The 144,179-nt window shown below is 40.5% G+C and overlaps 4 protein-coding genes across 8 annotated transcripts; 1 reads left to right on the plus strand and 3 right to left on the minus strand.

Moving 5' to 3' along the window:
• Positions 1-24,746: 24,746 nt before the first annotated feature.
• Positions 24,747-25,721, minus strand: LOC138902656 (uncharacterized). Its single transcript, XM_070190543.1, has one exon. It carries the CDS (start codon positions 25,719-25,721, stop codon positions 24,747-24,749), a length of 975 nt encoding a protein of 324 aa, XP_070046644.1.
• A 40,591-nt stretch (positions 25,722-66,312) lies between these two features.
• Positions 66,313-66,926, plus strand: LOC138902657 (uncharacterized). Its single transcript, XM_070190544.1, has 2 exons — positions 66,313-66,733; positions 66,865-66,926. Exons 1-2 carry the CDS (start codon positions 66,313-66,315, stop codon positions 66,924-66,926), a joined length of 483 nt encoding a protein of 160 aa, XP_070046645.1.
• Positions 66,927-80,960: 14,034 nt separating this feature from the next.
• LOC138902658 (uncharacterized) lies at positions 80,961-82,469 on the minus strand. Its single transcript, XM_070190545.1, has 4 exons — positions 82,449-82,469; positions 81,949-82,083; positions 81,278-81,493; positions 80,961-81,086 (listed from the first exon to the last, which is right to left on the minus strand). The coding sequence occupies exons 1-4, from the start codon at positions 82,467-82,469 to the stop codon at positions 80,961-80,963; spliced, it is 498 nt and encodes a 165-aa protein (XP_070046646.1).
• Positions 82,470-100,665: 18,196 nt separating this feature from the next.
• On the minus strand, positions 100,666-115,280 carry LOC104097659 (uncharacterized). 5 transcript variants are annotated; one of them, XM_070191539.1, is made up of 6 exons: positions 114,087-115,280; positions 107,183-107,287; positions 104,724-104,805; positions 103,868-104,071; positions 101,254-103,241; positions 100,717-101,061 (listed from the first exon to the last, which is right to left on the minus strand). In XM_070191539.1, the coding sequence occupies exon 1, from the start codon at positions 114,993-114,995 to the stop codon at positions 114,087-114,089; it is 909 nt and encodes a 302-aa protein (XP_070047640.1). In that variant the 5' UTR covers positions 114,996-115,280; the 3' UTR covers positions 100,717-101,061; positions 101,254-103,241; positions 103,868-104,071; positions 104,724-104,805; positions 107,183-107,287. The 5 variants fall into 5 exon arrangements, 3 of the variants coding, with proteins under 3 accessions (XP_070047640.1, XP_070047639.1, XP_070047641.1); XM_070191538.1 differs by having other exon boundaries at positions 107,183-107,513; XR_011412577.1 differs by lacking the exons at positions 107,183-107,287; positions 114,087-115,280 and adding an exon at positions 104,912-105,655 and having other exon boundaries at positions 100,666-101,061; positions 104,724-104,788.
• Positions 115,281-144,179: the final 28,899 nt, after the last annotated feature.

Below are 144,179 nucleotides of genomic sequence, written 5' to 3' on the forward strand. Positions count from 1 at the left end.
GGAAGATGGTAGCATTTTCTCAAGCTACAGAGAACCGTAAGTTGAAGAACAAAATGGAACGAGAGGGTACCAGCAAGGCTCGGTCCGCGGGAAACTTTGGGGAGTCATTTGGTGGGGGAAGATCAGCTTTTAGGAGAGGGTCATCAGGGCCATCCTAGTCTTTTGCTCAGTCTTCAGCCAGTGCACCGCCAGCAGGGCCCAGTCAACAGTAGGGGAGTCATTTTAGGCCATCCAGGAAGCAGGGGACCCCACCAGCAGGGCCGATCAGGAGGGAGATTCCAGCAACAACGGAGGCCCCCATGCCCCGGGTGTGGGAAGATGCACTCGGGGATCTGCTACATAGACCTACCCATATGTTACAGGTGCAGATTGGGGGGTCATATTCAGAGGGAGTGTCATTCATCCCGCCAGGGTGCGGTCAGGGGCACAACACAACCATCTAGTTCTGCAGCTGCTACATCTTCAGCACCCCCTCTAGCTCGAGGTACTCCATCACCAACGGGGCTTGGTGTAGCTAAGCGTGGTGTACAGAGTTCAGGAGGACCCAGCCGTTTCTATGCTATGAGTGGTCTCCAGAGTGCAGAGGCTTCTCCAGATGTTGTCACAGGTATATTGACTGTCCAATCTCATGATGTATATGCTCTTATTGATCCCGGTTCCACCTTGTCCTATGTTACCCCTTATGTTGCTATGGAATTTGGGATAGAACCGGAACAACATCCTGAGCCGTTCTCTATATCTACTCTGGTTGGCGAGTCTATTGTGGCCGCACGGGTATATAGGGGTTGTGTTGTCACGGTACATGGTCGGTACATCGTAGCCGATCTCGTTGAATTGGGGATGGTCGATTTTGATGTAATTATTGGAATGGATTAACTTTATTCATGTTTTGCCAAGCTCGATTGCCGAACTAGGACTGTGAGGTTTGAATTTCCAAATGAGCCAGTTGTTGAATGGAGGGGGATAATGTGATGCCAAAAGTTAGGTTTATTTCTTACCTTAAGGCCACGAAGATAATTAACAAGGGGTGTATCTATCATTTGGTCTGGGTTACGGACACCGATGCTGAGGCACCTATACTTGTACAATGATCCATTGTTGGTATAATTGAAGGAGGGGATTCACAAACATAAAATTATGGCTTTTACTCTTGGTACGTATGATGGTACACTAAGGTACCAAGGGCGGCTATGTGTTCCGAATGTGGATGGTCTCCGAGAAAGAATCATGGCTGAGGCTCACACTTCTAGGTATTCCGTGCACCCAAGTTCTACAAAAATGTATCATGATCTTAATAAAGTCTATTAGTGGAATGATATGAAGAGAAATGTAGCGGACATTGTGGCGAGATGTCCAAATTGTCATCAAGTGAAGGCCGAACACCAACGGCTTGGTGGGTTGGCACAGAACATAGAAATTCCAATGTGGAAGTGGGAAATGATTAATATGGATTTTATGGTAGGATTACCACGCACTCCACGCAAGTTTGACTCAGTTTGGGTGATTATGGATCGACTCATGAAATCAGCACACTTCTTGCTAGTTAAATCTACCGACACAGTGGAATAGTATGCTAAGTTGTATATATCAAGGAAATAGTCAGGCTGCACGGCATCCAGTTTCTATCATTTTCGATCGAGGGGCTCAGTTCACAGCAAAGTTTTGGAAGAAATTTCAGCAAGGTTTGGGTACTTAGGTGAATTTTAGTATAGCCTTCCATCCACAGACCGAAAGGCAAGCAGAGCGGACTATTCAGACACTTGAGGACGTGTTGCGTGCTTGTGTTCTTGACTTCAAGGGTAGTTGGGATGATCATTTGCCACTCATAGAGTTTTCTTATAACAACAACTTTCATGCTAGCATTCAAATGGCACCATTTGAGGCATTATATGGTAGGAGATGTAGATCTCCCATTGGGTGGTTCAAAATTGGGGAAGCTGAGTTGATAGGGCCAGACCTCGTGCATCAGGCTATGGAAAAGGTTAAAATCATCAATGAGCGGTTGAAGACTGCTCAGATTCATCATAAATCCTATTCAGATGTTTGTCGCAGAGACTTAGAATTCAAGGAAGATGATTGGGTATTCTTGAAGGTTTCTCCCATGAAGGGTATAACACAGTTTGGAAGGAAGGGAAAATTGAGTTTGAGGTATGTCAGACCGTACATAATCATTTAGAGGATCGGTGAGGTAGCGTACAAGCTTGAGCTAACACTCGAGATGTCGTTAGTGCATCCGGTATTCCATGTATCTATGTTGAAGAAGGTAGTTGGAGATCCGTCAGCTATTGTGCCGGTTGAGACCATTGAGCTTAATGAAGAACTGTCATATGAAGAAATTCCAGTTGCCATTCTTGATAGGCAAGTCTGAAAGTTGAGGAATAAAGAAATTGCCTCCGTGAAGGTGTTATGGCAAAACTAGTAGGTTGAAGAGGCTACTTAGGAGGCCGAGGAAGAGATGAAAAAACATTATCCTTACTTGTTTGTATAAGTTATGTAACCTTTTTATAAAACTGTCGCCTATGAATATTTTTGTATCACTTGTTCAGTTATTGTAAAGGTGCTTCTTTCTAAATATATTGTTTGTGAGGCCACGCTTGGTGCTGTTATGAGTTATGTTACGTCATTGGTTTATGTATATGTTTTAAGGATGTGTTTCTGGGGCTCTCTGACAGGTGGATAGGCCTAGTTACAGGGGAAACTCTGGCGGAATTTTTGAAAATTTAGGGAGTTAGTCAAATTTGAGGCTGCTGGTGTGTGGTATGAAAAACTGAGTTGCATAAGATGCTAATAGTGAACCTTGACCCTCATTCGAGGACAAATGATCTTAAGTGGTGGAGGATGTAAGGCCCCGTGAAAGTTTTCCTAAAATCCGTGGTTCCGTGATGCCGGGGTAGGCGTAGAGGTTAATAATAGTAGAAATTCTTCGGACTTTTCCTAAAAATCGGGGTTCAGATTTTTTGGATTGAACAGTGCACTGGGGAGTTGAAGGAAAATATTTGGCAGAAATAGGCATTTCTGCGGCCCATTATGCAGCCTCATAATCACTCTGCGGGCCGCAGAATGGCCGCAGAATGGAGCAACTACTTGGGCTATTTTTGATGTCAATTTCGCGGCCAATTATGCGACCGCATAACAATTTCGCGGGCCGCACTTTTGTCACACAATCAGCCTTAGGAATTTTGCGGAGGGAGGTTCTGTGGCGCATTATGCGACCGCAGAATAGGTCTGTGGGCCGCATAACTACCGCAGACCCAGGCAAATTTTTTCCAATTTTTGGCAGCAAATTATGCGGCCGATATGCGGACCACATATCCATTATGCGGCCGCATATGCGGCCGCATACCCTATTCCTGAGCTTCATTTTTGGGTTTTTAAACCCGACCCTATTTCGTTAAAACATATGCCATAGTCCATTTTTGAGCATATTTCTGGTATTGTTAGAGTGAGAAAGAGTTCTTGGAGTGGGGAAGTAACCTTCAACCTAATATCCAACAATTCTAACTTAATCCTTGAAGATTATCAAGGAAATTCTTCATTCTAAAGGTTAGATTCTACACCATAACCCTCAATTTCGAATTTTGTCAAGAATTGGGTAATTAGTGAGATAAGTTTTGGGGCATGGGAGTTGTTATCTTGTATGCATGTGTTATCAAAGAATGTGGGGAGGTTGTGAGCTAAAAATGGTAGAGCATGGGTTGGAAAATGTTGGAATCATTCACAAAAGGGCCTTAAAAATATTAATGAGCACCCAATGTTCGATAAAATGCTCAAATGAACTAGAACCATGATCATCTTCCTAATTTGGTCCAACTTGTTATATTTCTAAAATAGATCGAAGTGCTAAGAATTCTGGAGCGTTTTAAAGTTTAAAGGAAGCTCAATTGAGGTATGTTGGCTAAAACCCCTTCTTCTTAGAATCAAATCCCACGGTATTCATATAATTGGTGGAGGTCCAAAATTGATTATTATAGAATTGGCTATTTCTAATGTGTTTGTGTTGAAGGATGTATGTTCAACATTTATTCTAAATGCTTCATCATGTCATCTTGCCATTTGAGGATGTGTTCAAAATGTGGAATATGTGTTAGAAATGTTAAGACATCATGTCAGGATCGAATAAAGGTTGTTATGCCAAATTGTATGAAAAGCCTCTATGTGCCTAAGATTCCCAAATTGCTCATATGTGAATTTAGTGTCTTGAATGGGAAACCTTATTATTGTTGATAATGATAATGATGTTTGAATATGGAAAGGGGAACTAGAATTATGAAATACGGCCAAGTGCCATGAATGACTTCATAGTTTTGGCCACCAGTGCCAATGAATTGAAAGGATGTGGAAAGAGTATGATGTGAGATGATTGACTGAAAAAGGTAATGTCTCGGGTGAGACAGCCTAGCTGATCGGGCCGTGATCAGATGCCATGCCGTACACATGGTGGTAACTGTGCTGGAAATTATAAACTGAAAAAGGTAAATCTCGGGTGAGACAGCCTAGCCGAGCAGACCTTGATCGGACGCCATGGCGCACACATGGTGGTAACTGTGCTAGAAATTATAACGAAATTGTGGTTATGGTTGATGCCTCAAATGAGATTACCTAGCCGATCAGTTCCAGATCATACTCCGTGTAAGAATACAGAGGTATTGTGAATTATGGTATATCGGCTCTAAAGATTACCCAACCTTATAACATGGAAATTGACTTGAGAACTTATGTGATCCTTACTTGATGTTTTAGTATTGTTTGGAGCTCTTATTGAACTTCATGGCTGTTTCCCCCTAGTATTATTATTCATTATATTGAGATGGTGTTTAGTTTTACATATTAGTACTATTCGACAGTACTAACGTACCTTTTGCCGGGTGCGCTGCATCTTTAAATGGATGCAGGGGGTTCCAGAGCAGACAGTGGTGATCAACGATAGTGGTACATCCTCTTCCCAACAGACTTGGTGAGCCCCACTTCATCCCGGGGTCATATATTGTATCTTTTGTTCATATTATTATCACGTTTTGAGGTATAGCCGGGGCCTTGTTGCCGGCACTATCATAACACTCTTTTGTATCTTTTATAGGCTCCGTAGACACTATGTGGGTTGTACATGGGTGTTAGAAAAGTCAAACAGATTATGTCGTGTTTTGATCTCTCTTTCCACTCGAATCATAAGAATGCATCTATCTTGAAACTTAAAAATGATGTAACCAATGAGACGATTTAGTATTGTATATATGATCTTCCTACTATCTAATTAATGAAATCATGTCTTATTTTGATCATAGGTGAGTTGAATAGAAAGTATCTAGCAGGCTTGCTCAACCGGGTTCACTCGGTTGAGCGCCGGTTGCGCTCCCCGAGGTTGGGCATGACACTTAGCTTAAAGCTTCTCCTCCCTCAACCACTGTAACACAATCCTCAAATGCTGGGCATGCTCCTCCTGACTACGAAAGTACACCAGGATATCATCAATGAACACTATGACAAACAAGTCAAGATGAGGCTGAAATACAGTGTTCATCAGGTGCATGAATACTGCTGGAGCTTTTGTCAGTCCAAAAGACATCACAAGCAACTCATAATGACCATAACGGGTCCTGAATGCTGTCTTTAGAATATCCAAGTCCCAAATCTTTAATTGGTGATACCCAAACCTCAAGTCAATCTTAGAGAACACCCTCGCTCCTTGAAGCTGGTCAAACATATCATCAATGCGCGCAAAGGATACTTGTTCTTGATTGTAACTTTGTTCAACTACCTATAATCAATGCACATCCGCATGGTACCATCTTTTTTCTTCACAAACAGGACCGGTGCACCCAAAGGAGAAACAATAGTCCTAATAAACCCCTTATCAAGGAGTTCCTTCAACTCAGCTGGGGCCATACGATACAGTGGAATAAAAATGGGCTGGGTGCCCGGCACTAAGTCAATACCGAAGTCAATATCCCTGTCGGGCGGCATGCCGGACAGGTCTGCAGGAAATACATCCGGAAAATCTCGCACCATCGGAACTGAATCAATAGCAGGAGAATTAACACCAACATCCATCACAAAGGCCAAATAAGATAAACAACCCTTCCCAACCATCCGCTGGGCCTTCAGATATGAAATCACTCTGCTGGGAACATAGTCTTGAGAACCTCTCCACTCGATTCTTGGCAACCCCGGCATCGCCAATGTCACGGTCTTAGCGTAACAATCTAGAACAGCATGACATGGAGACATCCAATCCATACCCAAGATCATATCAAAGTCCACCATACTAAGTAGTAAGAGATCAGCTCTAGTCTCCAATACCCCAATAGTCATTGCACATGACCGATATACACGGTCCACAATAATAGTATCGCCTACTGGCGTAGATACACGAACAGATGAAACTAAGGACTCACGAGGCATATCCAGATAATGAGCAAAATATGATGATACATACGAATAAGTGGAACCAGGGTGAAATAATGCAGAGGCATCCCTGTGGCATACTGAGACAATACCTGTGATCACTGCATCAGAGGCAACATAATCTGGTCTGGCAGGGATAGCATAGAATCAGGCCTGACCGTCACCTTATCGGCCTCCCCCTCTAGGGCGACCCCTAGTAGAATGAGCCCCACCCGGAGCTGGCTGAGTGGGTGGTGTAACTACTGGTGCTGGTGCTATCGGTCGAGAACTCTGCTGTGGAGCCCCACTAAACAACCTAGGGCAATCTCTCTTGATATTACCAAAGTCTCTGCACTCGAAACAACCCCTCCTCTAACAGAACTACTGCTCATGATAACCCGAAGAATACCTGTAGAAACCTGAACGGATGAGGCATGGTGAGAACTCTGCACTGGTAGCGTATTGAGTGAAGACTGGCCCGAGTGAGCACTGTAAGAACCATGGCAAGCTGATGCACCACAATGAGCTGTACGAGTTGGTTGAGCGGGCCTATAAGGATGACCCCTGCTATGGTAGGACTACCCCCAGAAGGCGCACCACCAAAACCGCCCAAACCCCGAGGCCTCTTGGCCTACCTCTCACCACGCTCCTGGCTACGGACCATCTCTATCTGTTGAGAAATGTCAACCACCTTGTCAAAAGTAGCACCAGATACCTCTCCCTACTCAAATGCAAACGTAGATAATACATGAGGCCATCAATGAACCTCATGATCCTCTCCCTATCAGTGGGAACCAGCCAAACTGCATGGCGAGCTAACTCAGAAAACCGCATCTCGTACTGTGTCACAGACATGCCATCCTGCCGAAGCTGCTCAAACTGTCTGTGCAGCTCCTCCCTGTGAGACTGTGACACGAACTTCTCCAAGAAGAGAACGGAGAACTCCTGCCATGTAAGTGGTTCTACACCAACTGGCCTGCGCCTCTCATAAGCCTCCCACCATCTGAAGGCAGCCCCAGAAAATTGAAAAGTAGTGAAGGAGACCCCACTGGTCTCCAGAATACCTTATGTACGAAGCTTCCACTGGCACTTATCCAAGAATCCCTGGGCATCCTCCGACTCAGCTCCGCTAAATGATGGAGGTCGATGCCTCTCAAATCTCTCCAGTCTCCTATGCTCATCATCAGTCATAACTATGACCATCGGAACCTGAGCAACTGCAACCGGCTGGGCGGGTATTACCTCTTGTGTCTGAAGTCCCTGCATCGCCTGCTCTGGAGTACGGGCAACGGGGGTATAAGTACTTAGCATAAAGCTTCTCCTCCCTCAACCGCTGCAACACAATCCTCAAATGCTAGGCATGCTCCTCCTGGCTATGAGAGTACACCAGGATATCATCAATGAACACTATGACAAACGAGTCAAGATGAGGCTGAAATACATTGTTCATCAGGTGCATGAATGTTGTTGGGGCGTTGGTCAGCCCAAAACACATCACAAGGAACCCATAATGACCATAACGGGTCCTGAATGTTGTATTCAGATTATTCGAGTCCCGAATCTTCGACTGGTGATACCCAGACCTCAAGTCAATCTTAGAGAACAACCTCGCTCCCTGAAGCTGGCCGAACAGATCATCAATGAGCGGCAAAGGATACTTGTTCTTGATTTTAACTATGTTCAACTGCCTATAATCAATGCATATCCGTATGGTACTATCCTTTTTCTTCACAAATAGGACCGGCGCACCCAAAGGCGAAACACTAGGCCTAATAAACCCCTTATCAAGGAGTTCCTGAAGTTGCTCCTTCAATTCCTTCAACTCAGCTTGTGCCATACAATACAGTGGAATAGAAATGGGCTGGGTGCCCGGCACCAAGTCAATACCGAAGTCAATATCCCTATCGGGCGACATGCCTGGCAGGTCTGTAGGAAACACATCTGGAAAATCTCGCACCACCGAAACAGAATCAATAGTAGGAGAATCAGTACCAACATCCCTCACAAAGGCCAAATAAGATGAATAACTCTTCCCAACCATCCGTTGGGCCTTCAGATATGAAATCACTCTGCTGGGAACATAGTCTAGAGAACCTCTCCACTCAATTCTTGGCAACCCCAGCATCGCCAATGTCACGGTCTTAGAGTGACAATCGAGAACAGCATGACATGGAGATCGCCAATCCATACCCAATATCATATCGAAGTCCACTATACTAAGCGATAAGAGATCAACTCTAGTCTCTAATCCCCCAATAGTCACTGCACATGACTGATATACACGGTCCACAATAATAGTATCATCCACTGGCGTAGATACACGAACAGATGAAACTAAGGACTCACAGGGCATATCCAGATAATGAGCAAAATATGATGATACATACGAATAAGTGGAACCAGGGTGAAATAATGCAGAGGCATCCCTATGGCATACTAAGACAATACCTGTGATCACTACATCAGAGGCAACATCATCTGGTCTGGCAGGGATAACATAGAATCAGGCCTGACCGCCACCTAATCGGCCTCCCCCTCTAGGGGGACCCCTAGTAGACTGAGCCCCACCCCGAGCTGGCTGAGTGGGTGGTGTAACTGCTGTTGCTAGTGCCATCGGCCGAGAATTATGCTGTGGAGCCCCACTCAAAAACCTAGGGCAATCTTTCTTGATATGACCAAAGTCTCTGCACGCAAAATAACCCCTCCTCTGACGGAACAACTACTCCTGATAACCCGAAGAACTACCTGTAGAAACCTGAGCGAATGAGGCATGGTGAGAGCTCTACACTGGTAGCGCATTTAATGAAGACTGGCCCGAGTGAGCACTGTAAGAATCGTGGCAAGCTGATGCACCATAATGAGCTGGATGAGTCAGTTTAGCGGGCCTATAAGGACGACCCATACTGTGGTAAGACTACCCCCAGAAGGTACACCACCAAAATCGCCCAAACCTCGAGGTCTCTTGGCCTCCTTCTCACCATGCTCCTGGCTACAGACCATATCTATCTATAGAGCAATGTCAACCACCTCGTCAAAAGTAGCACCAAATATCCTCTTCCTAGTCATAAGCAACCGTAGCTAATACGTGAGGCCATCAATGAACCTCACAATCTTCTCCTTATCAGTGGGAACCAACCAAACTGCGTGGCGAGCTAACTCATTAAACCTCATCTCATACTGGGTCGCATATATGCCATCCTGCCGAAGCTGCTCAAACTGTCTGTGCAACTCCTCCATGCAAGACTACAACACGAACTTCTCCAAGAAGAGAACGGAGAACTCCTATCATGTAAGTGGTGCTGCACCGACCGGCCTGCGCCTCTTATTAGCCTCCCATCATCTGCAGGTAACCCCAAAAAATTAAAAAGTAGTGATCGAGACCCCACTGGTCTCCAGAATGCCTTCTGTACGAAGCATCCACTGGCACTTGTCCAAGAATCTCTGGGCATCCTTCGACTCAGAACCGCTAAATGATGGAGGCCGAAGCCTCCCAAATCTCTCAAGTCTCCTCTGCTCATCATCAGCCATAACTGGGACCACCAGCGCCTGAGCAGCTGCAACTGGCTGGGCGGGTAGTACCTCTGGTGTCTGTAGTCCCTGCATTGCCTGCTCTGGAGTATGGGAAACAAGGGTATGAGTACCTTTCATGGCCTGAAAAGTGGCTTGTGTGGCCTGAGCCAAAACCACCTGAGCAAGATCAGTGCAAACTATCAAATCTGGGCTAACGCCTCCTAAAGGTCTGGAATTACAATTGCACAGTTGGTGCCTGAGCTGGCCCCACTGGCTCAACTATATTTGGAACCTGCTCTTGCGCTGGAGCAACTGATGGATCAGCAGGTGCTTCTCTAACTACTGTACGAGCTGCACCTCTACCCCCACCGCGGCCCTACCACGACCTCGGCCTCTCGTGGCCCTAGCTGGTGGTACTGGTGGCTGTCCATCCTGCCCGATAGCATGTGTCCTCATTATCTGTGAGAGAATTGAATACATAAGTTTAGTTACCAGAACAAACAAATCCGTACGAAAAGAATACAAGAATATGAAATTTCCTAAGGGTTCGACAGCCTCTCAAAGATAAGTACAGACGTCTCCGTATCGATCCGCAAGAGTCTACTAAACCTGCTCATGACTCATGAGACCTGTGTAACCTAGGCTCTGATACCAACTTGTCACGACCCAAAATCCTAACCTGTCGTGATGGAACCTATCGTGGTACTAGGGAAGCCGACATTTAAAAATATTCCCAACACTTTTAACAAAAAGTGAATTAAAGTAGTTTAAACAAATAAAAGTTTCCATAAACGAGATAGAAACCCAAAATACAATGCGGAAATTCCCCACATCAGGGTGTCCCTGATTACATGAGCATCTATATATCACAAGTCTGGAAAATACTATCTATGATAATCTGAAACTAGATACAATAAGTGGAAAGATATGGAAGCAGAAACAAGGTCTGCAAAACTCCGAGCAGCTACCTCGATAGTCTCCGAGAATTCGAACTCCACAACTCAACAACCGCCATGACCAGATGCACCTGGGTCTGCACACAAGGTACAGGGTGTAGCAAGAGTACAACCAACACAGTAAGTAACAAGACTAAATAAAGAACTGAAAGTAGTGACAAGCTTCACAGTTATAGTTCAATTACAGTGATTTCAACATAAGAAGGTAGGCATGCTCTCAAGTTCGATAAATTAGGTCAAACAATTATTCCATGACAAGTTTAAGTGAAACAGAGTGTAATATCTTTCAGAAACTTCAAGACAGTTGTTATACCCCATGTTTTCATACGTGAAAGTACGCCATAAGTAAATTGATGAAAGCTCAGAAATGAGATGTTACATCCCGCATTTTCGTACGTTAACGTTTCGTCGTAAGATTAATCGGCGTAGGCTCGGGAATGAGATTATAAGTATTACGCTATTTCAAATAAGTGATATGTAAATTCGTGAAGGTAAGAGGGTAAGTGAATCGAAGAAAGTGAATTTCGTCGAAGTTTGACATTTTGAGATAAAATACGGTCCAAGCTACAATACCCTGTATTTATGGACTAGTGCCATACAAGGTAATACATGACCATGATATTGAGGGTTCTAAGGTGTGTTAAAAATGAGTAATATTTTAAATAATTTGAGATAATTCTTAATTATGTGGATAATTGGATAATTATTGATTTTTAACTGGGAGATTAACTTGTAATTGAAGTTTGTAGATAATTATTTAAGTAAAGATTTAGATAATTGTTGGGGGGACAATAATCCACGTGGGATCATGAAGGTTTGGCAGCAAATTGCCAACGATATCACGCCTAAGGAGGTGGTGGCACTACTTACATCTATATCTCATTTTTGGGTGGAAAATGCTATTATGGAAGCCTTTCTAAATTCACAAAGTGAAAGAGTCTTATGACTTTGTGAAATTTCAGCAAACATACGGATGAAGCATCAACAAAAAGGCATACACAAGATTATGATCAAATTTACAAAGTGAGATAGATTGGCAACGTGATTTTGCTTTAACAAAATTTCATACGAAGTTATATTGCGTAATAGCAACGATATTTGTAATTCTAAGAGAACACGGTGCAATCTTTCTCAAGAATATCATACAGATTTTCCCCTACTTCGATCCGTCGTTACATGTTTAGCCGCAATTTACGTGTGTTGGATGAATTATCAAGAGAATCAGTTCAGGTATGTTAAGGCTAAACCTTTCTTTCATTTTGGCATGATCCAGTAATTATATGTGTTTAATAACGAGGCATAAAAAGAAGTTCATACTCCCGAATTTATATACATTATCCTAGTCTCATAAATTATAGTATTCTCCTTATCGGGACTTCATATTTAATTGAGTATTGTCTTCTTCCAGTCAAGAGAGCAGAGAGCATATATATACAGTATTACATTATTTTCATTACCATCGAGCTATAATCGATGGGCAGGCCCCTATTGGGTAACCTCTGATCAGATGGTAAGTTATATACTGAGCCTACTATGGCCGAGCGCCTATGAACGAGACCAGCATGGCCGAGATACAGAGCCTAGTATGGCCGAGCACCTATGTTGAGAGAGTTGGGTAAGTATTAGCAGGTGAGCATATCTTCAGATTATCTTTGACTCCCAGTTACTTTCAGTTATTATATTATCAGTTCAGCTTCAGCTTTCAGTATATTGCCATACATACTCGGTATATTATTTCGTACTGACATCCCTTTTCTGGGGACGCTGCATTTCATGCGTGCAGGTTCAGACAGATAGACGGGTAGACCTCCTCATTAGGTGTTGCCCGAGTTTAGCTTGATCGGTAAGCTCCATGCCTTTCGGAGTTGCCGGGTCTAGAGCTTTATGTACATCTTTTGTATATATGTATATATGATATGAGTAGGTCGGGGCCCTGTTCCAATCACAGAATATCCATCAGTAGAGGCTTGTAGACATATCCTGTCAGTTAGTGCAGTATGTTGGGCTTGTAGATCTTTTATGTTTATTTTGTTGGTTTGCCAGCTGTAGTAGTTATGACGACCTTGTCAGCCCAGCATTATATTGATGTTTAGTCAGCATTGGCAATTGTCTTGCAATGTGGCCCATGGACAAAGTATGCCATTATATGTTCACAGTTCCTTAGTCGCAAGTTGGTACGCAAGGATAGGTGAGGCACGCCGGTCTCGCCCCCCCAGGTTCGGGGCATGACAAAAAGTGGTACCAGCAATTTTGTCCTAGGGAGTCTACAAGCCGTGTCTAGTAGAGTCTTATTTATGGGTGCGTCGTGCACCACACATATAAGCAGGAGGCTACAAGGCATTTAGGACTGTCACTCTTTCTTCTTACTCTATATCGTGTGGTAGAGCTCAGTTGTAAAAAATCAATTTCCTAATCTCTATCCTATTCATAATACGATGACGCCTACATCCAGAAAGGCAGTTAGTAAGAGATTGAATGTGGCTATGGAAGGGTTGAGTCAGGGGAACTCGATTTTTCATGATGCTTATGATGAGTAAATGTAAGGTCTTTAGTAGATCATGTGTGTACTAAGACGTGTAAGCTTCTTGATAAGGAGACTTAAAGCAAGAATATCTATCCACCCCTATGGTGAAAGGCAAGGAGAGATTCAGAAGATAGATACGAGTTTGAACAAGTAAAAGAAGCAAGATGAAGAAGGATACGAGGCGCCCAGTTAATGAAGATTATCGGTATTTACAATTCAGGTAGAGGAATATAAGCCTTTTGAGTTACCTTCAACAATAACAGAGGTATGTACAATTGGCCACACCCATCCAGCTGGGGTTAGAGTAACCCAAAATGTTGGATGGATTGTTAGCGTTAGCTGACATTTTCAAAGGATTACAACCGTGGTAATAATTCTCCTTATGAGACAGCCAGATGGTGCATTCTAGAATAGTACAACTAGATATGAATACTACAATGTTCAATTTTTTTTTACAAAGACAGGCACTGGAATACTGGAAGGGGTAAATATTAACTTAGTATGGCTCTCGTCCCTAGTAGAAAGAGAATGTTATGCAACCCAAGAGCCAGTGGATGGAGCAAGGGGAGCTAAAAGCAAAAGAATGTCTTGTTGAAGTTTTCAGAATAAAGTGATTGAAAGAAATGTTAGTAGGGAAATAAGAAGAGAGTTAATGAAGCATTATGAGTAAGATGTGATACATGGATGACAACAGTAGATAAAAAAATGATGATACTACAGAGTCTATAGTCAAGTGAAGGAAAATACGAGAGGTGACAGGCCTTGAGACAATAAACGAGTATAGGCCATAAAGTCATATCCTCATTTCGATAAATAAGTTCGTGACTCCAACGCGACTACCAGAAGGAAAAGTTAGACCCAGAGTAATAGAAATCAGTACGAGCTGGTGAACAAGATAAACTAAACATGAATTAGGGACTGAATGATTTGATAATAGTCGGCATCACGAGATTTCCAGAGATTGCATTCCGGTGAGAATAGAATGGACGACAGAAGAATAACCTTTAAAGATCATCCAGGAAGACGCTTCCCTAAAGCAAACAATGTGAGCAAAGTTAAGCTTAAGGGACTTTGTGTGCCAGTTACACTAAGTGTCACCCTCGCGAGTAAGGAATTTAGTTGTCCTTGGTACAGAAGGATTACCGCAAGGCGAGTAATGGTCATCGATGATGTGAAAAGACGCCAAAAATAAAGAGGTAAAACATTTATAGGCAGAATGTCGTAGCTCTAACTTTTAGTACTCCCCTAAAGGGGGAATATGGAGTGACATGATATTAAGTCAGAATTAAGTGGTTGTAGTAACTATGGAATGGTAAAGAAAGAATGCGATAAAAATGAGAAAGGGACGAAATTGCACTTATTCAAATCCTACAGATATGCTACGATTCCAGAACATTATGCAAATTTGACGTCAAGGAAAGGAAGTAAGGGTTCCTTCCTGGGATGTTATTGATAAATAAGGAGCCAGTGCGAGAGGTAAGTTAAGACAAAGAAAATAACCCAAGAAAGAGTACATGGAATATTGATATGAGAGTGGGCCAATGAGTGGTTAGTAGTTGATTCAGGAAGAGCCTAGTTATGGCTAGATAAGAGGATACAGACAAATCAATAGATCGTGCAAGATAAACAGAGTGAACCCCAACATGGGGAATTCAGCCTCGCAGTTATGACAGAATAATACTTGAGATATATTCATATAGGAGTTGGGAAAGTTAAAAAGGTACCGTATGAGTGTTACGGAAATAAAAGAGAGTGTCACTATGAAGACAGTCAAAATATCAGTTTGGAAGCAACCCTACAAGCACAAGGACATGGAGGTAAGTAACTATGGATAAGTATAGGCAAGGAAGGACATCAAAAGGTCTATCGAGTATACTCACAGCTTTACAAGAGTCAGAGGATCCTCCCTAAGTACTACAATGAAAGACTAGCTAAGGAAAATAAGGAAGAATGCTTCAACCTAAACTCAGTGACCTAAAGAGGAAATGGTCTTATAACAACAGTCTCAAAACAATATTGTATGCACTCCATAAGAAAGTGGCACCTACCGTGGCTAATGAACGGGAAGTAAAATCAAAAGTAATACTTGAGATCGTATGAGTTGCACGAAAATTCTGGCATGCGTGGGAACTAAGATAAGCTAAGTAGGCACACAACAAGCAGCAGAACGACCAGAAGAAGTAATAGCTTACGTTTAAAGAAAGCTGAGAAGGAACAAAAGGAATTATTCGATCAATGATCCAAAGTTAGCTCCACTTAAGAGTTCGAAGTATTATCCATGCAGCATATATGTTGACAATCATACAGCCGTAGAAGACCCCGATATAAGTTAAAAGAGAGAATTGAAACCAGGGCATAAACAAAGGATTAAATTATTACAAGATTGTATCCTGGATATTCCATAGCGTCCATGAAGGGCTAAAGTAATAACTAATAACATAAACCGCAGATCAGAAGATAGTTTAAGCCTACATAAAGGTTGATCGGAGGAAAGAGGAACCTAAGGAGATACATCAACTAAGTAAATTAGGAGTTTGATTATTGGACCCAGAAAATTATGGACATCATGATTGAGAACATTGCAGAGTCACTCTTAATATCAGAGGTCCAGTTAGAAGAATACCAACCTCATAAGAAGTCAGTATAAAGCTCTCATCGAATCATGTAAAGAGGTGCAAGTATTATAATAGAAGTTCAAGTTGTGGATGTAAATTATACCTATATGGAAGGGAGGTCATGAAAGAGATAGAAGATGTGATGTAAGACTTTAAGGTAAGTAAGTTAAAGGTAAACAACATACGAGATACTCAAATGCAGAAGGTTGTGAATAGTCCATACTTTGGATAGAAGGCTAGAATCGCGGGGATTCAATATCCAGGAATAATAGCGGCATCGCCAGTGGCATATCTTGCAGCCTATAGTTTCTAGGTATCGAAAGGTCTAGTTAAGAGAGTAAAATAAGAGTTATAGATGATGTGATGTCTCGCTTGATGTTCCAGAATAACACAAGGAAATCTATGGTGCAAGGAAGTTGAAGTAAGGCTGCGAGTAGTATAAATGGATATGTACGGGTCGCAAGCTAAAGTATGGTAGAGAGACAACATTGTAGGAAGAAAGGAGTAAGGATAAGAAAGGGAAAGTGAGAAGGTGACGAGAATGGATAAGCCCTCGGGATTAAGCCCATGAAAATGAAAGAGAGCTGATGGGTTATCTAAGTTATAGAAAGCTCAGTATAGCCTGAATGAACTCAAAGTTGTCTAAGACTAGTAGCATTTAGAAGAGATAGAATGCTGCCCTGGTAGTAAAATAAGGTTGTAATTGTGATAGATAAAGGATGATGTTTGAGCCTTTGATTGAGTAATGAATTGAAGAACAAAAAAAAGAAGGAAATTTCATAAATTGTACAGGATTAAAATACCCACGCAAGATGAATCACATTGGGATACTGTGAAATAGGGTTATGGAAGTATAGTATCGCCCGCAGGTGGATCATTCTAATCACTTCAGATATCCCCCGATGAGATGTAAGTCCTAGTGATAATGTATTACGTAAGAGATTTCAAGTTATCAGTAGTAGATTGCAGATCAACATTGAGGTGAATCAACAATGCATGGATAAAAGTTACAAGGTATGAGATGAGATTAGGAAATCATTCTTAAGATGAACGGTAATGAAGAAGCGGTAAAGAACTTAGATTTATATAGGATAAGCAACGAGAGTAACCTGGAGTTTGGTAGCAGGTCTCAGTAACGATAAATCAAAGTAAGAGTTATGGTATGACCTACCTAGATGCAATACAGTAACACGACTGGATAACCGAGGCTATGAAACAAGATATAGCAATAGTCGTAAGTTCGACAAAGTACCGATCAAGAACTTCAGTACACCTATAGATGCCCAGAGGGACATCTTGTCAAGTTCTGTATATTTTCCCAAAGTAAGGCCTAGAGATTGGCTAAAAGCTGAAGGGAAGAGTTGCATAGGTGCACATACAAGGGAAAAAGTCGTACATGCTGCATAATAGAAGGTAGTAAGAGTTACGAGATTGGAAGAATTCCGACCACAGGCCGTGGTGTGAGAAAGAGACCTACAGGTGGAAATACCCTGGACTTTGGATTTATTCACAGAACAATTGCCTAGCTGGCAAGGAGAGTATTAAAGTATACACAAGAGCCATAGATTATGAAGATGATAAATGCATTAGTCAACATTCGAGGACGAATATTCCAAAGGGGGGAATGATATTACACCCCATGTTTTCATACGTGAAAGTATGCCATATGTAAATTGATGAAAGCTCAAAAATGAGATGTTATATCCCGCATTTTGAGATTAATCGACATAGGCTCGGGAATGAGATTAATTTAAGATTATAAGTATTACGCTATTTCAAATAAGTGATAAGTAAATTTGTGAAGGTGAGAGGGTAAGCGAATCGAAGAAAGTGAATTTCATCGAAGTTCGACATTTTGAGATAAAATACGGTCCAAGCTACGATACCCCGTATTTATGGACTAGTGCCATACAAGGTAACACATGACCATGATAGTGAGGGGTATAAGGTGTGTTAAAAATGAGTAGTATTTTAAATAATTTGAGATAATTCTTAATTATGTGAAAAATTAGGTAATTATAGAATTTTAAGTGGGAGATTAACTTGTAATTGAATTTTGTGGATAATTATTTAAGTAAAGATTTGGATAATTGTTGGGGGGACAATAATCCACGTGGGATCATGAAGGTTTGGCAGCAAATTGCCAACAATATCATGCCTAAGGAGGAGGTGGCACTACTTACATCTATATCTCATTTTTGGGTGGAAAAATGCTATTATGGAAGCCTTTCTAAATTCACAAAGTGAAAGAGCCTTATGACTTTGTGAAATTTCAGCAAACATACGGATGAAGCATCAACAAAAAGGCATACACAAGATTATGATCAAATTTACAAAGTGAGATAGATTGGCAACGTGATTTTGCTTCAACAAAATTTCATATGAAGTTATATTGCATAATAGCAACGAGATTTGTAATTCTAAGAGAACACGGTGCAATCTTTCTCAAGAATATCATACGGATTTTCCCCTACTTCGATCCATCGTTACATGTTTCGCCGCAATTTACGTGTGTTGAAGGAATTGTCAAGAGAATCGATTCAGGTATGTTAAGGCTAAACCTTTCTTTCATTTTTGCATGATCCAGTAATTACATGTGTTTGATAACGAGGCATAAAAAGAAGTTCATACTCCCGAATTTATATACATTATCCTAGTCTCATAAATTATAGTATTCTCCATATCGGGACTTCATATTTAATTGAGTATTGTCTTCTTCCAGTCAAGAGAGCAGAGAGCATATATATACTGTATTATAGTATTTTTATTACCATCGAGCTATAATCTATGGGCAGGCCTTTATTGGGCAACCTCTGATTAGATGGCAAGTTATATACCGAGCCTACTGTGGCCGAGCGCCTATGAGTGAGCCCGGTATGGACGAGATACAGAGCCTAGTATGGCCGAGTGCCTATGAGCGAGCCTACTATGGCAGAGTAGTTATATACCGAGCTTTATAAAGCCTGCCAACTATTTTACTTACTATATTGAGAGAGTTGAGTCAGTATCAGCAGGTGAGCATATATTCAGATTATCTTTGACTCCCAGTTACTTTCAGTTATTATATTATCATATCATATTTAAGCTTTCAGTATATTTCCTTACATACTCGGTATATTATTTCGTACTGACATCCCTTTTCTGGGGGCGCTGCATTTCATACGTGCAGGTTCAGACAGACATGCCCTTCGGAGTTGCCGGGTCTAGAGCTTTATGTACATCTTGTGCATATATGTATATATGATATGAGTAGGTCAAGGCCCTGTTCCGATCACAATATATCCATCAGTAGAGGCTTGTAGACATATCCTATCAGTTAGTGCAGTATGTTGGGCTTGTAGGCCTTTTATGTATATTTTGTTGGTTAGCCAGCTGTAGTAGTTATGACGGCCTTGTCGGCCCAGCATTATATTGATTTTTAGTCAGCATTCGCAATTGTCTTGCAATATGGCCCATGGCCAAAGTATGACATTATATGTTCATAGTCCCTTAGTCGCAAGTTTGTATGCAAGGATAGGTGAGGCACCAGGTGCCGGTCTCACCCCCAAGGTTCGGGGCGTGACAACAGTGATACATGGTAGCTAAGTGCAACAATAATCAAATCAAATGCATCCTCTCAGGGTCACAGTCACTCAGCCTTCCTATTCACTCAGCACTCGACACTCGGCACTCACACTCAGTAGGTACCTGCGCTCACCGGGGGTGTGTGCAGACTCTGGAGAGGCTCCTTCAGCCCAAGCGCTATAATCCACACGGACAACTCACGTGTTATAGTATAATATCTGGATCCGCATGGACTACTCACTTGCTACAGTATAATATCTTGATTCGCACGGACAACTCATGTGCTATAGTATTACTATCTCACCATCAGGTTCTCGGCCTCTCTCAGTCATAAATCTCTTCAGTCTCTCAGGCTCTCAGTAGTCATGAAAGTCAGCCCCAATATAAATGATATAATGTATCATCAAGGAACAATAGAGACTAAGATATAATTGACAGGTAAAATTGTGACTGAGTACAAAACAACAATTTAGCAGATAATTCAACATGTACACGACCTCTGTGGGTCCCTACAGTTCCAACACATAGTCTAAACATGATTTCTAACATGATTTGTGATTCAATTTCTCTACTACATGGAGAATGTACAGATAAAAACAAATTAAACAACTACACGGTTCCACATAATTCGACCAAGTCACAATTCCTACGTTGCACGCCCACACGCCCATCACCTACCATGTGCGTCACCTCAAAACCAAATGCATGACACGTAATATGGGGTTTCGTACCCTCATAACCAAATTTAGAACTATTCTTACTCAATCCGAGCAAATCTCTACTCCAACACGCCCTTGCCTCACAAAACGGCCTCTGAATGCCTCGAATCTAGCCATAAACAATGCGATATAATCAATACGGGCTAAAGGAATCAACTCCATAAGAAAATGCTAAGCTATTAATCAAAATAAAAATTGGCTCAAAAGCCGGCCCCCGGACCACGTCTCAAAATTTAACAAAAGTCACAAAACCCGAAAGCCCATTCAATCATGATTCTAACCATACCAAACTTATCAAAAACCAACACCAAATCATCACCCAAATCTCCAAATCAAACTCTCCAAATCAAACTCTCCAAATCCCTAGCCTCAAACTCCCTATTTACACCTTAAATACACACCAACTAGGTCGGAAAATCAATGGGAAGCAATATTATTGATCAAAAATGAGTACAAGGGACTTACCTCAAGAATCCCCAAGAAAACCTTCTCAAAAATCGCCTAAACCGTGCTTGAAATATTTGAAATGAAGCCAAAATCGTGAACCCTTATATTTAACTTTCTGCCCAGCCTTTCCGCTTCTACGGACACTTAACCGCATCTGCGGTGTCATAGAAGTGACCAAAATTCTTGTTCTGTGTTGAACCACTAGAGCTGGGCCTCTGCTTCTGCGGTCCTCGCCTCACATCCGCACAATCGCGGGTGCAAAACTCTCCGTCGCACCTGCGAGCCCTCCGCTTCTGCGCCCTTAATGCCGCATCTGCGACCACGCAGGTGAAGAAATAACCTCGCACCTACGACCTCTACTCACTTCCTCCCTGGCCGCTTCTGCAGCTCCTTTCTCGCTTCTGCGATAACGCACATGTGATCCCCACTCCGCAGGTGCAATCACACCAGAAGCTGGTGAGCTTCAGCATTACCTCAAAGTTCAAATCGATCCGATAACTATCCGAAATCACGCGAGCCCCCCGGACCTCAACCAAACATACCATCAAGTCCCAAAACACGATACGAACTTAGTCGAGCCTTCAAATCACCTCGAACAACATCTAAAACACGAATCGCACATAGATTCAAGCCTAATGAACTTTGAACTTCCAAATTTCTACAACCGATGCCAAAACCTATCGAATCATATCCGATCGACCTCAAATTTTGCACACAAGTCACAAATGACACCACAGACCTACTTCAACTTCCGAAATCAGAATCCAACCCTGATATCAAAAAGTCCACTCCCGATCGAACTTTCCAAAAATTCTAACTTTTGCCATTTCAAGCCTAATTCCACTACGGACCTTCAAATCACAATCCGGACACGCTCCTAAGTCCAAAATCACCTAGCGGAGCTAACAAAACCATCAAAACTCCATTCCGGAGTCGTTTACTAAAAGATGAACATCCGGTCAATTATTTCAACTTAAGCTTTCAACCTTGAGACTAAGTGTCTCATTTCTTCCTGAAATCTCACCGGACATGAACCGACTACTCTGGCAAGTCACATAACAACTATAAAGTACAAAATGAGCAGTAAATGGGGGAACGGGGCTACCACTCTCAAAACAACCGGCCGAGTCGTTACAGAAATCTTTCCTTCCTAAAATGCACCCAAACTAAATCTCCATGCTTAGAAATAACAGATTTTCGCCCCCCATTTCTTCTTAAGGCAGTTCGTTCATTCTACCGTTCAATTGCAATCCTTGTTTGTTCATGAATCTTCTTTATCATTTTAGCCTTATTCCTACCATCAAGATTAACAATGTCATTATTAGGCAAAGGCAACAAATCAAAGGGAGTGAGGGGATTAAATCCATAAACAACTTCAAAAGGAGACTTACCAGTAGAAGAGTGGATAGTTCTATTATAGCAAACTCTACCATGGGCAAATGTTCCTCCAAAGAAGTTAATTTTCCTTTTAAAACAGCTCTCAACATATTCCCTAAGGTCATATTAATTACTTCCATTTCCCCATCAGTTTGTGGGTGACAAGATGTAGAAAATAGTAATTTATTTCCCAACTTTACCCAAAAAACTCTCCAAAAGTGGCTTAAAAATTTAGCATCCCTATCACTAACGATAGTTTTAGATATGCCATGTAATTTAACTACTTTCTTCAAAAATAAATCAGCCACATGTAATGCATCATTAGTCTTCAAGCATGGAATAAAACGAGCCATTTTTGAAATTCTATCTAACACCACAAATATACTATCCTTACCATACTTAGTTCTAGGATGTCCTAACACAAAATCCATAGAAATATCAATCCAAAGAGAAGTAGGGTCAGGAAAAGGAGTATGAAGACAATGTGGTAACACTTTTGATTTGGCTTATTTACATTCAAGACATTGAGAGTACACTTTCAACATCCTCTTGCATGCCAGGCCAAAAACAATATTCAGCAAGTATATCCAAAGTTTTGGGCACTCCAAACTGTCCCATAAGTCCACCATAATGTGCTTCTCTAACAAACAATTCACGCAAAGAGCAATTAGGAATACAAAATTTATTTTCCTTAAAAAGGAACCCATCTTGAAGATTGAACCTTTCATAAGGACCCAACTTACATTCTGCAAAAGCCTTGCCAAAACTAGAATCATTAGAATAAAGTCCCTTGATTTGATCAAAACCCATCAATTTAGAAGTAAGAGAAGAAACCAAGACATACCTTCTTGAAAGTGTATCAGCAACCACATTCTCTTTTCCTTGCTTGTAAGCAATCACATATGGGAAAGTTTCAATGAATTCAACCCATTTTGCATGGCGACGATTAAGCTTACCTTGGCTCTTCAAATATCTCAAGGATTCATGATCAGTCTTAACCACAAACTCTCTTGGCCATAAATAATGTTGTTATGTAGCTAAAGCCCTTACCAAAGTATATAGCTCTTTGTCATAAGTTAAGTAGTTTAATGTATCTCCACTCAACTTTTTACTAAAGTATGCAATGGGCTTCGAGCCTTGCATCAAAACAGCACTAATTCCCTTTCCAGAGGTACCACATTTAACCTCAAAAGACTTAGAAAAATCAGGTAATTGCAAAAGAGAAGCAAAACAAAATTTTTCTTTCAACAAGTTAAAAGCATCATCTTGTTCTTTTTCCCATGAAAAACACTTATCCTTTTTAATAACTTCAGTTAAAGGAGCAGCAATGGTGCTAAAATCTCTAACGAATCTCCTATAAAAACTAGCAAGTCTAAAAACACTCCTAACTATAGTTACACTGTTAGGTTTAGGCCATTCTTTGATTGCTTTGATTTTCTCTTCATCGACTTCAACTCACTTAGAACTAACTACAAAACCCAAGAATACCACACGATCCACACAAAAAGTGCACTTCTTAAGATTAGCAAACAAATGTTGCTTTCTAAGAACTTCAAAAACTTGTTTTAAGTGTTCCACATGCTCATCTACATTTTTAAAATAAATCAAGATATCATCAAAATAAACCACCACAAATTTTCATGAAAATCCTTAAAAACATGATTCATCAATCTCATGAAAGTTCTGGGTGCATTATTCAAGCCAAAAGGCATAACTAACCACTCATAAAGCCCATATTTGGTCTTAAAAGTAGTTTTCCATTCATCTCCAGGATTCATTCAAATATGATCACTAACCACTTTTTAGATCAATTTTAGAAAAGATTTTGGATCCATGCAATTGATCCAGTATGTCATCAAGACGAGGGATAGGATGATAATACTTTACCGTTATCTTAATGATTGCTCTACAATCCACACACATCCTCCAAATTCCATCCTTTTGGGTACCAGTAGGACAGGAACAGAGCAAGGACTCATGCTCTCTCTCACAAAACCTTTCTCAAGCAACTCCTCAACTTGCCTTTGAAGCTCCTTTGTCTCTTCTGGATTACTCCTATAAGCAGGCCTATTTGGAATTTGTGCTCCAGGCACAAAGTCAATTAGGTGTTCAATGCCACGCAAAGGTGGTGGACCTTTAGGAATATCCTCAGGGAAGACAACATCAAAATCCTTCAAAAGAGAAGAAACACTACTTGGCAAAGAAGAAGTTAGTAACTCAGAATTAATCAAAACTTCTTTGTAAGTAAGTAGTATAATGGGCAGCCCCACTTTTTTGCATTCAAACACTCTTTGGCTTTTATGTACAAACTCACCTTTTCTTATCCTTTGCCTCTTTCCGCTCACCAAAACTTTCTTTTTTATCACTCAAACCCTCTTTTACCACTTTGCTCAAGTTGTTGCCCTCTCTCTCTCTCTTGGACATCTCTTTTTTTTTTCTAGCTCTTGGCCTTCTTTCTATTCTTTTCCCTCAAGCTCACTTTTTTTCCTCCCCTTGATTTTTCCATTATTTCCCTCAATCTTTTTTGATCTTCAAACACTTGAGAAGGACATAAAGGTGCAAGAGTATACTTCTTGCCATTAAGCTCAAAAGAATATCTATTCTTTCTTTCATTATGAAAAACATCCCTATCATATTGCCACGGACGACCTAACTAGATGTGACAACCTTGCATAGGAACAACATCACAAAGAACAACATCCACATACCTACCAAAAGTAAAGGAAATCATGCATTGTTTGTTGACTTTCAGTTCACCACTATCATTCAACCATTGGAGTCTATAGGGCTTAGGGTGTTTCATGCATGCAAGCTCTAACATGTTCACCAAGTGTGAACTCATCACATTAGCACAACTACTACTATCAATATTTATAGAACAAGTTTTCCCCTTTATTCCACACCCAGTATGAAATATATTCTCCCTTTGTTCTTCACTATTGATTCCTAAATTTCTAGTCATAATCCTCCTAACTACCCCAACCAACCCATCATTAAAAGGCAACTCTAAATCATCTTCACTCACACCTTCCTCTTCTTCCTCTTCCTCACTTTTTTCTCCCTCATATTCTCCATCTATAGTCCTCCTAACTACCCTAACCAAACCATCATTAGGAAGTTCTACATCATCTTCACTTACTCTTCCCTCTTCTTCCTCACTTTTTTCACTTTCATATCCTCCATATTCTCTCAAAAGAATATTTCTTCTATTTGGACATTCATGCATCATATGGCCTCTTCCATGACATTTGTGACATTGAATGGAACTAGAAGGTTTATAGGATCTAGAATTGAAAGCTTTACCTCCCTCTTTCTCATCAATTTTACCTTTCCCCTTGTCTTCTTGAGGTCTAGAAATCACTTCTTGTTTTGGCCATGGCTTCTTGGAATTGGTGTTTGGCCAACTTCTCCATGATCTAGCTTGCCTTCTCCTTTTATTTTGCTTTTCTATTTTTACAGCCAAATCTACAAACTCATCTATAATTATATATTGTTGTATCTCTACTACATCAACTATTTCTTTATTTAAACCATTAATCTTTCTAGCCATAGTGGACTCTTCTTCTTTCATACAATTAGCTTGGATCATAGACATATCCATGGCTTTAACGTATTCATCAACAGTCATGGTTCCTTGCTTCAAGGTCTAAAGGCGCAATTGTAGGTCTGTTTGAAAGTGGGACGGAACAAACCTCTTCCTCATGACTCTCTTCATCTCGGTCCAAGTAGAAATGGGTGGTTCTTCATCTTATTGTCTGTCCCTTGTAAGCTTTTTTCATCAAATAGAAGCATAATAAGAAAATTCAACAACGATAAGCTTAACCTTCTTACCTTCAGAGTAGTTGTGACAGTCAAAGATGGCCTCAACTTTCCGCTCCCAATCAAGGTACAAGTCTGGGTCTCTTATTCCCTTGAAAGATGACATCTTCATTTTTATGCTACCAATATTATCATCTTCTACTCTACCTCGTTGTCCCCTCCTATCTCTTCAAAGAAAGTGAAGAACCAATCCTAGAAAGAGTAGGATTTAGTCGAAACAAAACCCGAACAAAGGAAAGGATTATTAGAACGAGATCTAAGGAGTAAGAAAATTGATTTTTTTTTCTTATCCTTAAAGATCTAGGATCCCCTCTTCTTATTTCCTTTCTTGACTTTGGAAACAAACACAAACAAAATCTGATTTCTTGAAGAGCAATATGTTTCTCCCTTTTTTTGAAAGATTTTGCGTTTTTTCTTTTTTACTTTTTTTGATAGTGTACTATTCACTGCTATAATAACTTTTATTTTTGTTTTGCTTTTACTTTTTTTCTCCTTTGTTCAAGAAATCCCCAAATTTTATCAAGAACAGAATGTTGATACAACCGCTCTGATATCTCTTGATAAAACAAAGGTTGGGAGATCCAAGAACTTAAAGAAAATAAGTTGAAGAAATGCGTAAGCAGTAACAAAATGCAATTAAATTGAGAAAAGCAAAAAAAATAAACTAGATATGTGAAAATTGAAGGAAAGATCCAAGAACCCCGAGATTATGTTAATCTAAATTTTGACAAGATCCTAATGACAACAAGTTGGTTATGAGCCTTCACTAGAGATAAACTAATCAAGAACTAGATTCGGATCTTGACTTCGAAGAATATCAAAAGAAACCAAAGATATCACAAGAAAGAAAATTATCTTACTACCTTAAGCTATGGACTAGTTAGGGTTGCAAGATAAATCTCAAAGTAAAGTTTACAAAGGTTCAAATGAACTCACAATAATAATATTAGTCTTCAATGTTCTTCTCCACATTGAAAGACAAGCACCCCTTTATATATTAGTAAAGAAGGAGCTAGTCAAGACTTCAATAAAATGAGAATTATATTCCCTAGAAGAATAGAAGACTACCCACACTAAGACCAATTTAGTCAACATACACATAGACCAATGCAAGTCAACATAGATTAAAACAACTATTAAATACATATTCTAGAAACTATTTTTGGCTTATTTAGACTGCTGAAAATTCCTCTTTTTGGGGAATATTTGGGCCTCATTACATCTCCTCTTGGACTTTAATTTGGGCCTCTAAATAGTTGTAAGACTTGGCCCAAAGATCCTACTTGTGCTGGAGTTCTTCTTCTATTATAAGATACTTTTTAATTGCCAATTGAAGCTCATTAATCTTGTCTTGAAATTTCTTTGTTTGAGTCCTTGTCATGGGCCTTCTTGGAACTTTCAGAGTTCATCTTTCTCCTTTAATGACGTTGAACTGCCATGGATGCTATCAAATACCCACCCCATCAATGAAAGCACACATTTGTGTTCCTGTTGTAAATGGACGATTTATCACATGCGCTCATGCCATGATGGGTTTTCAACATACTGGGTATGCAACGATGAGGTATTTCAACATACTGGGTTTGAGAACCTATAGCGGGCACTTCCAACCAGTGAGTTATGAGTTTTATTGGCTGCCAGAACCATTTGCAATGGTTTATACCATCGCTTTTTTGCGTCGCAGGGGAGTGCAAAAAAAACACGGATACATAATCAAATGGATGTTAGGGATACTGTATTTGCCCGTAAATGTGGTATATGTTACCAAACATGGCACGATTGGAGCAAATGTCCTATAGTGGGTTATGGATGCGGTGGCAATTCAACTCCTAGTGGGAGTCCAACATTGGTAGTTATCAAGCATGTTATTAGTGTTTTTAGTAGTGTGTTTAGTAGGAACAAGTGTCTGTAATAGTGTGTTTGTATTATGAATGAAATAAAATTGTATTTCCAATAGTGTTAACTCTAATTGACACATTAGCATTAAAAATTCAAAAGACTACATAACATATAGAATTAAAAAAAATAGACATTTTCATTCATCATTATCGTCATTGTCGGGCACTATTTCTTCGCTATTATCGTCGAGGTCTTCTTTTTCATTGTCTTCATCTTCTTCGTCAGCATATTCTCTGTATCCGTCCGGACCCAAGGCGTCATAATCTAGTCCCCAATTAACACACATTTCTCGTATTTCATCACTATCATCAATAAGACCACTTGCTTATTTTCTACAACAATATGGCATTCCAATGTCTAACTTCTACGGTAGATATTTTGGTAGGCCCTCCCACTTCACAACTGTTAGGAACATAATAATGAAGATCTCTATGCAATTTTTCATTCTCTAATAAAGACCAATGCTGATCTTCAGTCCCTTGGAGGTAGTTAAGATCATCCCGTGCATGATGAACGGCTAGTGCCTTTTCCATCTCTAAGATCTCCTTCATGCCGAATAACTTCTGGTTCTTTTATGTATGTGGAAGCTTGGAACCTTTGCCAACAATGCTTGTGGTACAGCTAGACCATGCCAATGACACAAGACCTCATAATCACACCTTTTTGAGTATAGGGGAACCCACCGTAGGTTTTCACCCCAAATTTGCACACTTTCAGACTTTGTAGAATACGCCTCCCCCTCAATAATGTGTCCCACATGCACAGATGAAGGCCCATCAAACTTTTGATGTTGGGACGGATGATGACACAGATGATGCTGACCATACCTAACCAATAGGTGCCTTCAACGCACTTGTTTATTCTATTTCTGAGACCTTGGCGGTAACCAGTGCTGGTATTCGTAAGAAGAAGGACCCATGCCCAACGACCAAGAAAGGGAAAAAGAAGGCAGATGAGGGGCCTCCTCTTAACCAAGGGAAGACCTTGATGTTTGTTGAGATAAAAATTAATGGCAAGCCCATTCGGGCGATGATAGACACGGGCGCTACTCACAACTACTTAGCCTCAACTCAGGTAGAATGCCTTGGTCTAATTGTGGGAAAGGGCAGAGCTTGTCTCAAGGCTATTAACTCACCACCTCAAATAGTGGGTGGAATAGCCACAGGAGTGCCAGTGAATCTTGGCCCCTATGAAGGCAAAGTCAACTTGCGCGTGGTGATCATAGATGACTTCGAGCTAATAGTTGGGTTGGAATTTATGAGGCAAACCAACACCATTCCATCACCTTATGCCGACATGCTACTGATGATGGGAGCAAACGGGGCCAGACCCTGTATTATTCCTTGCACAACCATAAAGATGGCCGCTGAGAACATCTCGGCCTTGCATTTGAAGAAGGGAGTCAAAAGACATTAACATACGTTCCTGGCTACCCTTTGTATTAAAGATATAGAACGCTCCTCGGGTCCTATTCCTACACCCGTGAAGGAGTTGCTACTGGCGTTTGAAGACGTCATGCCACATGCCAAAGCAACTCTCGCCTAGGCGCGATATAAACCATGTGATTGAGTTGGTGTCGGGTGCAAAGCCACCCGCCTGAGGTGCCTTACAGAATGTCACAACCCGAGTACACCGAGCTTTGGAGATAGTTGACAAAAATGCTAGACATGGGGATTATTGTGCCCTCCAAGTCCCTTTATGGCTCCCCTGTGCTATTCCAAAAGAAACAGGATAGCACTCTACGACTTTGTGGTGATTATTGGGCCCTAATCAAAATCACCGTGAAGAACAACTACCCTATCCCGCTCATGGCATATTTGTTCGATACATTGGGTGGTGCCACAGTGTTAACCAAAATAGACCTGAAGATAGGTTACTGGCAAGTCTGAATTGCTGAAGGAGATGAACACAAGACGACCTGTGTGACATGATATAGGTCGTAAAACTTCCTAGTCATGCCATTCGGCTTGACTAATGCTCCAGCCACATTTTGCACATTGATGAACCAAATCTTCTGAGAGTACATTGACGAGTTCATAGTAGTCTACTTGGACGACATTGTGATATATAGCAAAATATTGGAAGAACACCTGGAGCACCTAGGGAAGGTCCTAGCCTGACTGCGAGAGCATGAACTATATGTGAAGCTGTCCAAGTATGCATTCACCCAAAAGCAGATTGACTTCCTTGGACAAGTCATCGAGGAAGGGCAGATAAAGATGGACCAACAAAAGATTCAGGCTATCATAGATTGGATGCCGCCTAAGGATATCTATGCCTTGAGGGCGTTCCTTGGCCTATGCAAATTTTATTAGTGATTTGTAAAGAATTAATCTCTCATTGCATTGCCGTTGACAGAATTGCTGAAGAAGGTCACGCCTTGGGATTGGGGTCCCAGGAGAGCGGAGGCCTTCAACGCATTAAAAATGGCTATGTCTAGTACCCCCATCTTGGCCCTTCCTGATTTGGCCAAGCCATTCGAAGAACACACGGATGCCTCTGACTATGCTCTAGGCAGAGTCTTGCTATAATAGGGGCATCTAGTGGCGTACGCGAGCCGAAAGTTGAAGGGTGCAGAACGGTGCTATGTCGCCCACGAAAAAGAATTATTGGTTGTTGTCCATTGTTTACGCCTTTGGAGGCACTATTTGCTGGGCACCCTGTTCGTGGTCAAGACAGACAACACAAATGTTAGCCATTTCATGACCCAGCCAAAGTTGAATGGACGACAGGTCAGGTGGCAGGAACTCCAAGCAGAATTTTACTTCAACCTGGAGTACCGAAGTGGGAAGACCAACCAAGTTGCTGATGTGCTCAGTTGAAGGGCTGACATAGCCTCGATGTGCCTACTCGCCACCCTAAGGGGGAGCAAAGTGGCCACTACTGTCGATTTGGTAGGACAAGGCAAGACTCGCCAGTTCTACATGGAAGATAGGTTCCTGAAGGTGAAAGGGAGCCGACTTTATGTTCCTAAAGAAGGAGATCTATGAAGGACTCTTCTGATGGAATGCCATGATACTTTGTGGGCCTGTCATCCAGGTGAAGAACACACCATGGAGTTATTGCGCCGTGCTTATTATTGGCCTCAAATGGCTGATGATGTTGCTCAGTAAGTGAAAACTTTCCTAGTATGCCAGAAAGACAAGTGAGACCACTTGACACAAGCGGGACCTTTTGAGACATTGCATGTTCCAAAGAGACCTTGGGAAAGTGTTTCACTGGATTTCATCACCGAGCTGCCCAAGGTCGGCGATCTTACAACTATCTTAGTTGTGGTAGATCATTTTCCAAGTACGCTACATTTATAGATGCCTCATAATATATATCAGCAAAAGATACAACTCAACTCTTCTTCTCTCATATTGTCAAATATTGGGGTCTTCCTAAGACATCGTTAGTGATCGCGACTCTCGCTTCACTAGCAACTTTTGGACTCAGCTCTTTAAGTGCCTCGGGTCCAAATTGAGCCACAATTCAAGTTTCCATCCGCAATCTGATGGCTAGATGGAGCGGTTCAATGGCATGCTGGAGGAATATCTTTGCCAATTTGTTACTGGATCGCAGAAGAATTAGGTGAAGCTTCTGGATGCTGCTCAACTATGTTTCAATTCACAAAAGAGATCTAGTACGAACAAAAGGACTTTTGAAATTGTTACCGAACAACAACCGCTACTCCCACCCACTGTGAATGCCCCAAACATGTCAAAATATCCTCGAGAGAAAGCTTCTCGAAGGAATGGAAGCAAAATTTGGAGATAGTGCAGAGCTATCTTGTCAAGTGATTCATGCGGGTAGAAGCTATTCTCGATGATAGAGTGATTCATGCTTCAAGGAAAGATCACCAAGAATTCCTGGTGTAATGGAAGGGCTATGATGCAGAGGTGAATACTTTGGAGAGGGGAACAAACCACAAAGCGTACAACAGCCTGATCGAAGATTATCTTGCAAGTAAGGCGCCAAAGATGTTGCCAACTCAGGTAAGGGAAAATTTCATGGGCGGCTTTCCACCCATGCCCCATGACCCCTTGGACGGGCCCCATGGCATCCTGGCATGCCTCCCAATGCCTAGCGCCATGGATGGCCACGTGGTCTTCGCCGCGCTAAGTGACAAGTGCGCTGATAGCCCTTGCCAGTGCCCAGCCATAGGCAGATACCAACAGCGCCGCACGCATAGAGAACACCGCGCGCGTATACTCTGATGTTAAAGACAAGGTTGCTGCCAACAAACCTGCTTCTGCTTTGTAGGAATATAAGTCATTTCTATTGTAAATATAGAGTAGTTTTACTTCATGTATTTCCATTATGTCTCTATAGCTTAGTTATTAGGGGGGGTCAAGTGATAGCATCAAGGACAAGGATAGAGTTTTGGAATCTCCAAGAAGGCCATTTACATGACTAAGGTTGCTGGACTTCAATAGAAAATAAAGAAGCTTTTAATTATAGAGGACGAGCTCAAGCCTAAAGGAGATGAATTGTATAAGTTTTACAATTATTTAGTGGCCCAAATTGAAGTCCAAGAGGAGGAAGATTGGGTCCCAAACTTTGCCCTTGAAATCCAGCAAAAGGGCACACAGAAGAGCTCAAAATGAGCCTAAAAGAGGTCCAAAAGGTGGTGTTTGAAAAGGAGCCCAATTTGAGCCCAAACCAATGGCCCAAACTAGTAGTTTTAAGGTCCAAATCTGCCCCAAAAGGATTTGGCCGCCCACCCTACCTAATTTTAATGATTTTTCTTATTCCTTAGCAACCATCATACCTAATTTTAATGACTTTTTATGCCTTAGCAGCCACCCCACCTAATTTTAAGGACTTTTACTCCTATAAATAAGGAGTTCTTCTCATTCATTTAGGCACTTCATTATTGATTAAGAATATTATACTTTGAGAGTTCTTTTGAACCTTTGTTACTTATTCTTTGAGATTTATCTTTCAACATTTACTAGTTCATAGTTCAAGGTAGTAAGATAACTTCTTTATTGTGATATCATTGATTACTTTGTGGTATTCTTAGAAGGCGATTAGTACGAGTTATTAATTATTTTCTTAAGTTACTCATAAAGCGGTCAAGATCCGAATCTATTGTTTTGATTTGTTTTTAAGTAAAGGCGTTTGATTTCGTCAATAAATCAAAACATTGTTACTTGGATCTTGTCAAGGCTATAGAACATGCGTTCTTGGAAGGTCTTGGAATTCCTTCCTTGAATTTTTCCATATCATTTATTTTCTGCACTTTAATTTCAGTTGTTCAATTCCTTATTATTATTGCTTCCACATTTACTTCTCAAATTCTTACTCTAGTTTGTATACCCGACTTTGTTGTTATCATCAAGCAAGCAAACAATTCTCTGTACTGGTGTCTCTCCCCCTACACACCATATTGCTCTTTCTATAATAGCTTTCGTTAATGCAATCAAGCTTTCTTTCATTCTCAATTCTCTTTTTTGTTCTCTCAATTGATCTTGACATTGGTTTTCCCGTACGGCACTGACAATCTCGTTTAGCGTATGAAGGGGATCCCAACTGGCAAATTGTAACTACACGGACATCTGTTGCTTAGCCTTACGTCGTCCTTCCAAGGAATCTCAGGAAGGTGCCGCATAACAGTTATATTAATGGGTTTATTTTTTAAGGGACGTAAAATACTATACCACTTATCATCTACCAAATCAATAAAGTAACCTAGCATATTATTTTCAAGAAAGGAATTAATTGTGTTAACTTTCTCACCCGTGCCATGTGGATCTTTTGAGCTACCTTCACCCTTTTGCCTATTCTTAAACCATTTATTAAATGTAAGTGGAATTTTAGAAAGATTGGTTAAATGAATAACTTCAAAAACAATTTGGTTCTAGTTATGAAGAACACAAATATAGGTAGTATGACATCACACATGTACAACATGTGTTATTCAAATGCGAGCCTTGTCTTGTCCAACTGAAAAGGCGTGTACGCACATGTACCATAATGATTTGTTTACTAGTTTAACATGGCACATGTACAATATAAGCTATGCAAAAATTCATACATACTTCAGAAAAATAATACAAATTAAATGCGCACATTGTCTTGTCCAATTGAAAGGCATGTACGCACTTGTACCACAATGATTTGTTTACTTGTTCCACATGGCACATGTACAATATGCGCTATGCAATAGGATGAACAAATATTATCGTACGTACTTCAGAAAACTATACAAATTAAATGCGCGCCTTGTCTTGTCCAACTAAAAAGGCATGTAAGCACTTGTACCGTAATGATTCGTTTACTTGTTCAACATGGCGCATGTACAATTTGCGCTATGCAACCTAAAGCCACCCATTCTTCCCTTTGAATACCCCACGCATGTTACTTTATTTTTTGCAAATTCTCACATCTTAAACTACCAATTAATCTCCGCTTTCATAAAATTTTCAAGTTCCAGCAAAATGATATGTCTGGTTGAAATGAGGTCCACAGGTGTTACTGCGGGAAACGCGCAATTTTGAAGCCATGCTGGGCCACTTGCAATCTTGGGTGCAAACATTGGATGTGTAAATACATTGTGAGTTATTAATATACAAATTTATGTTGGTTATTTACATTGATAGTCGTTTGTTATCATGACCATTCGTAGGAGGAAGATCAATGTATTTTTGAAGAAAGGTACGATGAACATGTTACACCCCAACTTTGGCAGGTGTGACCAGCACATGACGCCCGAGGGCCTATGCGCACCGATGTTCATACTTACATCTCTTTCATCATGAAACTTGGTCCAACGAGGCCTCCAAGTAATAAAACCAGAAATTAAAATGTACACATCTAACTGTGAAAGGAATATTAACATTTTATACAACTTCACAACTGCTACCAATAAAGTTATAACCAACACTTGCATACATCCGAACACTAGTCTACAAGCCTCTAAGGGTGCCGATAAAATATACATATCTGCACAACCTGGTCAGGACAAGGCCCCGTTGTACCCAGAATAACTAGATCATACACTTAGCTACCTATTGACTTCTGAATAGCTACTCTAAAGAAGTGGAGTGCGAAGACCAACAGCTGGAACAAACACCTTACTGGGGAGGGACGTCACCGGGTCTATCTGCACCTGTGGGGATGAACACAATGTCCAAAGAAAAGGGAGTCAGTATGAAAGATGTACTGAATATGTAAAATGGATAGCGTGCGTAAATCAAAGGCATAAAAGAGATAGAAATACACAAGTTTAACCTGGATACCATAGACAAGACATCGGGGGCGTACACTGCTATAACCATGAATTATGAATGTATGCAAGCTTTTGTAAAACCAAGCCACTTTTTGGGGCCATGCATTAATTATAGTATGTATGTATATGTATGTATATATACATACATATATATATATACATACATACATACACTCTTTGGGGCATATCATCACATTTCACTCCATACCCGACCTCATAGAGGACTCAGTCGTACCCAGCCTCAGGAGGTCTCAACTGTACCCAACCTCAACAGGACTCGACGTAGTCGGCCTCAATAGATTTGGTAGCCTCACATTGTACATCACTCCATACCCGGCCTCATAGAGGACTCGGTCGTACCAGGCCTCAGGAGGTCTTGATTGTACCCGGCCTTAACAGGAATCGGTGTAGTCGGCCTCAAGAGAACTTGATAGACTCACATCACACATCATCGTACCTGAACACACAAGGGCTTGGTAATATCTTATTTCATCATACCCAACTGATCATTGGTTGCAGAATAGGTGCCGTACCTAGCCGACTATAGCGCGACTCGATAAAGTAAAATAGATACATATATATAAGGGCAATGCAAGGTCAATTTCAAGGAAATACCAAGACTAAACTCAGAAGGATCATATTTTCCGAACTCAAGGTACTATCTGGAAACACTCAGACTTGAAGGAATGCCACCATTAAGAACAATGTACAAGAACAAAAATAACATTATTGGGGAGACCTTAAAACAAATCAATCTAACAACACATAAATCCTTGAACGAGGGAGAGACACTCATACCAAATCATGCCAAGAAAGAAAGCTATCCTACATACCTTGTTGAAGAACTAGCTACACTTCTATGGTGGTTAACTCTACCTCTAATGAATCTCCAGAATCAATGCAACAAGATGATAGATATTACAGTGATGATTAAAGCTCCCTCACGCTAAATCCTACTAGATTCACCTTTGATTTACCCTTAGATTGTTTGGGGAATTCTAAAGGGGGTTTGAGAGCATTTTGGGTGAACTGATGTTGGTGATATCTTCTAGAAAGAGAGAGAAGAGGGCTGCACTGCCTTTTTATACTATGTCGAGTCTAGAAAATTTCACCGCTCCACATGCAAAACGAGTTGCCCCGCCTCAGTCACTACACTCGGTAGGATAGCTGGCGTAAATCCCATGAAACGCGTAGCTACCTTCTATCCTCATACGCATCGCTAACCGATTGGCCGCACTAGAAGCCAAACTTACCAATCTTTAACTTTATGTGTGGGGTGTAACATCATCCCTCCTTCGGAACATTCATCCTCGAATGTTGAATCGTAGTCACTTCTTGCAAACGTCTTTAGTCTTTTTGGGTTGTGCCCACCATGGTTGTCTCATTGTTGCCTTTCGTTGAATGGAACAAATGGGGGTACCGGGTTCTCACGTCTTCTTTAGCTTCCTAGGTCATATCTTCTATATTATTGTTCTTCCAAAGTACCTTAACTGAAGCTACCTCTGGTTTGTAGTTTATGTACTTGACAATATAGGATGGCCACCAGAATTTCTTCGTAAAATAGGTCCTCCATAACTTGAATATATTCAATAGGGGTAATACGGGATGGATCATTTAAGAACTTTGGAAGCATTGACACATGGAATACCGGATGAACTACTTCCAATTCCGGGGGTAGCTCAAGCTTATAAGCCACTTGACCGACTCTCTGAATAATTTGATACAATCCAATATACCGGGGACTTAGTTTGCCTCTCTTACCGAATCTCACCATGACTTTCATATGCAATACCCTTGAAAATCTCATCGTCGATTATCCGAATAAGATCTTTGCCTGCTTTGAGAGGTCAATAATCGACTTTGAATTGTTTTCACCTTTTCTACAGCATGTTGTACCAACTCAGGACCCAATAACTTTATTTCACCAACTTTGAACCAGCCGATAGGAGATCTGCACTTCTATTCGTATAGTGATTCATATGGTGCCATCTGAATGCTAGCATGATAGTTGTCGTTGTAAGAAAATTCGATGAGTGGTAGATGATCTTTCCAACTTCTGTTAAAGTCTAAAACACAGGCTCATAGCATGTCCTCGAGCGTCTGAATGGTGCATTTGTCCTGACCATCTATTTGTGGATGGAAAGTTGTGCTAAGGTTGATTCTAGTACCCAATTCTTTTTGAAATGATCTCCAGAAGGTAGCCGTAAACTGGGCACCATTGTCTAATATAATGGAAATTAGAACCCTATGGAGTCAAACTATCTCTTTAATGTATAGCTTAGCATAATCTTCAGCTGAGAAGGTAGTCTTAACTTGTAGGAAATGAGCTGACTTGGTGAGTCGATCCACGATGACCCATATGGAATCAAATCTTCGGCGTGATCACGATAACCCGGTAACAAAATCCATGTTGATCATCTCCTATTTCCAGGTCGGGATTCCATATTCTGAAGAAATCCTCCTGGTTTCCGGTGTTCAACCTTGTTGGCAATTTGGACACTGAGCGACATATTTAGAAATGTTCTTCTTCGTGCCATTCCGCCATTATAGTTGTCGAAGATCATGATACATCTTGGTTGACCCCGGATGAATAGCACCCCTAGTACTTTTAAGAATAGAGTCATTTGTAAAAGTTGTGTGTTTGCTCGTTTCGTTTATCATAAGGATCATGCCAAATGGAAAGAAGGGGTAGCCTTAACATACTTTTGTTGTCTTAACCATACGACTTCGGTTCAGCCCGTTAGTACTTCAATCTACAACAAACAATAAGGGACTATTGTTAAGATTACGAAAGCTAGAACTCAACATAAATGAGCGACTAGCTCGTTTACGAAATTTGACAGCACCTCCCCTTATTCTTTTCACTTTCCTCTAATCAAACAACTAGAGCAACATGTCCAGAATGTCAACAAACATATATACATCATTATCTAACCTTATATTCATCACAATACATCACCAAAATAGTCCACATCCTCTCACCCAACAACCAAGTTCTAACTTGTAATTTTCCATCTAGAACTTGAATACACTTCAATAGTGACAATCACAACATACTCAGGTTATTCCTGCTAATTTCAGCCACAATACACAATAAAAATAACCTCATAATAGTCCAGCAAATTGCAGTAATTTAGAACTCATTTCAGGCCATTTCTTCATAAGTTTGTATTGTCACAAGATAGTTAAGACTCCAATAAGCTCAAACACATGAAGAAGAGAAGATTCCTTACGTTATACAACAAGAAGAAACCCTAGAGAAAGTCTCCTTTAACTTGAGAATGCTCACAACTTAGCAACAACATCAAACAAGTAATCTCCACCACTTCTACAACACTTTTAATCAAGAGTAGGTGGTCTAACATTGGAGGAGAGTGGCTGCCTTGGGCTGTATGGTATATAAACGTTTGAGATCTTAGGAGAGAAAATAAAACACATGAAAATCATCTCACATGATGGGGGAGGAATGAAACCTGAAGCCCATTCCACTTAGAACCCTAGTAGAAATAAGGGTGGTTGTTTGGCTTGGGAGAGAAAGAGAGGATGTTGTTGAACTTTATTTTGGATGAATATGGGTGAACATGGTCAGATGTTGGCTTTAATAATCCCTTAGGGTTGACCAATCTACTTCCCTAATGGTCCTCTCTTTAACCTTTAATTTGGGCCACAAACACCCCTTTAAGTTGGGCCTCTCATTTTAGCAAGTAGGTGACACACCTACTTGTTTCATTAGGGTGTGTCACATGATGCCCTAATTAATTTAAATATGTGTTTCGTCCTCGTTTAATAATCACAACACATGTTAAGTAGCTCAAGTAAGTAGGATGGAAAGTAAGTTGGTGAAGCAAGCACGTCGGGTAAGCAAACATCTCATATTTATTTATCCAAAATCTCCTTTATAACATTTAAGTGCATTCGTCCTCAAACTAGTACGAGATGTAATATTAGTAAATTACTTTATATACTTTCAAAAAGGATCTCATTTCCGAGATTGCATCAATTGACTTAAGGCATATGTTTGTGTACGAAACATGGGGTGTAACAACTCAACCCTCATTCGAGGACGAATAATCCTAAACGGGGGAGAATGTAAGGCCCCGTAAATTTCTATAGCTAATTTGAATAATTTTGAGCTTAGGAATATAATTTAATTTAGACCCGAACTACATGAGAAATTACTGGAGTGGATAAAGTTATTTGGATACTTGGGGATAATTATTTTATTAATCCTTGAGTGTTGCATTAATGGGGAACACTTGGATTTTAATTTTAAAGCATAAAGCTAAAGAAAATACAGTGAGCTATCTCCCTATAGCGCAGCTATAGCACATGAGGGAAGCAGAAATTTTAGCAAACCAGTGACCTAAAGCCTTATAGCACAATTATAGCATCAGTGAAAAAATACTGTACATGGACCTATTAATTCCTGAGTGGGGAGAGAGAAAAATAAAAGGATTTCGAGACTAGGGCTTTTCTCTTCATCACCCATCCGGCCCAGACTTCCAATACACACTTAAGGTGAGTTTTTAAGTGTATTTTTATGATGATTTTACTTCTCAATCACTAGTTACAACAAGGTTTTGTATTGGATTCCATTGGATTTCTTCCAAATATCAAGAACATCCCAAAAGTTGTCTTTCAAGATTTGGTCTACAAGAGGTAATCTTTCACCCTTAAAACCTACATGCATGGATTGTTAGTAAATATATGTGCAAGAAATACGTACTAGCACTTATGGGATGGTGATTGGAAGCCATAAGTGTTTAACCTAGATTATTGGGTGTTGTTGAGATTTTGTAATGAGTTAATTAGTAAATTTTGGTGGACATAAGTTTATTGATGATTATAATGGTGCTAAAGAAGGTAGTTAGTAGACAAAGGATGTTGTAGTATCTCTTGTTGGTATAAAGGATGGATTGTTGGATGAAGAAACACCATTACTAGAGGTAGTAGAATGCTATGCACTCTAGGTGTTTGATAAAATACCAAAATAACCTAAAACCTGGAAATATTTGCTAATATTGGTCCAATTGAATTATGTTGATGTAGATTAAAGTTGTAAGAGTAATGGAAGGTTTTAGTATCACTAAAAAACTCCATCGAGGTATGTTGGCTAAACTCCTTCTATAGAATCAGATTCCCTGATTCCCGTATGAATTCCAAGCATGGTTGTCCTAGTTCCTATTTCCATTATTCCGGATTACTTCCGATGGTTGAATTCCAAATGTTCATGAGGTTTCTAAATATGTCTTAATATGACATGCTCCCTTCCTTGGAAATGTTTAACAATTTCTTTTTATGGTCATATGCATATGAAAATGAAGTAATGATTTTTATACCACGAATCTTCATGATTGAAGTGCTTTAAAAATGTTGAATTACTAAATGCTCATGAAGCTCTACACATTCCCTATTTATTATTGCCATGTCATTCTTATTAAAAATATTTCAAGCCTGATTGACTCATCAAATGCTATGATTTAAACTCATGTTTCAATTGCAAATCACTATGCTCTCCTTTTGGAAGAAATTCAATGTGCTTAAGTCTCATTTACGCATTCTTTTGAATCAATGATTTCCAAAGCGATCCTTGAAAGATTAGGAATGAAAGTATGGAATATAAAATACGGCTATCATGCCAAGAACGAAGATTTACATCTATGGCAAAAAGTGCCAAGGAAATGAAAGGATTTTCTAAAGGGATATGAGATGAATATTTTCTTTATATAATTTTGTTCTTGGGAGTATCATTACATAACCGAGAAGGTATAGGTTGTATAGGCCTACACCCGAAATTACATGTGCTAGTGTAGGAGTTGATTGAGGCGTAAATCCCTGTTATATTGTGTTGAGATTATTCTCCTTAATTGGGATGAATTTATTGCTAGCATCAATTCGAGTTCTCATGTTGATCCACACAGCATCGTGGTGAGATGGTTTAGCCAATCGAGCGGTGATCGGACGCCATGCCGTGCACATAGTAGTATTGTGTTATTATGTCAACATTCATGGATCGGGGTGTGACAGCTTAGCCGGTCGAGCGGTGATCGGACTCTATGCCACGAGCATGGTGGGTTGTCCTTCTTCATATTATATTTGATTCACCTTACTATGTCGATCCACATATATATCGTGGTGAGACGGCTTAGCCAATCGAGCGATGATCAGACTCCATACCACGAGCATGGTGGTTTGTGTCGGTAGCTAATTGATCTCCCAAACTAAATTAAAAAGATATGTTTGAAGGTTTCACTCACACTATGTTTTCTATTACGGCATGGCACATTACACTTGTATCCATTTACTACTCTTTCATGTTTTCCCTACTTATGTTTCTTATTTCATTTTATGTGAGGGTACTTAGCTTTATATACTAGTATTATTCCATATGTACTCCCTTTTGTCGGGGCCGCTACATCTTTAATGGATGCAAGAGGTTCCGCAGCAGGTGGCTTAGGTTCTTGATAGGTGTACCCACTTCTTAACTTATTTGGTGAGCCCTACTCTACTTCGGGGCCTTATGTCTTTTTATTTTGTACATTGTGTTTTGAGGCATAGCCGGGGCCTTGTTGCCGGCATTCCCATATTGTACTCTTGTTCACTTAGAGGCTCCGTAGACGTACTGTGGGTTGTATTTTTACTTGGGATCACAAACAAGTGATATTGTTGTATTTGTCAAATGTTCCACTTTTAGACTATAAACGTGTAATATTTTAAAAATCAGAAATTAAAGCTCTTATAAAAACGAAAGTTGGTGTGGTAAATAATATTCTCTTGATTGGTTTAAACTCTTTATATTTATCCTCAAATTATTCATGGGCAGGATTGAATTGGTAGGCGCTAAGTAGGCTTGCTTGACTAGGGTAACTCAGTCGAGTATCGGTCCCGCTCCCCAAGGTCGGGGCGTGACAATAAAAGAGTAATCCACTCCTGGGGACTATGCATTAAATATAATATAATATTACTCGGCCACTCTTTGGGGCATAGCATTCCATATCGTACTTGGCCTTGTATAGGACTCGGTAAAGTTTTGTTCTTCCATCACATCGTGCCCGGCCTCAGGAGGTCTTGGCGGTACCCGGCCACAAAAGGGCTCGGTAGTATTCCATAGCACATCATTCCATACCCAGCCTCATTGTGAGCTCGATCATACACGGCCACATAAGGGCTCAATAGTATTCCATAGCGCATCATTCCGTACCCAGCCTCATAGAGAGCTTGGTCGTATCCGGCCACACAAGGGCTCGGTAGCATCTTACATTGTATCTCATCATACCCGACTGATTACTGGTTGCACAATAGGTATTGTACCCGGCTGACTATAGCATGGCTCGGTAAAGTAAAGTAGATTCATATATATAAGTGCAATGCAAAGTCAATTTCAAGAGATACTAAGATTAAACTCAGGATTAAGCATATTTCTCTAATTTCGGGATATCATCTGGAAACACTACAAATATGATAGATATGTTACCGGTAAGAACGTATAAGAACAGAAGCAACATTATAGGGAAAGGCTTAGAGAAAACCAATCTTACAACATAGATATCCTTCAGAAAGAAAGATGCTTACACCAAGTCATGCCAGGAAAGAAAGTTGTTTTACATACCTTATTGAGGGACTAGCTACACTTCTTGGGTTCTTACACTTTTGTGGTGACTACTCTGCCTCTAACGAGTCTCTAAAACCAGTGATAATTTCAAGCTTCTTTACGCTAGATCCTGCGAGGTTCGCCTCCGATTCGACCTTAGACTATTTGGGAATTTATAAGGGGATTTGAGAGCATTTTTAGTGAGCTAAAGTGTATTATGTCTCCTATAATGAAAGAGAGGAGAGTTGCACTGCCTTTTATACTATAACTAATCTAGGAAATTTTGCCGCCCCAAGAACTAAAATGGTCATTACGCCCAGTGGCAGCTTGTGCAATTTGGCCGAATGAAACTGCCTCTCTGCCCGGTAATGTGCCTTCCGCTGATTGGCGGTACCTTAACCCCGTCAATCCTTAACTTCATATATGCGGGGGAGTTATGTGGGGTGTAACAAGGCTAGTCTATTATTTAGGGTTAGGAGGAGTGAATATATATATATATATATATATATATATATATATATATATATATATATAATTGAGCCTCGGGCACTAGAGTAGACCTTTGACTCTTGAAGTAGTTCACGTTATACAAGTTTCCAAGGGAATATTTTCAAAACTGATATTGTTTCCACTTAAGAGTAAGTATGTGTTGCCGTAAGAATAACTCCAGCAATGTAAAATAGTTATAGAGGAATAGTACATGATTGGTTGATAAGAACTATCAGGCCCAGTGTTTTACCATGGGGTACAATTTACCTCTTCGAGATCAACTTGGGATCGGTTACAGCTAGCATATGATTAGGAAATTAGATGTTCTAGGAGCAGCTTTTCTAGACATGTTGAGGTCACCACAAGTGTTCTGGAAAGTCTTTAGTGTAAACAATTTATGATCAGTCCTTATGGATTCAAGGAACCTAATATTCAAACCAACATTGATTTGATGCCATATAAAGGAGAATATGAGAATAGTTTCTATGGATAATGAGAATACAATATGTATTGAGTTGTAAGAGAACAAGTTATACCTGAATACTGTAACCTGTTGGTATGAGTTGAGTCAACATGAGATCTAGAAGGATCCTAAAGAGATTGAAACAGTTTAGTAGTGGACTAGATCACTATAATGGTAGAAATTAGTAGTGGACTAGATCACTATAATGGTAGAAATACACATGTTTATGTATTTAGCAAAGGTATGAGGGTTGACATATAGTGAAGTTGACTATCGCAACATCTTTGACTCGGTTAACTTAGAAGAGTATTCAGTTTTGAAGAACAATTGGACGTGAATAATGTTCTTAGAAGTTTAAGATTTATCTTGAAAATAACCTCAATATTGGTATTGCCTAAGGGAAGTGGAGCAGTTGACGTTATTTCTAGATGATTGAAGAAGTATGAAAGAGTTACTTCATTCATGAGCAAGTAGTTAGCAATAGTAATCTTGTATTAGGCAACGTGGAGTCATTGTTACATGGTGGTCCATGTGGGGTTTCAGACAGATCGTATGAGTTTACAACTAATGATTAAGAAAAAGGACTAAACCAGAGATAGCCACAAAGATTCGAGTTGATACACGGTGTTCTAACACTAAGGTTGAACTATTTCTAGTTACTGTGTGATACACATGGTGTTTGCACTAGCCATGTTAGTTTGATACAATGCGTTGGCATTATATTTCTATCCTGATAAGATGGGTGGATATTGAATAAGCTCACTCAAGGCCAATTATACGGGTAGAGCTTGAGCAAGTGTATAAATGGCCGCATGTAGTTGACTTGAGCTAGAGGACTTATACTCTTGGTCCCATAGCAGTTTTCAGTAGTAGCATCTTTCCAGTATTAGAAGAATCATGCTAGCAACATGTAATAGTAGGTGCAATAGTAAGGCAATCGCCTTGAGTAGAAAGTCTATAGATGACTTGACTCATAACAAATATCATAAAGATTAGCTGTTCTTCGTAATTACCCGACCGATCATTTTGAGTTTTAGATCTCTATTACCCGATTTGAGACTTTCTGTAAATTGGTTTGATTATTTATGACTTTTGGGGATGGGTGGTCTGGGTTCTGAAAGGTTCGTGAATTATTTGGAAAACTTAGTTCTTAAGTTGAGGCTTAAGATTGGAAGAGTTCACAAAATTCAATTTTATGAGTAGACGACCACAGCTTAGTGACTTGAAGATATATTTGTATGATGATTTTTGACTAGTATATACGTTCAATTCGGGCCTCGGGTTGCCCTGGGTTGATTCGGTACATCTAGTCGAAAGTTGAAATTTTAAACTTAAGAAAGTTTGAGATTTTTGATTTGATGCTTGATTCTTGGTTTCGATGTTGTTTTTCGTATTTTGAGCCGTTAGACAATTTATATAAGGCATACCGACTTTTTAGGATGATTGGACGGGTTCCTGGGGGCTCAAGGCCGTTTCGGAGCATTTTGGAATGTTGGTTTTCTATTGTCAGTCGTGTGGATCACCATCGCATGTATTAGGTCGCGATTGCATAGAAGGAGTTTGGGCAGGGAGGATTCGTATTTCATGATGTCACGACCCAAAATTCTAACCTGTCGTGATGTCGCCTATCATGGTACTAAGCAAGCCGACATTTATGAAATAACTCCAACACTTAATAGAAAACGGATTTAAAATAGTTTAAATGATAACAACTTCTCGTAAACAGGATGGAAAATCCAAAATACAACACGAAAATTTCCAACCTCGGGGTGTCACTGAGTAAATGAGCATCTATACATCACAAGTTCGGAAAATATTGTCTATGAAAATCTGAAACTAAATACAATAAGTGAAAAGATAGGAAAGGAGAAACAAGGTCTGCGAAACGCCGGCAGCTACCTCGAAATCTCCAGAAGATCAACTGGGCGTGGAAATCAACACCCACTGTGTCCGAGAATACCTAGATCTGCACACGAAGTGCAGGGTGCAGTATGAGTACAACCAACTCAGCAAGTAACAATACTAAATAAAGAACTGAACGCAGTGACGAGCTTTACAGTTATAGTACAATTATAGTGATTTTAACGTGGAAGGTAGGCATGCTTTCAAGTTCGATAATTAAGGCCAAAACAGTAATTTCATGTCAAGTTCTACTGAAACAGAGTATAATATTCTTTAGAAATTATCAAGACAGTGATACATGGCAACTAAGTGCAACAAATATGAAATCAAATGCATCCTCTCAAGGCCACAGTCACTCAGCCCTCTCATTCACTCAGCACTCAGCACTTGGCATTCGCACTCAATAGGTACCTGCGCTCACTGGGGGTGTGTGCAGACTCCGGAGGGGCTCCTTCAGCCCAAGCGCTATAATCCGCAGGACAACTCACGTGCTGCACGGACAACTCACATATTGCACGGACAATTCACGTGCTACACGGACAACTCACGTGCTATAGTATAATACCTCACAATCAGGCCCTCGGCCTCACTCCGTTATCATCCTCTCCAATCTCTTGGGATCTCAGAGATCATAATAAGCAGCCCAGACAACAATGATAAGATGCATAAAAAATGAACAATAAAGACTGAGATGTAATATACAAATAAACTGTGACTGAGTGCAAAACAACAATTTTAGTAGATAATTCAACATGTACACGACCTATGTGGGTCCCTACAATGCCAACACATAGTCTAAACATGATTTGTGGTTAAACTTCTCTAATACATGGAGAATGTACAGATAACAACAGATTTTACAACTACACGATTCCACGGAATTTGACCAAATTGCAATTCCTACGGTGCACGCCCACACGTCCGTCACCTAGCATGTGCGTCACCTTAAAACCAAATACATACACGTAATACGGGGTTTCGTACCCTCAGAACCAAATTAGAACTATTACTTACCTCAATACGAGCAAATCTCTACTCCAACACACCCTTGCCTCACGAAACGGCCTCTGAATGCCTCGAATCTAGCCATAAACAATGCGACAAAATCAATACGAGCTAAAGGAATCAACTCCATAAGAAAATGGTAAGCTATTATTCAAAATAAAAAATCAGCTCAAAAGCCGGCCCCTGGGCCCACATCTCGAAATTTGATAAAATTCACAAAACCCGAGAGCCCACTCAACCACGAGGCTAACAATATCAAATTTATCAAAATCCGACACCAAATCACCACCCAAATCCCCAAATCAAACTCTCCAAATCCCTAGCCTCAAACTCCCAATTTACACCTTAAATACATACCAACTAGGTGGGAAAATCAATAGGAAAGCAATATTATTGATCAAAAATAAGCACAAGGGACTTACCGCAAGAATCCCCTCGAAAACCCTCTCAGAAATCGCCTAAACCGTGCTTGAAATGTTTGAAATGAAGCCAAAATCGCGAATCCTTGTTTTAATAATCTGCCCAGGCTTTTCGAACCCGCGGTCATATATCCGCACTTGCGGAACCGCTTCTGCTATCAATTCCCCACTTCTGTGGAAGCCACTTAAATTCCTCAGGCCCGCATCTGTGCTCTATGTTCCGCACCTGCGGAGGCACATCTGCGGCTATCTACCCGCTCTTGCGGAAACATGCCTCTCTCTCAATTCCGCATTTGCGGAGCCTTGCTCGCAGATGCGGTAAATCCCTCGCACCTGTGCCCTACCCAGGCCAGCCCAGCTCTACTTCTATGTAACCCAAGCCACATCTGCGGCATCGTAGGTGCGAAAATGACCTCGCACCTGTGACCTCTGCTCACCTCCTCCCTGGTCGCTTGTGCGGTTCACCTCTCGCTTCTGCGAGATCGCACCTACGATCCCCACTCTGCAGGTGCGATTACACTAGAAGTAGGTGAGCTTCAGCACTTCCCTCAAACTTCAATTCGATCCGTTAACCATCTGAAATCAACCCAAGGCCCCCGGGACCTCAACCATACCTACCATCAAGTCCCAAAACATCATACGAACTTAGTCGGGCCCTCAAATCACTTCAGACAACATCAAAAACACGAATCACACATAGATTCAAGCCTAATGTACCTCGAACTTCCAATTTTCACCAACGATGCTAAAACTTATCAAATCACATCCGATCGACCCCAAATTATTCACACAAGTCACATTGGACCTTACGGACCTACTCAACTTTCGCCATTTCAAGCCTAATTCCACTACGGACCTCTAAATCACAATTCGGGCATGCTCCTAAGTCCAAAATCATCTAACGGAGCTAACAGAACCATCAAAACTCCATTCCAGAGTCGTTTACTCAAAGATCAACATCCGGTCAATCATTTCAACGTAAGCTTTCAACCTTGAGACTAAGTGTCTCATTTCATTCTAAAATCCCACCGGATCCGAACTGACTACCCAACAAGTCACATAACAACTATAAGGCATAAAATGAGTAGTAAATGGGGGAACGAGGCTACAACTCTCAAAACGATCGACCGGGTTGTTACATCCTCCCCCTCTTAAACAAACGTTCGTCCTCGAACGGGTCTAGAAATATACCTGGAGCCTCAAAAAGGTGTGGATATCTGCTCCGCATCTCCCGCTCGGTCTCCCAAGTAGCCTCCCCAACTGGCTGACCTCTCCACTTCACCTTTACTAAAGTTATGTCCTTTGACCTCAACTTTCGAACCTGCCGATCCAAAATGGCCATCGGCTCCACATCATAAGTCAGATCACCATCCAACTGAATTGTGCTGGAATCTAAAACATGAGACGGATCGCCGACATACTTCCATAGCATAGAAACATGAAATACTAGATGCACACTCGACAAACTAGGTGGCAAGGCAAGCTTGTAAGCTACCTCCCCAATCCTCTTAAGTACCTCAAAGGGCCCAATATACTGAGGGCTCAACTTTCCCTTCTTACCGAACGTCATAACACCCTTCATGGGTGAAACCTTGAGCAGTATCTTCTCCCCAACCATGTAAGCAACATCACGGACCTTCCCGTGGGCATAACTCTTCTGTCTAGACTGCGCCGTGCAAAGCTGCTCCTGAATCATCTTAACCTTGTCCAAAGCATCCTAGACCAAGTCAGTACCCAATAGCCTAGCCTCCCCAGGCTCAAACAAACCCACCGGAGATCTACGCCGTCTCCCAAACAAAGCCTCATACGGAGCCATCTGAATGCTTGACTAGTAGTTGTTGTTGTAGGCAAACTCTGCGAGTGGTAGAAACTGATCCTAAGAACCCCCAAAATCAATGACACAAGCACGTAGCATGTGCTCTAATATATGAATAGTGTGCTCGGACTGTCCGTCCGTCTGAGGGTGAAATGTTGTGCTCAACTCAACCTGGGTACCCAACTTTTGCTGCACGACCCTCCAAAACTGCGATGTGAACTGTGTGTCCTGATCTAAAATGATGGACACTAGCACGCTATGGAGGCGAACAATCTCTCGGATGTAAATCTCAGCCAACTACCTTGAAGTATAAGTAGTCCCAACGCGCGGACTGGTCAGCCAATCCACAATCACTCAAATAGCATCAAACTTCCTCGAAGTCCGTGGGAGCCCAACTACAAAATCCATGGTGATCCGCTCCCATTTCCACTCTGGAATCTCTAAACTCTAAAGCAATCCACCCGGTCTATGATGCTCATACTCTACCTGCTGACAGTTGAGGCACGGAGCTACAAACCCCACTATATCCTTCTTTATTCTTCTCCACCAATAATGCTGCCTCAAATCTTGGTACATCTTTGTGGAATCCGGATAAAATGGAATACCGCAAACCGTGAACCTCCTCAAGAATCAACTCACGTAGCCTATCCACATTAGGCACACAAATCCGACCCTGCATCCTCAATACCCCATCCTCCCCAATAGTAACATATCTAGCATCACCGTGCTGAACCGTGTCTTTAAGGACAAGCAAATGAGGGTCATCATACTGGCGCTCTCTGATGCAATCATATAAAGAAGACCGAGAGACCACACAAACCAAAACTCTGCTCGGCTCGGCAATATCCAATTTGACAAACTAGTTGGCCAAGGCCTGAACATCCAAGGCTAAAGGTCTCTCTGCTACTGGTAGATATGCTAAACTCCCCAAAATCTTCGCCTTGCGAGTCAAGGCATCAGCCACCACATTGGTCTTTCCAGGATGATAGATGATGGTGATGTCATAATCCTTAAACAGCTCCAACCATCTCTGCTGCCGCAATTTAAGATCCTTCTGTTTAAACAGATGTTGTAGACTCCAGTGATTGGTGAAAACCTCACAAGGAACACCATACAAATAGTGCCGCCAGATCTTCAAAGCATGAACAATAGCTGCTAACTCGAGGTCGTGGACATGATAGATCTTCCCATGCACCTTAAGTTGTCTAGACACGTAGGCAATAACCCTACCATCCTGCATCAACACTACACCGAGACAAATACGCGACGCATCACAATATACGGTATAGGACCCCGAACCAGTAGGCAACACCAACACTGGGGCTGTAGTCAAAGCAATCTTGAGCTTTTGAAAGCTCTCCTCACAATCTTCGATCCACCTGAATGGAGCACCCTTCTGGGTCAATCTGGTCATAGGTGCTACAACGGAGGAGAAACCTCTACAAACCGACGATAATACCCCGCCAAGCCAAGAAAACTTTGGATCTTCGTAGCTGACGATGGTCTGGGCCAACTCTGCACTACTTCAATCTTCTTCAGATCTACCTTTATCCTCTCACTCGATACCACATGGCCCAAAAATTCCACTGAATCTAGCCAGAAATCACACTTCAAAAATTTTGCATACAACTTCTCTTCTCTCAAGGTCTGGAGCATAGTCCTCAGGTGCTGCTCATGATCCTCCTGGGTCCGGGAGTACACCAGAATGTCGTCAATAAACATAATGACGAATGAGTCAAGATAGGAATGAAATACACTGTTCATCAAGTGCATGAACGCTACTGGGGCATTGGTCAGCCTAAAAGACATCACAAGGAACTCGTAATGACCATACCAAATCCTGAAAGCAGTCTTCGGGATATCTAGCTCCCGAATCTTCAACTGATGATAGCTTGAACGCAAGTCGATCTTAGAGAACACCTTGGAACCCTGAATCTGATCAAATAGGTCATCAATACGTGGCAGTGGATATATGTTATTCACTATAACCTTGTTCAGCTAGCGATAATCAATATACATTCGCATAGAACCATCATTCTTCTTTACAAACAAGACAGGAGCACCCCAATGCGACACACTAGGCCTAATAAACCCCTTATCAAGGAGTTCCTGTAGTTGTTCCTTCAACCAGCTGGTGCCATACGATACGGTGGAATAGAAATGGGCTGAGTTCCCGGCGCTAAGTCAATACCAAAATCAATATCACTATCGGGCGGCATGCCCAGTAAGTATGGAGGAAACACGTCCGAAAACTCTCGCATCACTGGGACAGAATCAATAGCAGGAGTATTATCTCCAACATCCCTCACAAAGGCAAAATAAGATAAACAACCCTTCCCAACCATCCCCTGGGCCTTCAAATATGAAATCACTTTGCTGGGAACATAGTCTAGAGAACTCTCCACTCGATCCTTGGCAACCCCGGCATCGCCAACGTCAAGGTCTTTGCGTGACAATCCAGAATAGCATGATATGGAGACAACCAGTCCATACGAAAGATCATATCGAAGTCCATCATACTAAGCAATAAGAGGTCAGCTTTAGTCTCCAATCCCCCAATAGTCACTACACACGACCGATAGACATGGTCCACGACAATAGAATCGCCCACTGGCATAGATACGCGAACATATGAAACTAAGGACTCACAGGGCATATCTAGATAATGAGCAAAATACGATGATACATATGAATAAGTGGAACCAGGGTCAAATAATACAGAGGCATCCCTGTGGAATAATGAGACAATACATGTGATCACTGCATTGGAGGCAACACCATCTGGTCTGGCAGGGATAGCATAGAATCGGGCCTGACCGCCCCCTGCCCGGCCTCCCCCTCTAGAGCGACCTCTAGCTGCCTAGATCCTACCCTGAATTGGCTGAGTGGGTGGCGTAACTGCTGGTGCTGGTGCCATCGGCTGAGAACTCTGCTGTGGAACCCCACTCAACAACCTAGGGCAATCTCTCTTGATATGACCAAAGCCTCCGCACTAGAAACAATCTCCTATGACGAAACTGCTACTCCTGATAACCCGAGGAACTACCTGTAAAAGCATGAGTGGATGGGGCATGGTGAGAACTCTCTGCTGGTAGTGCAATGAATGAAGATTGGCCTGAAGGAGCACTGTAAGAACCGTGGCTAGCTGATGCACCATGATGAGCTGGATGAGTCGTCTGGACGGGCTTATAAGGATGACCACTACTGTGGTAGGACTGCCACCCAGAAGGTACACCACCAAAACCGCCCGAACCTCGAGGCCGCTTTGCCTCTATCTCACCCCGCTCCTGGCTACGAACCATCTCTATCTGCCGAGTAATGTCAACCACCTTTTCAAAAGTGGCACCAGATACCCTCTCTCTAGTTATAAGTAATCGCAGCTGATACGTGAGGCCATCAATGAACCTCATGATCCTCTCCCTATCAGTTGGAACCAACCAAACTGCGTGACGATCTAAGTCCAAAAACCTCATCTCGTACTGGGTCACAGACATGACATCCTACCAAAGCTACTCAAACTGTATGCGCAGCTCCTCCCTACGAGACTGTGGCACGAACTTCTCCAAGAAGAGAACGGAGAACTCCCTCTATGTAAGTAGTACTGCACCAACCGGCATGCGCCTCTCATAGGCCTCCCACCATCTGATGGCAACCCCAGAAAATTGAAAAGTAGTGAACGAGACTCCACTAGTCTCCAGAATACCTGTTGTATAAAGCATCCGCTGATAATTGTCCAAGAAGCCCTGGGCATACTCCGACTCAGCTCCACTAAATGATGGAGGCCGAAGCCTCTCAAATCTCTCCAGTCTCCTCTACTCATCATCAGTCATAACTGGGACCACCGGAACCTGAGCAGCTACAATCGGCTGGGCTGGAGGTGCCTCCGGTGTCTGAATTCCCCGCATTGCCTGCTCTGGAGTACGGGCAGCGGGGGTATGAGTACCTCCCCCGGCCTGAGAAGTGGCTGGTGCAGCCTGAGTCGAAACCACCTAAGAAGGACCAGTGCAAACTGTCAATATATGGGCCAAAGTCTCCTGGAGGCCTAGAATCACGATGGACACAGCTGGTGCATGGGCTGGCCCCACTGGCTCAACTACAGCTGGAACCTGTTCTTGGGCTAGAGCAACTGGTAGATCTGCAGGTGCTGCTCTAGCTGCTGTACGAGCTGTACCTCTACCCCTACCACGGCCTCTACCGCGATCACGGCCTCTCGTGGCCCTAGTTGGTGGTACTGGGGGCTGTCCATCCTGTCCGGTAGCACGTGTCCTCACCATCTATGAGAGAATAGAATACAGAAGTTTAGCCACCGGAAACAACAAATCAGCACGACAAGAATACAAGAATATGAAATTTCTTAAGGGTTCGACAGCCTCTCGAAGATAAGTAGACGTCCCGTACCAATCCGCAAGACTCTACTAAACTTGCTCATGACTCGTGAGAACTATATAACGTAGGCTCTGATACCAACTTGTCACAACCCAAAATTCCTAACCTGTCATGATGGCGTCTATCGTGGTACTAGGCAAGACGACATTTATAAAATAATTCCAACTCTTAACAGAAAATAGATTTAAAACAGTTTAAATGATAACAACTTCTCATAAACTGGATAGAAAATCCAAAATACAACGTGGAAATTCCCAACCTCGGGGTGTCACTTAGTACATGAGAATCTATACATCACAAGTCCGGAAAATATTGTCTATGAAAATTTGAAATCAAATACAATAAGTGAAACGATAGGGAAGGAGAAACAAGGTCTGAGAAACGCCGGCAGCTACCTCGAAATCTCCAAAAGATCAACTGGGCTCGAAAATCAACACCCACTGTATCTGGGAATACCTGAATCTGCACACGAAGTGCAGGGTGTAGTATGAGTACAACCAACTCAGCAAGTAACAATACTAAATGAAGAACTGAAAGTAGTGACAAGCTTTACAGTTATAGTTCAATTACATTGATTTTAACGTGGAAGGTAGACATGCTTTCAAGTTCGACAATTAAGGCCAAAACAATAATTTCATGTTAAGTTCAACTGAAACAGAATGTAATATTCTTCAGAAATTATCAAGACAGTGATACATGGCAACTAAGTGCAATAAATATGAAATCAAATGCATTCTCTCAAGGCCACAATCACTCAGCCCTCCCATTCACTCAGCACTCAACACTCGGCACTCGCACTCAATAGGTACTTACGCTCACTGGGGGTGTGTGCAGACTCCGGAGGGGCTGCTTCAGCCCAAGCGCTATAATCCGCACGGACAACTCACGTGCTATAGTATAATACCTCACAATCAGGCCCTCGACCTCACTCCGTCATCATCCTCTCCAATCTCTCGGGCTCTCAGAAATCATAATAAGCAGCCCAGACAACAATGATAAGATGCATAAAAAATGAACAATAGAGACTGAGATGTAATATACAAATAAACTGTGACTGAGTACAAAACAACAATTTTAGCAGATAATTCAACATGTACACGACCTATGTGGGTCTCTACAATGCCAACATATAGCCTAAACATGCTTTTTGGTTAAATTTATCTAATACATGGAGAATGCACAGATAACAACAAATTTTACAACTACACGGTTCCACGGAATTTGACCAAGTCGCAATTCCTCTGGTGCATGCCCACACGCCCGTCACCTAGCATGTGCGTCACCTTAAAACCAAATACATGACACCTAATACGGGGTTTTGTACCCTCAGAACTAAATTTAGAACTGTTACTTACCTCAATACGTGCAAATCTCTACTCCAACACACCCTTGCCTCGCGAAGCGGCCTCTGAATGACTCGAATCTAGCCAGACACAATGCGATAAAATCAATACGGGCTAAAGGAATCAACTCCATAAGAAATTTCTAACCTATTAATCAAAATCAAAAATCGGCTCAAAAGATGGCCCCCGAGCCCACATATCGAAGTTCGATAAACGTCATAAAACCCGAAAGCCCACTCAACTACGAGGCTAATCCCTAGCCACAAACTACGAATTTACACCTTAAATACACACCAACTAGGTGGAAAAATCAATGGGGAAGCAGTATTATTGATCAAAAATAAGCACAAGGGACTTACCTCAAGAATCCCCTCGAAAACCCTCTTAGAAATTGCCTAAACCGTGCTTGAAATGTTTCAAATGAAGCCAAAATCGCGAACCCTTGTTTTAATAATCTGCCCAGGCTTTTCGCACCTGTGGCCATATATCCGCACCTGCGGAACCGCTTCTGTGGTCAATTCCTCGCTTCTGTGGAAGCCACTTAAATTCCTCAGGCGCACATCTGTGCTCCATGTTCCGCAGGTGCGAAAATGACCTCGCACCTGCGACCTTTGCTCACCTCCTCCCTGGCCACTTCTGCGAGATCGCACCTGCGATCCCCACTCTGCAGGTGCGATTACACCAGAAGCAGGTGAGCTTCAGCACTTCCCTCAAACTTCAATTCGATTCGTTAACCATCAAAAATCAACCGGAGGCCCCCGGAACCTCAACCAAACCTACCATTAAGTCCCGAAACATCATACGAACTTAGTCGGGCTCTCAAATCACCTCAAACAATGTCAAAAACATGAATTGCACATAGATTCATGCCTAATGAACTTTGAAGTTCCAATTTCTACCAACGATGCCGAAACCTATCAAATCACGTCTGATTGACCCCAAATTTTGCAGACAAGTCACATTGGACTTTACAGACCTACTCAAACTCTCAAAATCGGAATTCGACCCCGATATCAAAAAGTCCACTCCCGGTCAAAATTCCCAAAACGTTTCAAGCCTAATTCCACTACGGACATCTAAATCACAATCCAGACATGCTCCTATTTCCAAAATTAGCTAACGGAGCTAACGGAACCATCAAAATTCTGTTCCGGGGTGGTTTACTCAAAGATCAACATCCGGTCAATCATTTTAACTTAAGTTTTCAACCTTAAGACTAAGTGTCTCATTTTATTCTGAAACCCCACCGGACCCGAATCGACTACCCCAGCAAGTCACATAACAGCTATAAGGCATAAAATGAGCAGTAAATGGGGGAACGAGGCTATAACTCTCAAAATAACCGGTCGGGTCGTTACATATGATCACGTGGAGTGGTCTGCGATAGAGTAGTTTAGGAGGATGGTCAATCGTGGTCGCATCAGGGTTGTGCGATCACGGGAGAGCAAACGCAATCACGTAGAAGGAAGGCCAACAACCTCTTTGTGCATCGCGATTGCGAGAGTCATGGTCGCGATCGTATAGAGAAAATTGCTGGCAGGTGTATTTAGTGTCAAAATTTTAAAATTTAGCTCATTTTCACCATTTTTAAGACCTAGACTTTGGGATGAGGAAATATTTGAGGAAACTTTCACCCCAAGAATGAAGGTAAGTAATCCGTACTTGGTTTTGATTTTATATTTTGATTCTCCATGGATTTCTATAGCTGAAATATGGAATTAAGGGGTGAAATTTGGAGGTTTTGTCTATAACTTAAGATAATATATTTTGAGGTTTTTTTTACACCAATTTGGACTCGAATTTGAAAACTAATCATATATTTGGACTCATGGAGTTATGGCAATAGACCTTGAACTTGGACTCAGGTTTTGGCCAACTAGGCCTGGGTTGACTTTTGTTGACTTCTGAGATTTGATTAATGATTGAAGTTTTATTACTTGGAATTGATTTCTATGACTTTTTTTGACCTCGTTAAGTATTGTTTGGATAGATTTGGGACTTCTGTGGGAGAATTTCAAAGGAAAAGTGGTATTTGAGGGTTGAAGTTATCCCGAGAAGAGGTAAGTCTCTTGTCTAACCTTGTTAATAGAGAATTTTCTATTAATTGGACTTATGTGCTACATGCTACATGACTTTGGGGTGATGTATGTGCGAGGTGATGAGCATATATGTGTACACTAAGTCTATACCATGTTTGGAGTAATTTTAGGCTTCTTTATGCCTTGTTCGGTTGTTTGTTCTTCTTGGCTTATGCTTTATTTGATTGTATGATTATACGAGCCTATTTATTCGTGATAATTATTTCTTAGCATATGACATCTTATTTGGGCATGATGGTCTATTTTTGATATTTTGATATACCTGTTTTATCTGTAGTTATACTTTATCTCATGATCACATATTCGCATCTTTATATTGGTATGTCATTGTTCATTTTATTGGTTATTTCCGTAAACATATGTGTACGTCCTTGGAGATGGAGATGTTGATACGGGTTGATATGATTATGGCACATTTCGACATTATGAGTTGATTGATATAGATATTAAGAGTTATGGTATAGTATGACCTACCTAGATGTTGTAAAGCCATAAGTATAGATAACCGAGGCTATGAAACAAGATATAGTAATAGTTGTAAGTTCGACAAAGTACCGAACGAAGAACTTCAATACACCTACAGATGCCCAGAGGAACAACTTATCATAGTTCTGTACATGTTCACAAAGTGAAGCCTAAATATTGGCTAACAGCTGGAGGAAAAAGGAGAGAAGAGCCACATAGGCGCACTTACAAGGCCAGAGTCATATAGGCTGCATGATAGAAGGTAGTAACAGTTACGAGATTGGAAGAATTCCAACCACAAGTCGTGGTGTGAGAAAGAGGCCTAAAGGGGGGAATGCCCTGTCCTTTGAATTTATTCACAGAACAGTTGACTAGATGTCAAGGATAGTATTGAAGTATTCATAAAAGTAATAGGTTACGAGACTGATAGGCGCATCAATCAACATTCGAGGAAAAATGTTTCAAAGGGGGGAATGATGTTACACCCCATATTTTCGGGCATAAAAGTACATCGTAAACAAGCTCAGAAATGAGATCGCCTTTGAAAGTACATAAAGTAAGTTAATCATGTTATCTTAGAGGATACAAATCTTTAAGATCATGGATAACAAGTACCAAGAGGGTTGGAAGGCTTAGAAGCTAAACAAATTGTAGAAAATAAGTTTCGTCGAAAGTCGACAAGTTGGGGATATTATAACATGTACTTTTGGAGTGAGACTAGGGTGCTTAACATGATAAGGAGGTTATGTTATGAATTGTTTTAGTCATATGATATTAGTGTGTTACGTTTTGAAGTCAAGCGAGTTGTGGAACAAAAGTTGGCAAGGGTCATCACAAGTTACATTCATTAATGAAATGAAAATTAGGCCCAATGTAGCTGAGCTTTTCTCCCAATATACTTGGATTACGGGATGATCCACCAACCAAATTTAATATCAACAAAGTCTAGTTTCTAATGCATTAAATCGTTCATCGATAGGACATCGGAGTAGAGAGATATTCGCATTTTCGCAAGACCGCGCAAGCAACTCCCAATGAGAGCCACTTAGGCGGTGGACGACCCTTGAACATTTTAAAGGGTTTGGACGGCTCATTTTTGGTCATTTTCGACCAAGGACAGTTCCCAAACTCTCTCAACACCTCTCTAACAGTTCTCCAAGGTTCCACGTCGAATCCAAGGTGGTTTTACCTAAACCTAACCTCAAAAGTTAGCCTAAGTGAAGAAGAGAGTCTCTATGTTGTGATGTCATTAAGGGTTCTTGTAAGCTAAGGAAAGATTTGGTTCGAGTTTGTTATGATTCTTTAAGGTATGTATAATACCCTATTTTTTGTGCTTAAGCTTATCTATGTGTTGGTTAAGTTATTTGGATGAAGTATTACAAGATAGCATTTGAAATGGCATAAGAAGTTGTTGTCTCTTATTGGAGACTTCATATGGCTGGAAATCGTGGGGAATAGCTTGGTTATAATGTTTTTATTGTTTTTATGCTTGTCAATATGTTGATTATGCTGATGTTGTTGTAATTAGGAGAAGAAGTGACCACACAATATCTAGAAGTTGTTCATGTCGTTGTTAGATCTTGTGGGGCTGTTTGATGTTACTTTTATGATGGATATAAGGTTGGAATGCCATGTCAATATATATGTTTATATGATGGACCTATTGATAGTGTTGTAACTACAGGGGATATGTGAAAAATATTTGGGGTTTGGTTCCAATCCAAGCTTGCCGTTCGCCGTGTTAAATAGTTGTTTCGTTTGTGACGTTTGTGCACTTGTTGTTGTGTAGATTGACTGATGTTTTTGGTCTGTTGGGTGTGTTGTTGAGCTGAAGGTGTATAGCTGAAGGTTTTATGTGTTCTTGGTTTTTTTATGGACTTGGAGAAATCAAGGAAAACATGGGAGGTGCTGTCCAAAATTTCGTAGAACAGCTAGTCGCTCATTTGTGTTGAGTTCTAGCTTCCATAAGCTTAACAATGATCCCTTATTGTGTGTTGTAGATTGAAGTACTAATGGTCTAAACTGACGTAGTGTGGTTAAGTAAACGACAAAGGTATGTCAAGGCTATCCCTTCTTTCCTTTTGGCATGATCCATGTGATACAAATAAAATGAGCAAACGTGCAACTTTCACAAATGACTCTATTCTTAGAAGTACTAGGGGTGCCTATGTTCTTGATTCCCTATGTGTCCTATTATTATATGATTTGCTCTTGGGTCTCATAAAATACATAAGTTGATAAAGTTTATTTCATGATATTAACCGAAGGCATATTGATATTATTACATTCCGAGAGATCTTATTGACTTACTTCGTTATGCATTATTTCATTTATACATGTACATTGACCCATAACCAGATGTCGTTATATATGCATATATTATATGTATATGGGGTATGGGGAAAGGTTACGTCATTATATTCGCACCACCACCTGATCAGTTGGTAAACGTTGATGATTTCTCCCACTGAGGCCGAGATGATATGATGGGATGCCCTCAGAGGCTTGACGATGTTATGTACGCATATACCTATGCATGATATGACATTTATACACATATGCATGACATTATAAATGTTTCATGATTCACTGAGCTATTCAGACTTACAAGTTAAGTCCTTTACTCCAGATTTCTTTCATGTCTTTTATATACTGCTTTTCATGCCTTACATACTCTGTGCTTTATTCGTACTGATGTCCATTATACTTGTCAATGCTGCGTTTTATGCTGTAGGTCCTGATAGATAGGTTGGCAGCCTTCGTAGTAGGCTATCAACTCACCGGAAGGTGTTGGTACACTCCACTTTCTCCGGAGTTGCCTATTTAGTTAGTATGATTTGGACATGTATTGATTGGTATGGCGGGGTCCTGTCCCGACCTTTATGACATTTATGTACTCTTAGAGGCTTGTAGACAGATGTCATGTATATGGATGAAATTATGGCCTTGTCGGCCTATGTTTTGAGTGTACAAATGATCATTTTGGTTCTATAGGCCCGTATGTCACACGTATAAGTTTGTATACCATTTAGGGTCATCCCATGTTGAGTATTCCCTTATATTTTATTCTGGTTATCTCATAACGGCCTTTTTGGTTTATTTATCCATGATAGTATGATAAGAAAGATATGTTACATTGGTACTCGGTTGACTAAGGCACCGGGTGCCCGTCGCGGCCCATTGGTTTGGGTCATGACACCAAGAAGATTTTAAAGGCCGGATACTTTTGGATGTTGATGGAAAGTGATAGTATCTGTTACGTGCAGAAGTGTCATCAGTGCCAGATTCACGGGCGGGGATTTCATCTAGGTAACACCTAATGAGCTGAACATAATGGGTTCTCCTTGGCCGTTCGCCGCTTGGGGCATGGATGTGATTGGACCTATAGAACCTGCCGCATGAAACAGACATCGTTTTATCCTGGTAGCCATCGACTACTTCACCAAATGGGTCGAAGTTTCTACATGCAAGGCCATCAAGAAGAAGGTGGTGGCAGATTTCGTCCGTAACAACATAGTCTGTAGATTCGGGATCCCAGAGTCAATCATCATTGACAATGCAGCCAACCTCAAAAGTGATCTCACGAGGGAGATTTTCTAGAAGTTTAGAATCGGCCACCGCAATTCCATTGCATACTGGCTGCAAATGAATGGAGCAATTGAAGCAGCCAACAAAAACATCAAAAGGATTTTACGAAAGATAGTGGACAATCACAGGCAATGGCACGAGAAGCTATTCTTCACTTTATTGGGTTACCGCACCACTATGATAATGTCCATTGGGGCAACACCATACATGTTGGTATATGCCATGTAAGATGTGATACTCGGAGAGGTCGAGATACAATCTTTAAGAGTCATCCAGGAAGCCAAGTTAGATGACGTGGAATGGATACGTGTCAGGCAGGAGCAACTCATGCTCATCGACGAAAAGAGGATGGACGCAGCATGTCATGGTCAGCTTTATCAAAATAGCATGGCTAACGCATTCAACATAAAGGTGAGACCTCGGTAATTCACACCAAGGTAGTTGTATTTGAATAATATATTCCCTCATCAAGAAGAAGCCAAGGGAAAATTTGCACCGAACTGGCAAGGTCCTTATGTGGTCCATCGAGTGTTGTCGGGTGGAGTAATAATCCTAGCATAAATGGACGACAGGGTCATCACGAAGCCCATCAACTCAGACGCAATCAAGAGATACTGCATTTGAAGACATTAAAATTAGGGTTTGGTTGTAACTGAACTATGCCTGACCGGACTTCCAATGGTGGGATACGTAGGAAACCCACATAGGGTCTGGTCTCTCCCACTCTCTCTCCCTATCCCATTTGTAGTAGTCACTCCAAATATCATTTTTTGTACATATTCGGAACTTCGCCCCGACTTGATTTATTTTGGTAGGAATACGTAGTCAATCCACATCGAATTCAGTCATCTATTGTAATTGAACTATGTTTTGGCCTGATTCCATTTGGATATGTAGGCAATAAGTGTTAGACTCAGCCACTTATTTCTATTTCTTATCATTTTGCATTTGTTATAATCGAACTATATTTTGACCTGATTCCATTTGGATACGTAGGCTGCCTGAGACAGGCTTAGTCATCATCAAAATTCATTCATCACTTTATTATCCTCGAACTACATTTAGACATGATTCCACTTGGATACGTAGGCAACCTAAAAGGTTTGGTCATAACCTTTGTAATGCGTTTTATTAGATTAGGACACGATCATGACAACAAGAAACTACGCCATCAGGGGCATCTCCAAGAATCATCAGCGAGACAAAATCATTCAGAAAATGATACTCTCATCGAAGGGAACTTCTAAACATGTCATATTCTAGAACGACGATATTTACCATAAAAATAAATAATTTTCAAAATGTTTTAGAAAATACTATCTTCCCACCTACCGAACTTAGCGGCATAACCCACTAGACCCAGGGCCAGGCCTAATGAGCCCCCATCTATCTTTCATTAGTCAATTCATTTTCTCATATGGTTAAGGACTAACTTCAAATTCTTTGGTGGTATTCCAGAACCAAGTCTTCGATACAATTGAAGCACTTTATACAGAACGGGCCGCTGGCTTCGCCAGTCGAATCCCTATTGTCCTGAACCAAACTAAAGGGCCACGATGGGCACCCGGTGCCTAACTCAATCGAGTACCAATGTAACGTATCCTTCTTGTAAGGCCCCGTAAAATTTTACCTAAATACCGGGGTTTCGTGGTGCCGAAGTAGGCTTATGTGTTGACGATTGTAGAGATTCTTTTTGGATTGAACAGTGCGTTGGGTAGTTAAAGAAATTTTTTTGGAAGTGCAGGGCATTTCTGCGGCCCATTCTGCGATCACAGAACTGATCTACAGACCGTAGATCTGCCGCAGACAGAGGCAGAAATCTGGGCAATTTGTTTGGACCATTATGCAGCCGCATAATCATTTTGCGGGCCGCATAACCCATCGCAGACCCAACACAAAAATATTCGGAGGGAAGTTCTGCGGCGCATTATGCGACCACAGAATAGATCTGCGGACCACAAACCGATCGCAGAGTGAGGCAGAAATGCCCTGTTCCGGATGGCCATTATGCGGCCCATTTTGCGGACCGCAGAAGCGTTATGTGGTCGCATATGCGACCGCAGATCTGCATCGGGGCTTCATTTTTTCTAATTTTTGAACCCGACCCCATTCTTATAAAATAGTCTTAGGGATCATTTTAGAAGGATAAAACTTATATTCCTAGAGAGAGGGAGTGTCATAGAGTGTGAGGGGAAGTTCCGAAGCTTATCATTCATCAATTATTGCTCAAAGTTGAAGAATTTACAAGAAGAACTCTCTAGGTGTTCATCCTAGAGGTAAGATTCTACTACCTAGCCCTCAATTTCGGGATTTAATTGGAAATAAGTAATCAGTAAAGCAATTCTTGGGGGTGGGAGTTGTTCATTATGCATGCATGTACCATCAAGGGCAGTGGGAAGAATGTTGAGCTAATTTGGGTAAACTTTGGGTAGTGGGATGAAATAATCCACCATAGGAGGACATTGAAACCTTAATGCACACCTAGTGTTTAATAATATGCTCAAGTGAGCTGGAACTATGAACTCCTTCCTAATTTGTGTTCAATTTTGCGATATCTCTAAATAGATCGAAGTGGCTAAGATTTTCGGATTATTGTAGTAATTTAAAAAGCTCGAAGCGAGGTATGTTAGCTAAACTTCTCTCTTAGAATTGAATTTCCACGATGTTCTTATAAGTCCTGAGTTGTCCATTATGAATTGACTTTTCTGAATAAGTTTGGTGTCGAAAGATGTATATATATATATATATATGAATATATTCAAAATATGTTCCAGAATATTCTTATCAATATTATTCTTCGGGAGTGTGTTCAAAGTATGAGTATGTATTAAAATGTTGTGACTTCAAGTCAAGCCCAAATGAAAGTGATCATATCAAATTGTGTAAGAAATCACATGTGCCTAAGACCCTAAATTACTCAAATGTGTGCTTAAAGTCTTGAATAGATATGTTTGTTGTTGACAATCCGTGATAATGTTTGAAACTGAAATAGTGAGCATGAATTATGAAGTACGGCCAACATGCCAAGAATGACATTGCGTTTTGGCCAATGGTGCCAATACAATGAATGACATGTAAAAGAATATGAAATGAGTGGTAAATCATTTTAATAATAAATACCTTGGGAGTATCGTTTAGTCAACGAGGAAGGGTAGGTCGGAACAACCTAACCCCGAAACTACACGTGCTGGTGTAGGAGTGATTGAGGAGTAAATCCCCGTGTTAATTTGATGAGACTGTTTCACCTTATATGGGATGATATTGGTGTGTTAAGATGTTTCCCTTTAAATGGGATGAGATTATTCTCAGCAAGATGTGATGTGATGTCGACCCACACATTATTGTGGTGAGACGGCTTATCCGATCGGGCTGAGATCGGATGCCATGCCACTTAAATTGTGGTATTGTGAGTGTATGTCTCGGGGTGAGACGGCTTAGCCAGTCGGGCTGAGATTGGACACCGTGCTAAAACACGGTGGTGTATCGGTGCTAAAGATCTCCCAACTTAAATTACTGAAACTTACTTGAAATTTACCTTTCCCCTAACTTGACACCTTGATACTATTTGAGTCTCTTATTGATTCATGTTTTTCTTCTCCGTTTACTGTTACTCGTTCTATTGAGAGGGTGGTTAGTTTTACATACTAGTACTATTCCATATGTACTAACGTCCCTTTTGCCGGGGGTGCTGCATCTTTAATAGATGTAGGTGGTTCCATAGAAGGTGGTATTTATCAGTGATAGCAGCACACCCTCTCCTCAGCTGACTTGGTGAGCCCCATTTCATTTCGAGGTCATGTATCTCTTGTTCCATGTATATGGTGTTTTGAGGTATAGCCGGGGCCTTGTTTCCATCACTGACGTAGCGCTCATTTGTTTTTGTTTGAGGCTTCATAGACATAGTGTGGGTTGTATCTTATTTTGGGAAGGTTTAACTAAACTAGTTGTAATTGTATCATCCGTCCCACTTTAACTACGAATGTATAGTGTACTATTTTGGGGACTTGTTAGTGACGTAACTAATGGAAATGAACAGGTGTTATTCACATGACCTCTTACTGCCTAATTAATGAAACGTATTCTTATCTTTATTCATGGGTGAGTTAGGTAGAAGGTATTGTAAAGGCTTGCTTGACCGGGTTATCTCGGTTTACCGCCGGTCGCGCTCCCCAAGGTCGGGGCATGATAAACTTTGTATCAGAGCCTAAGGTTTTAAAGTGTCCTAGGATGTCTCGGAGCATTGTCTAGTATAGTCCTTATTATCAGTGTGTTGTCGACCACATCTATAATTAGGAGGCTACTTGGGCATTTAGGAATAATACCCTTCTTCGATGTTCTAGATCGTGCGATAAAGCTGATTGTAAGATTGTTCCTCCTTTAACTCGTGCATTGCTCTATTTTTTGTATATGGCACCTAAGAAGAAAGCAAGAACTGGCCAAGGAGCCAATGCCATCCCATGAGTGGTAGTCGATCCTTTACTTGATGATGGGTGAGCACCCGAGGGGTGAGAATATTCCCCCAACTACTACACTGCCTGATTCTACTACTTCTGATCAGACTGCACCTATCCTTACACCTACTGAGGGTGCAACGATCCCTCCAACTGATATTCCAGTTCCACCTCCAGCCCCAGCTTCCGGTCCTGGTGTATCTGATGGGGATCTTAAGGGAGCCATCTAGATGTTTGCTCAAATAGTGGCTTCCCAGGCCTAGAGATAAAATATTGCACCCACTTCTTCCAGTCAGCCATGGGATTCCCCTAGTTCCAGGGTGAACAAATTTCTCCAGTTGGACCCTCCAGTGTTCACAGGTACTGATCCTGAGGAGTACCCCCAAGATTTTATTGATGAGACGCACAAGACCCTTCGAGTTATGCGTGCTTCTGAGACGGAGGGAGTGGAGTTGGCCTCCTACCACCTGAAGGGGGTGGCCTATTCTTGGTTTGAGATGTGGGAGGATTCCCATGAGGAAGGGAGCCCTCTGGAGAGGTGGAGTGAGTTTACCGATTCTTTCATTGATCATTTCTTGCCTGCCAAGACTAAGGTAGCCCGTGCCGCCGAGTTTGAGAGCCTGAAACAATGGAGCATGAGTGTGTGGGAGTATCATATGAGGTACGAGCGCCTGTCCAAATATGCCATCTACATGTTGCCCACTATGGAGGCTAGGGTGTGCCAGTTTGTGCAAGGCCTTAGCCCTTTGGTTATTAATGAGGCCGCTACAGCTGCCTTGAATTCTGATATGAACTATGGTAAGATGGTGGAATTTTCACAAGCAACAGAGACCCACAAATTGAAGAATAGAATGGAGCGTGAGAGCAGCAATAAGGCCTGGTCCGCATGCAACTTTGGTGGTTCTTCTGGTGGTGGTGGTGGTAGGTCAGCATTCAGGGGAGGGCCATCAATGCCATCCCAGTATTTTGCTCAGTCTTCAGTCAGTATGCAGCCATTGGGGCCCAGCCAACAGCAAGGGAGCCTCTTTAGGTCCAGCCAGGGCAACGTGGGACCAGCCCATATGTTACGAGTGTGGTATGAGGGGTCACATTTAGAGGGATTATCGTTCATCTCACTAGAGCATGGGTAGGGGTGCAGCACAACCATCCAATTCTACAGCTACTACATCCACAACACCTCCTCCAGCTCGAGGCAACCCAGCACCCTCAGGCGTGGTGTAGCTAGGGGTGGCGCACAGAGTTCGGGAGGAGCCAACCGTTTCTACGCCATGAAGGGTCGCCAGAGTTCAAAGGCTTCTCCAGATGTTATCACATGTATATTGACTGTCCAATCTCATGATGCGTATGCTCTTATTGAACCCGGTTCCACTTTGTCCTATGTCACTCCCTATGTTGTTATGGAATTTGGGATAGAGCGGGAACAACTACATGATCCATTCTCTGTATATACTCCGGTTGGTGAGTCTATTATGGCCGCACAAGATTATAGGGATTGTGTTGTCACGATACGTGGTGGGGACACCATGGTCGATCTGATTGAATTGGGGATGGTTGATTTTGATGTAATAATGGGGATGGATTGGCTTTATTCATCTTTTGCCAAGATTGATTGTTTAACCAGAACCGTTAGGTTTGAATTTCCAAATGAGTCAGTGATTGAATGGAAGGGGGATGATGTGGTGCCAAAGGGTTGGTTTATTTCTTACCTTTAGGCCACAAAGATCATTAACAAGTGATGTATTTACCATTTGGTCCGGTTACGGACACCGATGTTGAGGCACCTATACTTGAGTCTGTGCCGGTTGTGAATGAATTTTCAGAGGTTTTACCGGATGAGCTCCCTGGGATCCCGTCAGACAGGGAGATTGCTTTTTGGGATTGATGTGATACCAAGCATGCAGCCTATATCTATTCTTTCTACATAATGGCACCGGCGGAATTGAAGGAGCTAAAGGAACAATTAAAGGATTTGTTAGAGAAGGGTTTCATCTGGCCGAGTGTGTCGCCTTGGGGCGCACCGGTCCTTTTGTAAGAAATAAAGATGGGTCACTAAGAATGTGTATTGACCATCGGCAGCTCAACAAGGTCACGATCAAGAATAATTATCCACTACCAAGGATAGATGACTTATTTGACCAATTGCAAGGTGTTAAGTACTTCTCCAAGATTGATTTAAGATCCGGGTATCACCAATTGAAGATCAGGGAGCAGGATATTCCGAAAACAGCTTTCAGGACCCGGTATGGGCACTTTGAATTTTTGGTAATGTCTTTTGGGCTAACAAATGCCCCGGCAACTTTCATGGATCTTATGAATCGAGTTATCAAGCCTTTTCTTGACTCATTCGTGATAGTGCTTATTGATGATATCCTCGTATATTTGCGAAGTCGAGAGGACGAATGTCGATCATCTCAAGGCAGTTCTACAGACTCTATATCAGCACAAGTTGTATGCGAAGTTTTCGAAATGTGAATTTTGGCTTGAATCTGTCATGTTCTTGGGTCATGTCGTCTCCAGAGAAGGAATTGAGGTTGATCCTCAAAAGATTGCAGCTATAAAGAATTGGCCTAGACCTACAACTCCAACAGAGATTCATAGTTTCTTAGGCCTAGCGGGGTATTACAGGAAATTTGTGGAGGGGTTCTCCACTCTTGCCTCTCCATTGACTAAATTAACGCAGAAGGCGGTTAAGTTCCAATGGCCAGATGCTTGTCAAAGAAGCTTCCAAGAGTTGAAATGAAGATTGACTACGGCACCCGTGTTGACTCTACTAGAGGGTACTGATAGATTTGTGGTATATTGCGATGCTTCAAGGATTGGACTCGGTGTGTATTAATGCAACATGGAAAGGTGATAGCTTATGCTTCTACGCAACTCAAGAATCATAAAAAGAACTATCCAACAAATGACTTAGAGCTTGTAGCGGTGGTCTTTACGTTGAAGTTTTGGCATCATTATTTGTATGTGGTTCATGTAGATATATTCATGGACCATAAGAGCCTTCAATATATTTTCAAACAGAAGGAATTGAATCTGAGGCAGAGAAGATGACTTGAGTTACTCAAGGATTACAACATCAATATCTTATATCATTCGGGGAAGGCTAATATTGTGGTGAATTCTCTTAGCCGAAAATCTATGGGTAGTTTGGCTCATTTGGAGGCATATCAAAGTCCGTTGGCCAAGGAGGTTCATCGGTTGGCTAGTTTGGGAGTTCGTCTTGCGGACTCTAGTGAAGGAGGGGTGATTGTGCCAAATAGGGCTAAATCATCGCTTGTGATGGAAGTCAAGGAGAAGCAATACAACGATCCATTGTTGGTACAATTGAAGGAGGGGATTCATAAGCATAAGACCATGGCCTTTTCTCTTGGCGTGGATGATGGTACCCTAAGGTACCAAAGGCGACTATGTGTTCCAAATGTGGATGGCCTCCGGGAAAGAATCGTGACTGAGGCTCACACTTCTAGGTATTCTGTGCATTCGGGCTGTACAAAGATGTATCATGATCTTAGGAAAGTCTACTGGTGGAATGATATGAAGAGGAATGTAGCGGACTTTGTGGCAAGATGTCCAAATTATCATCAAGTGAAGGCCGAACACCAAAGGCCCGGTGGGTTGGCACAGAACATAGAAATTTCGATCTGGAAATGGGAGATGATCAACATGGACTTTGTGGTAGGACTACCTCGAACGCCTCGCAAGATCAATTTGATTTGGGTGATTGTGGATTGACTCACAAAATCAACGCACTTTTTACCTGTTAAAGCTACCGACACAACGGAACAGTATGCTCGGTTGTATATCAAGGAAATCGTCAGGCTGCATAGCACTCTAGTTTCCATCATTTCTGATCGGGGATCTCAGTTTACAACTAACTTTTGGAAGAAACTTCAGCAAGGGTTGGGTACTCATGTAAATCTTAGTACAGCTTTCAATCCACAGACCGATGGGCAAATAGAGCGGACTATTTAGACGCTCAAGGATATGTTGCGCGCTTGTATTCTTGACTTCGAAGGTAGCTAGGATGATCATTTGCTGCTCATAGAGTTTGCCTACAACAACAGTTATCATGCTAGCATTCAAATGGCACCGTTAGAGGCATTATATGGTAGGAGATGTAGATCTCCCATTGGGTGGTTCGAGATTGGGGAAGCAGAGTTGATGGGGCTAGACCTCGTGCATCAGGCTATAGAGAAGGATAAGATTATTACAGAACAGTTGAAACTGCCAGAGTCATCAAAAGTCATATTCAGATATACGTCATAGGGATTTGGAGTTCAAAGAAGATGATTGGGTATTCTTGAAGGTTTTCCCTATGAAGGGTATAATGCGGTTTGGTAAGAAAGGAAAATTGAGTCTGAGGTATGTCGGACAGTAAAAAATCATTCAAAGTATTGGCCAGGTGGCTTACAGGCTAGAACTACCTCCAGAGATGTCTTTAGTGCACCCAGTGTTTCATATATCCATTTTGAAGAAGGTGGTTGGAGATCCATCGCTTATTGTTCCGGTTGAGACTATTGCGGTTAATGAGGAATTGACGTATGAAGAAATTCCAGTTGCCATTCTTGATAGGCAAGTTCGATAATTGAGGAACAAAGAGATTGCCTCCGTGAAAGTACTATGGCGGAACCAGCAGGTTGAAGAGGCCACCTGGGAGGCCGAGGAAGAAATGAAGAAGAAGTACCCTCATTTGTTTGAATAGCCATGTACTTATAAAGTTGTATTCTATGAAAATGATAAGAGTTTACCTTCTATGAATTATGTATCATTTGTATAGTTGATGTTAAAGGTGTTCCATTTTGGTAATATACTGCCCGTGAGGCCACGATTGGCATTGTTTTTATGTTATATTGCATCGTTGGTTCATGTATATGTTGTTAGGACTAGTTTTGGGATTCTCTGACAGGTGGATAGGCCCAAATACAGGGGAGGCTCTGGCAAAAGCTTTGGAAATTTAGAGAGTTAGTCAAAATTTGGGAACTGTTGGTGTGTGTAATAGCAGCTGAGTCACATTGGGTTCTAATGGCGGATTTTGGCCCTCATTCGAGGATGAATGATCTTAAGCGGGGGAGGATGTAAGGCCCCATAAAATTTTACCTAAAACCTGGGGTTTCGTGGTGCCGAATTAGGCTTATGTATTGACGTTTTTAGGGATTCTTTTTGGGTTGAACAGTGCATTGGGAGTTAAAGAAATGTTTTTGGAAGTGCAGGGCATTTCTGCTGCCCATTCTGTGGTCGCAGAACTAATCTGCGGATGGTAGATCTGCCGCAGGCTGAGGCAGAAATCTGGGCAAATGTTTGGACCATTATGCGGTCCATTGTGCGACCGCATAACCCATCGCTGACCCAACATAAAAATATTCGGAGGGAAGTTCTGCGGCGCATTATGTGACTGCAGAATAGGTCTGCGGACCGCAGACCGGTCGCAGAGTAAGGCAGAAATGCCCAGTTCCGGAGGGCCATTATGCGACCCATTTTGTGGACCGCAGAAGCATTATACGGTCGCATATACGACCACAGATCTACATCGGGGCTTCATTTTTTCTAATTTTTGAACCCGACCCCATTCTTATAAATAGTATTAGGGATCATTTAGAAGGTTAAAACTTATATTTCTAGAGAGAGGGAGTGCCATAGAATGAGAGGGGAAATTCCTAAGCTTATCATTCATCAATTCTTGCTCAAAGTTGAATAATTTACAAGAGGAACTCACTAAGTCTTGATCATAGAGGTAAGATTCTACTCCCTAGCCTTCAATTCTGGGATTTAATTGAAAATAGGTAATGAGTAAGGCAATTCTTGGGGGTGGGAGTTGTTCATTATGCATACATGTACCATCAAGGGTAGTGGGAAGATTGTTGAGCTCATTTGGGTAAACTTTGGGTAGTGGGATGAAAGAATCCACCATAGGAGGACCTTGAAACCTTAATGTACACCTAGTGTTTGATAAAATGTTCAAGTGAGCTGGAACTATGAACTCCTTCCTAATTTGTATTCAATTTTGCTATATCTCAAAATAGATCGAAGTGGCTAAGATTTCTGTAACATTGTAGTAATTTAAAAAGCTCGAGGAGAGGTATGTTGGATAAACTTCTCTCTTAGAATTGAATTCCCACGATGTTCTTGTAAATCTCGAGTTGTCCATTATGAATTGACTTTTCTGAATAAGTTTGGTGTCGAAAGATGTATATATATGAATATGTTCAAAATGTGTTCCGGAATATTCTTATCATATTATGTTATTCTGCGGGAGCGAAGTATTAGTATGTATTAAAATGTTGTGACTTCAAGTCAAGCCCAAATGAAAGTTATCATATCAAATTGCGTAAGAAATCGCATGTGCCTAAGACCTTAAATTGCTCAAATGTATGCTTAAAGTCTTGAATAGAAATGTTTGTTGTTGACAATATGTGATGCTGTTTGAAAGTGAAATAGTGAGCATGAATTATGAAGTATGGCCAACGTGCCAAGAATGACATTGCGTTATGGCCAATGGTGCCAATAAAATGAATTACATGTAAAAGAATATGAAATGAGTGGTAATTCCTTTTAATAATAAATGGCTTGGGAGTATCGTTTAGCCACCGAGGAAGGGTAGGTCAGAAAAACGTAACCCCAAAACTACACGTGCCGGTATAGTAGTGATTGAGGGGTAAATCCCCATGTTAATGTGATGAGATTGTTTCCCCTTACTTGGGATGAGTTTGGTGTGTTGAGATGTTTCCCTTTAAATGGGATGAGATTATTGCTAGAAAAATGTGATGTGATGTCGACCCACACGGCATTGTGGTGAGACGGCTTAGCCGATCGGGCTGAGATCGGACGACATGCCGTGCACATGGTGGTATTGTGAGTGTATGTCTCGGGGTGAGACGGTGTCACACCCCAAACTCGGGGAGCGCGACCGGTGCTCAACTGAGATAACCCGGCTGAGCACACCTGCTGGATTTCTTTCTACCCAACTCACCCATAAATAAAGAGGATACAAACTTCATTAATAAGTTTCCAAAACAATATATTTCACAACTATAGTTTTACAGTGGAAGCAGGAGATACAATTACGACCTCTTTTGTTTAACTTTCCCACACTAATACACAACCCACACTATGTCTACGGAGCCTCTAATAGATATAATAGAGTACAATGATGGTGTCGGCAACAAGGCTCCGGCTATACCTCAAAACATAATACACACGAAATAACAAAAATAAATGCACAACCCCGGAAAGAAGCAGAGCTCACCAAGTCAGCTGGTAGAAGAGTGTACCGCTATCACTGGTCATCCGCTGTGGAACTATTTGCATCCATTAAAGATGTAGCGCCCCATAAAAAGGGACGTTAGTACATGTCGAATATTACTAGTATGAAAACCAAACACCTATTCAAGGACTTGGAAATACAACATGAATTATAATGAATTATGATAACAATAAAAGGCTTAATTAGCTGTTAAAGCCACAACAAATTTATTAAGTGCTTTCAATAACATTTATAAATTTCAAGTCGGGGATCCTCTACAACTATCTCTACACAGAGCGGCCCTACAGCCTCATCCCAATACCTCCATCCCACAAAGTGCATAACATAATTAAGTCACAATAGTCAATCTTTAACAAAAGATGTTTCGGGTACGTTATGCAAATTTGAGAATGAATTTACTAGCTTGAACATCCCACATCAATAGCCTTCCAAGTTCAACTACACATGATAGAATTTTACAAGAATTCAGGAATTCCGATACTAGAATAAGAGTTTAGCCTTCATACCTCGAAAGAGATTTTCATAATGCAACAATAATGTTCCAGCACTCTTAAAGATTCCAATCTATAGTGGAGGAGAGAATTACAAGCGCGATTAGAGAAATTCGTATGGCAAGGGCTGTTACAATTATGACCCGACCTTTCCCTCAACCACAAAACCACCCAAGATTGTTCTACAACTTTCCCACAATCCCTATTAGCTCATGCATATGATAAATCTACCCTCATCATCCATAATTAACCCTAAGCCCGAAATTGAAGAATTGGGGAAAAATATTCTTACCTCTTTGAAGTCCTAGCAAGTCCCTCTTAGTGAAATTCCAAGGCTTGACTTAAGTTTAGTGAAATCCTTGAACTTCCCCTTTCTCTCTCTAGAATAGCTCTCCCCCCTCTCTAAAATATCAAATAATCCCTCAAAAATGACCCCTAGGGCAAAATAAACGAAATGAGGTCGGGTAAAAAAAAATTAGAAAAATAGAGACCCGACGCCGATTTGCGGTCGCATGTGCTTCTGCGGTCCACACAATGGACCGCATAATTGCCCTATGGAATTGGGCAACACTGATTCAGTCTGCGGCCATTATACGATCCACAGGCCTATTTTGCGGTCTCATAATGCACCGCAGAACTGGTTTGCGGTTGCATAATGTGCCGCAGACCTTCCTCCAAACTTGCACTGAACTGCTTCACTCTGCGTCCATTCTGTGGTCGGCAGAGTGATTCTGCAGCCGCATAATGGGCCATAGAAATGTCCTTTTCTGCCCAAAATTTTCCTTTACTCCCCAGCGCATTGTTCAACTCAAACACGTAAGCCTACTTCGGCACCACAAAACCGTAAATTCCTTTGCAAAATTTTATGGGGCCTTACAGACGGCTTAGCCGGTCGGGCTGAGATTGGACTCCATGTTAAAACACGATGGTGTATTAGTGCTAAAGATCTCCCAACTTAAATTACTGAAACTTACTTGAAATTTAGCTTTCCCCTAACTTGACATGTTGATATTGTTTGAGTCTCTTATTGATTCGTGTTTTTCTTCTCCGTTTACTATTACTCGTTCTATTGAGAGGGTGGTTAGTTTTACATACTAGTACTATTCCATATGTACTAATGTCCCTTTTTTCCGGGGGCGCTGCATCTTTAATGGATGCAGGTGGTTCCATAGCAGGTGGTATTGATCAGTGATAGCAGCACACCCTCTCCTCAGCTGACTTGGTGAGCCCCTCTTCATTTCTGGGTCCTGTATCTCTTGTTCCATGTATATAGTGTTTTGAGGTACAGCCGGGGCCTTGTTGTTGGCACTGTCGTTGCACTCTTTTGTTTCCGTTAGATGCACCGTAGACATAGTGTGGGTTGTATCTTCTTTTGGGAAGATTGAACTATACTAGTTGTAATTGTATCATCTATCCCACTTTAACTACTAACGTATAGTGTACTGTTTTGGGGACTTGTTAATGACGTAACTAATGGAAATGAACTGGTGTTATTCACATGACCTCTTATTGTCTAATTATTGAAATGTATTCTTCTCTTTATTCATGGGTGAGTAGGGTAGAAGGTATTGTAAAGGCTTTCTTGACTGGGGTATCTCGGTTGAGCGCCGGTCGCGCTCCCCAAGGCCGTGGCGTGACACTTCTTAGCATACTATCACGGGAAAATGAGTAAGAAAGGATGTCATGAGATAACCAGAATTAAACACAAGAGAATACTAGACATAGGATGACCCAAAGTGGTATATAAACTTATACATGTGACATACGGGCCTATAAGACCAAAATGATCATTTGTATACTCAAAACATAGGCCGACAAGGCCATACAATAATCCATATATATGACCTCTGTCTATAAGACTCTAAGAGTACATAAATATCATAAAAGGCCAGGATAGGGCCCCACCATACCAATCAATACATGTCTAAAGCATACTGACCAAATTGACAACTCCGGAGCAAGTAGAGTGTACTAACACCTTCCACTGAGCTGATAGCCTACTAGAAGGACTGTCAACCTGTCTATCGCGACCTGTTTTCGGATAAAAGGGACGTCAGTACAAATAAAGTATCGAGTATTTAAGTCATCAAAAGTAGTATATAAAACACACGGATGAAACAAGGAGTAAAGGACTCAACCTGTAAGTTTGAATAGCTCACTGAATCATGAAACCTTTATAGTGTCATGTATATACGTTTTAATGTAATTTCATGCATAGGTATATGCGTACATAATATCCTCAAGCCTCTGAGGGCATCCCATCATATCATATTGGCCTTAGTGGGAAAAATTATCAACGTATACCAGCTACAACCCAACACCTACCCTTTTGAGCTCAACAACCTTTCCACCACTTTGGTAGTACATGCATGCATAGATAATACCCCCATACCTAAGAATTACACTCCCCGTTACCCATCTTCTACCTCAAACTCGAAATTGAAGACTAGGATATTAAATTCTACCCGGTAGGATGCATGTGCCACGAAATGGTTTCAGATCGCTTGAGGATGATGGCACGTTGTTACGAGGTTGAGTGTGCATTAGGGTTGATAATATGGGATATGTTAGGGTTTTGTAGCATGAACTTATGAGAAATGCATATCTGTAACAGTCATTATGGGTTCTTGGATTATTTAATTGTGCCTTAATCGAAGTGAGGGAGTCTACCAGCAGAGATTGGGTCACGTAGTCATGTGTTGTGATAGATTCTGGACTCAATATGCTTGGGGATTTGATATGATCTTAGGAGGATGACCTTAACGATGATTTGAGCAAGGAATTAATGGTGCATGTTGTATCTCACCTTACTGATATGTGGAGATCGTGGAAGGACGCATGTTCAATATCTTTCTGTGGAGTTAGTGTGCAAGGGAAGGATTCACTCAGTTGTTTTTTTGGAGTCTTCTTGTTCTAATGGATCACTAATCATTCGGCATGATTGATCATGTATCAGGACTAGGACTAAGTGGGTGACTCTCAAGAAGGTTCTAATGGATTCAATATTCAATATGTAGTATCTAAGAATTTTTGGATTTATGTGTGACTAAAGATTCAAGATTTACATAGGTTTGTGAAAGAGACTTGGAGAATTTCTATGTCATTATCGGTTCAGTGAGGCAGTATTTTAGAGATGTAGGGAACAACTTCATTTTCACAGAAGGCATCTTCAAAGAAGGTACTACCGAATGTATTAAGAGGAAATAAGTGGCTCGCGAGTCTTAGGACGACAAAATTTCATGTTGGGATGAGTTTCGATTGAGGTTCATAGAGTACTGAGAAAGGGTAGTGTTACCATGAAGATGGGTCATAAGTAATCTGAAGGAGGTGGGTCCATTTAGCGGTGGCTTGGGTCGGCATGGTAATAGAGACGATCGGTTCCTTTGGTATTATAGGTCTGTGCAGGTGTTTTGTGGTATATTATTGGGATTGGTCTGTACGACTTAGGTGATTTAGAGGGATGCAATTTTGCTGGCTTGGTTATGTGCATGTGGTTTTCGAAGAGTTTGCAATATTTTGACCACTTCTTTCAGTTGGTGTCTTCTATAGGCATAGAAATTTGTTTATGTTAAGATTTTCTCCTGAATTGAGTTAAGTGGGTAGTTTCTAGACGGTGGACTGTGTATCCTAATTGTGTTCAGATTTTGTAATGAGATTCTCATATTTTTGCATATTAGCATGATAGATGCGGTGAGCTTTGTGGCAATTGGATTGCATGAACAAGGTTGCGGTTCAGTTTTGAAAGAATGTTATGAATTCTAGGCAGCATGGAAAATATTAGATGTTAAGAGAATGCTAGCACTATTTTTTATCACCTGAGAAGGGTGTGCTTTTGTGGAAGATGCATTGTGTCCTTATTGCGGGTGCTTGACTAGTACTATAGGAATCACATGGTTGGTATCCATTGATGCTTAGGTTTGCTGCATGGTTAGGGAGGTTATGGGAGTATCTCCCATGGGATGATTCTGTATGCGTGACGTGTCCACCACTTGAGTAGAAGAGTTAAAGATCAAGTATGGAGATCTTGCTGCTCTCGCAGTTTCGAGATTATACTTCTGAGAGGTGGATTATACCCCTGAATGCAGACTATGGAAGTGTATTTAGGATTTGAAAACTTATTGTACGTATCGTGGATGGGGTCAATGTGGAATTTTGGAAGGCTATTGGCCTATTTTTGAATGGCTCGAATCGGTTTGGAGGCCCATTGGTAGGCCTAATGAGAATATGTATTCTACACTTGATTAAATTCACTCTTTCAGTGAAGCATTTTCTATAGGTCTGTCATCAGGCACTGTTATTCACGCCTTGATCTATTTCATGTTATACTTCTTTATGCAATGATGTATTGTGAGACTACATGATTATTCAAGCATATGTTGTGGTTATTTTTAGGTCTTGTGGTGATATTTGAGTGAGATTCTCGTCTCTTGAGATGTTGATTTGCTTATTGCACCTTAATTGCGCTCGGCCTTTTTTGTAGCGCATTGTACTATCCATCTCTCCATGGTTATGTTTATGCACTATAAGTGTGTGTGGTGGTTACACATGTGTTTAGTGAGTATGCGCATTATGGCTCGGTGGGTATTCCCATATGGATTGAAATAGATGGACCGGGTTTCATGCCGAAACAATATTATGTATGGATCAGGTTGCACGCTGCAACGGGGTTATATTGGATATGATTCCTTGTGCTCGTTTTGTGTGTTTTGGTTTCTCCCTTGTGGGATGGATTCGTAGTATTATTGTAACATCCCGTACTTTTTTTATTCTATGCGCGACTAGTTGAGGTTGACGAATGCACTTAAACGTGAGAAATGAGAATTTTTGGAAAATAAAAATGAGATGCTTGCTTACCTGTCCTACTTGTTTGAGCTACTTGACACATGTCTTAATTATTAAACGAGGGAAATCCGCGTAATCAAAAAATAGAATAAGAACAAACATGTATCACCTATTAAGCAAGTAGGTGAGAAGTAGGTGAGAAGTAGGTGCATAACCTACTTGCTTAAAAGGAAAGGCCATAATTGTGGCCAAGAGGGTTTGCCAAAGGGGCCCCATAAAGGGGCACATTATCCTCTTATATCTCTCTCTTTAGATAAGCAAATTCACTCCAAAATACATCCATAAAAGCTCTCTCCAAATTCTCCCTCAAGCCCTGGGTTATTTTCTCTTCTTTTCAAGTTCTAGTTGGAGAAATATCTAAGAGTTGAAGAACCTAAGTCAGGGGCTGAGCTCTTCACCAAATAAGGTAAGCATACTGCCCTCCTTCACCCCTTTTGTCTGCTGAAAAGTTAGAGAAATTAGTTCCATAATAGTAAGGACTCACGGGATGGTGATTGGAAGCCATGAGTATGAGTTGTTCAACTTGTAGAGGACTGTTTTGGACTATTTTGTGAGATGTTTCGAGTTGTTGTTGGGTTGTATCTTTTGCTACTGTTTTTATGGAATTTGGGAGGAGAAAGGGAATGGAGAAGCACCACATAATGGTGGTATGGTTTCATCGTTACATTTTAATGTTGTTTGACACTAGTATGGTTGTCGTTTTGTGTATGAAGTGATTCGGGTATGTTGGGCTATTATGTTACATTTTGTGATGGATATAAAGTTGGAAGATGATATATACATGTTTTTTATGTTCTGGAGATGTTGGTTTTGATTTTTTGGATTTGTGGAACGTGAACAAAATAGGGGAGGTGTTGTCCAAATTATTATAGACGAGGCTCTTTGTGTCGATTTCTAGTTCTATATCTTAACAATAGTTTTCTTTATCGCTTGTTGTAGGATGAAGGGCTACGGGAAGTATATATCGAGTCATGATTAAACAAAAAAGGTATGTTACGTCTAATCTTCCTTCTTTTGGCATGTTGCAAGTAAATAAAATATTAACGAAATGTTACTCCATAAATGGTTCTACTCTTGGTAGTTACAGATGCCCATGTTATTCATCCCTATGAAATGTATTCCAAAGCATGTCTAATTATGGTTCCTAAGTACCTATTGAGGAATATAATGATGATGTTAATTGTCACGCCCCAAACCTGGGGAGGCGTGGCTGGCACCCGGTGTCTTACTGACCCGAGCAAACCACTCTGTAACTCATGATCGTTTGACGAAAACTAGAAACTACATAGGTCAAGTTGGATGAACTCATTCTTTATATAACTATCATGGGCCAACATGGCTACAACTCATAATGTATAACTGTAAGTGGGCAAACGTTGTTTCAGCGATCCATCGTACTTAAAACATGAATACACACGAGCTGTCAAGGCCTCTGACATATTATACATAATGAACATGTATCTACAAAGCCTCTAAGAGTATTCAACATCAAACGGGACAAGGCTCTGGCCAACCCATATGTATGTAGCAAAACTCTGACACGATGACTTATAGAATCGATTGCACTCCGAATGAAGTGTGGTCTTACCGATCCTGCAGGCATGAATGCATCGTCCACAATAAAAGGACGTTAGTATGAATAATGTAACAAGTATGTAAGGAAGAACTGAAATATAACAATAAGTTAACAATAATGAGAGAGAGATATAAGAATCAACCTGAACCTCTGAAGTGTCATCTTATATGCATACTAGTTATACTTATATATATAATGCCTCTTTTTGGGACTATTATCCATATCGTAGCATGACTGTCCAACTTATCAGTGGTAACTACCCGACCGACTGTAGCACGATGGTAAATGTGTGACTGCCCGACCGGCCGTAGCTCGGTGGTAAATATGTAACTGCCCAACCAGCCGTAGCTCGGTGGTAAATGCATGACTGCCCGACCAGCCGTATCTCGGTAGTAAATGAAGATGCATAACTGCCCAAGTGGCAATAGCTCGGTGATAAATGAAGATGCATAACTGCCCAACCGACCATAGCTCGGTGGTAAATAAAGATGCATGACTGCCCAACTGGCCATAGCTTAGTGGTAAATGAAGATGCATGACTGCCCAATAAGTTGTAGCTCGGTGGTAAATGAAGATGCATGTAACACTACATTATAAACATTAACATCTTTATCGCATGCCTCAATAGCGACTTAGGAACATACTTAGACATGCTTTCAATTACATTTTACAGGAATGAATAACGCAGACATCCTTAACTACTAAGAGTAGAACCATTTATGGAATAATATTACGTTTACATTTTGTTACTTGGATCATGCCAAAGGAAGAAAGGATTAGCCTTAACATACCTGGTCTTAACCCAATGGCTCAAGAGCTCAACTCGTATCCGCTTCACGATCTATACGATAACAAGAATAATACTATTGTCAACCGTACGAACAATTATCTTAATTGCATAACAAAAGATAAGCTATCTTATAGTGAAATGGACAGTATTTCCCCTGTTCTTATCATTCCCTCAAGATTACCATAGGTAGGGTAATACAACAACACAACCAGCAGCCCTTATAATAAGTTTTACAACCCAAACAATGATACAACGAGCGAAAAGCTCGGCTACGATTATCCATACTTCTCCAATCTTTTCTTTCCTTCAAAACACATATCAATGACTACACCAACTATATACTGAAGTTACTCCAACAATTTCCAGCCACAACACAACTTAGAAAATTACCGAATAGTCAATACAGCAACAACAATGTCAAAATACGATTTCTCGCTATTAGCTCCATAATTCTCATCCCACAACATAGCTATGACCTAGACGAATTTAAATATACCAAGGAGAGGAAAATTCTTACCTTATTTGCTAATAAATACTCTTATTCCATCTTGCTTCACATCGAAAAAAGTCCGGATTAACCAATGCGCCAAAACGGAACAACGAGATCAAGGTGGTGTGCAAAACCCGTATATTGATCTTGTCAAAAATTGCATTGTACTTCCGTAAAAATGCAAGTGTCCTTGCTGCTATAACAATAAATTATCTTATGTTGCAGCTATAGAAATATAACTTACCATTTCAACATAGTTGTTTGCCTTCATAAAAGCCAAGAAAGTGATATATGGTCTTAAGTAACCTTTTCCTCTTTACATGTGTCATCCCTAGGTCAACCTTTCATTACATGATGACACCACATACTTTTTTGCATGTATGGATATATAACACTTACTTCCACTTGTCCACATCCCACATGGCTTATGTCCACATACTACTTATTTAATAGTCCTAATTAATTTCTAGAGAATCTCAATGTTCTGAAGCAATCCTCCGAGCTTTTGGTTCTTACTCTTAACTTGGTGGCAATTCGAAAATTGAGCAACATATTCAGCAATATTTCTCCTCATATCGTTCCACCAGCATATCTGTTGAAGGTCATACATCTTAGTAGACCCATGATAAATAGAATACCTTGACTGGTGAATCTCCGCCATAATCTATCCTTGGAGTCCCCCGACATAGGGCACAGACAATCGGTCCTTATATCTAAGAGCTCTATCTTCGAATAATTCGAAAACCTTCTTTTTTGAAAGGGAATGCTTTCCCTTATTCTTACCAAGGCTGGATCGTCGAATTGCCCCGTCTTTATTTCGGCCACTAACGAGGATTCGGTGGCATTCTTAACTATGACTCCTGCGTCGCCTACATCAGGTAATCGTACACTTAAATTGGCCAATATATACAAATCCTTAGTCATTTCCAATTTATCAGCTCCCACATGCCTCAGGCTACCCATAGGTTTCCGACTTAATGCATCGGCCAAAACATTTGCCTTGCAAGGATGGTACAAGATATCAACATCATAGTCTTTCAACAATCAAGCCAACTCCGTTGTCTCAGATTCAATTCTTTTTGCTTGAATATATATTGCAAGCTCTTATGATCTGTAAATATGTCAACATGAACTCCATTCAGATAGTGACATCATATTTTAAGAGCAAAAATAACAGCCGTTAACTCAAGGTCATTAGTTTGGTAATTTTTCTCGGGTTCCCTTAATTGTCTTAAAGCATAGGCAACAACTCGGTTGTACCCGGCATCAATAGAATTCGGTAAAGTCTCAAGTCTCATCACATCGTACCCGGCCTCAAGAGGACTTGATTGTACAGGGTCTCAATAGGACTCGGTCATACCCGTCATAGCCAACATCATGGTCTTAGCATAACAATCAAGAATAGCATGGTATAGATATAACTAATCCATACCTAAGACCACCTCAAAATAAACCATGGTGTCATAACCCCCAATGGTAACCTCACAAGACAAATAAAGATGATCTACCACAATAGAATCACCAACAGATATAGACACATGAACAGGAATATCAAGAAAACTACGAGACATATCCAAATAACGAGCAAACTATGATGACACATAAGAATAATTGGAACCAAGGTCAAATAACATTGAAGCATCCCTATGGCAGATTGAAACAATACCTCTTATCATGGCATATAGAGCAAGTGCCTCCAATCAAGCCGAGAATGCATAGCAACAGGCCTGTCCTCTACCTGCCAGACCTCCACCTCTAGGGCGTCCTCGAACAGACTTAGCTCCACCCCTAGTTGGTTGTGTGGGTGGTGTAGCCATTGGAACTAGAACTATGGACTACGTGCCATGAAGTGGTACACTACTCAGAAGCCCGGGGCAATCCCTCTTGAGATTACTCAGGTCCCGACACTCAAATCAACCCCTTCTCCAACGAGCCTGCTAACTCTATGACTCACCTTGAGAACCTGAATATCCATCAGTAGAACCCTGAGTGGATGGAGCACGGTGTGAACACTGAACTGGCAGTGTACTAAAAGATGACTGGCCTGTGCGAGCATTGTATGAACTGTGGCTGACTAAATAAACACAAGAAATTGGACCAGCTACCGGAGGGCCCTGGAAGGATGGCCTCTACTATGGTGTGAATGGCCTCCAGATGAGGCACCACCAAAACCTCCCAAACAACGGGGCCTCTTGTCCTCACGCTCCTCCTGCTCCTACCTACGAACGCGCTCTAAGCTCCTAGTAATCTCAACCACCTAGTGAAAACTAGTTTCAGTCTTAGCCTCTCGAGCCATACCATATCAGGTACCATAATTGAGGCCCTCGATGAACCTCCTAACTATATCCCTCTCAGTAGGGACCAAAAACACTACATGACAAGTAAACTCCGTGAACCTCATCTCCACAGTCAAGCTCTCCTAGTGTAGATGCTCAAACTCACTGCGCAACTCATCTCAGCGAGTCTGTGGTATGAACTTCTCCAAGAAGAGAAATGAAAACTGAGACCAAGTAAGTGGTGTTGGACCAGCTCGCCTACTCAACTCATAAGTCTGTCACTACCTTTATGATGGTCCTGTAAACTAGAAAGTAGTAAAGTCAACCCCATTAGAGTTCACGGGACCCAATGTGTGAAGAATCCGATGAAACCGATCAAGGAAACCCTATGAATCCTCAATAGGCTCTTCACTTAAATGAGAAGGATGAAGTCTCTGAAATCTCTCTAGCCTCTTCTGCTCCTCAATAGTCAAGGAAGGTCTAAACTCAGGCTGAACCAAAGGGGTTGGCTGCACAGGCAGAACCCTCGATGTCTGATAACCACGAGCCAACTGCTCTATTGTACATGCAGTAGAAGTTTGGGCTCCTCCCCTAGCCTCGGAGGTATCTGGAGCAACATGGACCATACCCGTCTAAGCCAAACTTGTATACACACTCACAATCTGTGCCAAAGTCTCCAGAAATGCAGGTGTAGCAATAGGTCCCTCCGGAGCCTGACCTAGTCCCACCGGCTCAACATAATTAGGAACCTGCTCCTCGACGGGACCTACTGGTGTCTCCACAGTGGCAAATCTAGCAGGTCCTCTAACTGCGGTGCGTTCTACATCCCTGCTCTACCTAGAACCCGGCCTCTCGCGGCCCTAGCCTGGGGTACTGGTGCTTGCTCAGTTAGTCCATAAGATCATGGTGGATCCTAACCCACTTGCTAGGCAAGCCTATTATATAATAATAATGAAACATTATAACGGATTATAGAATAGATAAATTCGAAAGACAAATAACCATAGATAATGCAAAATCATAATACAACTCCCCAGAATTGGTAACACTGAGTCATAAGCTCTATATTACAAATACAAGTCTGAAATACAGAAATACTTTTTGAACAACAACAACAGTTATTAAACATAGGAAGAGACGTTAGGAATTACGATCAGGAAGCAGCTCTACATCGGTCTCCAAAACTCAGTGAATAGCTTCGCTCACGAAGCTCAGCTGCATCCAACTCCTGAATCTACACAATCAGGTATAGAGCAGTATGAGTACAACAAACCACATGTACTTTGTAAGTATCATGACTAACCACGACTAGGAAGTAGTGGCAAGAATTACCAATGATAGTCACTTAACAACCTACTCAGTTCATAAATATACGAGTACATAGCTGTCATGACCGAATTTCCCCTCCGTGTGACGTCGTGACGGCACCTAATCTCTACAACTAGGTAAGCCTAACATTTGCGGAATAATTAAATAAAAATAAAAATTTAACCAACTATTCAAAAATAAACAACAATCCCAAAACCCGAAACATCGTGAATCATAAACTACAGAAAGAAAAATCTAGTGTCTCTATACATCAGAGTCTAACAAAAGAAAAATACAGAAGATAATGGACATAGGGAAGAGTAGAAGGGGACTCCGAGGTCTGCGGACGCGGCAGATATACCTTGAAGTCTCAAAAGTTATCCCACAATAGCGCTGCTGATAAGGAGCACCTGGATCACCTGGATCTGCACACGAAAAACATGTGCAGAGAGTAGCATGAGTACACCACAATCAGTACCCAGTAAGTGCCAAGCCTAACCTCGGTCGAGTAGTGACGAGGTCAAGTCAGGGCCCCTACTGATATATATATATATATATATATATATATATATATATATATATATATATATATATATATATATATATAATAATAATAATTATAATAATAATAATAATAATAAAGCAAGGCAATAATGAAATATCGTAGTAAAATAAGGACTGAAATCTAACAAGAAAAAATTCATAGAAGGTAACAGCTCAGTACACAGAAATACAACAGGGGATCTCCCGAGATACCGTCTTGTAGTCCCAAAATAAATATGCAGAGCAGGGGGGGATCTATCGGAATACCGTTTCGTACTCCCAAAGTAAATATGCAGTACAGGGGGGATCTACCGGAATACCATTCCGTAGTCCCAAAGTAAATATGCAGTACAGGGGGGAATCTACCGGAATACAATTCTGTAGTCCCAAAGTAAATATGCAGTACAGGGGGGATCTATCGGAATACCGTTCCGTAGTCCCAAAGTAAATATGCAGAACAAACAATAGAACTAGACAATTACGATGCAAAATCTTACAAATTAGACTAAGTACAAGTCAAGGGAAAACAAGAAAATCAACTAGGCATGCTTCACAGAGTTCAATTAAGCAGCTAAAGCACGTAGACATGCGATATTAGACTAAACAAGATAGCTACACATATTGGGATAGTTCAAATAAGAATGAAGACATGCTAATACTCATTTAAACGGTATGACTCAATTTAAAAGAAGAATAGATTACTACTCAGTAAAATGAGTCGGGGTTTTCACAACAATTAGCCCGTGTACGCACTCGTCACCTCACGTACACGGCGCTCACATATCAAACAGTACCAAATCCTAAGAGGATTTCCCCCACACAAGGTTAGGCAAGCCACTTACCTCGAACCAAGCTCAATCAATCGGTAATAATGCCTTTTCCATGAATATCCGACTCCCAATGGCCCAAATCTAGCCAAAAATAATTACATATCATAAATACAATTATAATAGACTAATCTAATTAATGATATCAAAAGTTTAATAAAAATTACGAAATTCGTCCTATAAAGTCGACCCGGGCCCACCTCTCGAAATCGGAAAAAAAGTCATAAAATACGAACATCCATTCACTCATGAGTCTAACCATATAAAAATTACTCAAATCCGACCATAAATCCCCTTTCAAAACTCCAAAATCTTTGTTGAAGAAGTTTCTTCCAAATTGCTTTCCCAATTTCAACCCCAAAATCCGAAATTAAATGATAAAATCAACAGTAGATTAATGAAATGTAACCCAAATCGAATAAGAAATCGTTACCCCAAAGCTCTCTCTACACATCCCTCAAAGAAATCGCAAATTTCCGAGCTCCCAAGTCCAAAAATGGAGAAATGAATCAAACCCTCGAAATTCTCTCTTTTCTGCCCAGCTAACTCGCTCCCGCGACCTCGTCATCGCACCTACGGTGCCGCTTCTGCGGCTAGGACTCTACACCTGCGAGTTTTCAATAAAGCTCTAGAGTCCGCACCTGCACGCCTAAGTCCGCATCTGCGGATGCGCTTCTGCGTCTACTCATCTACTTCTGCGGAACCTTGGGTCCTTCTCATCTCCGCATCTGCGACTACCCTTCCACAGATGCGGCTCTGCTCCTGCGGCTCACTCGTCGCATCTGCAACCACTGACTCCCAGGCCTAAAGGCGCACCTACGATCCCTGCCTCACTTCTGCAGGGTCGCACCTGCGGACTTCTCACCGCAGGTGCGAAAACACCAATACCAGCAAAACTTCAGATTATGCTCAAGTCTAAATTTTCATCCGTTTAACACCCGAAACTCACCTGAGGCCCCCGGGACCTCAACCAAATATACCAACCAAACCTAAAATACCATACGAACTTAGTCGAGCCCTCAAACCACATCAAATAATGCTAAAATCACAATTCATCCTCCGATTCAAACTTAAAGAACTTGAAACTTCCAAATTCGACAACCGATGCCGAAACCAACCAAACCACGTCTGATTGACCCCAAAATTTGCACACAAGTCATACTAAACATTACGAACCTACTTCAACTTTCTGAATCGGAATTCGACCACAATATCAAAAATTCCACTACCGGTCCAAAACTCAAAAAATTCAACTTTCGCCATTTCAAGCCTAAATGAGCTACAGACCTCCAAAACACAATCCGGATATGCTCCTAAGCCCAAAATCATCCAACGGAACCAATGAAACTCCATTCAGGAGTCATCTTCACACAGTTCCGACTACGGTCAAAATCCTAAGACTTAAGCTCCCGTTTTAGGGACTAAGTGTCCCAAAACACTCCGAAACCAAAAACAAGACCTCCCGGCAAGTCACGTAAGCAGAAAACGATGCGGGGGAAACAGTAAATAGGGGATCGGGTCTATTACTTTCAAAATGACCAGCTGGGTCGTTACATCCTTCCTCTCTAAAAACAATCGTTCGTCCTCGAACGAGCATAAAGACATACCTGAAGTGGTGAAAAGATGAGGGTAACGGCTGCGCATAACATGCTCGGTCTCCCATGTTGCCTCCTCGACTGGCTGACCCCTCCACTGAACCTTTGCTGAAGCAATGTTCTTTGACCTTAGCTTTCTGACCTGCCTGTCTAAAATTGCCACTGTCTCCTCAACATAAGATAGATCCTTGTCCAATTGGACTGAGCTGAAATCCAATACTTGAGACGGATCATCGTGATACATCCGGAGCATCGAAACATGAAATACCGGATGAATTCCTGCTAGGTCAGGAGGTAAGGCAAGCTCATAAGCAACCTCCCCAATAAGCCACAACACCTCAAAAGGACAAATAAACCTTGGGCTCAGCTTTTCCTTCTTTCAGAACCTCATAACGCCCTTCATGGGTGAAACCCGGAGAAAGACCTGCTCTCCAACCATGAATGCAACATCCCGAACTTTTCGATCCGTATAACTTTTCTATCTGGACTGGGTTGTGCGAAGTCTATCTTGAATTACCTTAGCCTTCTCTAAGGCATCCTGAACCACGTCCGTACCCAATAATTTGGCCTCGCCCGGCTCAAACCAACCCACTGGGGACCGATACCGCCTACCATACAAAGCCTCACATGGTGCCATCTGAATGCTGGACTGATAACTATTGTTGTAAGCAAACTCCGCAAGTGGAAAAAACTGATCCCAAACACCCCCAAAATCTATCACACACGCACGGAGCATATCCTCCCATATCTGAATAGTGTGCTCGGATTGTCCGTTTGTCTGAGGGTGAAATGTTATGCTCAACTCAACCCAAGTACCCAACTCATGCTGCACAAATCTCCAAAACCGTGATGTAAACTGTGTACCCCTCTCAGAGATAATAGATATCGGTACGCTATGAAGCCTGACGATCTCACGGATGTAGATTCGAGCTAGTTGCTTGGAAGTAAAGGTAGTCATCACAGGAATGAAATGAGCCGACTTGGTCAGCCTATCCACAATCACCCAAACTGCATCAAACTTCTGCTGCTTCCGTGGGAGTCCAACAACGAAATCCATAGTGATCTGCTCCCATTTGCACTCCGGAATCTCCAACTTCTAAAGCAACCCATCTGGCCGCTGATGCTCATACTTCACCTGCTGGCAATTTAGAGATCGGGCCACATACTCTACTATATCCTTCATCCTCCTCCACCAGTAATGCTGCCTCAAGTCCTGATACATCTTCGCAACACTCGGATGAATAGAGTACCGCGAGCTATGAGCCTCCTGAAGAATTAACTCACGCAAACCATCAACATTGGGCACACATAGCATGCCTTGCATCCTCAATGCACCATCATCTCCCATAGTGACCTCCTTAGCATCACCGTGCTGGACCGTGTCCTTAAGGACAAGTATATGGGGGTCATCATACTGACGCTCCCTGATACGATCATAAAGAGAATACCTAGATACCACACAAGCCAATACTCGACTCGGCTCAGAAATATCCAATCTCACAAACTGACTGACTAAGGCCTGAACATCCAACGCCATGGGCCTCTCTACTGCGGGTAGATATGCTAAGCTCCTCAAACTCTATGCCCCGCAACTCAAAGCATCGGCCACCACATTGGCCTTTCCAGGGTGGTACAAAATGGTGATAACATAATCCTTAAGTATCTCCAACCATCTCCGCTGACGCAAGTTAAGATCTTTTTGCTTAACCAGATGCTGCAAACTCCGATGATCGGTGTAAATCTCACAAGGAACACCGTACAAATAATGCCGCCAAATCTTCAAGGCATGAACAATAGCTGCTAACTCAAGGTCATGGATAGGATAGTTCTTTTCATGCACCTTCAGTTGTCTGGACACGTAGGCAATCCCCCTACCGTCCTGCATCAACACTGCACCGAGACCAATCTGAGATGCATCACAATATACACTATAAGACCCCGAACCTGTAGTCAATACCAATACTGGGGTTGTAGTCAAGGTTGTCTTGAGCTTCTGAAAGCTCTCCTCATATTCCTCTGTCCACTTGAACAGAGCACCCTTCTGGGTCAGCCTGGTCATAGGTGCTGCAATAAATGAGAAACCTTCTACAAATCGACTGTAATACCCCGCCAAACCAAGAAAACTCCGAATCTCTGTAGCTGAGGACGGTCTGGTCTAACTCTGCACTGCTTCAATCTTCTTCGGATCCACCCGGATCCCCTCACCAGATACTATATGACCCCAAGAATTCCACTGAGTCTAGCTAAAACTCACACTTTGAAAATTTTGCATATAACTTCTTTTCTCTCAAGGTCTGAAGCACAGTCCTCAGGTGCTGCTCATGATCCCCCCGAGTCTGGGAGTACACCAAAATGTCGTCAATAAAGACAATGACGGATGAGTCAAGATAAGACCGAAATACACTGTGCATCAAATGCATAAATGCTGCTGGGGCATTGGTCAGCCCAAATGACATCACAAGGAACTTGTAATGACCATACCGAGACCTGAAAGCAGTCTTCGGGATATCTGGCTCCCGAATCTTCAACTGATGATAACCTGAATGCAAGTCAATCTTGGAAAACACTCTGGCACCCTGTAACTAATCAAATAGGTCATCAATACGAGGCAATGGATATCTGTTCTTCACTGTGACTTTGTTCAACTAGCGGTAATCAATACACATCCGCATAAAACCATCATTCTTCTTCACAAATAAGACAGGAGCACCCCAAGGTGACACATTGGGCCGAATGAAGACCTTATCAAGCAACTCCTGTAACTGCTCCTTCAACTCCTTCAATTCAGGAGGAGCCATAAGATATGGAGGAATAGAGATGGGCTGAGTGCCCAACAACAAATCAATGCCGAAATCAATATCTTTATCGGCAGTATGCCCGGAAGATCAGCTGGGAACACCCTTTCTCAACCATTCATTGAGCTTTAAGAAATGAAATAACTCTACTAGGAGTATACTCTAAGGTACCTCTCCACTCTAATTGCGGTAAACCTGGCATAGCCAGCGTCATGGTCTTAGCATGACAATCAAGAATAGCATAATGGGGCGACAACCAGTCTATGCCCAAAATAATATCAAAGTCCACCACGTTGAGCAATAATAAATCGGCTCTGGTCTCAAAACCACTAAGAGCAATCAAACACGACCGATACACACGGTCCACAACAAGAGAATCTCTCACAGGAGTAGACACTTAAATAGGGGAACTCAAAGAATCCCGAGATATGCCCAAATACGGGGCAAAATAAGATGACATATAAGAATATGTAGAGCCTGGGTCAAATAATACAGACACATCTCTATGACAGACCCGGACAATACCTGTAATGACAGAATCAGAAGAGACTGCCTCTGTACGAGCAGGAAGGGCATAATATCTGGCCTGGCCTCCCCCTCTAGGGTGACCTCTACCTCCCCGACCTCCACCTCGGGGTGGCTGCACAGGTGGGGTGGCATCTGGTGCTGTAATCGTAGCCTGAGGACCCGATGGAGCATGTTGTTGCTGAGAAGTTTGTGGAGGTGTACCCCTCCTAAGTCTGGGGCAAATCCTCACCACATGGCGAATGTCTCCACATTCAAAACAACCTTGATACTGACGTGGCTGTGGGAATTGTGCAGTATGGTTACCTTGAGACCCATGAACACCTGAAACACTTTGCAAAGCCTGAAATGCAAATTGAACTGTCTGACCCACAAAACCTCTACCATGTCGCACCCTACCTCCAAAATAAGGACCAGTGGATCTCCCCGGTCTACGAGGTCTCCTCGTCTCCCTGTACTCTCTCTCATGACCTCGCTTGTCCTCTCTCTCCTGGACTCACCTGTCCTCTACCCGGTGAGCGATCCTTACCACCTACTGAAATGGGACCACAGGTTGTGTCGCCATGACACCTGGAATCTGACCAACGTGAACTCGCTACTCTGGAGTGTGGACGGCGGGAGTCTATGTCCCTTCCCTAGTCTGTGAAGTAGCTGGTACAACCGGAATCAACCTCGCCTGAACCAATGTACCAAACATGGTTAGGAACTGTGCTAAGGTCTGCTGAAGTCCGTAGGTAATAGCAGGCGCCTCCGGTACCTGCCCCCCAACTGGAGCTACTGGCGCCCCCTCAACTGCTGCTCTGGTAGGTACTCTAGTTGCGATGTGCGCTACTCATCCGCCTCTGCCTCTGTCTCTGCCTCTAGCGACACCTACTCCGGGAGCAGCGTCATCGATATCTACAGTTCGTGTCCTCACCATCTGTGAGAGAATAGAATGCAGAAGTCTAAAATTTTTGAAGTCAATAATTTTTGCACGACAAGGAATCAAGTAGTGAAATTTTCCTAACAGTTCCATAGCCTACCGAAGATAAGTACAGACGTCTCCGTACCGATCCGTGAGACTCTAATAAATCGGTTTCTGACTCACGACACCTATGAACCTAGAGCTCTGATACCAACTTGTCACGACCCAATTTCCCCTCCGTGTGACATCATGACGGCACCTAGTCTCTACAACTAGGTAAGCCTAACATTTGCGGAATAATGAAATGAAAATATAAATTTAACCAACTATTCAAAAATACACAATAATCCCAAAACCTGGAACATCGGGAATCACAAACTACATAAGGAAACATCAAGTGTCTCTACACATCAGAGTCTAACAAAAGAAAAATACAGAAGATAATGGACATACGGAAGAGTAGAAGGGGACTCCGAGGTCTGCCAACGCAGCAGATATACATTGAAGTCTCCAAAGCTGTCCCGGTTCACTGATAGCACGGCTGATAAGGAGCACCTGGATCTGCACACGAAAAATATGTGAAAAGAATAGCATGAGTACACCACAATCAGTACCCAGTAAGTGCCAAGCCTAACCTCGGTCGAGTAGTGACGAGGTCAGGTCAGGGCCCTACTGGTAAATATATATATATATATATATATATAAAATAAAGCAAGGCAAGAATAAAATATCGCAGTAAAATAAGGACTGAAATCTAACAAGAAAAAATTCATAGAAGGTAACAGCTCAGCACACAGAAATACAATAGAAGATCTCCCGAGATACCGTCTCGTAGTCCCAAGATAAATATGCAGAGCAGGGGGAGATCTACTGGAATACCATTCCGTAGTCCCAAAGTAAATATGCAGTACATGGGGGATCTACCGGAATACTATTCCGTAGTCCCAGAGTAAATATGCAGTACAGGGGGGATCTACCAGAATACCATTCCGTAGTCCCAAAGTAAATATGCAATACATGGGGGATCTACCGGAATACTGTTCCGTAGTCCCAAAGTAAATATGCAGAACAAACAATAGAACGCGATAATTACGACGTGAAATTTTACAAATAAGACTAAGTACAAGTCAAGGGAAAACAGGAAAATCAACTAGGCATGCTTCACAAAGTTCAATTAAGCAGCTAAAGCACGTAGACATGCGATATTAGACTAAACATGATAGCTACACATATTGGGATAGTTCAAATAAGAATGAAGACATGCTAATACTCATTTAAACGGTATGACTCAATTTAAAAGGAGAATAGATTACTACTCAATAAAATGAGTCGGGGTTTTTACAACAATTATCCCATGTACGTACTCGTCACCTCACGTACATGGTGCTCACATATCAAACAGTACCAAATCCTAAGAGGATTTCCCCCACACAAGGTTAGGCAAGCCACTTACCTCGAACCAAGCTCAATCAATCGGTAATAATACTTTTCCACGAATATCCGACTCTGAATGGCCCAAATCTAGCCAAAAATAATTACATATCATAAATACAACTATAATAGACTAATCTAATTAATAAAATCATGATTTTAATAAAAATTACGAAATCCGTCCTATAAAGTCGACCCGGGCTCACGTCTCGGAATCAGGCAAAAGTCATAAAATACGAACACCCATTCACTCACGAGTCTAACCATATACAAATTAGTCAAATCCGACTACAAATCCCCTTTCAAAACTCAAAATCTTTGTTGAAGAAGTTTCTTCCAAATTATTTTCCCAATTTCAACCCCAAAATCTGAAATTAAATTGATAAAATCAATAGTAGATTAATGAAATATAACCAAAATCGAATAAGGAATCATTACCCCAAAGCTCTCTCTGCAAATCCCTCAAAGAAATCGCCAATTTCCGAGCTCCCAAGTCCAAAAATGGAGAAATGAATCAAACCCTTGAAATTCTCTCTTTTCTGCTCAGCGAACTCGCTCCTACGACCTCATCATCGCACCTGCGGTGCCGCTTCTTTGGCTAGGAATCCGCACCTGCGAGTTTTCATTAAAGCTCCAGAGTCCGCACCTGCGCGCCTAAGTCCGCATCTACGGATGCGCTTCTGCGGAACATTGGGTCTTTCTCATCTCCGCATCTGCGACTACCCTTTCGCAGATGCGGCTTTGCTTCTGTGGCTCACTCGTCGCATCTGCGACCACTGACTCCCAGGCCTAAAGGCGCACCTGCGATCCTAGTCTCGCTTCTGCTGGGCCGCACCTGTGGACTTCCTACCGTAGGTGCGAAAACACTAGAGCCAGCAAAACTTCAGATTATGCGGAAGTCTAAATTTTCATCCGTTAACTCAACACTGCTATTGTTGAGTCCTAACGAGGATATGTATTCTACACCGAGTTGGATCTGTTGACTCAGCACTGCTATTGTTGAGAGGTGTGTCGTTCGATTAGGGTTGAGCTTGTTCATGTTGTGATATATCTTATGTGTTACTCTTTTATGCTACGATGGGTTGTGATCTATTGGCTATTTGCACACATGATGTGTTTCTGTTTGGGCCTTGAGGCAAAATTCGAGCAATATGGTTCTTGGGATGTTGACTGGTTGATTGCGCCTTGGTTATGGTCTTTCTTGTTTATGGTATATTGTGCTATCTGTTATAGTCATACACTCTGTATGGTTGTATTTGATTTGCGTATGGTTGTTGATTTTGAGCATTATGGCTCAAGGTATTTCATGTGGATCGGTGTTTGAATTGGGTCACGCATCTCAGCGGAGTTATGTTGGGATATGATCCTTTGTGTTAATTTCATGCATTTTAGTTCTCCGGTGTGTGATGGATTTATAGCATTGCGATTGTGGTGGTACCTGTTGAGCTTGCGGGGCGATTCTCTCATTTGATTCTCTTTCCAATTTTGGGTACATTTGAGTTCTTGCTTGTTGGTGCGCGAATTGCACGTTTTGTGGTTTTAGGTAGTATTGGCGTGGCATGTCAATAGAGCAGCTTACGTTTGACGAGGTGAGGTCATTGGACCTAGAATGAGTGCTATCATATTTTATTACGGTATTTTTGGAAGAGTAATATCGGAAGTCAGCTTATATTTTGGCAATGGTTCTTATCGGGCAAGAAAGCTCCATGACTTGTTGATTTGATGTGTGGTTATGAGATTCTGCGTGTCTCTATCATCATTTGGCAGTATACGAAGGTTCAGAAAAAGTTTTATTTGATATGACGTTTGTTACTGGTACCAGATTTGTCATTGAGCAGCTATTATGGCCGGAAGTTATTGCTTTGAGTATCTGAGTTATGTAGTATATCATGAGATTACATCTTGCATTATGATTATGACTTGATACAACTTGTTCAGGCTTGTACAATGGGTAGATGCGAGAATCGGGTCTTATAATGAATTTCGGATGATGGAAATTGGGTTCTAAGGTTTACATGCTAAGGTTGAAGTAAGGATCTTCAGTTATGTTGTGTTGTCAGGATTGCATGGATTGGAGTGACATGGGATCACCCATGGGTATGTGCATGGTGACTTTACACAGTGATTTGATGGCTTTGGAACGATTCTTGGCACGTTTGAGAACGAACGTATGCTTAAGTAGGGGAGAATGTAAGACCCGACCGGTCGCTTTGAGTAGTTTCACTTTGTTCAATAGTTTGAGGTCTTGCATAGCTTTATATGATGTACTATGACTTGTGCATATCGTCAATTTTAGCCTTCGGGTGATTCGGGATTGATTTGGAAGAATGGTTCTCAACTAGGAAGCTTTAAGTTGGAAGAGTTGACCAAGTTTGACTTTTGTATATTTGACCCCAGATCGGAGTTTTGATGGCTCCGTTAGGTCCAAACGCTAATTTTGGACTTGGGCGTATGCCCGGATTGGCATTTGGATGTTTCTAGAAGGGTTCGATACTATTTGGCGGAAGTTGACAATTTGAAGGTTTGGAATATTCATAAGTTTGACCGAGAGTTGAATTTGATGATATTGGGTTCGGATTGTTGTTCCGAGAGTTGGAATAATTTTTTTATGTCATTTGGAACTTGTATACAAAATTTGAGGTCATTCCGAGTTGATTTGATATGATTCGGCACGAAATATGAAAGTTGAAAGTTCAAAAGTTCATCAAGTTTGATTTGAGGTGCGATTCGTGGTTTTGATATTGTTATGTGTGATTTGAAGCCTCGAGTAGGTCTGTGTTTTTCTTTGGAACTTGTTGGTATGTTCGAACGGGGTCCCGAAGGGCTCGGGTGAGTTTCGGACGGGTTTCAGACCATTTTGAGCCATGTTGGTTATTGCTGGTTTGGCTGGAATCTGGTGTCATCGCATAGGCGGCGCTCTTGGCGCAGGTTCGGACCAGTGGTTGCAGAAGTAAAAAGGGGCTAAGTTTGTATTACCATATATGCGAGATTTGGGGTGCATGTGCGGAAGCGCAGAAATGATAGATTAAGGCGCATACGCGAGAAAGAGTGCAGAAGCACGTATTGTGTTGCACCTGCGATATCGCATAAGCAGAGTGTTTTCCGCATGTGTGAGGGGTAGGGGCTTCAGTGTTTTTCTGCAAAAGTGGTTATTTGTTTGCAGATGCGAATGTGTCTAGGTAGGTTCTATATATTCGAGGGTTGAGTTATTTTATTGACATTTTGGGATTTAGAGCTTGGTTTTCGGCGATTTTGGAGAGGATTTTCATCACATGGATTGGGGTAAGTATTTTATATTACATGATTCTATTCTTCGATTTTGGCATTTGATTGATGATTCTAAAGGAGAAATTGGGGGTTTGTGTCTAAACTTTCCTAAAGTGAATTATTGAGATTTGAACATCGATTCAGAGTCGGATTTGAGTGAAATTAGTATGATTGGACTCGTAATTGAATGGGTTGTCAAATTTTGTGAGTTTTGTCGGGTTCTGGGATACGGTCCTGGGTTGACTTTGAGTTTTTGATTAAAGATTCGACCTTTATCGCTTGGATTTGTTTCCTAAGGCATTATTTGATATTTTTGAGTTACTTTTGACTAGTTTCGGACCGTTCGGAGGTTGATTCATGCGGGATGTATCTTACCTAAACTTGGTTGAGGAACTAGTTGCTTGAGTTATTTGTGATAGTGTGCTATGGGTGCGTATATGTGTGGGGACTGAGCCCATGTGCGAGCACCGCTGTATTTATCCATCCTCGGGATAGTGAAGGGCTATGGCACGCCTTGAGTTGATTGTTAAGCTTTAAGCTGTGATGTTTCTTATATTTGTAACTCTGTTGTGAGCTATTTGATCCATATTTTGAGGCTACATAGAGGCTAATTTCCTTATTGAACTTGATATTTGCTATTTTCGTGATGTAATTACCGATTTGAGCTATAATAGCACACTTTGCACATGTATACACTTTAGCATGTCACTTATACTAGTCCAGGAGCATGAAATCTGATATTCATTGATCATATACATGTGTTCTTATAAATTTGCACATGCATCACTTATACCACGCTGGACGGATTTTGTTGTTATGCCTATGACCACGTTGTGCGCATTCTGTTGTTATGCTTGTGACCACGCCGCGCGAATTGTGTTGTTATGAATGTGACCATGCCGGGTGGATTGTGATATTAAGCCTGTGACCACGCCGAGCGAATTGTGATTATTGGCACGTGAGTTATCCGTATGGCACGTGAGTTGTACGGAGTTAGATACTGCTATTATGGCACATGAGTTGCCCGTGCAGCATGTGTGTTGTCTGTACGGTTGATATTATTAGCACGTGAGTTGTCCGTGCTGCTCGTTGAATTGGTCGTGCAGCATGTGGATACGGATCCATCCCCCTAGGGTCACCCTCTCATGTTTCTCTGTTGATGGTGTACATGCGGATTATGAGAAACCGACGGTTTTCTGGTTGATGTGAGCTCTGGGAGAGCTGGTTATTGGTTTGGTTCGGTTATCGAGATTTTGATATGGGCCTGAGAGCCGTGATGAGATTTCTATTTACATCGGGTTGTGCGTTGCAATGGGTTGGTACTTAGTTATTGTATTTTTCTTTTACTTGCAATTTCCTTAGTTGTCTACCTGATTATTTGCATATCTTCCTTATATGTTGGATTGTTGACCGAGCAAAACACTTTAAAAAGAATTGTGAGCATCAAGGTGATTTTATATATGTTTTCCAGATTTGTTCACATATTTGTTCTATACTTGTTGGAAATTTATGAACTTGTACAGGTGACTGGTGAGTATCATTTATAATTCTTGCTTCTATTACCTCGTCGATATTAGTTATGATACTTATTGAGTACATGGGGTCGGTTGTACTCATACTATACTTCTGCAACCTTGAGTGCAGATTTGGGATCTGATGCTGCTGTGTATGGCGGGAGCTGGCATTGAAGATGTACCTACCTTCCGGATATAGCTATCACTTGTCCTTTGTAGTTTTAGATTTTAAATTCTATTTATGTATATTCCAAACAGATGTATTATTTTATAGCAGTTTTGTAAATCCAAGTCTTAGTGGCTCATGACTTGTACTACCAGTCCTTAGATTATTGTGTTAAAGTTCGGTTAATTCATCATTGATTTTCTTATTAATCTCATTTGGATTGTGTTGAATGTTAGTTGGCTTACCTAGCGGGTTGGGTTAGGTGTCAGCACGTCTAGTTAAATTTTGGGTCGTGACAAATTTGTATCAGAGCTCTAGGTTCATAGGTTCTACGAGTCATGAGCAAGTGTCTAGTAGAGTCTTGCGGATCGGTATGATGACGTCCATACCTATGTTCGAGAGGCTATAGGGCATCTAGGATAAACTTCTTATCTTTCTTTCCTTATCGTGCGACATTGATTCATCTTGAAGAGTATCTCTTTGAATTTTTTCCACTCACTCATATGTTAAGTGAACGCTCGGTATCATCTAAGAACGAGACTTTTTTAGGTGGCACAAATAAGCGAGCCATGAGGCTTGGACAAGTATGGGCTGGGTCCCGAGGGCCAAATAAAAAATACTCCCTCTATTTTAAAAAGATTGGCATAGATCGGAGTATGAGGGTTAAAGTACTTAAAATTCAAAATATTCTTCAGGTTTTTGTAAATAAAATTTATATTTTCAGAAATTACATAAAAAGTATTATAAGTCATAACAATTTATAATTCAAAATATTTTAGAATATTTAAAAAAACGTGGTCAAAGAACAACATCGTAAACTTCCCAAATGGTAATAGTGTCAATCTTTTTGAAACGGATGGAGTATTTATTTTTAAAACTTTTTAAAAAAAAAAAAAAAAAGCCCGAACTCAAAGTCTACTAAGCTTGTCATATTACGAAGCTCCAAGACCATAGTCTTAAAATTTAAATTTAAATTACAAAGTTATGTTGAATAAACTAATGAAATAAGTAAAAAATAAAAACCTTAATTTCCTAAACTCTAAAAATAAGAGTCGCTTTTTCTCAGCTTTCATTTTCGTATCTACTCCATTGCTATCGTATTCTCCAAAATCTAGCTCTAACCAGACGATCTTTTTTCCCTCTCAATTTTATGGGAAAAGGTCTAAATTTATCTCTCTATTTTCGAATATTACATCTAACCTCCGTTATTTTACTTGGCCAAATTTATCCCTACTGTTATCCGATCAAATTTACCCCTACCATCAGCAAACTTTTAAAAATTACCCCTCAGTCCATCAGGTGACCCATAATCTCTCAAATCATTTTAATTAAGTCACTTATTCTTCTTCTTGATTCACTATTTTCGAAATAGTTGGCATTTACCTGCTTTCTTAACAAATAAACAGAGGGGGAGGGCAATAATTTAACATTAATACAATGATCAAAATGAAATGATGAAAAGAGGGGGATGATTGTACTCCAGTTAATTTAAGCAGCACTTTTACCATAATGTAATACCATGACATGATTAGAAGGTGAAGTGGTTGAGGATTGTTGAGGAAGCAAAGTGAAAGTAGCGTCCAGCATTACTCCAAATATGCTCTCTTACATGCTGCAACGTCAAGAAAGGCTGTAGCTGTTGGCCTCTACATGTTATCTCTATCTAAAGTTACTATAGTGATTTCCATCATCGCCATCAATATTTGTACATGTACGAAAACATCACCCCAACAGCTTCTTGTATTAATGAATTAATTAAAATAATTGAGTTAATTGCAAGCACAACATACACACAAATGAACTCATTACTGATTGGCAGCTTATTCTCCTTTGAAAATCTATAGCGTCCGCTTTACCCATGCATTCTAGAGCTTCAAAATGGAGCCCACGCGGACCTGAGTCAATGATACAAATGACCTTGAAAGGAGCTTGTCTTGAACTTTTGACCTTTGAGCAGGTCACCTGAACAATGGGAAAAACTTTAAAATTTAACAAGTTTCCCCATGTGACAAAACCTTTAACTTTCGACCTTGAAGTCCCAAAAAAAGTTAAAGAACATCACTTGTTGTGTCCTATTTCTGCCATTTTACTTGCGGGCCTTTGTATTTGACGGGTTGGGTCGGGCCAATTCACCTTTCGGTGGGCCTTAAAATGGCCAGCCCAACCAGTCATATGCAGGCTACGGGCCCCAAGGCCGGCCCACTACTTTAAAAAATATTTTTCATACTTTTTAAATTTAAGTTCTAACCTAAAAATGCAAAAGAATAAATACTTATAAGTTAAAATGACAAAAAGCTTCTGCAAAACTTAAATAGTAACTTCTAATATTGTTCCAATATATCACAATAAATCACAAAAAGGACAATATTCCTCTCTTTAGGTACAATGAACGACAAAGAATAGAGATATCATATAGAATAATACAATATAATTATTAATTGAACAATAGAACAAAAAAATAAAATTAGGGAATACGGCCAAATATACCTCCTCTACTTTCAGATATTGTCTACATTTAACCTCCGTTATACTATCCAGCCAAATTTACCCCTACCGTTATACTGACAGGATAAATTTACCCCTACTATCAGCAAACTTTTAAAAATTACCCAGTGATCTGTTAGGTAATCCAAAATCTCCCAATTTCCTTTTCTTTAAATAACTTGTTGTTCTTCTTGCTCCACTATTTTAAGAAATTACTATTTATGTGAATGCTAAATGTAATAGACTATACAAATTATTCATGGATATTTTTAATTACCATTGCACCCACTTCTCTTCTTGTGATAATGAGTTTGGAATTGGTTTAAAATTTTATTTATTTTTCAACTGTATATACACCATAAAATTCAGTTGGTCTATTTATTGTATATTATTATGCAGCTGCTCATCATGTATATACATGTATATTTGAATATATTTTGTAATTGTCTAGTTAATATAGAGTTTGATCGACTAACTTAAAAGTGCACAATGCATAGGCATTTGATTAAATCAAAGTTGAATTCGACAATATAAAGTTTCCAAGGATCTTCAACTTCTATCACTAACTAGTTAACTTGATCGCGCGATCACATAAACTCTTTCCAAATGTAATATAATACCAAAAGTTAAAAAATAGAACAAACATTAGGAAAGACGCAGAAGCACAATTTTAAGAAATAGAACAAAATGTAAAGGAAGTTATTCCAACGCTCATTATATAAAGAGCAAAATATGTTACGTACATAAGTTCTCTCTCGATGTTGCATCCTCGATGTTGCATCCTGGACTTAAAAGTCTTAAGCATATGAGAGGTTGTGGTATGCAGAAAGACTGTTCATAAAGCTCGAATCCTGTTTGTAAAGGAGGTCCGATTTTTAATGGATTTCTCTTGGATTTGTGGGAAATAAGCCGTGGATGGTGGACATGTGTACCTAAGCGACAAACCATTTCTTTATCGTTAGTGATATTACAAATGTACTAATATATTAGTAATAAACATCAATTATGGAATGGGAAGAGAATAAAAAAATTACTCTAATAGAGAGATTGTAATGGAAAAATTAACGAAAGTGATACACACAAATTATTGACACAGAAAAAAATGATTCTGAATCCTGATTTACCTCTGCACAAGAGTCCCTTCCACTGCAAATTCATATCATAGAAGAATAAATGATATAGAAGTAGGTAAGTGATATGTCCACTTTTGCACCAACAATATGAAGTAACAGAAAGAGTACTTTTGACTCTTGAGCCGCGCGCAAAGCAATTCTGCGCTCCTTCCATTTCCAAAGCCATCTCCCATATATATATGTACTAGTTGCTTGCAGCCCGTGCAGAGCACGGGCCCAACACTACAACAAATTTCAAAATATTTTTTCAATAAGTAATCAATGCTTAATCAACACCAAGTAGGTGCTGCTACATCTTTTGAGTTACAAAAGATACAAAACGTAGCAAAATAATAGATGCAGCAATATACAGCAATTTCATATTGACGGTTCGGCAATCCATCAGTTGTTATTCTTTCAAGAATGTCTAGGCAGACAGCTACAGTGTTCCAAATGGCTTATGTTTCTTTCTCATCATCCTTCCCAGCCAGCTTCTGGTAGCACCTCTTGGGTTGGTTAGTTTGATTTGAGTCTAGCTAAGGTATTTAGCAAAGAGTACTGGGAAACTGTTAAGGTAACAAAACTTTTCTAATCATTGCACTTGATAAATTGATGGAAGTCCATCTTCGACCATCTCAAATCATTTTCCTTTTGAACTCTCAAATTACCTGCAACTGTAAATTCAAGTACAATCTAGGAATCTAGCTAGACTCAAATCAAACTAACCCTTGCAGAAGACTCATAGCAATCTAGGAATATATATGTTTAAAATCAATTATCTATGCCTCTTTTACTAAAAGGTTCTCAGTTTAATTATATAATGTATGGAGAAATGTTCTTTAGAGAAAGACAGATTGCTCAGCGTTATATTCTAGCGTAAAAATCCTTCTGTTAATGTGTAAGAATATTATTATCAGTTGGTAAGAAATTGGAGCTTTGTTCTATGTACCTTTTTGTGGAGCATTTTATTGCTAATTGGTACTTTTCCCATGACTGTTGCTTACATCAGAATACCACATTAAAAAAAATCCTATACCAGTCTAATCATAAACTATAAAGAGAATATACTGTTTTAATTGAAATAACTCACTACTATATACAACCACGACTTATCTCTTTCTATGTTTCTACGGATTAGCATGTACGAAATATAATATTATGATGCAATGAAAGAATGATATAGACTAACTTGTGCTGCAACTTCAATTGCTTTTAACTATTTGCCTAATTTAAAGCAAGTACCATAACCATGTTAGGATTACCTGGTTCGAGTGCAAGTGATGAAAGAATAAAGCATGCTAAAGCTAATATGTACCAGTAATCAGTAAAAGCATAATGATTTATGCTTACTTGATAAAGAAAAGGACAGAATCATTTAACGGAAGCAAAGGGAAATGAGAAATATTTTCCTTTCATTTTTAGCCAAGCTTCAAACTGTGTTTTACCAAGTTTAATTAATCTTAAACAACTGATAACACACAAATTTATGTTCCTTCAAAAGCAAATTAAGATTGCAGGTGACCAGTACCTAATTAATAAAATGACAATGAAGAATAGATAGCTACCAAAGATGGAAATTTTATGGAAAGTCTTCTCTATATTACTAAACATAATAAATGATTTATTGTTTGTTGCTTGATCTTCACCAAGAAATAGCACTTTGATGCAAAAATAGCAAATATGAAGCAAATTCATCTTAATTAAATTTGAACTCATTCAAAACCCACACCAGATAGCTGAGATAAAAATGGACAGTGCAAAAAAAGGCAAAGGTAACATCTATTGCATAAGGTGTAACCTCTTCTCTGCAGGTTTGCCCATACCAGACAATCATTATGCAGTGTTATCCATACAAAATCAAATGATATTGAAGGAAACCTTACATTTCCATTTAAGCTTCCGTTGTTGATTGTGGAGATGGTTCTTGAGGTGAGAAGCCTATAACAGCAGTTGTCGTTTTTATCTGTCATGTTCTGTTGGTAGGCGGAATTTCGTACAGTCTGAAATATTTCATCAGCAAAATATGAATCATTAATAAGTCCAAGTTTCAGAAGACTGTTAGAAAAGGGCAGCTTAACTATAATGCAAATATAGATCTATAGTGAATAGTTCTATGTATTGTCAATGTAACACCCATGTAAAATACCGTCGAAGGTTCTTGTTGATATACAAATGTCGATGATAAAGTAGTCTTTCTTAAGGGATAAAAACATAGTCAGATAGTTCATAATTCTGTTCACAACCAGAGAAAGAGATACACACATACATGAAAAAAGTTAGTAAGTTAGTCAGAATCCTGCTAGTAATAGATAAATAGCAAGACTAAAGATCCAAGTGACTTTTCCCATTTGATTTTGGTTTTAAAAAGGAGGGTCATGTGACTTGCTTAAGACATTATAAAGCACCTCATAAAGAAAGATCCCTAGGCAAAATATCCACATATTGTCCTTTCCTGTTGGTGCAGTGAGAATGTAGAGTATATGTAATGACATGCACCTTAATTTCAATAGGAAATTCATAATCTAACAATAGAATTTTGCAAAGATTTCACATAAACACACCATGAAATTTAGTAATTGTAACACAATAATAAAATAAATTAGCTTATCCCATATAATTCAAGTACCAATTATTGTTTCAAAAAGGATCATCCCAGCTTATTGCAAAGAGTATCTACTTCAAACTTGGCAACTGCTTGTGAAAGGGAGTATACACCTTTCTATCATTGTAGATGACACCTTAAGTCCTCAAACATTGGAGAGTACTTCACAAGTTCAGAAAAAGCAACAACACCATTATCTCCTCTCATGTTATGGTAAAAATGAAGGACCTGCAATTTGCAAGTTGAGGGAATCAGTTGGCACTTCGCACGCTGCATGTGCTATAACCAAACCCAAAAATATCTCTTTTTGGTTTTGTACGGATATTTCACCCTATTTATCTTACAGTACGCCTTTCGTTTTTCTTTTTGAATTTTCTCAAGGACTTATTTGGCCTAAGTATCAGTGTAGATCATGTCTAAATATTGACCATGTAAAACCCATATTAATTTAAAGAAAGCTTTATATTAAATTACAAGGAAAAATGTGAACAAAGTAAAAATAAAGTAGGAAGAACAGTAGAAGAAAGAGGAGAAGGAACTAAATAGACAACATCTATAAGATATTAGATCTATGCAAATCAGTGACAAATTAGAACCTTGCAAGTACAGAAAGGGGTAGAGAAATAAAAGAAAAAAATATTCATAAGCACGTAAGAAGAAGATATGAACTGGACATGATGAAAGTAAAACCAAATTGAACCTAATTTACGCCAAAAGAAATCAGAAGATGCATTTTTGTAAGGTTATTATCCTGAAACCTTACACTACTATAAAAATTGAAATACAATTAACCAAAACCATGATAATCGTTGTGAAAAATCGAAGTAACCCAAAAGGAATGTTAATAGTTTTCTTAGGAAGTAGAAAGCTCCTCCATTACCTCTTATATGAGCCGCCCACATATCACTATGAAGCAGATTCTTTGCAGCCTTCATCTATTTTCTCCTGCACTCCAGAAAACCCTATGTGCCTTTCAGTTGTTTGGTCAAATTGAATTCTTAAAATACAATTTCAAATCTTACATTAAAATCTCAAATTGTCATTAAAATAAAAATAAAAATTACTTACATGCAATAGCCAATAATAAACATAGAAAAAGAACCTTGGACTGGAGCTTGCAATTTTCCAAGAACCAAAAGGAAAAAAACAGCAAAACTAAGAATAGGGAAAATCCAGTGAAGAAGAAGAAAAAGCATGAAGAAGAAGGAAAGCAGGAAAATCAAGAGTAAAATTAGAAGTGCTTAACGCGGATGTAGGAACAATGGAAGTTAAAGATAGGTGTCCCACCAAAACATAAAGACCAACTAAGTGTAACGGAAATTGAAGAGTGAAAGGGCTAAATCAAAGACCAAAATACACAAATGCCCATAATAAACATTTGTAATTTCTATTTTACCAATGTTCGTCCCATGACAAACATTTAACTGTCATTTCTAAATAGTAGTAATATATATGTCTGTGTGTGTATGTATGAGTCTTCATATCTTTGTTATAAAGTGTTTGTTCTGCATTGACATTGAAAAACTCTTACTAATAACTATGAATACCTCTAAATAATAACGTTACGGTCTTTGATCAAATAAAAAGGATTTCTTTTTCTAAGACAGAAGGAAGATGATGTGCAGGATTCCAAGAACGTATTATTTCAAAAAGGAAAAGAACATGAAAAATCTTCACCAGCCAGTTTATTCTACCTAATAATTTACTTAAGGAAAATTCTCAAATTCCTTGACGTTTCTTGTTGTTAACACAAAGGAAACTCCATGAAGTTTCTTTGTATACTTTCAAAGAACTGAAACCCAAGTTTTCTAGCCCAAAATCTTGAAGTGGAAGCTTTTGCGGAAGTGACGAACCTTAAGGCATCTCCAGAATATTACCAGACTCTAGCAAAGACCAAAGATGACTATGACATACAATCTCCCGTTAGCTTCCAAATCCTGTTGCTTTAATTTGTTTCTAAATAGACTTTTGATCTTTCTAGTGTAAGGCAAAATTCATGATGAGACCTTTGGGCATTCTGATCAAAGCAACAACTGATTATTAATTTGATTAAATTCTGTGATTAAAGTGCATGTTAAATATTCTGTTACAGTAGCCATTCAATATGCAATTATTTAGAATGTTAATGATAGAGACTTTTGTCTTTCTAACGGTAAGGAATAGGAATTAGTGTAGTAATAAATGAAATATTTAATCTTATAACTACAACATTTATTCTTATTATTAGATTAGATAAATAAAAAAGTAGAGAAAAAAAGGCAATAAAAGGAGAAAAAGGATAAATAGAATCCTTCGCCGAGAGGTGCCAAGTCACCTTTTCTATTCCCTTCTTAGGATGTTGTAAATACTTTTGGGAATTTAGATAAGCTACCTAATTTAGACTTTTTAATTAACTATACTTTATTTACTAACAGTTGTATTACTTTAATATTTCTTTCTCTTATTTTTTCTCCAATTATTTCTTTCTTTGCTTTTGCTGGGGGTTATTTATCCTTGCCTTTCTTTCACCAACAGATTGCTTTTCCTCATATTTTGTTTAATGGAACTTTTGGGCGATTGGGTTCTGTGCTTTCTTCTCTAATTTGATGAAGAAGAAAACATGTTATGGAGACAGTTTAACCCCAAAACATTGTTCACAAAGTTTTGGTGTTTGCTGCTTAACCTGAAATGTAATACTTAACTGAAACAGAGTGTTGAGCTATTGCTTCTTTACTTTACAGAATCTAATTGGTCTTCCTCTATTTGCCTTGTACTCTTTTCCCGTCCAGGACTTAAATCTTGATTTCATGCTGTTTATCGAGTTCCCGGCTCAGAAGTATCGTCAATTTAGGACTTGACCTATAGACTAATTTATACGCCCTGCGCCCATCTATCACCAATGATCTAGTCAATTCCGTTAATAAAGATGAAAGCACTTTCTCCAACTAAAAATAGATATGAAGCTTAGATGCATTTTTCCATCATGCGTTACCAACAAAATCATTGAACAAACTTCATCTGACTGTTTTCATCAAAGAAAAAGAACTTCACTCGACTATCAGAGACTTCAAAAGCGGGCTCGAGAGTCTTTACTTTTCTTGTACGCAGGCACTGCAGAATTAGATAGAACCACGCGCAGGCTTAAAGCAACTAATTATAACCAAGTCCAAATAATAATATTAAGAAGGTCCAGTTATTGAGCTAGGATGAAAAACAGTAGGAGCTCCTAGAAATATGGGACAGAAAAACCTATCAAAAAAGAGAAATATGAGACGGAAAACACAAGTGCAACTTCTCCAGCTGAAATTAGCTGTCAAATCCATGACTAGTATCATAAATAAGCAAGTTATACGTGCTTACTTCCGTTAATTTCAACCAAAGCAACATGAAAACAATTGCATCCTCTTGCAGAACGTCGGTCTAATGCAGGATATCCTGTGCATTTCTTCTCCTTCAACGGAGTAACTAAAGATGAGGAAGAGCAACATTCATATGTTAGTCAATTTAAGAAAGGGTAAGTTTTATACAAGTGGCAGCATTAAGAGACAATATGCACCAGAGAGCAAAAAACCAAAGAAGATCTCGTTCATATGTTAGTCAAGTCAACTGAGAAAAGTTCTTCAAAATGTCAATCTATACAGCAGTTGACATATCAACAAAAGGGAAGAGGTGCAGAGATACAGCGATAATCCTGCAACAACCAAACCACTGAAAACCTTGTTAGGGGACACAGTATATGGTGCAGAACAAAATAAAATTGGAATATATTGCGCTGCACTATTTTTCCTTCTGATTACATAAATTAGCGCATGCCAACCTAAGGCTAACACTAAGAGAGCAGGTGCCAACCCCAAAGCTAATTGATTTGAAACTACAGAAGTTAATTAGAATATGTAGTGGCACCAAAACAGTGAAGGTGCATAAGAAGACAGCCACCCAAATAAAAGGGAACTCCCATAGAAAAAAACTAAAACCTTATTAATCCATGCACTCCTTGTTATGATCAGATGTTTGGCCTTCATAATACTAATCCATACTACATGTACAAAAACATTTAGCATGATGATCTATCCCGGGATATCCATTGGAGTAAAATCAGTAGAAAATTTCTAATGCCACTATTGATATTCGAACAGGAAAATGACCTCTGCATTAGTAGTTCCAACTGATTCACACCAAACATATCGGCAAAAATATACATGTTGATTTATTCCTAATTATAGAGTCAGGTTTGCCTTCATGGAATCGCTGGTTTCTGTCGTTCCAATATACTTGTCACTAAATACTAACCAGGAGAGGAATGTCACTTAATTGGGTAATTAACAAGATTCGACTAACGACAAGTCAACATCTTTTTCCTTGAATTGATTTGTCATTAATTGGGTAATTAACTAGATTCGAGGTTAATGGAAAATCACTTCGAGGAAAAACATGCTAACTTGTCAGTTACCCACTTTATGACACTGATTAGCACAAATCCAATGAAATGATTCACTAGACTTCCACAAAAGATTTATCAAGAATAGCAACTCTTCACTTCACAAACAAAGAAAATTAGATATTCCCCAGATGTCTCAGACTATAAGTGCTTAGTGCAAGAACATCTTCCTCCCTTGACTTAATTTGCATGACTTGCTTGAAATAATAGTACAGGAAAAAGAATCTTAAATAGTTGACATGCTAGAGCGATCATAGAAACTTCACATCACTGCTTTAAGTTCAATAATTTAAATGAATTTAAAAATGGGATAGTACACAAGAAACCTCTCAACTTGTTCCGAAATTCCAACTATACACCTAAACATTGTGAGCGTGCTTTTATCCCATTAGACTTTTTTTAAAGTGAAATGAATACCCTCTTTATGAGAACTAGATTTTGTGTTAAGCGGTGAGATACATGCACATGTGCGCTGTATTTAACCACTCGATTTTCTTCCACTTTTTTCCCTTTTTCTGGATTCTTTCTCTATTATTCTATCTTCCTCCACCATCCCCCACCCTAAAAAAATCACTCCACCTGTCACGATTTACTAATATATTCACAATTTACTACTATCTCCCATGGTGAAGCGACTCCAGATCCTCCATGATCACTAATTGGCTTATTCATTTCAGTGGGATTTTAAAAAAAATGCATTTTCCTACAGAAATCACTTGGTAACAAATATCGCAACTAGATTTTGATCAAACACGGTGTCAGTCACCCACACTTGCACAATTTTTGTGTTAACCGCTCCAAAACACCTGTCACCAGTGTTTTTAAAGGCATGGGTGCAAGACGAGGTGTTTTACCTGTCATCGGGCGAGGGCATAAGCCCCGAGGCGCTAAGTATAAGCCCCATGGAACTTTAATTTTTAATATTTTTTAAATAATATAATTGGAAATAGTTTTTAAAAAAGGTAAATTACATAGAAATTATAAAAAAATCAAAAATTATTATAAAACAAGTGGGAGACGTATATAAAACTGCTTTTTTAATACAAGCATTTCACTGCATTAATAAGAAACCAACCAATGCCTACTACAAGCAACATACTGTTTCTCACGTTGGACTCATAATACTTCAAAAATATGAAAATACAGCAAGAAATGAGAAGAAAGAGTAAAAGATTAGTATTCCTAGCATTGGATCTAAACTATTTTTATTTTATCATAAATCAGTCATCAAAATAGAGTACTTTCGATTCCTATGTCAGGAAAACAGACTATCCACTCCATCTCATACAAATTTAATCTCAATGGTCTTGTGTTTCTTTGGCTCAGGAGGAAGCAACTTCTCAACCGGATTCTCATCTTGTGAAACAACAAAAGTTGCATCAGTATTCACTTTTGTAGTTTGAAAAGATTCACCTTGGTAGAAGAAGACAAAGTGAACAAATAAAAAAGTTACGGCTAAGCATAAAAAAGCTTTTGATAATTTTTCTTTTACTTTTGAGTACTTAACAGCAAGAAATGTAAGTATTTAGGCTTAAATTAAGGACTTATCAGGACAATTTCGTTTCAATTTGGGTTAGTCTTTTGGGCTTACGCCCAAGACAAAAACGCGCCTTACGCCTAGGCAAACGCCCAAAACAGCGGGTCAAACGATTCTCCGGGGCGTTTTGCTACGCGCCGCCATGGGGCTCGCCCCAATTTCGCCTTTTAAAACACTGGTCACCACTCTATCTAAGAAATCTCCCTTAATTTTGCAGCAAAGATTGGATCTCAGGTAAATGGTTCGAAGTGGTGAGACCCCGAACACCAGAGCTCCCTTGGTCCTCTTGAACTTCCGTATCCACTGGGTTGGTGTTATTGGGGATCGTGTTTATGAGGGAAATGGGGTTGTGAGTGTGTTTCTTTCGAGGGTTTTCTTGAGAGAAAGTGAGTGTCATGAAAAATGGGTCTGTATGTGTTTGATATATACTCTGTGATCCAACAATGGCTTTGCCGTTGGAAGAACGAAGGTACGGAGCTGTTTTTGGGTGAGAGAGAAAAAGAGTGGTTATGGTAAGTTTTTCAAAGGACCAGCTGAGAAGATCTTGGTACTGTCTGGGTGTCGAGTGAGCAATTGAAGGAGATGGTCTAAGGGGAAATGCTCTGTGAATCTGGAGGAAGAAGCTGAAACGAGTCTCTATTTTGGCAAATCCGGGTAGAAAGGTGGTGTTATATGGTGTTTGTTTATATGAAGGATAAAAAAGCTCAACATGCATAATCTGTTGACATCAAACCCCTGGGGTACGGCCCTTCCCCAGATCCTGTATGAATGCGGGATGCTTTGTGCACAGAGCTGTCCATGCTTTTAAGAAAGTAAATACTATCAAATGTGTGGCATCTCAAGAGGGTACTAATTCCACTTTGAACAAGTATTGGGGGTTAATAGATCCCCGCAAAATTTTAGGTGTTTAGTTGGACACTTGCTACTAGTGGAGAGGGGTATTTATGTGTTATCTCTTTAAATGGTTTTTTTTTTTTTTTTTTTTTTTTAAGAAAGGATAATGAACCAAAATATTTGATAAAAGGGAGCTTTATGAATTATTAATTTACTTGTAAAACCATGTTAAATATTTCAGGATAGGCCAAATTGGAAAGTGTATCATGTATCATATTCATATTCCTCCTCCTTCTCCTTCTCCTTCTTCTCCTCCTTCTCCTCCTCCTTCTTTTTTTTTTTTTTTTTCAGAAAGGATAATGAACCAAAATATTTGATAAAAGGGAGCTTTATGAATTATTAATTTACTTCTAAAACCATGTTAAATATTTCAGGATAGGCCAAATTGGAAAGTGTATCATACTTGTATCTTCTTCTTCTTATTCATAGGCCAAATTGTTATTGTTATTGTTATTGTTATTATTATTGTTATTTTGTGATAAGTAAGGAATGTATCATATGAAATGGAGGGATGAGTAATATCTTATTAGAATCAATCACCAGCCTTACAAAAGAGCTCCAGCAAGATCAGCACTTCTTCACTTCCCAAGCGAACGGAATAAGATATACATCATATGTTTCACACCGACTAGCATTTTTGATAAAATGGAAGCTTTTACCATGTTTGGCACAGGACAATGACCAGCTGAGGTGAAGAAGGAGATTCTAGTCCAGTCCCCCATAGACTAGCACCGAGACCATATTTCGCCCTTTGTCAAAACTTTCAGCATCCCATACCCCGAGTCCCCGACAGCACCCTCGCCAATTAGTATTGATAAAGAAGTGTACAAAGAAAAAAATTTAGATGACCTCAACATAAGTACAGCTGGAAAGATAAACAGAGTCTCCAATCCCGTTAAGACTGTCAGGTCAATATCATGAAACAGATCTGCTGGTCTAGACCATAAAGAAGAATGAATGGCTACTCTATTGTTCACATTTTCTACCAAAAGATCTTTGCACATTTAACAATTATTCTCTACCAGAATATACCATATAATAGCATACAGCTCCTGGCTTACTGGCTAGAACATTACCATCCTTTGTGTCGTAATCATTTAAGACTCACTAACTGAAAATATTGAAGCACAAAAGAATCTTTATAAAACTAAAATAATCCTGCCATAGCACTCTGCAGAGTAGACATCGATATGAAAACTACGGATCTGGTTGCTGTTTGCGCAAATAATGCACCAAGTTGGATTCATGGATTTCGAAGGTCTTCTTGGGTGTAATGTAATATCTTGGTTTTGAGCCTATTGTGGCAAAGACCCAAAAAATGTGTCGCTTTCCTCCCGACTGCAATTATACCCCTTCCTCTGTGAACAGTGACCAATTTAAAAATACTTTTTCAACTTCAGTTGTCTTTTCATAGCCAAGGGCATAATCGCAATACAAGATTAGTTCCATTGTAAATCATGCCTAGTCCCAAAAAACTAACTAGGCCAGAATAACCCGGCAATAGCAAAATTCGTGGATAATCCTATTTAAGAATAAACCGTTCTAGATATGAGTACCAGCTTAAAGGGGACTAAAGGCACCTTATTTGAGCTCCCTGAGAAGACTTTCAGAACATACATTAATTCAATGGTGTTACGTGCCAAACTAATTGCAGCAAACTAATTTACCTTCCTGGCAAAATAAACTCTCTTTGGTGTGAATTATACCTTGTCATGAGATACCTTGTGGCTCCCATGTTCCCCCCACCCCTCCGCTGCCCCCCAGCCCCCCCACCCCCAAAACAAAAGAAAAAAAAAACCTCCTCCATATAAAAAAAAGGAAAAAAACACATGAAGTATCACAATATGTCCAAAAATATTGTAATTATTAAAAAAAAAATAGATCTAAGCTAGGAAACATAACACTTTGATTGCCTGAAAATAAACAAATGCAAAAGCAAAGCTAGGAGACTAGAAAGCAAAAGCAGCTACTGAATGGTGCAACCACTTGCAAGAGTGTCAAGAGAGAAGCTTTTACCCACATTTAGGTGATTGCAGTCAAGCATGGCTAGTTAGGGAAGAGGGGAAGATTGAAATGCAGTTATCTTGCCTAAAAGATTATCTTCAACTATATCTATCACAAAGCTCAGAAAGTTAGACACTAAGTTAGTACCTCACTTTAGAAGCATGTTATCAAATACATATGTCACAACTATCAGATATATTCTACAAAATGGATTTCTCTCTTTCCAAGCTCATTACCTGTGTGGTTTCCCAGCTGAATGAGAGTTTTATCAAAATATAGGAGCATAAGCTTTTCCATCAATTAACTGAACGAGACCGGGGGACGATGACCATAAAATGGGTACACCAATTATTCCGTAACAACCATCATTAAGCATGAGGAAGCTTCTTCTTTTATAAGTTATTAACTATTTTCCTCCAGATGAGACAAATTACAGTCTTTGGAGAAGAAGGCTAAGTCTGCAAAGGTGATTCTCGATAAGATCATCAAACCAAGAAGATGTAAGGTTCCTACAAGGAAATCTTTTATAGTACAGTTGGAAGCTAACAAAGCAGGGACTATCTGAAGTATGCTTTGGTGAAAGACTTAGTGTAAGTCTAAGATAGGCTCTCATACATCATGCATTTCTAGAAAGTCATTCATATTTGTTTCATCAAATGATTCAACGTTTTTTTCTCATAGGCAAATGATTCACCAATTGTTGTATACATAGTAATTAAAATTTCCAACTACTACGAAAAGTTCTTTAAGCTCTATGCAAGTTAATACAAGAGAAGATCTCTTTTTGATAACGACTACAAAGGATCTTACTAAGGAAGCGGAACTAAACACCCGCAAAACATGAAAACTAGAGAGGAGATCTTGCAGCTAAAGTACTTCAAATGTACATAGTCATAGTCTATGTTGCTCGGACTCTCCAAAAATGTCATCAAGTGCATTTATGGAGGATCCGACATGAATGCAACAATATTTTGGATAGTCCGTTCGACATAGGTCATAGCTAACCATTTGGCACACAAATTAATACTCCAGAACACACCATATCCTAAAGGTGACTTCCTTTATTTCTTTTAAGTAAATGCAGGTGTATTGAAGGTAAGCACTGATTGACTTCTTTAAAACTTATATTTTGACTAGTTCATTTATATAAAAAAAAATTTACACTTCCTTAATCAATAAAAAGTACTCCTCATATGTCATTCTCATTCGTATATCAACAATAACATTTCACAATAACTAACATAGCAAAGGCAGAAGAAGAAGGAGCAAAAATCCAGCTCGAAAACTAACACCACTTGATATTTAATTATCCATGTTAATGGGCAAAAAGGAAAGTAAGCAGAAAAATAAAACCTAATCAAACATTAAAATCATTAAACGGTAAACTCAACTCATGAAAAGCCTTTCCGCAGCTTGAGTAGCGCATTGTACATTTTTCTTCTGGAACCAACAGCATTAATCCCCATATCCTTGAGATCCTCCAGAGTCAACATGGGCAATACCTCATCATCAACCTCGTGTATCTCGAAAACGGGTGCGTATCTCCCCAACCCCAAACCAATCAACCACTCCCTTACTCCAATGCTGCTCTTATCCCCTGAATTTACTCCTTCATTATTGAGGTCATCGTGATGGTCTCTGCTTTCGGACACTCTAGTCCTAATCCCCCTCCGATCCCAATACTGAAGGCCCATGTGTTCCATAGAGTTTACAGGGCTATGCTCTTTTACTGGGCTTTCCGAGCCCGGTGACGGCTCGAATTCCCGAAACTCTTCGTTATCATTGTTGTCTTCCCTGAAAAAGTTTGCTTCTTCGTGAATGAGCGTATCGAACTTAGATGAATGCCAATTTGTCCTCACTCTCTTCGTGGGTTTCCTCGATTTCGACTTCCGATTTCCCAAATTAAAGTTGTAATTGTTGTTGTTCTCGACGATGGTGTTGTTGTCGTCATAATTATCGCCGCCGGCGCCGCCGTTAACGAGGTTAGTTAAAGGGCGGGTCTTTGAGGTTTTAGCAGCGAGGGTAGGATCCTTATGGAAACGCCAGGTTTTGGGGCCTCGTCGGAAGTGAGTGTCGGAAGGTGAGTTTCCGATCTCGCCTAATCGAACACTTGGTCGGCGCTGCCGTTTCGGAGCCAAACTGAGGCCTAAGTTGTTGCTATTGACGTTGTTGGTTGGAGGGTTATCGGATGGGGGAGGTGGTGGAGCTATAGATGTTGTATTGGAGGTGGTGGTTGTCGCGGTGGCGGAAGGGATGGCAGCGGCGGTGATGGGGGCGTCGGGCTGCTGTAGCTCGGCCATGGAAGCAAAGTGGAAAGTGAAGAGGAGTGTGAGAGAGCGTGAGATAAGGCAAGTGAAAAGACAGGAATCAGGTGGATTGCAGCGATCCTTCGACACGTCGCGGGACAGGCTAAAGTGGCAAGCCGGACCTAGGGTTGGACATGAGCCGACTAGTTTGGGCTTTACTTTGATCCATTTGGATTTAGCTCAGCCTCGATTCTGTTACTTTGATCCAATTGGATTTAGCTCAGCCTCGATTCTGTTACTTTGATCCAATTGGATTTAGCTCAGGCTTGATTCTGTTATTATTGAACACAGTCAAACATGAATTACGAGCACATTTCTCTAGTCTGTACGAGAAAATCAAACAAGCAACTATTTATAATTGTCACTGATAATAATTTTAAGAGATTTGTTTTAACAACTTCCAGTTGAGGCTTGGCTAGATCTTGTTGAAATATTTGGAAATCGAATTGTAGAGTGATGTAGTGATCAAAAATTGCATACGTCAAAGCCTAGACATACGGTTCCAAGACCTACAGCGAAAAATAATTTGGCGCCTCCCCCAAACGACCCACGACAAACCCAAGCCTACGACCCTACCTACAGCCTAACTTGCTCCAAGTCGAGTCAAGGCATACGCCCTAGAGGGGTGCGCCACACACACGGGCCATCCTACGCGTTCCTGCATCACATGGGCCATGCCTCCGCCTAGACAGTCTTGCCACGATCCACTCTGACTCCCTTTATCGAGTCTAATGGGATACGACACACGTCTAATAACTTCTACAGAAATTTTCACGAAAATCAAGAGAGATAATATCAACCCCAACAGTCAATTCAACTCAACGAACTAAGTCAATTTTCCTAGGACTTATGTGAATATATATTGGGTCATATATTGTGTTTACATCTTCCGTGTGGGTGAGGCTGGGCACAGGAATAAGTCGGCTCGACTTGGAGTTATTTTATGCCAAGTTTTTCCTAGAAAGTATCGTATGGTCCATGCAATTGAAATGTAAGCATGGCTCTAAGTAATAATATACATTCCTTGATAAGACTGCGTTCGGTCTGTAGGGGAATGGGTGAACCTGTAGAAAGGTTGTCGCTGGAAGGTCTATAACGTACAAGCGTAAGAGCTGTGTAGAAACCTCAACCCTATTAAAGGAGTGGGACCTTATGAGTGGAGTAGTCATAGTTAGGCTTTAAATATTGTTGGTTCTTTGAGTTCGGAGTTAGTATATTCTACTACATATGCTCGACCGGTAATAAACGCTAGGCTAATCGTAATGTAAATAATAATGGAGCTACAAATAATGAAATGGCATGTAATAATGTAAAGTTTGAAAGTAGTAATTGAACTAACGGGCTTGTATATATGTATGCCTTCCCGACTTGTAACGACCCCGCTGGTCGTTTTGAGAATTTAAGTTCCGTCAGGCGGCATAAGGCGTTGAGCAGCTTCGTATTATGTGTATTGACTTGTGTGTGGGGTTGAATTCAATTACTAGATGATTCGGAGTGATTTGGGACACTTAGTCCCTAAAACGGAAGCTTAAGCATTAGGATTTTGACAGTAGTCGGAACTGTGTGAAGACGACTCCGGAATGGAGTTCTGTCGGTTTCGTTAGCTCCGTTGGATGATTTTAGACTTAGGAGCGTGTCCGAACCGTGAATCTGAGGTCTGTAGCTGATTTAGGCTTGAAATAACGAAAGTCAAATTTTTGGAGATTTGGACCAGAAGTGGATTTTTTGTTATCGGGGTCGGAATGCGATTCCGAGAGTTGGAACAGTTCCGTTATGTTATTTGGGACTTGCCTGCAAAATTTAACGTCATTCCGGGTTGGTTTGATAGGTTTCGGCAAAAGTTTTCGAAGTTGGAAGTTTTGAAAGTTCTTAAGTTTGATTCATGGTGCGATTCATATTTTCGGCGTTGTTCGATGTGATTTGAGACCCCAAGCGAGTTCGTGTTAGGTTATGAAACTTGTTTGCGTGTTTAGACGGGGTCCCGGGGGCCTCGGGTGTGTTTCAGATGGGCTACGGGCTAATTTCTTCTATTTTTGGACTGCTGGTTTCTGCCATCTGGTTTCCTTAATCGCGTTCACGTCACTTCTTCCGCGTTAGCGTAGTGCAATTTGGGGGAGAATGAATATTATTCTTCGCGATCGCGAAGGTCTGCTTTCCCATTCTTCACGTTCGCATCCCCTCCATCGCGTTCACATAGTAGAGACCCGACCTTGAGCACTGGTACTCGTTACTCTTCGCGTTCACATGACCTTGTTCGCGATCGCCGAAGTCTGTCTACTCCTTCTGCGCGATCGCATCTTCTGCTTCGTGATCATGAAGTGTGGCTTTGGGCAGCAGATAATTCCTTCACTACGCGATCGCATAAGCCCTTCCGCGACCGCGTAGCACATTTTGGACATTAGCCATTTTCCTTCTACGCGATCGCATCATTTCTTCTGCGATCGTGATGTGCAAATACCTGGGCAGGCAGAATATATTCTCAAATCGAGGGTTAGCCCATTTTTATCATATCTTGACTTATAGAGCTCGGTTTTGAGTGATTCCTTGTGGGTTTTTCAAGCAAATCGATTGGGTAAGTGTTCTTTACCTAGAATTTAATATATTCCATAATTTTATCTTTATTTTTATCATTTAATTTGTGTTTTGAGTTGAAGAAAATGGTGGTGTTTGAAGAAAACTTTCAAAATAAAAAACCATGAATTGAGGGACGAAATGGTATCGGAATTTGATGATTTTAGTATGGTTAAACTCATATCGGAATGGGTGTTTGGGTTTTGTAAAATTTGTCGGGTTCCGAGGTGAGGGCCTGGGGGTTGACTTTTGGACTGATTTTTAGATTTTGATAAAGATTGAAACTTTATGATCCGAAATAGTCTCTTATGAGTTTTATTTGTGCTTCGAAGTTATTTTGATTAGATTTGAGCCGTCTAGATGTCATTTCACCCGAGAAGTTCATTTTTGAGTATCGGTCTGTTTTCTTTGAGGTAAGTATCTTGCCTAACCTTGTATGGGAAATTTTCCCTTAGGATTTGAGTCTTCTATGTTGACTGTAGTCTGTGTACGCGAGGTGACGAGTGCGTCCTCGGACTTATTTATGGAAAGTTGGCCTTTTAGGGTTCTTAGGTCCTTATATTCACTGAGTATGAAGTTGTTCTTGATATGATTAAGTTCTTATTTACTAGTTTCACCTCTACATGCTTTAATTAGAATTAATTGCTTTTAGGATTGACTCTTACGGCCTATTTGACTCTTATCTCTTCTATTGTCATGCTATCTTTTCATAACTGCTTATTTTTATTTGGAATTATTATCATCTCATCCTATAATTTATTCAGTCTTAATTGAGGTTATGATTATCTTTTCGCTGCTTATCCTTAATTGAATTTTTGAGTATCCTTCGAAATTTCTCAACCTTAAAAGAAGTTTTATTTGGAATTATTTGACTCGTGTTAGATTCCCTGTTGTTGAAATGTATATTGTGGGATCGTTGCTACATATTAGTTTTCCCTTGTTGAGTTGTTCTCTGTACGCCTAGCATTCTTTACTGTGGTTATTCATGGTGAATTGGTTCTACCGTTTCTTTGTGATTTAAAGTTCTTGGTGTTGATTTACTTGTCGTACTTTGTATTATTGTCATTGTTGATGTTGTACTTGTTGTGATAAAGCACGAGGTTTCTGTCGTGCGGTTGTTATTATTGTGATGCACGAGGTTTCTGTCGTGCAGTTGTTGTTATGGGGTTGCACGAGATTTCTGCCGTGCTATTGTTACTATTGATATTTACACATGCGGCATGACAAGGCGGGTATATATATATATATATATATATATATATATATATATATATATATATATATATATATATATATATATATATATATATATATATATATATATATAAATGGTTGTAGTTGCTGAGTTATTACTTGTCCTTGCTGTATTTGTAATTCCGGATTTAGGTTGTGTTCCATTCACTTTTCTGTGTCATTTTTATGGTATTCCGCTGATACTTGTTGTTTCCTTTCTTATTGTCATTACTGTATTGTGAGCCATATTGCATAGTCTTTATATATATATATATCATATTTCTGCTGTTCATATACTTATATTTGTTCAGTTTATTAGACCAGTGGGTGTCTTGCCTGTTCCTCATCACTACTCCACCGAGGTTAGTCTTGATACTTACTGGGCACCACTGTGGTGTGCTCATTCTACACTTCTGCACATTTTTGTGCAGACCCAGGTACTTGTTCGTTAGCTAGCTATGTAGACTGTTGCTGTGGAGACTCAAGGTAAACCCGATGCTGCGTTCGCAGGCTTTGGAGTCACCTTCAAGTTTTTATTTTATATTGTTTATTCCTATTTCTGGACAGTTGTATTTAGAGGTTTCCTAGCAAACACTCTGTAGAGCTTATGACTTGTCATACCGGGTTTTGAGAATTGTAAATTTTAAGAGATTTCTATTTCAAATTATTGGATGTTATTTAAATAATGTTGTTGTTTCAATTAATGTTAGGCTTACCTAGTTCCTAAGAATAGGTGCCATCACGATACCCAAACGGAGGGGAAATTGGGTTGTGACAAATTGGTATCAGAGCTTTAGGTTCATAGGTGCTACGAGTTATAAGTGAATTTAGTAGAGTCTTGCAGATCGGTACGGAGACATCAGTACTTATCTTTGAGAGGCTACGGAACTATTAGGACAGTCTCACTTCTTTCATTCCTATCGTGCGAGTTCATTGATCTCGAAGTTTGAACTTTTATTATTCCATTCTCTCACAGATGGTGAGGACACGAGCTACAGTTCCTGATGACATTACCCCCGGAGCAGATGTCGCTAGGGGCAGAGGCAGAGGCCGACGAGGAGCACGTGCCGCAACTAGGGCACCTACCAGAGCAGCAGTTGAGGAGCCGCCAGTAGTTCCAGTTGAGGGGCAGGCACCGGAGGCGCTTGCTGTTAACCCCAGACTTCAGGAGACCTTAGCACAGTTCTTGAGCATGTTTGGTACATTGGCTCAAGCGCGGTTGATTCCGGTTGCACCAGCTACTTCACAGATCGGGGGAGGAATCCAGACTCCCGCCACCCACACCCCAGAGCAGCGAGTTCATGTTGGTCAGGTTCCAGGTGTCATGGCGACATAGACTATGGTTCCAGTCCAGCCCGTGGTTAGGGCAGCAACATCTGAGGAAGGGTAGCTTAGACTTGCAAGGTTCAAGAAATATAACCCTCCTACATTCAGTGGTTTGGCTTCAGAGAGTGCACAGGGTTTTCTGGAGGAGTATCACCGCATTCTCCGTACTATGGGTATTGTAGAGACGAGTAGGGTTGCTTTTACTACGTTCCAGCTCAGGGGAGCGGCTTATCAGTGGTGGCGGGCATATGAGTTGGGTAGCCTATCCGAGTTAGCTTCACTTACGTGGGTTCATGTCATGACCTAAACCGATAGGCCGTGACGGGCACCCGGTACCTTACTCAATCGAGTACCAACGTAACGTATCTTTCTTATTACATCATCATGGGTAAGTGGTCCAGAAGGGGAGTCATGAAATAACTAGAGTAAACATGAGGGAATGCCCGACATAGAACAACCCAACCTGATATACTGACTTATACATATGACGTACGGGCCTATAAGGCCAAAATAATCACTCATACACTGAACATAGGCCGTCAAGGCCATACAATCTTTCATATACATGACATATGTCTACAAGCCTCTAAGAGTACATAAACGTCATAAGTCCGGGACAGGGCCCCGGCATACCAATCAATACATGCATAATCATACTGACCAATAGCAACTCCGGAGCAAATGGAGCGCTCCAACATCTTCCGCTGAGCTGATAGCCTCCTTGGAGGACTCTCGACCTATATACCGGGACCTGCGGGCAAGGAACACATCGTCCCCAAGCAAAAGGGATGTCATTACAAATAATGTACCGCGTATGTAAGGAATGAAAATCAGTAAACAATAGACATGAGAGAAACATGGAGTAAAAGACTCGATATATATATCTGAATAACTCTGTGTCATATTTATAATGTCATGTATATGCGTATAAATGTCATACCATGCATAGGTATATGTGTTCATAACATAATCAAGCCTCTGAGGGCATCCCATCATATCATCTCGGCCATTGTGGGCAATTCATCAACGTATACCAGCTGATCAGGTGGTGTTGCGTATATAACGCCGTAACCTTTTTCCATATCCCATATACATACAATATACATATATACGCGTATATAACGTCATCTGGTCATGGGTCAATGTAAATGAATGCAATGCATGAGAAGTACGTCAATAAAATCTTTTGGAGTGTCATAAGACCATTATGCCTTTGAGTAATATCATGAAACAAACTTTATCAACTTACGTATTTTCTGAGACCCATGAATAAATAATAGAATAATATGACATATGGGGAATCAAGAACATAAACATCTCTAGTATTTCTATGAATAGATTCATTTATGGAAATTGTGCATTTGTTCGTTTCGTTTGTATCGTATTGATCATGCCAAAAAGAAAGAAGGGATAGCCTTAACATGCCTGAACTGATTCTCTTGACAATCCCTCCAGCACTCGTTGATTGCGACAAAACATGTAACAACGAGATCGAAATAGGGGACAATCCGTATGATATTCTTGAGAAGGATTGCACCGTACTCCCTTAGAATCACAAAATCCCGTTGCTATTACGCTGTATAATTTCGTAGGAAATTGTGCTTAAGACCGCTACCTTGCTGAATATGACCATCTTTAATTTGTGATAGAAGCTTCACGTTACTATAGCAAAATTTGAGCTAATCACGTTCTTAAAAATGGATGTGACCCTCCTGTTTTCAAGTCTTACATATTAAATGGATAGGTCTCACGTTTTCAAGACTTACATATTAAATGGATAGGTGACTCACCTTCTTAAGAATGCCAAATCTTACATTCTAATCTTGCCGCATAATATAGTGACTTAAGAGTCACAATTCTTGGGGTGGCTTGCTTCCACGTGGGGGAGGGTTTAATCTTACCCAATTCTTTAATTAATCACCCAATAATTCCTTAATTAACTGGGTAATCTCCCATTACCCAATAATTAATCAATTACTCACATAATTATGAATTACCTTAACTTACTTAAAATACTACTCACTTTTACATACCTTATACACCTTACTATCATGGTCATGTGGTACCTTGTATTGTACTAGTCCATAAATAACGGGTATTATAGCTCGAACCGTATTTTATCCCAAATTGACAAACTTTGACGAAACTCACTTTCTTCGATTCGCTTACCCTCTCTCCTTTACGAATTTACTTATCACTTGTTTGAAATAGCATAATACTTATAACCTTAAAAATAATTTCATTCCCGAGCTTGCGTCGATTAACTTACGACAAAACTTTAATGTCCAAAAATGTGGGATGTAACATCTCATCTTCGAGCTTATATCAATTTACTTATGGCGTACTTCCACGTACGAAAATATGGGGTGTAGCATCATTCCCCCCTTTGGAATATTCGTCCTCGAATGTTGACTGGCACACTTATCCTTCTCATAACCCATAGCCCTTGCGAATACTTTAGTACTCTCCTTGCCATTTAGGCAACTATTCTTTGAATATACTCAAAGGCCAGGGCATTCCCCCCTTTAGGCTTCTTTCTCACACCACGACTTGTGGTCAGAATCCTTCTAATCTCGTAACTGTTGCTACCTTCTATCATGCAGCCTGTACGATTCTGACCTTGTAAATGTGCCTTTGCGACTCTTTTCTCCTTTTTCCTCTAGCTTTTACCCAATCTCTAGGCCTCACTTTGTAAACATATATAGAGCTTGATAAGATGTCTCTCTAGGCATCTATAGGTATACTGAAGTTCTTTGCTTGATACTTTGTTGAACTTATGAATATTACTATATCTTATTTCATAGACCCGGTTATCCATTCGTATGACTATACTGCATCTAGGTAGGTCATACTATACCATAACTCTTACTTGGATTTATTGTTGCTGAGGTATGCTACCAAAACTTACTCCTGTTGCTTATCCCATATGTATAAATCTAAGTCCTTTAATGCTTCTTCATTACTATTCATCTTAAGTATGACGACCTAATCTCATCTCATACTTGGTGACTTTTGTCCATCCATTGTTGATTCACCTCAATATTGATCTACAATCTACCACTGATGACTTAAAACCTCATATGTAATCACTAGGGCTCACGTTGTATCGGGGGAACATCTGAAATGATTAGACTGATCCACCTGGGGCGATACCATGCTTTCATAACTTTATCTCCTAACATCCCAATGTGATTCACCATACGTGATTATTTTAATCTTGTATAATTCATAAAATCCCTTTCTTTTCTTCTTCAAATCATTACTCAATCGAAGTCCCAAACGTCATCCTTTATCTACCACAATTACACCCTTATTCTACTATCAGGGCAACATTCCATCTCTTCTAAATGCTACTTATGATGAGTAACTCCTTTGAGTTTATTTAGGCTATACTGAGCTTTCTATAACTTAGAGAAATCATCAGCTCTTTTATTTTCACGGGCTTAATCCTGAGAACTTATCCGTTTCTCGTCACCTTCTCACTCGCCCTTTCTTGTCCTTATTCTTGTCTTCCTAAAACCTTGTCGCTTTACCATACTTTAGCTTGCGTCCTACATATATCTATGTTACTACTCGCAACTTTCCTTTAACTTGCTTGCATTATAGATTTTCTTATGTCATTCTAGAACATCAAGCGAGACATCACATCGTCTCTAACTCTTCTTTACTCTCTTAATTAGACTCCTCGATACCTAGAAACCATAGGCTAGAAGACATGCCACTGACGCCGCCGCTATCATTCCTGGATATTGAATTCCCGCGCTTCTAGCCTTCTATCCAAAGTATGGACTATTCACAACCTTCTGCATTTGAGTATCGCGTACGTTGTTCACCTTTACCTTACTTACCTTAAAGTATTACATCACATCTTGTATCTCTTTCATGACCTTCCTTCCATATATGCATAATTCACATCCATAACTTGAAGCTTTATTATAATACTTGCACCTCTGGTGTATACATAATCCGGTGAGAGCTTCATACTAACTTCTTATGAGGCTGGTATTCTTATGACCCCCCTTATAGAATATGGCTACTGTACTATCTCTCTTGTACCTATAATATTTAAGAGTGATCCTGCAATATTCTCAATCACGAGGTCTATAATTTTTTGGGTCCAATAATCAAACTCCTGATTTACTTTGTTGATGTAACTCTTTAGTTTCCTCTTCCTTCTGATCAGCTTTTATGTAGGCGTAAGCTATCTCCCGATCTGCAACTCATGGTATGAGTTATTACTTTAGCCTTTCATAGACGCTATAGAATATCTGTCATACCATCATTTAATAATTCAATCCCTTGTCTATGATCTGGACTCAATTCTTTCTTTTAACTTATACCAGAGTCTTCTACAACTGTATGATTGTCAACATACATGTTACATGGATGATACTCCGAAATCTTGAGTGCGTTCATAACGTAACTAACTCTGGATCATTGATCGAATAATTCCTTTCGTTCCATATCACCTTTCTTTAAATGTAAGCAATTACTTTTCTTGCTCTTTCTGGCCCCTTGTTGCGTGCATACTTAGCTTATCTTAGTTCCCATGCATGTCGGAATTTTGTGCAATTCATATGGTCTCGAATATTACTTTTGATTTCATTTCCCGCTCATTAGCCACGCTAGGTGCCACTTCCTTATGGAGTGCATACAATGTTGTTGTGAGACTGTTGTTACAAGACCATTTCCTCTTTTGGTCATTGTGCTTAGGTTGAAGCCTTTTTTCTTATTTTCTCAGCTAGTCTTTCGTTGTTGTACTTAGGGAAGACCCTCTGACTCTTGTAAAGCTGCGGGCTTATTACATCGTATACCCAATAAAATATTTGATGTTCTTCCTTGCCTATAATTATCCGTAGTTACTTACTTCCATGCCCTTGTGCTTGTAGGGTTGCTTCTGAACTGATATTTTGACTGTCTTCCCATTGGCATCTCTTTTAGTCCCGTAATACTCATACGGTACTTTTAACTACCCCAATTCCTATCTAAATATTTCTCAAGTATTATAATGACATTACTGCGAGGCTTAATTCACTATATTGGGTTTTACTATGTTTATCTTGCACGATCTGCTGACTCGTCTGTAACCTTCTGTTTAGCCATAACTAGGCTCTTCCTGAATTAATTACTAACTACTCGTTGGCCTATTCTTATATCAATATTCCACGTAATCTTTCTTGGGTTATTTCCTTTGTCTTAACTTACGTCTCGCACTGGATCCTTTTCTGTCAATAACATCTCGGGCAGAGGGGCCCTTACTTCCTTTCCTTGACATCGTGTTTGCATAATGTTCTGGAGTCGTAGTATATCTATAGGCTTTGAATAAGTGCAATCTCATCCCTTTTTCATTTGTATCGCATTCTTCCTTTACCATTCCATAGTTACTAGAACCACTTAATCCTGACTTAATGCCACATCACTCCATATTCCCCCCTTTAGGGGAGTACTAAGATTTAGCGCTACGACGATCTACCTATAGATATTTTACCTCTTTATCTTTGGCGTCTTTTCACATCATCGATGATCCCTACTCACCTTGCGGTAATCCTTCTGTACCAAGGATAACAAAATTCCTTACTCACAAGGGTGACACTTAGTGTAACTGGTACATACAGTCCCTTAAGCTTAACTTTACTCACCTTGCTTGCTTTAGGGAAGCGTCTCCTGAATGACCTTTAAAGGGTATTCCTTTATCGTCCATTCTATTATCCCAGGACATAATCTCTGAAATTCTCATGATGCCGACTATTACTCAGTCCCTAGTTCATGCTTAGTTTATCTTGTTCATCAGTCCATGCTGATTTCTTATTACTCTGGGGTCTAACCTTTCCTTTTGGTAGTTGCGTTGGAGTCACGAACGTATTTCTCGAAATGAAGATATGACTTTATGGCCTATACTGTTTTGTTGTCTCAAGGCCTGTCACCTCTCGTGCTTTCCTTCACTTGACTATAGATTCTGTAATACTGTCATCTTTTTGATCTACCGTTGTCATCCATGTATCACATCTTACTCATAATGCTTCATTAAATCTCTTCTTATTTCCCTCTAACATTTATGTCCATCACTTTATTCTGAAAACTCGAGCAAGACATTCTTTTGCTTTTAGCTACCTTTGCTCCATCCACTGGCTCTTCGGGTTGCCTAATATTCTCTCTCTACTAGGGACAAGAGTCACACTAAGATAATATTTATCCCTTCCAGGCTTCCAGTGCCTATCTTTGTAGTACTCATATATAGTTGTACTATTTTAAAGTGCACCATCTGGGTGTCTCATAAGGAGATCTATTAGCACATTTGCAATATCCTTCGGAAATGTCAGCTAACGCTAACAATCCATCCACCATTTTGGGTTACCCTAACCCTAGCTAGATCCCGATATCCTGCCTTCTCTTATACTACTTCTGTTAGCCCCCATAGGGCATAAATGAGATGGGTGTGGCCAATTGTTCATACATCTGTTATTGTTGAAGGTGACTCAAAAGGCTTATATTTCTCTGCCCGAATTGTAAATACTGATAATCTTCATTAACTGGGCGCCTCGTACCCTTCTTCTCCTTGCTTCTTTTACTTGTTGAAGCTTGTATCTACCTTTTGAATCTCACGTTGCTTTTTACCATATGGGTGGATAGATATTCTTGCCTTAAGGCTCCTTATCAAGAAGCTTACACGTCTTAGTACACACATATTCTGCTGAAGACCTCATATTTATCCATCATAGGAATGATGCGAACTCGAGTTCCTCTAACTCAACTCTTCCACAGCTATATCTCTTACTAGCCGTCTTTCTGGATGTAGGCATCGTCATATTATGAATAAGATAAAGTTTAGGAAATTGAGTTCTTACAACTGAGCTCTTCCACACGATCTAGAGCAACAAGAAAGAGTGATAGTCCTAAATCCCCTATAGCCTCCTGCTTATAAGTGTGGTGCACAACACACCCATAAACAAGACTCAACTAGACACGGCTTGTAGACTCCCTAAGACAAAACTGCTCTGATACCACTTTTGTCACGACCCAAACCGATGGGCCGCGACGGGCACCCGGTACCTTACTCAACCGAGTACCAACATAACGTATCTTTCTTATTACATCATCATGGGTAAGTGGGCCAGAAGGGGCGTCATGAAATAACTAGAGTAAACATGAGGGAATGCCCGACATAGAACAATCCAACCTGATATACTGACTTATATATATGACGTACGGGCCTATAAGGCCAAAATAATCACTCATACACTAAACATAGGCCAACAAGGCCATACAATCTTTCATATATATGACATATGTCTACAAGCCTCTAAGAGTACATAAATGTCATAAGTCCGGGACAGGACCCTGGCATACCAATCAATACATGCATAATCATACTGACCAATAGCAACTTCGGAGCAAATGGAGCGCACCAACATCTTCCGCTGAGTTGATAGCTTACTTGGAGGACTCTCGACCTGTATATCGGGACCTGCGGGCAAGTAACACATCGTCCCCAGGCAAAAGGGATGTCATTACAAATAATGTACCGAGTATGTAAGGAATGAAAATCAATAAACAATAGACATGAGAGAAACATGGAGTAAAAGACTCGACATGTATATCTGAATAACTCTGTGAAATACTTCATATTTATAATGTCATGCATATGCGTATAAATGTCATACCATGCATAGGTATATGTGTTCATAACATCATCAAGCCTCTGAGGGCATCCCATCATATCATCTCGGCCACTGTGGGCAATTCATCAACGTATACCAGCTGATCAGGTGGTGTTGCGTATATAACACCGTAACCTTTTTCCATATCCCCTATACATACAATATACATATATACGCGTATATAACGCCATCTGGTCATGGGTCAATGTAAATGAATGCAATGCATGAGAAGTACATCAATAAAATCTTTTGGAGTGTCATAAGACCATTATGCCTTTGAGTAATATCATGAAACAAACTTTATCAACTTACGTATTTTCTGAGACCCATGAACAGACGATAGAATAATATGATGCATGGGGAATCAAGAACATAAGCATCTCTAGTATTTCTATGAATAGATTCATTTATGGAAATTGTGCATTTATTCGTTTTGTTTGAATCGTATTGATCATGCCAAAAAGAAAGAAGGGATAGCCTTAACATACCTGAACCGATTCTCTTGACAATCCCTCCAGCACACGTTGATTGCGACAAAACATGTAACGACGAGATCGAAATAGGGGACAATCCGTATGATATTCTTGAGAAGGATTGCACCGTACTCTCTTAGAATCACAAAATCCCGTTGCTATTACGTAGTATAATTTCGTAGGAAATTGTGCTTAAGACCGCTACCTTGCTGAATATGACCATCTTTAATTTGTGATAGAAGCTTCACATTACTATAGCAAAATTTGAGCTAATCACGTTCTTAAAAATGGATGTGACCCTCATGTTTTCAAGTCTTACATATTAAATGGATAGGTCTCACGTTTTCAAGACTTACATATTAAATGGATAGGTGACTCACCTTCTTAAGAATGCCAAATCTTACATTCTAATCTTGCCACATAATATAGTGACTTAAGAGTCACAATTCTTGGGGTGGCTTGCTGCCACGTGGGGGAGGGTTTAATCTTACCCAATTCTTTAATTAATCACCCAATAATTCCTTAATTAACTGGGTAATCTCCCATTACCCAATAATTAATCAATTACTCACATAATTATGAATTACCTCAACTTACTTAAAATACTACTCACTTTTACATACCTTATACACCTTACTATCATGGTCATGTGATACCTTGTATTGTACTAGTCCATAAATAACGGGTATTATAGCTCGAACCGTATTTTATCCCAAATTGACAAACTTTGACGAAACTCACTTTCTTCGATTCGCTTACCCTCTCTCCTTTACGAATTTACTTATCACTTGTTTGAAATAGCATAATACTTATAACCTCAAAAATAATCTCATTCCCGAGCTTACGTCGATTAACTTACGACGAAACTTTAATGTCCAAAAATGTGGGATGTAACATCTCATCTCCGAGCTTATATCAATTTACTTATGGCGTACTTCCACGTACGAAAACATGGGGTGTTATAGTTCAGTTTTTAGAGATGTTCCTGAGAGAGTTTGTACCTCAATCCCTTCGAGATTCATGGCACACGGAGTTTGTGCGGCTGCGCCAGGGCACTATGTCAGTGTCAGAATATGCCGTGAGATTCAGTGATTTGGTCAGGCATGCACCTGCTTTGGTCGCTATAGTTAGAGAGCGTGTCCGTAAATTCATTGAGGGACTCATGCATAATATTCGGTTCATCATGGCATGGGAGTTAGAGTGAGATGTTTCGTTTCAGCAGGTGGTAGGGATCGCTCGCCGTGTAGAGGGCATATGGGATCAGGAGAGAGAGGACAGGCGGGGCCATGGGAGAGAGTACATGCGAGATCAGGAGAGAGAGGACAGGGAGACGAGGAGGCCTCGTAGACCGGAGAGATCTACTGGTCCGTATTTTGGAGGCAGGGTACGACATGGTAGAGGTTTTGTGGGTCAGCCAGTTCAGTTTGTACTTCAGGCTTCGCACAGTGTTTCAGGTGCTCATGGGTCTCAGAGTACCCGTACCGCACAGTTCCCACTGCCACATCAGCAAAGAGGTTTCTTCGAGTGTGGAGATACCAGCCACAGGGTGAGAGATTATCCTAGACTCCGGACAGGTGTGTCACATCGGAGTATTCAGGCGAGTAGAGGGCGCCCAAGAGGGGATAGCCCGGCCTGTTGATGTGTTTCATATAGTAGGCTTGAGTCCACTATGCTAGATGATGTCATACAGGTATGCTTCTAATTTGTTACAGAGGGGCACCATTCGTATTTGATTCGGTTCTGCTTATCGGGGTGAGTTCCCCTATTTGTTGTCCCACCTATGGGTGAGTTCATGACTTAGTATTATGTTTATGTATTTGCCCCTGTTAGGAGATTCTATGAGTGATAGCCGTGTCTATCGTTTATTTCTATTCATTATTGAAAGTTACGAGACTAGAAGTGAATTCATGTTATCCATTATGGCAGGTTTGATGTGATTCCTGAGTAATTTGGTTACGATTTGTGATTTGATACTCTACCGAGGTGAGATTTTAGTAAGTGTTGTGATTTTTATTGGCAGAATTGAGTTATTGGGAGATTTCAATTAGTATGATGTGTATTCGGCTTGTGATTTAGAGTTGAGGGTGAGGCCCTCGCGACTCCATGTGATTTGATATGTTTGGGCCGGGTTGCGTGCCGTGGTGGAAGTTATACCAGGATGAGATCCTTATGATTTGTTCATGTACTTTGATTTTTCCTTTTAAATTGATTCATAGTATGGTATTGTTAGAGAGTAGTGCCTGTCAGACTTGTTTGATATTTCTCTTACGTGTTTCTCTTTACATATTCAGTCATTTTTGTTATGTGCTTCTTGAGTTTTAGCTTACAGGGTATGCGCCCGGTGGTGTCAGTTGTGACTTGTTGATTCAGGTGTATAGTTAATAGGTCTTTATGTTTCTTGCATCGTTGTCAGTATTGTGGAGGTTTGAAATAGGGTTCTAACAGATATGAGGCTAATTGTCGGTGATGGTTTTGATTGCGGGCAGCTATTATGAACAAAAATATTATTATGGGCCTATGTGTGGTGTGTTGTTGTGTGGTCGTACCTTGTGGGTATAGGCATGGGTTGTTACATATGGTTGAGACTGATACCGGGTATGGATTTAGAATCGGGTCTCTTGGAGATGAATAGAAGGTGAGAATTGTGACTCTAAGGCTTATCGGTGTTGATAGAAAGAATAAATTATAGTTGAGATGGTGTCGTCAGGCTTATATTGGTTGGGGTGACGTGAGGTCACCCGCGTGTGTATGTTTGATATGTAATTTCAGTAATTTGAAGACTTCGAGGCAATTCTTAGCACGTTCGAGGACGAACGTTTGTTTAATAGGGGAAGGATGTAATAACTCGGCCGGTCGTTTTGAGAATTTAAGTCCCGTCCGACGGCATAAGGCCATGAGCAACTTCGTATTATGTGTATTAACTTATGTGTGTGGTTGAATTCAATTATCGGATGAATCAGAGTGATTTGGGATACTCAGTCCCTTAAACGGAAACTTAGGCCTTAGGATTATGACCGTAGTCGGAACTGTATGAAGACCACTCTGGAATGGAGTTCTGTCGGTTCCGTTAGCTCCGTTGGGTGATTTTGGACTTAGGAGCGTGTTCGAACCGTGAATCTGAGGTCTGTAGCTGATTTAGGCTTGAAATAGCGAAAGTCAAATTTTTGGAGATTTGGACCGGAAGTGGATTTTTTGATATCGGGGTCGGAATGCGATTCCGAGAGTTAGAACAGTTCCGTTATGTTATTTGGGACTTGCCTACAAAATTTGACGTCATTCCGGGTTGGTTTGATAGGTTTTTCGGCATGAGTTTTTGAAGTCGGAAGTTTTGTAAGTTCTTAAGTTTGATTCATGGTGCGATTCGTATTTTCGGCGTTGTTTGATGTGATTTGAGACCCCACACGAGTCCGTGTTAGGTTATGAAACTTGTTTGCGTGTTTAGACGGGGTCCCGGGGGCCTCAGGTGTGTTTCGGATGGGCTACGGGCCAATTTCTTCTATTTTTGGACTGCTGGTTTCTGCCATCTGGTTTCCTTAATCGCGTTCGCGTCACTTCTTCCGTGTTCGCGTAGTGCAATTTGGGGAGAATGAATATTTGTTCTTCACGATCGCGAAGGTCTGCTTTCCCATTCTTCGCGTTCACATCCCCTCCATCGCGTTCGCATATTAGAGACCCAGCCTTGAGCACTGGTACTCGTTACTCTTTGCATTCGCATGACCTTGTTCGCGATCGCCGAAGTCTGTCTACTCCTTCTACGCGATCCCATCTTCTGCTTCGCGATCACGAAGTGTGGCTTTGGGCAGCAGATAATTCCTTCACTACGCGATCGCATAAGCCCTTCCGCGATCGCGTAGCACATTTTGGACATTAGCCATTTTCCTTCTATGCGATCGCATCATTTCTTCCGCGATCGCGATGTACAAATACCTGGGCAGGCAGAATATATTCTCAAATAGAGGGTTAGACCATTTTTATTCATATCTTGACTTATAGAGCTCGGTTTTAAGCGATTCCTTGTGGGTTTTTTCAAGCAAATCGATTGGGTAAGTGTTCTTCACCTAGAATTTAATATATTCCATGATTTTATCTTTATTTTTATCATTTAATTTGTGTTTTGAGTTGAAGAAAATGGTGGTGTTTGAAGAAAATTTTCAAAATGAAAAATCATGATTTGAGGGATGAAATGGTATCGTAATTTGATGATTTTAGTATGGTTGAACTCATATAGGAATGGGTGTTTGGGTTTTGTAAAATTTGTCGGGTTCCGAGATGCGGGCCCGGGGGTCGACTTTTGGACCGATTTTTAAATTTTGATAAAGATTGAAACTTTATGATCCAGAATAGTCTCTTATGAATTTTATTTGTGCTTTGAAGTTATTTTGATTAGATTTGAGCCATCCGTAGGTCATTTCACCCAAAAAGTTCATTTTTGAGTATCGGTCTGTCTTCTTTGAGGTAAGTATCTTGCCTAACCTTGTATGGGGGATTTCCCCTTAGGATTTGAGTCTTCTATGTTGACTGTAGTCTGTGTACGCGAGGTGACGAGTACGTGCTCAGATTTATTTGTGGAAAGTTGGCCTTTTAGGGTTCTTAGGTCTTTATATTCATTGAGTATGAAGTTGTTCTTGATATGATTAAGTTCTTATTTACTAGTTTCACCTCCACATGCTTTAATTAGAATTAATTGCTTTTAAGATTGACTCTTACGGCCTATTTGACTCTTATCTCACTTAACTGAAGATTTTACCTCTTCTATTGTCCTGCTATCTTTTCATAACTGCTTATCTTAATTTGGAATTATTATCATCTCATTCTATAATTTGTTCAGTCTTAATTGAGGTTATGATTATCTTTCCGCTGCTTATCCTTAATTGAATTTTTGAGTATCCTTCGAAATTCCTCAACCTTAAAAGAAGTTTTATTTGGAATTATTTGACTCGTGTTAGATTCCCTGTTGTTGAAATGTATATTGTGGGATCGTTGCTACATATTAATTTTCCCTTGTTGAGCTGTTCTCTGTATGCCTAGCATTCTTTACTGTGGTTATTCCTGGTGAATTGGTTCTACCATTTCTTTGTGATTTAAAGTTCTTGAGTTGATTTACTTGTCGTACTTTGTATTATTATCATTGTTGCTGTTGTACTTGTTGTGGTAAAGAATGAGGTTTCTGCCGTGCGATTGTTATTATTATGATGCACGAGGTTTCTGCCGTGCGGTTGTTGTTATGGGGTTGCACGAGGTTTCTGCCGTGCTATTGTTACTATTGATATTTGCATATGCGGCGTGACAAGGCAGGATATATATATATATATGTGGTTTGCGCATGTAGCGAGACAAGGTGGGAACATTATTATACACGTATGGTGAGACAAGGTGGGCTGTGTCAGGGATTGATTTGTGATGATTTGTGGCCTGGGGGCTTTCTTGTTGTGATATTTGTGTAGTGGTATACGTACCTGTGTGAGATTTATATTGTGAAAGCTGTGAGAAAATATTCTACATGTTGTCCGTTCTTTTTTCTTATGCTTATTTGCTGATATGGACTATGTTAGGACACTTGAACAAGCACACACATAGTTAAGCACTCTTATCGGATAAGAGGTGTTCTTGATATTGTTGAGCATAGATGCTCACCCTTGTTTACTTGCCTTCTATGTGAGAATGGCTCTATTGGCACGTGAGTCGTCAGTGCGGTTATAAAGTGTAATGAGGGAACAGGATGCCAAGTGTTAGGGTTCAGGTATTGAGACCTGTGAGTTGTGATTGTCCGAGGTTCGGTACCTCATGGAGTTTGATGACTATAACCTGATGTAAAAACGATTGTAGTTGCTGAGTTATTACGTGTCCTTGCTGTATTTGTGATTTCGGATTTAGGTTGTGTTCCATTAACTTTTCTGTGTCATTTTTATGGTATTCCGCTGATACTTGTTGTTTCCTTTCTTATTGCCATTACTGTATTATGAGCCATATTGCATAGTCTTTATGTAGATATCATATTTCAGCTATTCATATACTTATACTTGTTCAGCTTATTAGAGCAGTGGGTGTTTTGATTGTTCCTCGTCACTACTCCATCGAGGTTAGTCCTGATACTTACTGGGCACTGCTGTGGTGTGCTCATTCTAAACTTTTGCACATTTTTGTGCAGACCCAGGTACTTGTTCGTTAGCTAGCTGTGTGGACTGTTGCTGTGGAGACTCAAGGTAAACCTGATGCTGCATTTGCAGGCTTTGGAGTCACCTTCAAGTTTTTATTTTACATTGTTTATTCTTATTTCTGGACAGTTGTATTTAGAGGTTTTCTAGCAAACACTCTGTAGAGCTTATGACTTGTACTACCGGGTTTTGGGAATTGTAAATTTTAAGAGATTTCTATTTCAAATTGTTGGATGTTATTTAAATAATATTGTTGTTTCAATTAACGTTAGGCTTACCTAGTTCCTAAGAGTAGGTGCCATCACGTTACCCAAACGGAGGGGAAATTGGGTCGTGACACGACTTTTGTTAGCACTAAGCTTCGAAAACTCTAATTGATAGCATTAGGCTACAAAAGAGAGTTTGCATTGTTTGCAATAAATACCTTGTGAGGTATGGCTCGTTGAAATTGCTTTGAAAATGTCATTTTGATAGAATGTTTTGCCTGATGGGATGTGAATTCCCCAGTTTGAGTATAGTCAGGTTTAAGGCTGTGTGTGCTCAAATCTTGAGTGTGTGCTTCGCGATTGTAAGGTTGAAGTCCAGTATCTGGGGCGTCATGCATCTTATTTGTAAATTTTAGACTATCAAGAAGCTATGTCTCAATTTACTTTTTCTAACATTTGTCGGGCTCTGTGTGAATCATTTCCTGCAATGTTTACGCGTTTGGCAGAAAGTAAATAGATGATGTGTTTTTAATGTTACCTCAGAAATAGTACAATTTTAGGTGTTTAGTGTTCTAGCTTCTCATGATCTCGTTGTCATTCTTTCTACGGAGCTTGCATGCCCCCTCTATAATATGGTATCGGTCGTCCCAGTTGGTGTCTATTTTCTTAGACTCTAAGTCCTAAGTGTCTGGAAACACATGCTTGAGGACCCAATCCCCCGGTGTAAATATCTTCGCTCATACATTCTTGTTTCAGTATTGTGCAATCTTTGTTTATATGATGTGGTCCGGAGAGGCGTTTGTTCTCTTCGCCTGTCACGATCCAAAATCCCACCAATTCATCATGATACCTAACCCTAACACTTTGGGTAAGTCAAATAACAAATAAAACAACTCGAATGAAAGATCATCAATAACCAATGAATGAGATAACTAAATTTCATAAAAGATTCTCAAAGATTGGTAGTACAAGTCATGAGCGACTAAGATTAAGAATACAACTCATGTACGAAAAATAAGTACAACATCTGTTTGAAGTTTACATAAACAGGATTATAAGTCCCAAACTACCATGAACAAGTGGTAGCTTGAATCTAGATCAGTGGTGCAACTTCAATGCTAGCCTTCGTCATCTACAGTAGCTCAGCTCTAAGATCTGCACGCAAGATGCAGAAGTGTAGTATGAGTACAACTGACCCATGTACTCAGTAAGTATCAAGACTAACCTCGGTGAAGTAGTAACGATGGTTTAGGTCAAAGATACTCACTTTACTTAACCTGTACAACTCAATAACATATACATGTACATAGTAATAGTATCGAAATCTAAGCATGAAGTACAGTTAAGACCATCAATGCACATCGAGAAGATATGCACAAGCATTTTAACCAAACTAACAATTCTAACATATAGAAGAGATATGCATTTGATATCAACTAACTTGTCAATAATTTCATATGGAGAAGATATGCACAGGTTTCGTACCAGTTTAACAACTCAGCATATAGAGACGACATGCACCTAATATTATTAATTCATCAATAGTTGCATATAGAGAATATATACACAAATAAGCAAGCCAAGTTACCCAGGTTGACATGTAGAGAAGATATGTAATGCGAATCAATTCTTCAATCATGTGGCATATAGAGAAGGTATGCATAAATATCAAATAACTGTCAGCAATTGCATATAGAGAAGATATGTATAAAATATCAAATAACCATCAACAGTTGCATATACAGAAGATATGCATGAATAAACAAGTCAAGTTATATGGACTGACATATAGAGAGGATCTGTATCATGAATTATTTCATCAAGTAAGGCAATATATAGAGATATGCATTCCGTAGCTAAGCATATAGAGAAGATATGCGGTAAAAATCATGTATACATCCAAGGGGTTTGCATATAAAGAAGATATGCAAAGTCCAATCACATATCAGTTTTCCATAACCCGTGTGTACGCCATTAAGAGAAAAACATGAGAGGGCGACCCTAGGGGGATGGATCCTTATCCACACATTGCACGGACACACATGCCATAATCATGTTCACCACACAAACAACTCACGTGCCATAATCATAACAACTACACGAACAACTCACGTGCTATAATAACTCAACACGCACAGACCACTCACAGGTTGTCAACTCAGTCCATCACACAGAAAGCATATACAAGAATACATATAAAAACAAAGATATCAAATCACATACTCAGGGACTAATAAAATAACATGCTAAGGTGTATGCATGTGCGAAGTGTACAACTACAGTTCAGGTTAGGTGAGTACCCCATATACTAATGAGTATCATGTTGAAACAGGAAATCAAGTTTTATACCTGATCTCTAGCATGATTCGAGAAGTTTATGTAGTCATACAAACATATAAAGCATGATATTAGGAAGTACAATATCCAAAACAAGGCATGATATAGCCTGAAGACTACTCCGATCATGAAACATATATAGCACCCGCATATACGCTTGTCACCTCGCATATACGTCCCTTTTCACACATTCTAATTATACAAATAAGGTCATATCCTAAGGGTTATTCTCTCACAACAAGATTAGACAAGATACTTACCTCATCCAGGCTAGCTTTTAATCTCAAATTGCATTAAAACCTCACGCTAGCCCTCCAGTCATGCAAATCCATACCACCATCATCCAAGAAAGTCAAATAATGATATAGGAAGCGATCCCAGTCCATAAAGCTTCGATCTTTGAAGAATTCCCAATAAGTCAACAAAAGTCAACTCAGGCTCGCATGCACGAAATCCGAAACCAATACCAAATCTCGATGACCCATAACCTGCCGAGTCCAAGTATGTGATTAGATTCCAAAACTGAGTCGAAATCGACCCTCAAATCCCCAAAATATGCTCTCTTAAAGCGTCATCAAAACCACAAATTTCATCTCAAATTCCATGTCTTGAGTATTACTATTTCATGTAGATTCTTGAAATAATACCAAAAATAAGTAGAAATCACTTAACCACAAAATAGTGATGAAAATATCCTCAAAACTCGCCTCTTCCCAAGCTCCAAAACATTGTGAGAAAAAGTGACTAAATCTCGAAATAAGTAAAAAAGAATTACAGTAGTTGTCCCAGCCCGTATAAGATGTTAGATGATTCTGAAACTCACCTTTGACAAGCTCAAAATAATCCTTGCTATCCCGACCATCTGACAAGCGTGAAGGAAGTCCAAAGGTTTACGGGGAGATTGAAAGCTTTTAGCAGATTCATTTCCCGATCGTCTGAAAAGTGTCATCGTTTCTTCGCACTGCTCAAGAAGAAAAATAATTTCAAATGGACCTCAGAATTCTAACAGGCTTTGAGGTATTTAAAGAAGTACTTGTCAAGCCCTCCATTGCTTTCAAAACTAAAATAAAGGGGAAACATTGTTGGTTTACCTCACGTTTTCAAAAGTTGCGGTAAGTGCAGTTTTAGTTCCAGAGATGAAGGTACGCAATCTCCAATTTATTATGTTAGTAAAATTTTAACGGGAGCAGAAACTCATTAACCACATTTGGATTCCACCCAAGACAACCTTTTGAATCACCCAATTTGGCCTTAAAATGAGAGAGATATAATGTTTTAAAGTTTCAAAGGAAGTCTACAATTTATGGACGAACTTAGAGACATATCCGGTATTTTCGGATTTGTCGCACCAGAAAATTCAGCAATTGCAAATCTTAGTTTTAGCACACAAAACTCATATGAAACCTCCCGGATACAAACCATATATGCATTTAAATCATAAAATACGCTACGAACCTGATCGCGTACTTAAAACACCGAAAAGAGGTTGTCTTGACCCAATATTGACCGTGGTCAAACTCCAAATCTTTAACTTAACTAATTTCTTAACCAATGACCGATTCAGATAATGTATTTGTACTGGTCGATATGATTGGACGGGGTCCCGAGGGGCTCGGGTGTATTTTCTTATCCAAAGGCTCGAATCATCACAAATAACATCAAAACCAAGAATCGAATATCAAACCATTCTCTTAAGTTTCAAATATTCCAACTTCGTCAGATGCGTCCGAATCACACTTAGACATTCAGGATCACAATCAACTTGCACACAAGTTTTAATCAGCTAAATAAACCTATCCAAGGTCTCAAAACTATAATAGGAGTCCGATAATATTGAAGTCAACTCCCGGTCAAACCTATGAACTCTCAAATTCATCAAATTGCCAACTTCCGCCAAATTGAGATAAAACCTTCTAGGAATATCTAAATCCAAATCCGAACATACGTCCAAATCTAAAATTACCATAAAAACCTATTGAAACCTTCAAATCTCGATTTCGAGATCATTTACTCAAAAGTCAAATCTTGGTTAACTCTTCTAACTTAAAGCTTCCAAATTGAGAATCACTCCACCAATCAATCCCGAACCTCTCGAACATCAAAACCAACCATACATGCAAGTCATGGTGCATCATATGAAGCTACTCAAATAAAACCACCGAACAAAATGCTAAAGATCAAAATGACCGGTCGGGTTATTACATTCTCCCTCACTTAAACATACGTTCATTCTTGAACGTGCCAAGAGTCATTCGAAAGTCATCAAATCATGGTAAGAGCTCATCATACACATAGCCATGAGTGATCTCATGTCACCTCAATCCATATGAGCGTGTTAACACAATCCTGACTAAAAATACTTCCTTCAACCTTAGCCCATAAGCCCTTGAACCCAATTCCAGCTTCCGGAACTCCCTCTAAGATCCAGTTCTTGTGTATATAAACTTTATCATTCTCCACAAGCTGCACCAAACCATAAATATACTCCCAAGATATAACTACACAATGTACCGCATAACCCATATACTCATACAAATATCTTTCGACCACATTAGCTGCCCATTACCAAACCGGTACCGATAGTATACCTCATATCAAATAAAACTGTGTTCCAAACCTTCTCAACATTCCTGATGATAATAGAAAGGTGTAGAAATGCATAGCCACCCATCAAATCAACAAGTCATAGAGTTCTCTTACCCGACAAGAACCATTGTCAAATTCAGAGCTGACTACTAATATTTTTCTTCCAAACATTCCCTATCCGAATTTGATTGCTCTAATTCCAGATCCAATAACCTCGTTTCACCCGATACACATTGGTGTAACGACCCAGCTAGTCATTTCAAATGTTGTAGCCCCGTTCCCCTTTTCTACTCATTTTTGTGCTTCACTGTTGTTTTATGACTTACCGGGTTATTTGGTTTGGGTTCTGAGTGAATTCAGAGTGAATTGAGACACTTCATTTTTTAATTGAAATCTTAAGCTGGAAAAGTCGACTGGATATTGACATATATGTAAATAACCTTGGATTGGAATTTTGATGGATCCTTTAGCTCCGTTGGGTGATTCTGGACTTAGGAGCGTGTCCGTATTGTGATTTGGAGGTCGGGAGTAAAATTAGACTTGAATTGGCGAAAGTCGATTTTTTGGGAAGTTAGACCGGGGGGTTGACTTTTTGATATCGGGATCGGATTCTGATTCCGGAAGTTGCAATAGGTTTGTGGGGTCATTTGTGACTTGTGTGTAAAATTTAAGGTCAATCGGACGTGATTTGATCGGTTTTGGCGTCATTTGTAGAATTTGGAAATTTCAAAGTTTATTAGGCTTGAATCTGTGTGTAATTCTTGTTTTGATGTTGTTTGAGGTGATTTGAGGGTTCGACTAAGTTCGTATGATATTTTGGGACTTGATGGTATGTTTGGTTGAGGTCCCGAGGGGTCTCGGGTGAGTTTTGGGTGGTTAACGGATCATTTTTAGACCTTGGTTGATGGCTGATGTCTGCTGCTGAGTTTTTCTGGTTTCCTCTTACGCATTCGCGAGAGGAGCCTCACATTCGCAAAGGGTGTTTATGAGCTGGGAATTTTTGTTCTTCGTGTTTGCAAAGAAGAGGACACGAACACGAAGGTGTGGTCTGTGTGTGCATCGCGAACGAGGGAGTGGTATCGCATTCGCGAAGAGGAGTGAGGCAGCTGGGTACCCCCAGCCTTTTGGTCTATGCATTTGCGAGGCATGGGTCACGTTCGCGAAGGTCATAGTTGGTAAAGCATCGTGTTCGCAAAGCGTTGGTCGCTTTCGTGAAGAGTTAAACTGAGAGGCAGTCAAATTGGTCTATGCGAACGCGAGAGGACGGTCGCATTCGCGAAGAAGGAAATCTGGGCAACATTATTTAATTTCAAAAATGAGGGTTTGAACCCATTCTTCATATTTTGAGCTACAGACCACGGATTTGGACGATTCTTGAAGAGATTTTTGTGGAGTTGATTATGGTAAGTGATTCTTACTTGGTTTTGGCTAAATTCCATGATTATGTCTTTAATTCCATCATCTAATTTGTGATTTGGGGTGGAAAATTGGAAAAAAAAGAGGAAGTGTCTTTGAGTTAGATTTTTGAGGTTTTGAATGGGATTTTGTTATCGGATTTGAGTAAATTTGGTATGGTTAGACTCGTAAGTGAAGGGCTTTTCGGGTTTTGTGACTTTTGTCGGATTTCGAGATATGGTCCTAGGGCCGACTTTTGACCAATCATATTTTGGCTTATAATTTCGTATTTTTCTTGTGGAAATGATTTCTTTAATCCGTATTGATTGTATTGTACTGCTTGTGGCTAGATCAAGACGTTTGGAGGTCGATTCGTGAGGCAAAGGCATATTGGAGTAGAGTTTTGCTTGGGTCGAGGTAAGTAACAGTTTTAAATCTGGTCCCGAGTGTATGAAACCCCAGATTTTGTTGTTATATGATTGTTTGGTGGTGACGCACATGCTGGGTGACGGGCGTGTGGGCGTGCACCGTAGGAATTGTAACTTGGTCCATTCCGTGGAACTGTAAAGTTAAATAACTTGTTGTTAGCTATATGCTCTCCCTGTGTTATAGAAATTTGACTGCAAATCATGTTAGGAGTCATGCTTAGGCTATGTGACTACACTGTTGGGAACCGCAGAGGTCTTGTACTCGTTGAATTATTTGCTAATTGCTGTTTTGTACTCAGTCACGGTTTACCTGTGTATCATATCTCAATCTCTTCTTGTTCTTTCTGATACATTATATTATCTTTGTTTGGGCTGATATTTATGATTTCTGAGAGCTCGAGAGACTGAAGAGATTGGTGACTGAGTTAGGGCCTGAATACCGAGCTATGATCTATATATATATATATGGATCAGGTTGCACGCCGCAATGAGCCTTAGGGCTGTATATATGGATTAGGTTGCATGCCGCAACGAGCCTTAGGGCTGTATATATGGATCGGGTTGCACGCCGCAACGAACCTTAGGGATGTATATATGGATAGGGTTTCACGTCGCAACGATCCTTAGGGCTGTATATATGGATCGGGTTGCATGTCGCAACTAGCCTTATGGCTATTTATATGGGATCGGGCTGCATGCTGCAACGATATAGCGCTTGGGCTGAAGGAGCCCCTCCGGAGTCTGTACACCCCCAGTGAGCGCATGTACCTATTGAGTGGGAGTGTTGAGAGCTGAGAGCCGAGTGATTGAGCTATTGAGAAAGGTTGAGTGACTGTTGCCCTGAGAGGCTGTACTTGCTTTCATTTGTTGTTGCACTTAGCTGCTATATGTCACTGTTTTGAAGCTCCTGGAAGATATTGTATCCGGTTTTACTTGAACTTGGCAATGTATAAACTGATTTGACTTAAATTGCCGGATTTGAAAGCATGTCTACTTTCTTGCTGAGATTACTGAAAACAAACTATAATTGTATAGCTCATCACTATCTTTCAGCTCCTTATTTATTATTGTTACTTACTGAGTTGGTTGTACTCACGCTACACCCTGCACTTCGTGTGTAGATCCGGGAGTTTTTGGATGCGGAGAGTGTTGATATTTTACGTAGCTGACCGTTGGAGATACCGAGGCAGCTGCATGGCATTCACAGTCCTTGTTTCTCCTTCCTTATCCTTTCTTTCGTTGTTTTTGGATCCAAACTATTATAGTCGTTTCATTTTTAGACTGATTATGTATAGATGCTCATGGCTTAGTGACACCCCGATATTGAGAGTTATTTTCGCACTTGTGTTTTGGGTTTTACCCCCTTGTTTATGAAAACTTTCTCTATTTCAAATGTCTTGAATTATTTTCCTGTTAAATATTTAGAGTATTTGGAAATGACGGCTTGCCTAGTACCATCGATAGGTGCCATCACGGCAGGTTAGGATTTGGGTCGTGACAAGTTGGTATCAGAGCCTAGGTTACATAGGTCTTACGAGTCATGAGCAGGTTTAGTAGAGTCTTGTGGATCGGTACGGAGATGTCTGTACTTACCTTCGAGAGGCTGCCGAACCCTTAGGAAATTCCACATTCTTGAATTCTTGTCATGCGAATCTTTTGATTCTGGTAACTAAACTTCTGTTGTTCTATTCTCTCATAGATGGTGAGGACACATATACAGAACAAGATGGACAGCCACCAGTACCACCAGTCAGGACCACGAGAGGCCGAGGTCGCGGTAGAGACTGCGGTAGGGGCAGAGCTGCATCTCGCACAACAACTAGGGCAGTACCTGCAGATCCACCAGTTGCCCCAGTTCAGGAGCAGGCTCCAGTTGTGGATGAGCCTGTGGGACCAGCTCAGGCACCACTTGTGCCCATCGTGATTCCAGGCCTTCAGGAGGCCTTGGCTCAGATTCTGACCATGTGCACTAGTCTTGCTCAGGCGGTCTCTATTCCGGCCGCAGCAGCCACTTCCCAGGCCTGGGGAGGTGCTCAGACTCCCGCCGCCCGCACACCAGAGCAGGTGGTACAGTGACTCCAGACACCAGGGGTACCACCAGCCCAGCCTATTGCAGCTGTTCAGGACTATGTGATTCCTATCATGCCTGATGATGAGCAGTGTAGATTGGAGAGGTTTGGGAGACCCCAACCTCCATCTTTCAGTGGTACAGAGGGAGAGGATGCAAATGGCTTCTTGGATAAGTGTCAGAGGATACTCCGTACAACATGTATTCTAGAGACCAGTGGGGTCTCGTTCACTACTTTTCAGTTCTCTGGGGCTGCCTTCAGTTGGTGGGAGGCTTATGAGAAGCGTAGGCCGGTCGGCGCAGCACTCCTTACATGGCAGGAGTTCTCCGTTCTCTTCCTGGAGAAGTTCGTGCCTCAGTCCCACAAAGAGGAGCTGCGCAGGCAGTTCGAGCAGCTTCATCAGGGTGATATATCTGTGATGCAGTATGAGATGAGATTTTATGAGTTGGCCCGTCATGCTGTGTTGTTGGTTCCGACGGGGAGAGGATCAGGAGGTTTATAGATGGCCTCACTTTTCAGCGCGATTGCTTATGACTAGAAAGAGAGTGTTTGGTGCTACTTTTGATGAGGTTGTCGACATTGCTCATCAGATTGAGATAGTTTGCAACTAGGAGCGGGTTGAGAGGGAGGCCAAGAGGCCTCGTGGACAGGGTGGATTTAGCGATGTTCCTTCTGGGGGTCAGTTCTACCACGATAGGGGTCGTCCTTACAGGCATGCTTAGACGGCTCGCCCAGTTCACC

Source organism: Nicotiana tomentosiformis, chromosome 12 (genome assembly GCF_000390325.3).
Source record: "Nicotiana tomentosiformis chromosome 12, ASM39032v3, whole genome shotgun sequence".
NCBI classification, from domain to species: domain Eukaryota; kingdom Viridiplantae; phylum Streptophyta; class Magnoliopsida; order Solanales; family Solanaceae; genus Nicotiana; species Nicotiana tomentosiformis.

What these genes read in the sequence shown, in the direction of transcription:
- LOC138902658 (XM_070190545.1), bottom strand. Translation starts at nt 82,469, where the DNA reads ATGGATATTCAGGTTCTCAAG. An exon ending in TGGATATTCAGGTTCTCAAG is followed by an intron (nt 82,084 to 82,448) that starts GTGAGTCATAGA and finishes GTGTCATCATAG; the next exon opens with TTTGCTCGTTATTTGGATAT. An exon ending in TTGGGGGTTATGACACCATG is followed by an intron (nt 81,494 to 81,948) that starts GTTTATTTTGAG and finishes CATCCTTGCAAG; the next exon opens with GCAAATGTTTTGGCCGATGC.
- LOC138902657 (XM_070190544.1), top strand. Translation starts at nt 66,313, where the DNA reads ATGAAGGGTCGCCAGAGTTCAAAGGCTTCTCCAGATGTTATCACATGT. An exon ending in GGATGATGTGGTGCCAAAGG is followed by an intron (nt 66,734 to 66,864) that starts GTTGGTTTATTT and finishes ATGAATTTTCAG; the next exon opens with AGGTTTTACCGGATGAGCTC.
- LOC138902656 (XM_070190543.1), bottom strand. Translation starts at nt 25,721, where the DNA reads ATGACTGTTGATGAATACGTTAAAGCCATGGATATGTCTATGATCCAA.
- LOC104097659 (XM_070191539.1), bottom strand. Translation starts at nt 114,995, where the DNA reads ATGGCCGAGCTACAGCAGCCCGACGCCCCCATCACCGCCGCTGCCATC.